General features: G+C 40.8%; 4 protein-coding genes and 1 long non-coding RNA gene across 6 annotated transcripts; 4 read left to right on the top strand and 1 right to left on the bottom strand.

The window, feature by feature from the left end:
• Positions 1-37,956: 37,956 nt before the first annotated feature.
• Positions 37,957-44,091, top strand: kdm8 (lysine (K)-specific demethylase 8). Its single transcript, XM_083779951.1, has 8 exons — positions 37,957-38,089; positions 39,900-40,384; positions 40,619-40,791; positions 41,132-41,264; positions 41,366-41,416; positions 42,676-42,825; positions 42,935-43,027; positions 43,294-44,091. The coding sequence occupies exons 2-8, from the start codon at positions 39,920-39,922 to the stop codon at positions 43,456-43,458; spliced, it is 1,230 nt and encodes a 409-aa protein (XP_083636077.1). The 5' UTR covers positions 37,957-38,089; positions 39,900-39,919; the 3' UTR covers positions 43,459-44,091.
• A 751-nt stretch (positions 44,092-44,842) lies between these two features.
• LOC310869022 (UNC93-like protein MFSD11) lies at positions 44,843-54,038 on the bottom strand. Its single transcript, XM_083779595.1, has 13 exons — positions 53,555-54,038; positions 52,950-53,005; positions 51,844-51,951; positions 51,668-51,747; positions 49,405-49,501; positions 48,895-48,953; positions 48,528-48,672; positions 47,755-47,804; positions 47,468-47,533; positions 47,250-47,375; positions 46,581-46,755; positions 46,342-46,477; positions 44,843-45,794 (listed from the first exon to the last, which is right to left on the bottom strand). The coding sequence occupies exons 1-13, from the start codon at positions 53,642-53,644 to the stop codon at positions 45,642-45,644; spliced, it is 1,341 nt and encodes a 446-aa protein (XP_083635721.1). The 5' UTR covers positions 53,645-54,038; the 3' UTR covers positions 44,843-45,641.
• Positions 54,039-60,969: 6,931 nt separating this feature from the next.
• ubfd1 (ubiquitin family domain containing 1) lies at positions 60,970-67,725 on the top strand. 2 transcript variants are annotated; one of them, XM_083779221.1, is made up of 7 exons: positions 60,970-61,105; positions 63,764-64,036; positions 64,151-64,359; positions 64,443-64,508; positions 64,708-64,813; positions 64,911-64,993; positions 67,304-67,725. In XM_083779221.1, the coding sequence occupies exons 1-7, from the start codon at positions 61,090-61,092 to the stop codon at positions 67,412-67,414; spliced, it is 864 nt and encodes a 287-aa protein (XP_083635347.1). In that variant the 5' UTR covers positions 60,970-61,089; the 3' UTR covers positions 67,415-67,725. The 2 variants fall into 2 exon arrangements, with proteins under 2 accessions (XP_083635347.1, XP_083635346.1); XM_083779220.1 differs by lacking the exon at positions 67,304-67,725 and adding an exon at positions 66,392-67,297.
• Positions 67,726-81,348: 13,623 nt separating this feature from the next.
• On the top strand, positions 81,349-86,371 carry LOC310868452. Its single transcript, XR_014570094.1, has 3 exons — positions 81,349-81,431; positions 82,675-82,700; positions 86,334-86,371. It is a non-coding gene; the product is annotated as an uncharacterized lncRNA (long non-coding RNA).
• Positions 86,372-86,848: 477 nt separating this feature from the next.
• LOC310868528 (uncharacterized protein) lies at positions 86,849-93,725 on the top strand (the record flags this gene model as incomplete). The annotated part of the gene is made up of 13 exons (XM_083778988.1): positions 86,849-86,888; positions 87,145-87,264; positions 88,047-88,243; positions 88,350-88,453; positions 88,560-88,672; positions 88,896-89,123; positions 89,212-89,286; positions 89,394-89,626; positions 90,054-90,129; positions 91,018-91,158; positions 91,270-91,472; positions 93,344-93,447; positions 93,580-93,725. The coding sequence occupies exons 1-13, from the start codon at positions 86,877-86,879 to the stop codon at positions 93,723-93,725; spliced, it is 1,752 nt and encodes a 583-aa protein (XP_083635114.1). The 5' UTR covers positions 86,849-86,876.
• Between the last annotated feature and the right edge of the window lie 50,454 nt (positions 93,726-144,179).

The following is a 144,179-nucleotide window of genomic DNA, read 5'->3' as shown; positions in this document are numbered from 1 at the left end:
GATGCAAGTTGTTTTGTGCATTCCAAATGAGGGAGAGCGAGTGCATTTTCAGATTCTTTCTGAATCCAAAAGAAAAAAGTAAAATCTGCTCTTCCGAGAAATTATAATGAGTTGGAGTTTGTAACAGTTGAAGGTGTCTACATAATTGTAACTTTACAATTCATGGAGTATTTAAGGCCATAGCTGAATTCATCCGTGGCTAAAGCTTTCATATTGAATCTGCATCTCTGGTGATTTTTCCATTTGTGTATTTCCTGCTTTGGTTGGTCTGAATATAAGACTGTAAGACTTTACATAAGACTTTTCCCAATGGAAATAGCCTGAAAAACAGGGTTGTTTAATTATCGGGGACTAGACTAGACTATTTGACATCCAATGTTCTTTTTCCACAAATTAGTCTTGAAAAATGGGAGTGGCCCAGCCATGTGTTGACATTAACATCAAATCTGTTACTGGACAATAACATATGAAAGTGCCGTATAATTAGGTTTTAAATGCCCTATACATGTTGTTGCTGGGAGACACGATAAGGGACACCATAAGCAAACCAGCACACTTGTATTATGGAACAAATGCATCGGTAACACTTTACAATAACGACCTGTTATAAAGCATGTATAAACATTTATAAGCAGTTGTAGATGAGTAATAATCATGAACAATCATTGTTGACATCCGTAAATGTTTACCTAAACATTTATAACTACGTTTAAACATCATTTATACGTTATTAGTAAGGTATTAGTAAGTAGTGAACTATTCACATAGTTATAAATGTTTAGGTAAACATTTACGGATGTCAACAAACAGTCTGTTCATGATTATTACTCATCTACAAACTGCTTATAAATGTTTATAAATGCTTTATAACAGGTCGTTATTGTAAAGTGTTACCAATGCATCATAGCTAACAGGCTCCCGTGGATTGATGAATTCCTCTTCCATGTTTGACACGGAAACAGCATGAATGGAAGTGTCCATTTTATACATGCATTATGGTGTTATTGAATTCCATTTCAAATAGAAAAATCTAATTGTGTATTGTGGGATAGTTTTTTTTATGGGAATGTAATTGATTTCCATTACATACATGTACATTTAAATATGTATGTGGCCGGGTTTGGCCCTGGGTTTGATTTATGATATGCTTATTTCACTCGGAACATTTACAAATTCACATCAACCTACTTAACAGATTCGAAATACTATAATAAAATGATAAAATAATAATGTATTTGAATGAAACAAGACACTGGGTTGAGAGAGATTGTTTTCTTCTCTAGGTAGCCGCTTGTTGACAGAATGCTTATTAATGGTAGCCTCTGAACCTTTGTTGAAGACGATGCTCCAAGATTGAGAAATGACTTTAATCCTCTTCTTTTAACTAGCAAGACAAAGGGGGCTGATTTTTCCTTTCCATCCTTTCGGATGTGATCCTCCTAATCAACGACGGAATCCAGAAAACATGTTGACCTTTTCATGACAAGGAGACAGAAGACAACATTAAAGACTCCCTGTTGTTCAATCAAAAACGACAAAGTCAGAACATGCACCTAGTGCAATTATCTCAGCCAAAGATGGCATATTAAAACAGAATGCAATTATTTCCCTCTAGCTATTTTTCCTTAACGTTTTTCCCTCCATTTGTTTTAGTGTTCTTTCTCCATCCATAGTTTCTACACTCACTCACACTGGAATTGGATCGGATTAACCAGCTACATTTTTATCTGTGGAATGCTCAAATTTTCTGTTCCGCAATTATTCACATTGAAGAGGCGAGCCAGGAAATAAAGCCAAAACGTTGCCGTCATCGACAGGCATCCCATATCACCCTTTTTCAGCCCAGGCCAGTGCCGTGGAAATGGCCTGGCTTCTACTTAGTGTCACCATAAATGAAAGAGAAAAGGCTTTCACTGCTGACAATTACAGCAGAAGGAGTCACTGAGCCTAGTTTGGCTTGATTGCCTGAAGTTATTAGCCAACGGTAATTAAGTTTGCATTATTCTCCTCCAACATCAATTTGATTTTCTCAGCCCAGTGTCATTTTTGTCATTGTAGCAGACATACTGCTCTGGCTCTCACAGATTCCTCTGAGCTGACCCTATTAGCATATAGGGAGACATTGGGGATATGACATAGAGGGATTATCCCGGCAATTGCATGCTGATGAAATTGTCCGACAACTTCAAAAGGCCTATGAATGGTTTCATTTAGATTTTAATTACCATGGTTTTGGGTTGAAATTTGTATCCCGCTACACAGTGCATGGCGAGTTGGCGACGGTCATTTTCATTAGCACTTTCACTAACAGATAAAGCAAAAGTGTGTCAACGTTGGTTGCAGAACTGGACTGAATGTAAAGAGGTTGCAACAACAAAATATACTTAATATATAATATATCATACTGGTTAGAAATGTTACTTCATATTTACAGGCATATTTAGCTTTTGATTTAAATGTAAATCAAAGCTAAATGGGCATGCAAATATTAAGTGTACATGATGTCTACAGCAGATACTGTAAATAGGACTTGTTTATTTCACTTGCGCTGATTAAACACAAGCCTTCAAAGCTCTGTATAATGATTCATATCTTATGTCACTCATTACTACGTTTAACCTATTGAGATCTGACCTATGTTTCCTACAGTATGTCAGTGGTTCTCAAACTTTAAGGACCCCCAGAATGACATGTATTTAGCCGCAGACCCCCATCAACATATTTTGTTCCAGGGTAGGGACTAGGGACCCCTAGAAGCAAAGAGTTGAGTTAAAAAAACCTGTGAAAGAATATATTCAAAGATTTGCGCCACATTTTCATGTTTTTCAAAAATAGCAGATCTATAAGCTTGTATTGTTGTTGTATTGTAAGCATTTTCTTCTAATACTATAACATGGCAAGCTATTTTCTGGCACTTCAACCTAAGTTCACCTGCCAGTGCCTTTGGAGGAATAAATCAATCGCGACCAATCACTCCCCACAGCTCTAGATTATGACGACCAACACCGTAGCCAGAAGGCGGCAAATGTCCCGTTCTACGAACCATTAAACACAGACTCCGTCTTGACCGCTTATAGTTTCAAATGCACAGGGCGTGATCAAAGACCCAGATCCTCGCTTGATCAAGGGTGCCGAACACTAATGATAGTCCAGGGCCACTTTCTGACGAGCGTACACCACCAGTGGGGTGGTGTTGTGCATCGCATCAGCGATGATGTGCCTCGATCGGCGCTTATTTCTGCATGACATCATCTGAGTTAGATGTAGTTTTGGTGTGGGTGAGTTCTAAAAGGGATTGAGAGAGAAAATACAGCAAAATGGCTTTAAACCTGAGGGGGTTCATATTACCTCAGGGTGCAATGCACTTTAATTTATCCCCATGAAACCAGACCTGAAGTTTGCCCTGCTTTTTTCCCCCTTTTTATTTTTTTTAACACGCAAGAGCATATGCCACTAAGAGCCCTCTGACACTAAGGACACAAATCTTTGCTCAAGATTTGCTGCATCAAAAGAAAAAAACAAAACAAAACAAATGCAGAACATAATTAACCTCATGGTTTAAGATCCAACCATGTGACATGTGTACACTACAAATAGTATGTATCTGAGGTGTCCCCTAACCATAACATGGGGAATTTGTTATATCTGACAGTATGGCCAAGTCATAATGCCGCTGACTGACTGACTGACTGACTGACTGACTGACTGACTGACTGACTTCCCATGCAGCACATAATATTAGACCTTCACATTATCACCCTGTTCTTTCTTTTGCAGCATTTCTTATGGCAAGCTATTTCTGCCACTTATAAGTTCACATGCCGTGTCTTTCGAGGAATAAATTAATTACAGTGAATCACTCCCAAGTAACAGCTCTAGATTATGATGACCAACATACTAACATAGTAGCCATTATTGTTTATTGTTGTTATTATACCAGAGTTTCTCAACCAGTGGGGGCGGCAATAGCAGAGGAGGTAGAGTGGCCGCTTGGGAACCGGAAGGTTCCCAGTTCTCCCAGTTCCGGGCTCCCCCGGGGTTTTGTTGAAGTGTTTTCCACCACCTGTGTGTGAATGTATGGGTGAATGTATAATGCACAATCTATGTGAAGGCAGTGGTGTTTCCAGGAATTAGATTTTGGGTAATGTGTTAATTGTCGTCTCCCCGCACACAATCGTAGCACTAAAGGTTTTCAAAGAGATATACCTGCCAGACTAGTAGGATACAAAAGCTGAAAGGCATGCGTTTACATTTCAATGGGTGATTGAGGGTCACGCACTACCGCAACAGCCAACTAATAGTTCTCAGGTCTTGTTTTTGTCCTCTCTTTTTTCTCATTGTATGGATTTTGGCCAGGCCAGAAATGGATTTGGACAGGCTGTCCTCGCCTTATTGTAGATACGCCTCTGTGTGACGGGCTTTGGATAAAGACAGTATATTTAGTGGTCAGGGGTTCCAGGTGGTCCCCTGCAGATAAGTGATGGAGAGTTGGTAACCAAATGGAGAGTTACTCTCTTTGAGAGTGTAACATGAAACCAAATGGATTTGGATTGTTAAACATCTTCATTACGAGAAATCTACACAATTAGAGAATTGTTTTTGTGGTCAACCTTTGCCTGTTGTCTTTCCTATGGACAACACAATCTTGGAATAGCTGATCTATCGGCTATTTTCAGCATGCAGCCAAGTGTAAAATCAGCCATTACGACGACATCAAAGCCCGCCAAGTCTGCTAAATCAACTGTAGATTTAGTAGACTAAAATCGCATGATATTTACTAGTCAACTAAAGCTAGACTAACACTAAACTGACTGACTAAATCTAAATCAAATTTGCTGTCAAAATGAAGACTACACAGCTGCTGCTCTGCTAAATTAGACAAATAGCGGTCAGATACTATTAGGCCAGTCAATCTAAGCTAAATTGAAATTTGGGCGTGACCCAAAATAAATTGCAATAGTATATCGTCCAAGGTTTTTTATGATCCTTAAGCCCTAACCACACCAAAGGGTCAAGGCGGTTTTAGCGTTGTCCCTGCCGTGTGATATGTCTTGTTGCACGTTGACCCACGTTGACCCTATAGTGATTCAACACATGGAATTCAATGGCCCAAACCACACCAAAGGGTCAAGACGGTTTTAGCGTTAACTCCTTGCAACCGTTTGGACCCAAGGAGTTGCATGGTGATCCTTTGGTGTGGTTAGGGCTTTAGGGTCATCCAAATAACATATAAAAAAGGATGGATTGAACATTTTTGGATCATGGTAAAGTCAGGGGTTGAAAGTTGGGGTACCATTAATAACCTGTCTAATTTGAATTATGCTTTAAGTAGCATATGTGACGTGTCAAACAACTTTTCATGATTCTGAATCCATTCCAAGCATTAGTTTTGCACGAAAAACACGCGCTAATTTAGGCCATAGCCACTTGACCAAATGTGCCCTAATGTGATGACCTCATCACATTTGTTATGATTGCTATGGCTGTTTTTAGCCCAAGGAGTGTTTTTCATGCCAAACTAATGCTTGGAATGGATTCAGAATCATGAAAACGCAAAGGGAAAAGGGACACGTCACATGCTACTTAAATCATAATGAAAACTAGAAAAAGTGCCCTTCTGGGCACAGGTCTCCACCAGGTTATCCACAGATCCGTGCAGTTAGAGGTAAAAACACTTTTCGGCCAGTTATAGCGCCACCTTGAGGTTGAGTTGAAATTGTTCATGTGGCATTTTGTCCTGGGCCTAGTGGGAATGTGGGTGCACAATTTCACGGAAATCACGCGATGTGTTCATGATTTGCAGCATTTTGTTTGAAACTGAGCACTCCTGTGAACTTTGGAAGCCAATCTTAACCAATCAGGATGGAGTGTGAGAAATCTGAAAGACCGGTTTGGTTGAATGGCTCTAGAGAGACTGTGTACCAATTTGCGTGATGTTTGGACAAAATCTGTAGGTGTACTGTGCAAAAACTTGTTTAGAACAAAGCGGCCTCCTGGTGGCGCTATAACAGGCCGTTCTGGAAGGTTTGGGGCAGAGGTTCATCGTTGGCATCCAGGGAGTGTGTGTGCAAAATTTGGCATCGACCGGGTTAACGGTGGCCGAGATTAGCTGTTCACGGACGGACACACACACACGGACGGACGGACGGACGGATGGACGGACGGACGGACGGAGTGCAAAACATACTCTCTCCCCATGCCTTCGGCCTGGTGGAGACAATTATACATTTTTGCCTTATAGGTTTTTAATGGTACCTCAACTTTCAACCCCTGAATTTACCATGATCCAACATTTTTCAAGCCATATTTTTATTTATTTATTTGTATAGCCCAGACCTGTTCTCCTAAAGGACGTTGTGAGAGTGTCGAGCGGCCAAGGCAACAAATGAACAGAGACCAGTCCAAGGCACCTTCAATAAGGCTTTATTTCTCCATTGTTTCTCAATCACTTTGACAGTCATATACAAGACAACCTGTCATATCTCGGGTTAAAGACAACTGACTGCCTTTTATAGGGCAGTCCATTAACCATCCCCAGGTACCAATAACAATATTCCCCACTCTTAGAATCACACAATGCCATTTTATATAAACTTACTCCATGTATACACCCTCAATACCTATTCACAGTTAGTAGTTAGCATAGAAATATATACACAACACATACAGGATTACATTCATTATAGTCCATCTCAATCCCCCCTGCTGTCCATTTCCCACTTGGTCCCTCCCGGAACTATAAAAAGGGTGCCTATACCCGGAGGGAACTCATTTGCCCGAACACCACCCTGAGAGGAGGATGAGAGTAAACAGAGGTAAGTTTAGACATCAGATTTACATTCCTTCTTCACAAGTCTTCTCATTATACTGGTCAATTAGAAAGTATGCTGTCCTCTTTATTCCTAAACTAATGTGCCTTATATCTGTTCATTTGTAGGTGTATGAGGAGATCCGCCACTTCGACGAATCACCGACAACTCAGTGTCCCCCCTGTATAACCTTGAGCTGCCCCCCCTTTACTTCAATAAATGCATTTGTTACAATTTGTGTCCTTATTTACATTATACCATACATGTAGAATTGTGTTGGAATCTGCATTAGGTATAGTAACGGCGTCCGCCGTTACAGACGTATACTGGTGTATACTGTATATATATATATATATATATATATTTATACACTTAGTTTAGATGACCTACCATATTGATACAATACCTGTTTGATATCACCTCAGCACGTTGCCCTCACACAGCTTCAGATCCATGTAGAAGAGTTTATACCTTATTTTATCCCTGGCCAATTAAACTTGACAGCAGACTATAATGGAGGTATAGAACAATGAGATCATCAGTGAGGAGATTGGTTTACCCCACATGCCCTTTGTGTGTCTGTCTGTGGGTGGGGTTTGTGCGTGCGTGCCGCCGTGCGTAAGTGAGCGTGTGTGCGAATAAAGTATGGCATTTACTACAGCAAAGGACGTTTGTCAACCAGAACAAGGAGAGAAAGACAAAAGACGTACAACAAATAGCAACAAAGTTTAGACCCGTTTTCACCAATCGGCAGCCGATTTCATTGTGGCTATTTTACAGCTATTTCGGGGTGCATTGTGCTTGGCGGTTGCAGGGCAGATCGAGGGCTTTGGCCTCAGGTAGACTAGAGTACTGTAATATATATGGGAAGGTTTAGGACACGAGAAACACTTTCCTGGGGTTTTTTATGTGTGTAACATAACATGTGTTAGTCATGACACCACTTTCATGACCAACATGTGTCATGAAAATGTGGTCTCACTTCCTTCTTGGACAAATGGATAGCAACATATTTCAAAAGCTGCAGGCGCATCATCCTGCATAATAATTAACTACACCTAGGTAAATTGAGGTAACATTTTTATTCAGCTTGCTTGATGTGGTTGGGAAAATATTTCTCCCATTAAACATTCAAAGGGATGTGATGATATCTTTCATCTGTCATATCTCCGGCATCCTGAAATGAGCAAACCACATATAAAAAATGCCTGTGGTTGTTTTGTATGGCTGGAAATGTCTTAAAATCATGTTCAAGTACAACTCACAAAGTAGTACACTTTGACATCACAGTTGTTGTGTTAATGCAGTACGCATCCAAATTAATAAGAGTATGGAGACAAAAAAAAGCATATCACTGTCTAAACACAAAATGTTTGCCTAAAATTCTTTATTTATGTATGTATTTGTTTGTTTGATTATTTTCAGGATCACAGAGGAGAGAATGAAAATTCTCATGTCAGTCAATGTTTTTAATCTTTTTGGTTTACTTTGTTGAGCTCTTCTTTTACTCCATAGCTGTTGCATCTTTCAAATGAAGCAGGTAGGCTACAGTATGTCCTGTGCTAGAGACAAACTTTCAGCCAACCTAGGCAAACAATCTGTGAAAAAAGCAGATCGACGAGCTCACAATGCCTCACAAGGCGACATACTGTGAGCTTGTAGATCGGCTATTTCTTAAAGAGATTGCAGTGTAGAGGGAATTAAAAGAGTGCGCCAAGGATGGACCTCTTGGGGACTTTGTAGGGGGTCAACAAAGTATTTAGGGCCGGGTTTAAGTGGTAAATTATTTTTGATAAGTATTACCTATAGTAGTTGTGACAGGCTTGAGCTGTGTGGTTCTATGTGAAGCTGCCGCTCTCAGGTGGAGACCTATAGGGTCCTTGAATTATTTTATCATAAAGAACACAGAGGCTCAGGCAACAGAGCTTAATGTGCAGACACTCAACTGGTTTGCTGGCAGCAAACAATGGTGCAGCCGTGCAGTGCAAGAGCTAAGAGAGAACAATCCTATCCAGACCACCCTTGCTGTACAAACAATACACCTAACAGTACGACATTATTCATTTGAACACACAAGGCATTCATTATACCGTGAAGAAATATTTCCACAGTTAATTGTTAGTACAGTATTAATACTCTCCTTAACCACTGAAGCCCCTGCATCAGTGGTTCCCAAAGTGGGGTATGCCAGGGACCCCTAGGGGTCCTTGAGGGAGTTCTAGGGGGTCCCCAGCCTAGTAATGATAGAACAAAATGGGCCCTTATGGGTCTGTAACTCTGAGACTATACAAATGGAACTAAATGGATTTGTACACTCTCAGAGTTAAATTAACATTGATTTTACAATATAAATTGGGATTTCAGAGATAGAAGTGCCATTAAATGGGTTGAGAATCACTGCTAGAGCCGTGAAATTATTCTCTTATGGGGGTCCTTGGCATATATTTTCTAATGGGGGATCTGCAGGGCTAATTAGTGTCAATTTGGGGGAACTTGACATGAAAACGTTTGGAAACCAGTTCCCTACATATACAGTACATGTCAAATGACAAAAAAGAAGCAAAAGTATCATATCTACAGTAAATGCTCCGTCAGACTTCGTCAGACTATTATAACAATTTAAGTGTACAAAGTCTTCAATTTCCTTTACATTATTTTAACATGTACAGTAGTCAAACTGTATTTTGTTTTGGTAGGCTATCAAACCATACATAATCATTGCTTACTGTGTTCAAGGTCAAGGTTCTTTATTATTTGTCTCCCGAGGAAGAAATGTGTCTTAGACAAAGGGCCCGCATACAAGCGTAGCCCTTATGTCCATGTCGCCGCAGTGCAGCGCCAAATAATTAATAGTTAATGAGGAGAATGTGGCATTCGTTTCTGTACATTTGGACCACTAACCTTTTTATAATATAATGATCTTTATTCATTGTCAAGCTGCCAGTTGCAAGAATTGTTGCACATTATCTTCCTGAAAGTGTATAATGTGTATAGCCTACTGCAGTATACTATGCATTTAATGCTTATATGCTATAATGCTCTATTGCTTCACTATATGCTTTTTTTTTTCAATGACAAAGAAATTAAAATAATCTTAAATACTTGACAAGCTAGTCCAGTCAAAACTAGTTAAATATAAATTTGTTATTAAAAAAGAATCCTCTGTCATTGCTCAATTAATCAAGATTCAAGACCACGTTCCTCTCTCCCCACATCTCATCTGAATGCACAGCGCTGAAACACAGACCCATGATGTCAAAGGAAAAAATATCTGTTCATTTTATAATGACAGTAGCTCCCCTTATTTCCTGCTAGATTACCCTGCTGCTGCACTCAGGTTTATGGGTTTATGAATGGGATCGCGAAGCATTTAAACAAGGGCGTATAAGTAGATTGTGCCATTATTATTGCAATACACATGTAAATACGGAGCTGCATCATTTCTGAATCCATTTAACTGACAGGCAAATGCACGGTGTGTGTGTGTGTGTGTGTGTGTGTGTGTGTGTGTGTGTGTGTGTGTGTGTGTGTGTGTGTGTGTGTGTGTGTGTGTGTGTGTGTGTGTGTGTGTGTGTGTGTGTGTGTTTTAATCTCACATTGAAGGTGTTTCCTTGAGAGCTTGCATGATGCGAACTGTCTGGTGGGGGGGGTGTGTGTGTGTGTGGGCGGGGGGCAACTAGGCTTGCTTTGTTCATATTACCCCAGAAGAGGTTAGCCTGCTGTTTTTGATCTTTTAAAATGTGACTGGGATGAAGGAATATTGCGTGCAGTTCATGTGCTTAGTGCAGTCAGTGGCCCTTTTCACGTTAGTGTTCATCGCTGGCTAATGTGAGGCTTTGATGTTCCCCAGATGGTGTTTGTCATTATCCATGCTTATTGTTCAGGCTTCATGACTCGTACATAACGCTGTGGTTTCTAAAATGTCACCAAGTGTCAATCAGTTACATCATTGTCATAATAGTGTGTTGGTATTCACTATTGTAATGTGTGCCATAGCGTGGTGTACAGTGGTGCAACAGTGTGTATTCATGGAGTGGTAGTCTGAGACCTTGTGTATGTTAATGCATTGCGATATTTGTCGTTTTGCCAAATAGTACGTATTGTTTTTCTTTTTTCTTCACCACATCTTGACAATGATGGATTATGTTGATGGAGCTGAATGTAATGTTTTTCAAGGTTGATTCATCTTGAGTGTTATCTAAACCTTTATTGCAATATTTGAGGCATGAGGGCTTAATTTATTTACCCTTCATTGCATGTTTACAGTAAATTGTGAATCTTTTCACTATACACATTTGTGTATAGGACAATTATTTGAAGACAAATCTAGTTACAGAGAGATGAGAAGCAGTTTGGGTCATCAACAAGTTCCTACTATGTTGACTTTGAATGAGAACTCATGGCACGTACCGTGTTTGGAATCAGGGATGATGGAGATGATTAGAATATCTGGTGCTGTAAGCATTTAATTGAAATTTTTATTCAGATGGGATTTTCCATTTAGCAAATTGGGATGTTTTTTTTCATGGATATTATTATGGTTATGGCCATTAATTTACAAGAAATGCATGTTTTTTTTCCCTTGTTTTTTTGTGGCTTTCGCCTTTATTATTTATGAAGGGATAGAAAGCAGGCTGATAGGAAATGGGGAGAGAGATGGGGGGGGGGGGTGACATGCAGTAAAGGCCGTCGGGATCGGGAGTCAAACCCGCGGCACACTGCCAGACTGGATTACCAGCCAAGGTGCCTGGACCGCTGAGCCACGGCCCAGGCAAGAAATACATGTTCGTATCTTAACTTACAAAGAATGTAGTTGTGGTGCTCTCTTGCTTGTTCAACCTGGCTGCTAAAAGACAGCCAGTCTGCCTGACAGATATACATGTTTTAAAGTGTCAATGCAGATTTGTTGTAAATGGGGCAACCTAATCAATAATGAAGTAGCCTACGTATATGAAATATGGGCAAATTAAATTATACTGTAATTGCATTAGAAGGCATAGGCCTACCTAATGAACCGTTCCACAGATTTTAACACTACAACACTTTGTCACTTCTGTCACTTTACTATAAAAACAGTATCATCCCTCTAGTGGGTGAAATTTAGCTGAAGTCTTTCTTCTTATGGCAGTAAAATACCAAACATTTGCATCATATGCCAGCAGCAACAGCCCACTACTAGAGGACAGCTACAAATGGAATGCCAGCAGGAAAGTCACATTTTGCAGCAGGGCAATAGCAACACAACTACAGAAGAGATGCAGGACACCAACAGGACACCAGCAGGACACCAACAATTATAGATGAGGCTTAATTGCCACTCACTGAAATCTGTAATCATACAGTACAGGACAAAAGGTTATCACCAGGACTCCAGTACGGGGGGAAAGTTAGTTGTCGGAAGTTTGGATAAATGTGACCATGGAAAGATATGGTGCGTGAGAGACTCTATTTAGATTTACCAAGGCAAATATAAATGTTGGTGAAAGTGATAATGATCAATCATGGTTCAAATACACACAAATATATGGAAAATGGCTAATCAAGCTCGCAATGCCATTGTGAACTTGTAGATCTGCTGTGTTTGCTTTTCTTTCTCCCTCTTTGTTTTTGTTTTTGGAGCCTATATTCCCTCTTAGGCCTTTGTTCCCTTTAGTCCTATATTCACTCAACCTTATAACCTTATACGCCAACCCGGCTAGCCCTACTACCCCTACCATAACCCCAGTCCCAAACTGAGGGAACATAGCGCTGAGAGAACATATAGTTCCTATTGTGGGCCATGTGGGCCTACTATAACATAAACATTTTGCCATAGTCCTTGCCTCCTAGCTGCTGCACTGACGTCTTTAACCCCTTAAATCCCTATTTTCTTCCTTGACCGCAGTCGCCCAACAAGCGTCTATACTAGGCCACCTCCTTTTTCTTCCTCCTACACCAAATACTGTAGTTGGTGAAAATACCTTATCGACAGGTGCTCACAAATGTGTTGTGATACATTGTGAGCTTGTAGCTTGTGCATTGTGAGCTTGTAGATCTTCTGTTGTCAGCGGAGGTTCACCCCAGAACAGGGACGCAAGGGTTCATGTGGTTAATAGATTATGAGAAACCTAAGACTGTAGGCTACTGTGAAGTGATGCCAACATTTCAACAAATTATTCTGGTTACCCAAAGGTTAGGATATTATTCGTATGAAGTGGAACAATTATTAGAGGAACTAGCAAGGGTCTCCAGCAGTCTGACAAGGTGTTTCTGCACAGCTGATTTTAACAAGGATGCTGTCATAACTTGGCTGGAGAAAACACACAGCTACAAACATGTGGTTCGTGCATATGTGCTACTATAGCGCCGGCCATACCAGTTGGCTCAGACAGTTTCGACTGATTTGTGCCCCCAAATATAGTTGATCTACAAATTCACAACGCATTGCATCCACAATGCATTGTGAGCTTGCATATCGGCTATGTTCGGCGGCAGCATCATGCGATGAGGCATAAATGATGCTTTTTCAACAAGAGGGGCGGAGAGAGGGATGGTGCTGCACAATTGAGCTAATGATTATTTGTGTCAGAGAAAGCCCAACCCCCCTCGGCCAACTGAAAAAAAGAACCCAGCTTGGGCAGAAAGAAAATGCACAGACAATTAAATGACTCAAATTAAAACTCATTTCATGCCATTGCACTGGATATTTATTACAATCACTGATCAATTACCGATATAAAGATGAATGTACAGTACAGCTATATGTATTTGCACGTATACAGTATGCATATTGCTGTGCATTATTCCACTGGTAGCCAAATGTTTATCAGGCCTATATACAGTATATCTTTATCACTTGTATTGTATGGAACCTGACCCTGGCCTTTACAGTAAAATTGAATCTATTGTATTGAAGAAAACATTATTTAAACTAATCTGTGTGGTAGAGTACCTCTAACCACTTCTGCTGTGGCTATAAGACCTATGCCTATTTAGACCATATAATATGGTAATATCTCAATTAAACAATTTAAAGATATGTTAAGAATGAGATGAAACCTGGCCAACTGTCAAAACATAACATCTTTTCAAAATCTTTTTGATGAAGCTATACATATTTTACATATTTCTTCTTATTATTGTATGATCAAATGAATAGGCATAGGCTTAAAGTGGTTAAGGAAATTGCCCTTCTTGTTATATTTTATTTACCCAAATTGAACCCTTGGCTGGACAGATGTACCACGATTTTAGCGCAATCCTCTCACCATGCCACCTCATGCAAGACCCAAAGCCCTAATTTATCTGAGAAATAAGTGTCTCTTTCAACGCAGCATAGCTAATTTGAAAAGAATGAAAAGGGGGATATAAACGAGAAAGAAAATGTACTGCATGTGGCCCTGCAGCTTTGATGGGACTCCAACAACTATAATATTAATGCGAGGACTTGGGTGGCCATTCATGTATTCTGCTTTCCAACTGAGAGAGAGAGAGAGAGAGAGAGAGAGAGAGAGAGAGAGAGAGAGAAAACACGCCTGTACTATTAGCCCTACATGGGTTAGCACTTTTATGGAGATCACCCGAGACCTCGTGGAACCCCCCCCCCCCCCCCCCCCCCCCCCCCTCCCCACCTTTCACGTCATCCCTCACATTGTCACGAGGTGTTGAGTTCCAGTTGGAGGACGTGACAGTGGAGTGGAGTCACATAAATAATACCAATAGAGATCATCCAAGCTTAAGTTATGGTTAAGTTATGGTTCATTATTTGATTCGCTTAACAGCCTATTGAACACTTAATAAAGTGATGTTTTAAGGGAAAATCAGTCCTCAAATAGAATTGGCATACTGCAGGTTATATTGTGTACTCAGTCAATATTATATTATATCAAAGCACATAAACAAGTGTCTTCCAAAGATAGGAATATGGGAGCCACGGCATTATTGATGATGTTATCAAGAGACTAATCTCATGGAGCATTTCCATTGTTCCAAAAAATGGCAAAACACATGCAGCAAAAGCTCCTATGCCTCACGCATATGGCAATGGGATGCTCATTATATGAAATCTCAAACATATAATTTTACAAAGTCTGCCTTCAATTAATCATCAAATGAGCATCTCCAGATTCTGTCTGAAAGATTTCATCATTCACTTAATTTTGGTTTACACTGATTGTTCACATTTACACATTGATTGAACTCTCAGAAACCTATAGGAATAGTAATGTGAATTCAGTTTTAGCTTATTTACATTTTCAATTCAACGCATTCAATTGCTGTAACAGTTTTGATTATGTTTTTGATAGGCATTATAAATTAAAGATTTATTTAAAGTACATTAGATCAACAAACAAGACAAACTGGAATAACAAAGAGCTCTGTTTGTAAGAATAGCAACACAAATGACATTTAAAACCTGATTGTTAATCTATCCATTTGAAACCTTACGGGTCCATTTGGTTACACTCCCAGAGTTAAATGATCACAGGATTGTCATGTGTAGGTACAGTGGGAGGAGCATGCAGAGGTCAGAGCTTCTTGAACGAGAGGACAGCGCACAAGATGTGCGAAAGGGAGGACATCTTGGGGTTATGACTTCAACATAGAATGTTCCCGGCAGCTCTGGGCCAAGGGAACAGATTGCTCCAATTACAGCAAGCCTCACGCACCAGGGTCCCCCTGACACGTGGTGTATTGGAGTGGACTTTTGGGTAGCGGACTGTATGTTGTTCTGTCTGGATCACTGGGGGCCAACGCCAATCTGTATTCCGTTTGAACCCATAGCGATAGCTCCTTTTAGCCCAGCTTTCTCTTCAAACTCTGTTCGGACTGTGCAGCCGCCAATTCAGGTGATTGGCACCTACTCTCTGAATTTATAACAAAATCAATTTTCTAACGGCATCCCTGAGCACATCAATCTCTGAGACGCACTTTCTATTCGCTCATTTTCAGCTTCACCCACGCTAGCTTCGCAGACATGCCGTGCTTCTAGATGAATCCCGGGGTAATGGGGGTATATCCACACCATATCGGCCCTCAGAGTTCTGGCGGGGCCGCTTGCTTTAATTGGCAGCGTCCCATTATACACATCATGTTGGGAGCCGCGAGCATTGGGAATCACCTGGCATGTTAATTGAGGGCCGCCATTGAGCGATTGACTAATTGATCAAGGCCTTTTACCGAGGTAGATAATTCATGGCGGCAACAGCGGGGTGGAGGGTGTTGGGTGGAGCCTTGTCAGTGATGATTCATGTGTCTCTTGGAGGAGGGAAGGTCTCCGTGGGCTCTTTTGTGCAGCAGGGCCTGGTGTGAAGGGGGGTGTTGTGTCATCAGCACCTCCGCCTAGGCACTCTGTTCTCCCTCTATATCAGAATTAAAAAGGTGAGCCGAGTCTTGATAGGTTGCCACAAATGATACAGTGTTGCATGTCTGTGTGCTGCCCCTGGATGGCGGCGGCGTTCCCCCTGCGCCACCGAGACACAGGGAAGATGTATGGCGCTGCTTTAATGAAGGCATGAAGGGGACCCTGTGCCGCGGAGGAAATATCTCTATCACACAGGTAGAGCAGTAATCATGCCCTTGTGCACTGTACGTGGGAACACATGAAACGCGTGACAACAGTGCACGGCAGGGAGCAGAGAGGCCGAGATGCCTTCAGTGTGTGTCCGTGGGATGCAGCGTGGCGTTCTCAAAACAATATCTCGGCGATGTATAGAATAAATAAATGTAATGCGGGTCCGGGGTCACGCGTGTGTTGGTTCAGGAATGTAAAAGGCGGTTTGAGGGGGTGCAGGGGACAGGGCAAAGCTTGGCCAAGGGGATCCGGTAATGAGGTTGTGGTTGGATGAGGTTGGAAGCTTTGATTGGCTGCAGGCGGTAGTTCTGTAGTATCGAGGGACGAGGCAGAGAGAGACCGACACAAACGGAAAGCAAAGGAGCCGAGGCAGCCCCCTCAAATTATACAACAAATCAAATATGATATTCATGGTGCAAATGCTGCCAACATAATGCTGCTACAGCTGCTTATCATCAGTGGTGGAAAGTAACAAGTACAATTTTGAGGTATTTGTACTTTACTTTTTTGAGTAATTCCAATTTCCAATACTTTCACTTCTACTAAACAACATCTCAGAGGAAACGATTCTTTCACTCCACTACATTTATTTGAAAACGTTAAACTTTAAGTTACTTTGTAGATTTTGAATATAAAAAAAAATGCATTAGCCCTATTATAAATTGTATGCCTTTTGAAAATAGCCAATCTACAAGCTCACAATGCGTCACAGCGCGACATATTGTGTGCTTGTAGATTCTTTTGATTTCCGGTCTTTTACTTATTTCTAATATATTTCTGATACCTGATAAAAAAGTAATTTTCCACCACTTATCATAACAACCACGTTTGTTTTGTATGTCCTAAGTGTTAATGTTGTAGACGCAACATCTATATATATATAGAATATAATATCCATAAATGCACCATGTGTCTGTCTGTCTGTCTGTCTGTCTGTCTGTGTACGGCTGTAATGCACATAACTCGAGAACAGTTCACCCCACCAACTTCAAATTCGACACACACGTTCCACACCCCCACAGGGAGTGCAGAGCTCGGAGTTGGTCGGGTTGTCCAGAACCGCCACAAAAGGCCTCTGGACAGGGCCCTTGCCCATGCTCCATATACGGAGCTGGCCTGTTCTGACATCACAACACTTCACATTCAGGCATGCCTGACACAGAACTCCATATACGTAGGATAAAGAGAGAATAAAGAGAGACAGATAACGAAATGTCCATATATGGGTATAAAAGGGACACAGGCTGATGGGTGGAACGGGTCCTCTGATACATGTACAAAGGGTATTGCATAGGATCCAGTTGGGGCATGGATCCCCAACTTCCATTGTTACTGACTCTGTGCTCTACAGCGGGGCACCGATCTAGTTCACCTAATGACACGGTGAGAATTACTTGGCTGTTACTGAGTCTCATTGTCACAGGAGTTTAAAGGAAGTGGACCATAGTGTTTACTGAAATGGGCAATAAGCCTTCATGGGAAAATGAACTTGCTCTTCTGCACATTTTTCTATCTCTTTCTTAGTCACAGCTCAGCATATGTTTTGTGGAGAGTGAGAGTTATGGTATTTACAATTACACACACACACACACACACACACACACACACACACACACACACACACACACACACACACACACACGACGAAGAGAATAGGCATTGACTGATATAGGATATATTGTAGGTCAATATAGGTTAGGCATTGATTCATTTGAAATAGTTTAACTTGAGTTTTCGTGCTTTTCACACAGCTTCATTTCGGCTAGCTTACTGGTAACAATTTTTTGCATAACAATTATTAGCAAACAAGTTTGAGTCAGATCAATTTTCTCAAACACAAAAATTGTGAATCTTGTACAGCTATAGGTTTTATCGCTTGAGAAATCTCTTGAGAAATGACAAAAGAATGTTCAAGGTTTCATGGGCGGGAAAAGTGTGATGCGCCCTGAAAATGTCCTCTGGCCAGATAGAGGGAATCACAACAAGGTCTTATACTTCCCAGTCCCATTTTAACTGTATTGAAAGATGAGGCCTTAGAGTAAACTATGGGCTGTCTTGACTACCAAGTCCCGAGTTTTATAGATGAAAATGTAAAACACATTGTCGACTGTCTACACCACACGGTTCACTCAGTATGTGAACAATTAGTGCTTTCAAAATTATTGTTGTTATTCTATCTTCTTTAGTTTTCAGATCCTATGAAATCAATGCTACACGGTAAATCTGTCAATTGTTTTAACTCTGATGGTATACTGTAGAATGGAAAGGGAAATAATTATGAAAATACAGCACATTAACAATGTCTGGATCATTTTGAACACTTCTTAGGGCTTAAGTGGCTAAGTGAACTACACACACTTATACTGCATAATACAATCAATTGAACATGAAATGAACCGACAGCCCTGCAGCATTCCCCCTAAGGACATATCTCATCTGAAATAGATAATGATATATAGGTTGGGGCTTTGATTTAAAAGATAGCAGTCGTTCAGTCCCTTTACTTATGTTACATTTTATTTTGTACACTTTCCCCTCCCCCCTTTTTTGCAACGTGTGTGTTTGTAACAGACATTATCAAAGGCATTTGAATAAACATCCTCCTTTTGAATGCGATGCATTATATTCTTGTGGAAGCTATAAACAGACGTTTTGGTTCATTGTCAGAGGAGCAGCCTGGAGTCATGGGCCCCATGCAAACATAATATGACAGTGGTCCTCCAATGTTTTTGACATGAAAAGGCTTGTCCAAAATAGATGTTTCCAAACATGGGGAAAAGCATTAAACAGTGTTGAAAAAGTTTTCCTGGTGAAAAGCAAAAAAAAACGACCCACAAGAGTCCTAAAAGTTTTAATTCTGTGTCTGACAGAGTAAAATCACAGGCATAAAGGTTTCTTCTTCATGTCAGACCAGACCGCCTTGGTAGTGGTGATAACACGAGCCAGGATACGAGTCCTCTTCCTCGAGACACTATTATTTATATATATATATATATATATATATACTGTATGCACCATGCAGGATGCTGCATGATTGTGAGGCCGGTACACAGTGGTGGAAAGTAACTAAGTACTTTTGATGTACTTTACTATTATTTCCAATTTCAAATACTTTTACTTCTACTACACTACATCTCAGAGCAAACATTTGTACTTTTACTGCCCTACAATTATTTGAAAACTTTAGTTACTAGTTACTTTGGAGATTTTATTTTTGATTAGAAAACATACGTACATTAACCACTTCAACCCTATACATTTCGGCCATTTGAAAATAGCCGATCTACATGCTCACAACGCATTGTGAGCTTTTAGATCTGCTATTTTCAATAGTACTTTTACTTTTAGTACTTCAAGTACATTTTGATGCCAATACTTTTGTACTTTTACTTCTGTACTTTCACTTGTAACGAAGTGAAAGAGAAAGTGAAAGAGTGTGTCACTCAGCCACCACTGCCTACGTGTCCCAAGTCTAGGTTAGCCGCCTTCTTCCCTTCAAGGCAGTTCCCCTCTTCTTCTGCTCCCACAGTATACAGTAGTTGAGCAGGCGGAAATGTGTCAGACAACCGTGGCCAGCGAGCCACCGGCGAGTCCGACGCGCCTTGATCTTGTCCTTTACTCTCAGCATGCTGTCGCAAAGGTCGATCGTACCTTACACAGTGCTGCCAGGAGACATCAAGGGCCATGCGCGGCATGCGGGAAACAGCCGACTTCTGGGCCTCGGTCGTAAGTATCCATGTCACCGAGCCGTGGAGTATACGACAACTCAATTGTCGAGAGAAACTGTGACCTTGTTGTGCTGAGGGCCGACTTTCTATATGGAGCTCCGAAGATGCAAGTCCCTATCTGAGATCCTGAGATCCTTCGCACAGGGAGTCGATGTACATATCTTCAGAAACTCCTCCACTGACCACTAGTATGGTACTTTTCAGTGTTGAAATGTACCGGTACATTTACTCAAGTAAACAGCCTACTTAAGTACGGAAGGAATGTTTACTTTTGTTTTTCAATGCTTTATACTTCTACGTCTACCACATCTCAGAGACAAAAGCCCTTTTTTACTCCACTAAAATTATTTGACAGCTATAGATGCCGGTAGTTAGATTGTTATTACAAAACAACCACATAAGCCTATTTTATACTTGGGCTGTTTGAAAATAGCAAATCTACAGGTTCACAACGTGTCACATCTTGATGCAATGTGGAAAGATTTGAGTCATTTTACTTGGGTATACTTTATACAGTGTATACTTTCACTCAAGTAAAATGCTGAATACAGCCATGCCCATACCTTTTACTTATAATGATATAATGTATCGGCACTACTTTTACTAAAGTAAAAAAAGCCAGAGTACTTCTTCCGCCACTGACACTGCAGCGCTAGCGAACTCCAGGTTGGTGACATTCACTGGAGTCACTTGGCAACTCTTGGGAGAAACCTCTCTCTCCATCCGATTGCTGTCCTCAGTGCATAGGTGAGCACAATGACACCGAACAGCTCTGTGGTACGGTCGGGCGTGGTGACCCTGGACCGTGTGCATATAGGACAGAGTCACAGTTCTCACAAACTTCTCCAGTATGCCCTTTGTGTGTCCAGCATCCTTCCCCTGTGGACGGAATCGAGTGCCTTGTGGAAGTCAACGAAGCCAAGGGCATCACCGCGGGAAGGTTCTTGCTTCTGACCCCCTCTGTGAGTATCCGCTTAATTTGCTCTACAACAGACCTCTTCTCAAGGAAGGTAAAGATTTTGAAATGAACATACCAACGTCGCCATACATTTAGTCATGTCCATGTAGTTACTAATTATGTATCCATTTACTCATGTAGTCAGACAACGTTCTCGAGCCTAATGGGTAGAAAGTGTTGGTGGAAACACGAGACAAGGGGAAGAGTGATTTAAAGCACTGACAGTCATTGGTTCTAAATTGCCTTCTGTGTGTCATCTTCCTGATCGATGGCTGTTATGTTATTCTGCATAACAACACAGTGCTAGGCTGAAACACAAAACAACTCAAGGGTTTTCATGCATGTATAAATGTGTGCTATTAAAATCTGAGACGAAATAGTGGTTCTATTTAAAGTAAGAGAAAAATAATAATTGCATTGCCTCCTTTTATGTTGCATATAATTCCTAACCTTTATCCCTAAACTTTATACATAACATAATTTCACCCACTCTTTTTACACCTTTCACACTTTTTTGTTTGTGGCCATCTGGTTGAACTTTAAAATATCAAACTGATTTTTTGTTTGTGAAGTTTGGAGGTACAGTAAATTAATGTTAAATACAGTGCAGCTGGAAGAACTGGTCAAATGTACTGCACATACCATCGTTACTATTTTACTTGTACTGTATATATCACAATTCACTTACTTAAAGGCAACTATGGTCAAAGCTGAGTACTGGTAATGCGGCTAATGCCTGATTTATATTCATTTGGGCGTCCTGTCTTACACCGAAAATAGCCAATCTACACGATCACAATTGTAGATTGTGATCGTGTAGATTGGCACAATTGTTTGTTTGTGAGTGCACAAGCAAGTATAAATCTGGTCCAAGTGCTGGTGAAAACGGCTGGTGAAAGGGAAATGGGAATGATCATTCCCATTTCCCTTTCTTATGTTATGGAACCTGTTGTATTCATACTTTCTTTCCAAATCACACCTTGGAAAGCATGAGTGTCTATTTCAAACAAAGTGTTTTTAGGACTGGGGGGGTCATATTTTGACAGCAGGAATTGCCTGTCATAATTTGACCCCCCAGTATTAGGATGTATTAGGATGTTGATATTCATGCATCAGCCAACACTCCCCACTGACAGGTAGTACCCCCCCCCCCCCCCCCAGAGAGGACATATAGGGCCTTAGTCCTACTCCTCCTCCCAGCCAACACTCCCCACTGGCAGGTATGCTGAATTTCTGAATTTATTTGGAACAAGAAGGTGCAGAGGTTGCGTAAGCAGTACCTACAGAGGCCCAAATCTCTTGGTGGAATGGCTCTGCCTAACTTTAGGTTTTACTACTAGGCTTCCAACATTAGGATCTTCCAATATTGGATTTTATATGAAATAGCGGAACCCCCTCCAACGTGGTTGGCCATGGAGGCAAACTCCATGGCTGGTCCAGTGTCACTGAAGGCTTTAACATACTCTCCCATTCTCTCCTCAACCGCTCTATACACTAAAAATATTATTGTTAAAAAAACTTAAAAAATGTGGATCCAATTTAGACGCCATTTCGGATTGCACTCACTCTCTATCAATGCCCCAATAGCAGCTAACCATATTTTTCATCCCTCTTTGATAGACGGTGCCTTTTCAACCTGGAAAAGTCTTGGTATTTATACTTTTAAGGACTTATATATGGAGAAGATCTTTGCATCCTCTCAGCAACTCTCAGACGGATATCACTTCCCAAACTGATCTGTTTTAGATATTTACAGGTCCGTAGTTTTGTTCAAAAAACATTTCCCACGTTTCCAAATTTACCTAATGACTCTATTATAGACACCCTTCTGACTCAGTTGCCAACCTTGAAGGGTGTGATCTCATGCATTTATGATGAGATTTGTTGTTTGCGCCCGGAGTCTTTGGATTCCTTAAAAGCTCGCTGGGAGGGGAACATAGGAGAGGAGATAACTGAGGAGGTTTGGGATACTATTCTACATTGGGTACATGGGTCCTCTATTTGTGCGAGGCATGCTCTTATTAAATGTAAATTACTACACCGTGTCTACTACACCAAGGCCAGGTTGTCTAGAATTTATAATGATGTGTCTCCTCTCCTGAGTGTGATAGATGTCGGCAAGCTCCTGCAGACCTCATCCATACGTTCTGGCTCTGCCCTTCTCTACACAAATATTGGACAGATATCTTTAATTCCTTATCAGCGATAGTCAGGAGAGTGGAAGGGAAGAGTGGAGCCCACACCTTTTGGGGCTCTGTTTGGTGTTTTCCCCTCAGTACAGTCACTCTCTAAACCAGAGAGGGATGTTTTGGCTTTTGTCTGTTGTTAGCTAGGAGACTAATCTTGATCAACTGGAAATCGCCCACTTCCCCTTCTCACACTCACTGGATTAGGGACACCTTGTACTGTGTAAAACTGGAGAAGATTAGCCTCTCCTTAAATGGTTCTTCCGATTTGGGATGAGGGTCCATTCTTTAAATTCATTCAGAAATTGAATCCGTCTCTGCTTGAGGATGTGTGAGGTCTGCTGGACTTTTGAGTGTGAAGTGTGAAGTTATATATATAAAAAAACAAAAACAAACAATGGATGTGAACTGTTGGAAGGAGGGTGGATGTGAAAGTCCAATGGGAACACAATGGTTGTGTTTGAAGGTTGAAGTGAAGGACACATTAATACCATAAAGACATTCCCAAACATGAAACACGTAAAAAAAGGGAAGAAAAAGGGCTCATGACATGTTCTGATATAATATTACGAAGAAATAAAACTGACCAACTTTCGTAATGCCGATGCTGATATTTTAGTCTAGAGTACTGACTATTGATGCACGAACGGGAGAGGGAAAGATCAATATAGTGACTGACTGAGATAAGTCTATAAAGACAGAGAAAAAGAAATGTCACCTGACAGAAAACAGAAGACATACCGGTATGACGAGTGAAAGAGTGTGTCACTCAGGACTCAGCCATCATTGCACTATGCTGCTTTGTAGTGTTGCAACTTAATTGCAACTGGATGATGTTTTCACCATAATGGTACTATTTATTTTCTTCTTTTTATTAAACCCATACTGTACTTGACTATGGTCCCCTGGGGCTCTACGTATATTGAGTCTATATGCTTGTATCTCCCTCTAGTCTACATCAAATGTCTTCACTGACAATAGCTGACAAGCTCACAACACTTCACATTGGGCTTGTAGATCGGCTATTTTCGCTGAATGTTCGCCCCCCAGAATATGAATGATAGGGTTCATCTGGTTAATTTGTTACATGCTGTTCATCACATATGCAGCTCTGTGTTACATTAAGTCAGTGATGGTTGGCCCAGGCCGTAGCGTAACGGTCTGGGCACCGGACTGGTGATCCAGTCGCGGTGTGCCGCGGGTTCGACTCCCGGACCCGACACGGCCTTTACCGCATGTCATCCCCCCATCTCTCTCCCGTTTCCTGTCAGCCTACTTTCTATCCCTTAAAAAAATCAATAAAGGCGTAAGCCGCAAAAAATATCTTTAAAAAAAAAAGTCAGTGATGGTTCACATTTATTCCGTATTATTCATTTTTGACTCTGCATACCCATGTGAGTGCATGGAAGGTTGAGTTAAGGATAAATTAATCTCAGAATTTGTGTTAGAATTCCATGGCACGTTGTGAGTTAGTAGATCTTCCCGACACCGCCGCCATATACAATGAAGTATAAATTGTGCTTCAGAATTTGTCTGGTGAATTAGTCTCGGACCATCGCCAGGGAACCTGAACAAGACATTATACAAGAGCACCACTGGACTATTGATCATCTGTTTAAATAATGCATTCTTAAATGGTATTTTAATGAGGATTTGCTATTAGACTGACATATGTAAAGAGGGTGGCTATTCCAGTGATTGATGGCACGATAAAAAACGGTCTGATTTAAGGCCTTAGATTTTGGACAAGGTAACATGATTTGGCATTGGCACCCACGTATTACCCGCATGGGCCCTAGATAGAAAACGTTCTGCCTTATCATCTCTATTCGGTGCCTCGGGTCACTGTATCATCAAAGCATATTCTGCTGCAATAACAACATATGGAGAATTTGAACTTTGACAGATTTGCCACTGTGTGCAGTAATGTGTAGTTTAATATTATAATATATCAAAATGCATGCTTGAATGATCGGAAATTTCAAGGACTAGTTTATAATAATTCCAAACAATGTTGCAGTTTCCTTGGTTACCAGCCAGAAATCATTATATTGCCCTAGCAGGACCTAGGAGTGAATTGGTTTTGCATGGGAAACAAGCTAGTGCTAGTTGATGAATTGAAGTAAAATTCAAATCTAGATCAAAGTATATCACAGGTTAATGTGTTGTCTTGAAGATTGAGTACTGTACTGTACTGTATACATACATAGAGTATACAGTACATATACAAGACAATACACCGCCAGTGTATTCATTTATCCTTGTTTGGTGGTCTTTAATCTCTCAAGACAGATTCAGCTTTTTTACCGAATGGCCTGCAGGGTTCCCAGATTGGGTGTTCTTTAACAACACACTGTTATCCATTTGTACAACTGTAACCAAATGGACCCGTAACGAGCCCTTCTGTAATGTTTGTTCACTCAGTGAGGAAATGTGACTGTGTAGTGCAGTGTGCTCCGTAATTGCGTAACGAAGATGATTTGCCACCTGTAGGATGAGACGCCACTCGGGAGGTCCATTTGCATACATCTGCCAGTTCTCAGAGTTAAATTAACGCTCAGGATTACAGAAAGGGTCCACGCCTTCTTTCACATTCTGAAATATGAACATTCAGTGATGAAGACTGCTAAAGATTTTGTCAACGTCCAACTAATTTGCTTTGATTAAACCCTCCATTCAGCGGAGTCACTGCGTTAACATAAAAGGTGGATGATGGATCGTGATCCATTTGAGGGCTGGATCTCATCATGGCCTCTCATCGTCCAGTATATTAGTCTTGGTAATGTACCATAATGTAGTGTAGTGCGTGTGGGGTGCGTGCGTGCCGTAATGGTGTGTGTGTGTGTGTGTGTGTGTGTGTGTGTGTGTGTGTGTGTGTGTGTGTGTGTGTGTGTGTGTGTGTGTGTGTGTGTGTGTGTGTGTGTGTGTGTGTGTGTGTGTGTGTGTGTGTGTGTGTGTGTGTGTGTGTGTGTGTGTGTGTGTGTGTGTGCGTGCATGTGTGTGCGCTGTATGCTTGCATACATGCATGTGTGTGTGGATTCATGAGCGAAAAGGAGAGACTATACCTCACTGGCTATAGACTATATATTATCATGACATGTTACAACACTGCTCTTTACTTCAAGAAGCAATAGAATTTATGTTAATTTGTGCCTTTTTGCAGATGTCATGACAGTGACATGATATACTATATGGGGTAAATCACTTAGAAAACAATGGAACAGATGCAAATGAGGCAAATGATACTGCCAGTGTTTTTTTTTGGGAGGGGGGGGGGGATTCTTCATATTTGGTTCCATGGATTACGGTTCGATGGTCATAATCCATCATTGTCAAAACGTGGATCAGTAAAGAAAGTATGAAGCAATACTTTATAACGGCTAAAAAGACAAACATTGCACCACATTAAAGCAGACAATTCCTCTCCATGTATTGGCTGTTGGGAAACTGTTAGGATGAGCATTTTGTTGTCTCTGCCAGGCAATAGCATGAGGAAGACTACGTTTTCACCCCTGAGGGAGTTTTGTCATGCCCAGTGGTGGAACGTAGCTATGTATTTACTCAAGTACTGTACTTATGTACAATTTTTAGGTTTTTCTTTTTACTTTACCAGAGTATTTCCCATTTCCAATACTTTTACTTCTACTCCACTACATCTCAGCGGCAAATATTGTACAAATATTGTACAATAATTTGAAAACTAAAGTTTTCATATAAATGTAGTGGATAGGAGTAAAAGTACAATATTTGTCTCTGAGATGAAGTGAAGTAGAAGTACAAGTATTGGAAAGTACAAAATACCTCAAAATTGTACAGTAAAGTAAATGTAGTTATAGGATAGAGAGCGTGCCGCATGGCGCCGGTACAAGTTGCAGAGATATTAGAATACACAGTGTCGCTTTGGGGAGTTAATGTTGCTCTGATATTGGATATTCAGATAGCGTGTCATCACGATGGATTTGGTGCTTTAAAAAAAAGGAAAAACAATAAATCCAGAAATCAAATCATGTTAAGGCTGGTGAATTTATCCCGCCTCAGCTGGAGCATGTTGACTCTGATTTTACATTCCCTATATACAGTAGTTAAAAAAAAATCCTTTGACTGTGGAAATATTAAAATCTAAAAATCTAACATCTGAACTCTGTTTGTGGGAATTGTTTGGCGGATTGCATTTCAATGAATGCCACAAATGGAAACAGTAGCCTACTCACATTACGAGTGGATGGCGACTCATGAAGCACATAAGACCCAGAGCACTGGGGATATTGTTCTGCACTTCCCATATAAATTGTAACGGGGATAATAGCCCCTTAAGGCCTGATGGCACATTGTCTGCCGAGTACAGTAAGTTACCTTATACCGGTCTGTATATATCCAGCCATTCCTGGTTCCTTTCATCATCATCATCATCACGGAGAAGTGTTCATTGCCAACCTGTAGATTGTGTTTCCTTGTGTGTTGTACATTTGCCGTTTGTCGATTGCACAATGGGTGTCTATTCTAATAGCCTCAAACCAATTACATTGTAATTGGAAAGTCATGGAAATGGCATCATACCGATGATGATTTACCGTTTCCAAAAACAAGTATAATACACTTTACATTGTTCAATGTTGATACATCCTTTATAGCCAAGTTTACAGTTTTGCTGCAGTAAAAGTAGTTAGAAATGAATATTTGGTATTGTTTTTTTATGTATTTTTTATCCATGCGTTGACGCTTGACAATGATGGATTAGGGCTATGGAACGAAATGTGGAAAAAAAGATAAAACAAAATAAATAGACGACAACAAAACACAGTCGAGCAGTATCAGGAAACATCACTGTCAGACACGCAGAAACAGGCACAGTGGCAAAGTGAAGCTCATTGTTTCTGGAATGGAAATCATCACGATGCAACTCGTCCGCGTTTCCAAATCAATGGCAGTGACATTGGTTGGGGGTTTTTTGGGTTGGAAGTCCACAGGAGGACCACGAAGCTATAGCTAGACTCTTCTGCTGCGCATAACATTTCCTTTCTCTTCCCCTGCTCAATTGCCAGTTGTTGTGACAGAAACAGTGACAGGTCACAGGTGCCACAGAAATTAACCGTCCTCTTCTCCCACTGAAAACAAGTGCAAACATTTACCCTCCCACATGCTGACATATAACTGTGGATGCATTCACCCAGAGCATTAGCTTTTTTTTGTGCTGAAGAGAAGAATAGTCTCCTCTTCACCAATAGAGGTGACTGCTGACCCAGTTTGAGGAGAGTCGGTGTGTGTGTCAAGGTCATACACCCACAGGTTTGTTTTGTTCATAAAGGGCATACTTGACTCAGGATATAGGTGTACATGAAGGACTCGTTTTGTTAGGCCTGATTTACACATGGTTGTACATGGTTGCAATGTGACACAGCGCGACACAACGTAAGCTTGTAGATCTGCTATTTTCGGTGCACGATACTGGCAAACATCTGTATTAGGGGTGGGACGATATGGGTACCTGACGATACGATATCTGTGGCCGATATTAGGCCCTCGATAGCAATAATATCACGATATTCGATATATTGAGATATGAAATATATTGCAAGAGATTGCATCAATATCTGTAACTGAAAATAACAAAATAACCATAAAAGGCAAACATCTGGAATTATGTATTTATTCCAAAATCTTGCCTGGCCAATGAGTACATGAATCTTGCCTGAATGGCAAACAGTAAAAATTGCAACTTGTCCACTACTTGTCTGTCGACAACAATGGGTACTATACTAGTGCTACTAACTAATCAATCCATCACTAAAATATGTAGTGAATATGTAATCGACCAATTTCAGGTATTCATCACCAACTTGTTTTATGTATTGTAAAGTTGGGATCTGTATGTATAAATTGAGCCTTTAGTGTTTCATTTCTGAAATATTTTTAGTCACATTTCTTTATTTATTAATTCCCACCTCCCACCTTCTTTTTGAATTGTAATTTCTTTGTCTAATGGAGCTCCCTCTGAATATTATATTTCAAGTTTCCCAGGTGGTTTACATAAGCCATAGTGAAAATATGATATGCAATAACCACTCATGTATAGTTTAATTTTATTTAAAAAAAAACGCATACAGTTTGTGTTATGCAACCTTGGATTGGATGGTTAATTTTAACCTTTATATGAGGAGTCTCGCTATAGGTAATTTGCCATGATTAACATTTTCATTAATTACTGTTGTGTCATGCTCTACTAATTCATTTGCGTGCGCACACACACACACACACACACACACACGCACGCACACACTCGCACACACTCGCACGCACGCATGCATGCACACACGCACTCACGCACACAAAAACAATAGCCTATACTTATGTCATCATCCCACATATTGGTACTATTGGGGCATTCTCTAAATACCAGGTTTTTGTAAGCCTAGTGTATAAGACATATCAGGCATACCTTTTTGTCTTTTGACAGTGTTTTTGAGCTCTTTAGCATGGAATCTTCATCTCTCCTCATGATGTCTCCACATTCATTCTATGATGACTACAGCACTGGTCTCATAGCAATGGCCTGATTAATGCCTTTGCGGTCAAAACATTGTCAACGATGAATGTTCTGAGTTCTGACCGTGTGGCCTGTTTCTCTTTCTATGTTGCATATATTTAACCATGGTGTTGAGTCACTCACTAGCCATTTTGCTGCCACAATACTGCTCTCTGCTGGTTCACTACATTCTTCTACTGTATGTAAAATAGACCCTGAACTGTGGAAGATATTAGCAGAAAATTAGTTGTTAAATTGTTAATTAAAATCGCTGTGGCATTGTTCCAGGATGAATGTTAAACTCCAAACAAAAGCCCATATATATCGATGCAAGAGTTATTGTATTACTTCATTAAATAGGAAACATACAATGGCTTTCCCAAGATAATTTATTTATAATTTACAATAGGTGATACAATATAATTATTATCTCCCTCCTAATTTGCTTTCAGGGACCAGTTGCTGAGGTGTGGAGGGAAAGTAGCATGGTATGCCAGACCGATCAGGATGAAATATTTCATTCACATACTTGCTGTAAACTATTAAATGCACTTAACTTGGATATATACAGCCTGTGTTTTGCTGTGAATACAATAGGGTACTCTGCAAAATTAGATTAGAAGAATACATTAAAGTCATGAAAAGACATTAAAAGATTATCCAGCTTTAGTGTGTGCGCTACAGATTATATAAGACTAGGAAAGTCATACAGTAGGAATGTGGAATCAAAATGGTATAAATGGTGCATTTACCAACCGCCTGGAAGGAACTCCCAAAAATTGGATCAATGACAAATTCTTATGATGAGCTGGCCCACTTAGGTGCCATTGACAGTGGCTAGGATTTACAAGCATAACCACTGGAACTGACCGCCTACCCCTTTTCAAAGTCATTAAAGAACCCAAAGGGAAACCTTCCTTCGAGGGGAAACCTTCACACTTCATCTATGCTATGCTTATTACTCATGTGGGTAAGATCAAAGCAGCTTAAACTCTCCTCTCCACTTGCAGCCTGCTGAAGATTCTTCACAGAGCTTGACAAGCCAGGTGAAAACTGATTGCCTCTGCTTTTCCACCTCCTCAGCAGACTCGCTCACCAGTGGGTTTTTTCTCTTGCCAAAATGCCATGCTCACCACGCTCCAACTCACAGCATGGCAAATGCTTTTGTCGTGTTAGTATTTCATACTTATTCAACATCTTACAGAAAAAGTATATAAAAAAGTGCATTTCTCCATACTTACATACAATATTTGCATATATTGGAATGTCCCAATTGCCCGGCAATAATCCAATGTTATTAAACCCTTGAATCAGGCAGCAGACTAACTTGGGACGCCCTCCCCCCTCTCACGTTGACTACCCCGAAACAGCTGTTTTATCTCTAATTAAAGGAAGTAGCAGGTGTCACCTGAGCTCCAACCGTAGGGGCACACCTGGTTGCATTAATTTGATCCAAAGTGGTTTCGACGGACTGCCTGCACTCTGGCGTCTCACATTAGGCCGCTGGAACTGAGCACCTGCGTGGAGAGAGAGCAAGCAACAGCACTGCACTACTGTGTGGAGTGGAGGCATGCCAAGCTGGCGAGACTACTGTATGTCTCCTGAATGACCCCAGGGACGGCTCAGTCATCTCTTGCCTTTGAGCCGCGGCAACATGTGTAAGTGAACAAGGCTGTGATGCGGACCTTTGGTCACGCTGAGCTAAGGGCTGGGGTGTGCCCGAGATAATTGGCCGTGGAAATCCTCCCCGAGGCTATAATGGCTGCTTGTTTCAGACCTCCTCGTGATTTCACAGGACATTTAACTTTACACCTCTCATTTGTTACATCTTCAGGGGTGTTTCCATGCAGGCGTCCATTAAAAAGGTCTAAACCACGGAATGTTGCAACCCTTAACCTCCACTGGTTTTTAATGCATGCATAATTTACCCTTTAAATAAACGTGGTGGTAACCCCAAAGGGTTATTGACACTAGGCCTACATCTAAAGAAGTAAAACATGATCACTGGGGCTGCTGTGTGCGTGTGTGCGGGCACCAGAACAAATGTCTTTAGACTATACACTGTATAGTGATAATACAGACAGCGCTAGCTGACAACCCAATTATTAAAATGTGATATTTGCATCATTAAAGTATGCAGCGATGTCATTGGCTGCACTGCCTGAGGTCACGCTCTACTGTTCTGTTGCAACTATTTCTTTGTACTTCTACAATACATTAATTTCATGAGTCAACAGGCTACGACTGGCAGTTTGTATAGAGCTAAACAGTGTTTAATTGGATTTTGATCCGTGGCAACACCACCGCGGGTTGTTCCCATCTTTTATTTCAGCAGCACCTACAACACCGTAAAATCCTAAGTGTTTAATTTAACCCCAAGAGTGTAAAAAATGATGATTTAACGCTCAGGATTTTACTGTGTAGGCCATAATGGGGGTAAATACATCCGTCTTCTGGCTTTTACTGGCCCCCTGAGAATGCAGCGCTGACAGTCACGGTCCATGCTGTCCTGATACCCTGGTTTGGCTATAGCATCCCTGCCTGAGCTTGTGCTACTTTTTTGTTGTTGTTCTGGTGGTGAAACGATCGAGCCCAGTTTTGAAGGGAGTAACCAAAAATATATCTTTCAATTATATTCAATTCAATTCAATTCCAGGCGTTGCCACAAAATTAAGTTGTTTAATGCACAAAGAAAGAATATTCTGTACAACGGTACATCTGAAACAGATGATACTACTCCTGGCATAATTATTAGCTTTTATGTTATGTAATGTAACTAAATTCTAGCATTTGCTATCATTAGCTAATAAGCACCTAATTGCCGGGAAAAGTATCATTACGCAAACGGCAAAGTGGAATGTTGGGCATGCAGCTATAGTCCCCGCTGGGTCATGGGCTCGAGAGGCATCACATTTTCTTTATAAAGTAGGGGGGGGGGGGAAGGATGCACGCTGTGTAATAACATATAAAACCCTTTAACATTGTGAGTGACATCGGCTAACAAGTCCCTGTGAGGAAAAGACACAGAGGTATCTCCCTTACCTACCATGTAAACCAGAGAAAGGTCACTAACCCCTGCCGAAGGAGAGCTGGCAGGATAGGCAGCACATGAAGACGATGTTGACAGCATGGGGAGATCACTGGGCCTTCCGACCTTCAGCGCATACCCCATGCCCTCGTACAACCACAGAGCGAGACATATCTGAATAATACATTCCCTTCTTCTCCTGGCAGGATTACCCCCCGACCACAGCCACACACAGTTAAACAAATATGGCATCCGCATCATACTAGTATGAGGTATGTCTCCCACAGCACTACATTACGCATGCACACACACACACACACACACACACACACACACACACACACACACACACACACACACACACACACTGCAACTGATGAGGCCAGCTCATCTACAAATGTTTCCTTTGCTCAGATACTTGGACCATATCGTATCCAATGACTTGGAATGATATTAATGATATAACCTAGCTGAACACTCAAATTTAGTTCTTTACCAACTCTTGATTGCATGTTGAAACATCTTTACAGAAATTAAACATCTGTGTAATCTTCTATTTTGGGGGGCTGGCGGAGGGATGGACGGATACAACCCAAAACATGCCCCTGCCGGGCCTATAGTATGGCCCATAGACTGTAAAAAATATGGACAAAGCGTTCCCCGGGTCTAACATGAACGTAAAATGAAGCCTGTCAGTCCTTGAATTGTAAGTCGCCATCTTTCTAGATCCAGCTGGCCCATTGGCTGGCCCAGACAACGAGGCGGGACTTCCCCCCTTCTTCTTAGTTGGTTTTTATTTTGACTCGAGTGGGTGGGGAATCCCGATCATAGACTGTAACGGTAGCCACGCCCCTCAGAACATGCGCGACTTTATGGTTAAAATTTATAAATGGGACCATAATTTTCCAAAAAGAATATTATGACATTAGAAATGAGACTTTAAACTAGTGACTGGAAGCAAAAAGTATTCATGACCATGTTTATTAAGGTAATACAGTCTAGGTGAAGTTGGGCCCAAATACATGGACTTCTATGGGGCTATGGGTTTTTTTGGGCCCAATGACAGCGCCACAACAGGCCATTATATGAACTTTAAGGAAATTTGGCTTCACAAAATATCTGTCTGACTGCCCCCCTGATATGGCCACAGCACAGCTGTATTGCTATTTGCTGGCCGAGAGTCGAGACATACCGGTAATTATATCTTTTTTTTTTTTTTTTTAGATATTTTTTTGCGGCTTACGCCTTTTTATTTATTTTTTGAAGGGACAGACAGTAGGCTGACAGGAAACGGGAGAGAGATGGGGGGATGACATGCAGTAAAGGCCGTGTCGGGTCCGGGAGTCGAACCCGCGGCACACTGCGACTGGATTACCAGTCCGGTGCCCAGACCGTTACGCTACGGCCTGGGCCCGGTAATTATATCTTTGCGTGATCTTGATCTTCTCCTTTTTGAGTGGTGCAACCATTCCAAGGAACAGCAATGTCCGTGTTCACCTATGTGTTCATGTGTCCGTGTGTTCACCTATGTGTCCGTGTGACGTTAATGGCACGAGTATGACTTTTAGTACCAGTAGGGGCGCTGTTGTGCCAGAAACAGAGAGAGAGAGGGAGGGGGGACATGGTGCCTATTTAATGAAGGGAGATTTAGTGGGAAACATTGTGCAGACTGAGTGCATTTTTGGGACTCTATACTTCTTTTTGCTGTCACACAGCGGAACTAAATTTTGGAATTCTGGTGTTTGCATTGGGAAAATTAATAGAAATGCACGAAACATTTTGAAATCCCCTGTTATTCCCACAAACGTGAGATCATAAGACATAAGAATATCTCCACGTTTGCTCTGAGATTATTTCAATTTCATGGGATGTTTGACAGTCCACAATAGCGCTGCATAGATAGATTCTCAAGTCTGCCTCAGGCTTATCCAATATGCAATGAATGATAATTGAATATGAAACCTCAAACATCTCTGCATGACATCAGAGAGATCAGACCACATTTGTTTAAAGGATCATACCAGTCTAATTCTGACTTCTATAGCCATTACAGAGATTGCCCCTGTCTTCACCAAAAAAAAGATGTGCAATTGTGCATTACTGTAATGTATGCAGTGTACTTTAGTAGAGCTAGCCTTACATTTTGTAACAGACTAGATCCTGGTGAATCATGACCATAATAAACAAAAACAATATAATTAATTATATGATATACAACATTTAATAAATACCTTTTGTATAGCGGTTTAAAATTTTCTTTATTCACAGAATCAAAGGTGTTATGGTCATGATTCACCATGATCCTGGATGGCTGGATTCTAGGCTTTAAATGATTATAAAATGAAATATTTTTGGGTCCAGAAAAACACACCCACTATATATAGTGTACAGCCCCATCCTCTGTCCGGCGCAAATGGGCAGCGCATCATTGCTATCTTCCGACTGACAGCTTTCCTCAGCAGTTGTCATAACTCGTAACTCTGTCTTACTCTATGGCTCTGGGCCGACCTATGCATGACGTTTGTTGCCCTTTCACCATATAAGTGTTTTTTGGGACCAATACCGATCACCGATAGTTTTTCTCACGATTGACCGATACGTCCGATACCGATACTGATCTTGTGAAATGTTGCAAATTTTAATATTTCCAAAATTATTATATGTCAAAACTATGTGTGTGTGGGGAGGAAGGGGAGAATGTTTAGGCCTGTCACAAAAATGCAAAATGATATTATGCTCTATATCTGATTGACATTTATACCACTTAAATGGTGTAAAAGATCAGTTTATCCAGATATGGTAAATTGCCGATCACAGATAGGGTAAATGCTGATTACCGAGTGAATATCGGTTGATATGGCCGATCACTGATCGCTGGCCGATTATCGGAGCATCTCAAACAACTCATGGAACTCTGCGTGTCTGTCTGTCTCCAATTCATGCCCACGTACTGCATGTCATCAACCCGACATCAGCAGGTTTTCGTGAAGTAACCTGAATGGCCGGCCCCATTATTTTCTGCGGAACGCTCGGCCACAGAGAGCCTAGTTTGAATTACAAACTTTCAGGGACAGAATCGTAAATCACTGCAAACTCTTTGTTGACCACTACAATACATATGTTGCCACTGCTGACCGTTCCGAGGTCGTCGGATTTGACCGGAGCTGGGTTTGGGGGCCAACCTTGTATTCACACTGCCAGACTGGATTACCAGCCAAAGTGCCCAGACGTCTACGACTATGGGTCCATATTTGGTCGATCGGTTGTGGTAGCCACATGGGTGGCTACTCTGACAATGGGTGCAATGTGTAGGCCTACAACGGATAATGCATAAATGTGTAGCATGCATTCCCAACTTATTCCACATGTGTCCTTCCCGATTTACATTGTTCAGACTTGCGTGGTCGGTCCACAAGTCTGCCTGTGCACCGGCCTAGGTGCACAGGCTGTTGCAAAGTGCTGTTGCATTTAAAACTCAAAATTCGTCTTTACGAGGTATTTTAACAATACAGAGAGTTTTAGCATTGATTGACAAACATTTCATATATGCTAGGCCAGGAGTCTTCAACAGGGGCTCTTCAGAGATGCGGACGCGGGGCGGCTTGCCGGAAACGGCCCGGGCCCGGCCCGGCCCGGCCCGGCCCGGCCCGGCCCGGCCCGGCCCGGCCCCTCAAGGCGCATTCCTGGTGGTCTGGAAGTTCCGGGGACCCCCAGGGACCCCCACATGGTAACTCTGTCATTTCTCGACTGTTTCGGACGCGGGGCAGCACCCTGCAGGCCGCGTTCCTGTGGGTCTGGAACTTCCGCGGACCCCCCGGGGACCCCCACACAGAGTTGCACCACTCACTTCACATGGGTGTGATTTTTTTTTTTAACCAGCGAAAATAGCAGATCTACAAGCTCACAACGGCTTGATGTGAGCTTCATCTCTCTTTCTCAGCTTAGGGGACCTTGCCCTGAAAAACGTTGAAGACCCTATATACAGTAGGTATGTACTTATTGAATATGATTAAATAACATCTTTAAAAATAAAGCAATTGTGGGGGAAATGGTTGTTTTTGCAATATGTGGTCGATCAGTATGTGTGCTGGCTCAAAATTGGTTCAATAACTATAATTGCATGTAGGGATGTCCTGATCACGTTTTCTTTTGCTCCTGGTCCAATTCCGATCATTTGATTTTGAGCATCTGCCAAAACAGTGTTTTCCTGATCCAATATTTATATTTTATAGAACACGTTTATGCCATATCACAATAGTACTATATTCCAAATCATGATATGGATATAATATTGATACTAGGGATGTCCCGATCACGTTTTTTGGCCCCCGATCCGATTCCGATCATCTGATTCTGATCATCACCCGATCCGATCGGGACAACCCTAGTGTCAACGACCTCCCAATACTCTCACTCCACTCTACTATCCAGTAGTTATAGCCTACTGCCATTGTGAACAGCTGTGTCTGCATGGGAGAGCATGTGAGTTGATTAGTAGTGTACAGGATGGATGCACAGCAGGGTACTGGCAATGTTGGACCAACAGGCGTAGCATTAATGTCTTGGTCTTTTCGGTCTTGGAAGAAACAAACCTATTAATGAGACCAAAAAATATGTTTAATGAAATTTCATTCAGTTATAAATTAAACATGTGGTAGTACTAGTAGTAGACTACTTAGTAGTAGTATAGTAGCACCACTGAGATTTATGCCAGGTACAGAATTCCTCAGATTATTGTTTAGATGTTACCACCCTCTACTGGAGTGTGCAGTCAATGCAGACAGATTGGCCTATTTCTATTACAGTTTTCTTTCACAATTCACTCATCACTCCCTTCCCTTAATTTTAATGATTTAATTAAAAAGGTAAATAAATACACGAGTGAATGAGTGCGTGAGTGAGTGAGTGAATGAGTGAATGAATCCTCTTAAACTAGTTGACTACTTATTATTCAACAAAAATCAACTTCGAATAAGCTTATATTGTACCTACCCTAGATGTATTGCAGAAAACATTAAAAATATGAATCTTACAAATCCTTTAATATTACTATTTTCTATTTATTTTATCATTAGTTTATTGTTTGCTCTGACGAGCAGTGCCTGGGCAACCGGGCGGGAACCATTCGGTTCGATAGCCTGGTTGCATTACGGTGTGTTTTTGTTGGCCCACCACAGTAGCACGTTAGCATATTTCGGAAGAGTGCGCGTTCTAATGTTAGTTATTAAATTAAATATTTGTATAAAAACTCTTAACACAAAGGTTGAATACGGATCGTAATTGCTCCTGCGGTGTCCCGCTAAGGTTTGAAACTTAATTCTTCTAGCCTTGGATCTAGCCCAAAATGTGAACTCTAGATGTATTTATCGATTCTGACCAACATGTCAGTCAGAATCGATAAATACATGAGAGTTCACATTTTGGGCTAGCCTTCTTGGATCAAGAATACGAATGTAACTATTTCTGATCTAGAGTTAACAGCACAGCACTCCAGTGTAGTTGCCCAAGCGTTTATGACACACAGTGACACAGCCAGTATTATTATGTTTGTGCTTCTTTGCTCACTGTGCAATGTGCGATTCTAACGTGTCTGGCTCAATATTCCTTCACCTGCTCTTCCATCTTATCTGCCAGGTTTGAAATAATATTATCGAGCTACACCTGCTCCAGTGTAGTGAAATGTGTTAATGGGGGTGGTGGTAAAGCAATGTTGTAAAAGTATTTATTGCAACAGTTGCAATAAAGTATTTAATGTAGGCCTAATTGTTATTGTACTCTAATGACTGCTTGTGTGATTGAATGTACATACTAGTTGTTACTCAACTTTATTACATGACACTAACTTTAACACAGGCTATTATCTGGTCATGCATGGCCCACACCTATGGAAACTAACAAAGTATACACTTTCCAATACTTTTACTTCTACTCCACTGCATTCCAGAGGCAAATATTGTACTCTACCACATTTATTTGAAACTTTAGTTTTTATTATTATTTCAAAACATACATTAATCAGTTCCGACCTATACTTTGGCCATTTGAAAGTAGCCAATCTACAAGCTCAAAAGTCTGACGCATTGTGAGCTTGTAGATCTGCTATTTTCATAAGATTTGTTATGCATTTGAGAACTTGAGATGGGACCAGAGTATGTCTATTGCACCACCACTGATAACCATCCAATACTGAGAAGAGTATTTCCGACTGCAGAATAACAGAGACAGCAGGACGGAGAGAGAAACTTCTCCCTGGGTAGTGGGTACTGAGAGAAGATATAACATACCGAATCCCAACCCTGCACCCTGCTGTGCAAAACGTTTTCTGAGCTCCCAAAAGCACCCAAAAACCTGAACTTGTAACATTCAGTAGATTTTCTGTGGTCTGGGGTTTTCTGGCTCAAACAAGTGCTCTGATTTGCCTCTGGACTGTGATATAACAGTCCACAAATCCCATTTATATATGACATAACAATTTTCCAGCAGATGTCACTGTTGAGGGATTTTGCCCGTTTTCATTGCAGCTCAAAAGGCTTCAGAACACGAATGTTAAACCCATTCAGGACGGGAACAGCGTTCTTGTTGGTCAGAATACAGATGACAGAATATAGAATATATCAGCCTCAATCCTAAATGGGTTCAAATTCAGGTTGTGTGAGTGTAATTAATGTCATGAAACCTTTAAGTAAAAGTATCAGTACTGCATATTATATTGCACTTATACTGCACAGTATATTACTAAAGTAATATACTTAGTTACTTTCCACCACTGTCTGCACCCGTGCAGCTGCCAGCCGCAGACTCGGCAGCAGTGCAGCCCAAGACAGCTGTACAGGTTGCATCCAGGGTTGACTGCACATGAGTGATCGGCAGGCTGGCACTCCACAACAGTGGTTCTCAAACTTTCTTTTTGGCTGCCTTCAGTACACATGCCAGCATACAGGAATAGCAAATTCAGAGATCAATTTAAATGGTTTGAGTCAAGTAAATAAATTACCACCTAAGTCATGTCACCTCTGAAATGTCTGAATTTATTATATAGGGAACATGTTAGTTAGTTGTCAGTGCCACTGCGTGTACATGTTCTATAAACTGACATTTACTTTCTTTTCTACAGGACAGATAAAGGCCTAATCAATGACTTCGCTTTGGTCTAATATTGTTGCTGTTTTGCCACCGGTTGAGACACAGTTTCCACTCGAGTTCAGTGAGAAAGTGGAGTCAAGTGTGGTGGATTTGCTCAAAAGGTCCAGGCAGCACCTGTACAATGACACTTCGGGCGTGGATTGTATGCTAAATGCTCAGATCATAATGGACTATTCATGGGAGAAACTCAACACGGGAACATGGCGTGATGTGGACAAAGAGTGGAGGCGTGTTTATTCCTATGGCTGCTTGTTCAAAGTCTCAGCCTTGTGTCGCCAGGAGCCATCTGCAGAAATGGTCGAACAGGCCATTAGAACTTGTGACATGGGCTTACTCATGGGTGCAGCCATCATGGACAATATCCTTCATGTCCTGGTCCAAACTATACAGAGTGAATTAAGGAAATTTAGGAAAACAACAAAAGAAGATGATCAAAATGAATACCTTTATGCCAAGGTGCCCTTTCTTCTTATCTTTTCTGACAAAAAACACATGACACATTTTACCCAGTAGTCAGTACCACAACAATGTCACATCTTGATGCGTTTATGAGCTTGGTTAATATAGTTAATTTGTTCTAGGACAAAGTATAAAGAGCTCAAGTCCTTAAACCATGGCAACTCAAACATAGATTATTTTTCTTTTGTGCGAATAATTTCTAAATCTTATTTTATCTTATTTCCATAACAGAAACTGAAGCTTGCATGCCCACCTGTTCCTGTAGTTGACCAAACAATGGCAATTCCCCGGATACACTGTCCTTCACTGGAGGGATTCAAGTCAGATTACCTGCTCCCCTCAAAGCCAGTTATTTTAGAAGGGATTATAGACCACTGGCCAGCACTCAGGGACCACCGTTGGAGGTATTTATTTTACACAAGCATTGTTCACCTTCAGTTTCAGGGTGTCATAGCCCACGGTCATGGTGCCAACATTTCTGTTTTATGTTGTCTGACAACACAAACCGAAAGATATGTCAATATTAACGACATGAGGAGAAGAAAAAAGAAGTAATCACATAAAGAAATTACATTTACTAGTATGATGGTAGGATCAGTAATGTGAAAGCAACCATGAACTTGTGTAGAATCTTAGGTTGTATAGCGGCCTGGGTATGATACTGTGTCAGTATACAACTATACATTATAAAGTAAATACATATTGTGCAATATATTGTCATATTCTGTTTTCCCTGCTGAAAAGCCTAGAGTACATACGATCTGTGGCTGGCTGTCGGACCGTACCTGTTGAAGTGGGATCAAGATATACTGATGAAGAATGGTCTCAGACACTCCTTACTGTTAATGAGTTCATTGATCGCTACATTTTAACAAAGGTAAGTACATCCCATATTCGTTTATTCTCGCTCAGTTGGTATTGATGTATCTCGTTTATTTATTTTAACATTATTTTGTTCTGTTTTTCTGCGGATAAAAGGATAGAGTGAAGGTTTCAGGATATCTTGCTCAACATCAGCTATTTGACCAGGTACCGTGTGCCACCAGGTTGAAATCTTAGCATGTGTTATATATATATACATACATACATACATACATACATACATACATACATACATACACTCATACAGGTGTACAGGTTGCATCCAGGGTTGACAGCACATGAGTGATCGGCAGGTTGGCTCTCCACAACAGTGGTTCTCAAACTTCTTCTTTTTTTGGCTGCCTTCAGTACACATGCCGGAATACAGGAATAGCAAATTAAGAGAATTAGAATTAAGTCCATGTTCTATGTAAAACTAATGCAATTGTTTGTACATCCATGTTGTAAATGATTTGAGTCCAACAAGATCAACAAAGGAGAATGCTAGTGTTTTCTTTGTCAAATTTCTTGGATTACCGTACTTATTTCATTTATGCTCAAATGCAGGAAAGTTCTAAAATAGGGCATGCCTTATGCCTTAACCAATATAAAAAAAAGGACACAGACAGACACCACTGCTCATACCTAATTAATAATCCCCTAGTTATGTAATAACAGCCATACATTGTTTTAGTATTCATATCTCTTGCAAAGCTAGGATAAATACTGTACCAATTTAGTGATGAACTTAAAACATGTAATCACATCAGTTATGATGAATTCAAAACAATGTTGATATTCTTGTATTCTTAAGAATACCAAGTGTTGTGAATATGATTGTATCTTAATTGTATTTTATATTAATAAATCAAGATAGATCTGTACACCACTTATTTTGCCACAATTGTAGTGAATTTGGATAATTGGACAATTTGCCCATAGAAATGAACAAAATGACTTATTTAATTGGCAACAACATTGTACTTCAAACAACTTTATCAATCCCACTACAGGCAATTAGTTTTGAGCTGCTTTATTCACCAAGAAACACAGTAACATACAAACAATACTCCAAGGAGCTAAATGTGGAATTCAATTATCTTAAACATTCCCAAAAGGTAAAAAAGAATAACATATATACAAAAAAAATAAGAAAGAAGAATAAATTAAACAACAGAGCATTTAAAAGTTGTGTTGCAAAGGGGATGGGTGATTTAGAATGGTGGTTAGTTTTCCAAGCCGTAACCCCTATGGGGTTTTCACATTTCCATGAGAAGCCAAAATGCTTGCAGCTTTCCAGAGCATTTGTTTGTTACAAAAGAAAAGTTGTCTGTTTGATTCCCCCAATTAACCTTATTTTAGAAGAAGCACATAGTCTATTTAAAAGTGGTATGCTTGACAGTTTGATCTGTGTGATATCATCTTAGGTACCAGAGCTGAAAGATGACATCTGCATCCCTGATTACTGTTGTCTCGGTGAGGGCGATGATGATGATATTACTATAAACGCATGGTTTGGGCCTAATGGTACGGTGTCCCCCCTCCACCACGATCCGCAACAGAACTTCCTAGCGCAGGTAATACGTTTACTGCAGCATTAACTCTGCTTCATGAAAACATGTCACGTCAAAGATTAGTCTGGGGATTGTGGGGGATTCTGTTTGACCATTTTCTTTTATGCGTCAGGTGGTTGGAAGCAAGTACATTCGCCTGTATTCTCCAGAGCACACAGAGATGCTCTACCCTCACCAGTCACTGATGCTTCACAACACTAGTCAGGTAGGACAGTCTGTCTGTAAAGGCTTTACACAGTTGGACTGTAAATCGTTGCTATCAGGCAGAATACCGTATCATTCTCCATATTTCTTTTTTTCATTTTTTTTTCTCACTTATTTGTCTCTGCATTTTACAAATATTGAACCAATGAAAAGCATTAACAAGAGTTTGTGACTATAATAACTACATTAAATGAAAAGTAATGGTTTTTGGACATACAAGGATTCCACACAAAATGACATGTAACGACAACAATGTCGTCAATGCAGGTGGAGGCGGAGAGTCCAGACGTTGAGAAGTTCCCAGAGTTTGTTAAAGCTCCCTACCTGGAGTGTGTACTGCGACCTGGGGATGTGCTGTTTATTCCTGCCCGCCACTGGCATTATGTACGCTCCTTAGAACTGAGCTTCTCTGTGAGCTTCTGGTGGTCCTGAAGGTAGTCGAAATATTAGAACGTGTCATACTATTTGAATACGTGTTGGAGTCAAGTGAAATCTGACCACTCTAGATTATCTCACAATCAAGCACAGTGATAATAACATAGATATGACCAGTCAAATGTATCTGGACGAGAGTACACATTTAATCTGACTTATCTAAATGAGAAAATCAAAGTGAACTAAAGTCGGGTTAGGGTCACTACATTGAGAATGTTGCAACTTTCAAAGTCAAAGACTTACATGTTCAACAACATTTTTATCAGTTTACATTGCATATTTTCCGATTACAGTTTTCTTTCCTAAATAAAATATAGCAAATGTTTCGTCACAGCTTTCTAGAGTCAGCAGCAGGCTCCATACTGTGCATGTGTTGACATCAGAGGTTGAGGAAACTGCTTGGTGATGGCATTAATATTTGTGTTAGACATGCTGATCTCCGGATAATGGTTAATTTCTAGTTATCCTTAATAAAACAAATGCTGATGATTTATACAGTGTGAGTAAATGTTTTATGTTAAGCTACACCCTCAAAGCTTTGTTGTCAGTTAAACCATTTAGACCTGAGGCTGATACTACAAATGTTTTGTGATTCTGTAAAACCCATTTCAAATCTTCATGCATTTTTCACACAACCCCAAAAATGTGGTGAATTTGGCTGCAGACCCCCCATCTCTAAATATTTTGTTCCAGGGACCCCCAGAAGCAAAGTTTTGAGTTAAAAATCTTTGCTTTATTTTATTTTTATACTGTGTGTGTGTGTGTATATATATATATATATATATATACAGCAGATCTACGTTAATACTGAACTAAGTGAAGCGCTATGAGCATGTATATCTGATATCTTTCTTTCCCGGTTTTAATGGGATAAGTGGCACAATTGACACAAAACTGCTTACTCATTATAATGCAATCAATACTCAATTACCAGTGAAGTCATGTGGTACCTCTGGACCCATAACCTTTTCTGTGCCACTAAGGCTTCTTTGATTAATGTTGAAATAAATCTGTCAAATACAGACTACATCGAGTAGATTCTGCAGCATAATAATAATAAATATTTCCGGCTATAATGGGTGCTCTCAAAAGCTATTACATTTATATATAGTTCTATTTGATGTATGCAAAACATACTATATAGGGAAAGCCAGTGCTTGATACATGGCTCAAATATCATGTATTAAGTAACTTCATTTAATTGGAAGAAAGGTTGATTTGTGTATTTTAGAATGAATTACTTGCAGAATGTGCAAATCATTTCAAGCAGGGGTCTTGGCTCAAGCTGTTGTCTCTGAGCGCCATCATCTGAGCTTTGTGTATTGTAGAGATACAAATAGCAAATATAACTCAAATGTCATCAAAAGTGATATGCAACTGCAATATCCAATATACATTTGAGAGATTTATTTATAAAACGTTTTAGGCTGTAGAAAAACACATGCTTTAGTGGCAATTTAAACTGACAATACATTGATATGCAAAATATATACAAAAAAAGTATAGTGATTGTCAAACATTTTCCTCATTTCTATGACTAGAACAACTGACATAATCTACCCTAATTTATTTTAATCGGCTATTTTCACTATTTGTACTACAGGCCTGAAGTGGTTAATAGTGTAACGTCCTTGATGTATAGGCTACTTTTCTTTTAAGTCACAAATTACAATTCAACAGTTCAACAGCATACAATTCAAAGGGATTCAAAACATTTGCATCAACAGTGTCAGTCCCTGAGCTGAGAGCAATAAGAGATAACATGAGAATCTTAACAAAACACACAGCAAAACAGTAGAAAACAACGTTAATTATCATTAGTAGTGTATGTTGTTGTATTAGAACAGATGTGAAAATTTCAAATCAGGTCTTGAAATGTATAACAATGCAACTCCACCTTGATATTATAATTGATGTATAGTCAATCCTAAACATCGGTAGTGTTATAGATAAAGATAAAGTAGATAAAGTATTGCCGTTAATAATCTAAAACACTGCTCCTCAAATTCAAAATGGGGTTCAGCGACCCACGGGGTTCCTTGAGTTATGGGTTTTCCTTTAGATAAAATAGTTTGAGATCTAAAATCACTTGAACAGAAATCTCTCTGTGGATTTCTCTCCTCCATGCTATCCGTTCCACTGAACTGACAGGCAGCACTGACATGGAAGGTGAATATAAGCTAATAATCTTGCAGATCTATGGAGGAGTTTTGCATCCTCTCGACCAGGAAGAAGCACAGCGTTCCAGTGAAGCCCATGACGACCATGAACAGGAGCTGCCATGTCAGGAGCAGATAGCCGCTGTAGAAAAACGCCACCGCTGCAAAGATGGACTGATGGGACAGGAAGGATCAGAAGAAAAATAATTTGGTTAGGAGTCAGGAGTCACTGCAGGTTCTTAGCAATTATTCTAGTCATTACATTTGGAGTAATCAAGGTGAATTTGCTATAGCCTAATTTAAACGTCATCATATAACGGTGTCACTCAAAGACAATGGCTATTTCAGTTCAGTTTATTTATTTTTGTCATTAAAAACAGAATACATTTGCTTTGTTTTTTTGCAAAAGAAACATTGACCAAAAAGAAACAGTTAACAGGAACAAGACAGAACAAAAACACGAAAACTAAAAGAAAACAAAACATCAATGTTCTATATGTATCTACTATTTTTGATCTATACATTTTTTTTTATTGTACTACAATTTTTTTGTTCGTCATCCAATCCATTCCACAGCTTGACCCCTCTAACCGATATGCACCTCTCTCTGGTGAGACTACAAGCTCACAACACAAGTGTTATACTCAAGCACTTGGCAGACCTACAACTCAATGCCATTTTCTCCATTCACAAAAACAGTATGTTACTAACACGGTGTTACCTGGATAAATTTGAAGATTGCAAAAGCAGGTGCACTTTGCTCGGCATATGCTCGGCCCAGGATGCTGTACAGTTGTGTGTTGAAACAGCTGTCTCCAAGTCCAAGCAAGAAGCTACACAGCATAGCAATGGACACACTAGGAAAGAAAATATCACAGGCTAAAGCAAAAAAAGGAAATGGCTTTACTATTGTTTGAATTGTGCACTTCATAAATTGACAAAACTATTTGAGAATTAAACCTCGGAGTTAGATACGGCCGGTGCTGTGTGCTAGTTTTGAACACAACTGGGGCGTCGTCAGGTATGTTGAGGAAGATTAAATAGAAGGCAATGAAATGGACAACCATTCCCAGAAAGACCACAGAGGTCCGTCGGAAGCGATTGTTCTTGCACATGAGTCCAAAAAGCCCTCCGCCTGATGAGGATACATACAAAATCAAAACTGTCAGACTCAGGATTTTAAGTCTTGCGTTGCCATATGATCGGAGGTCTCCACCTACCTATGTTGAATGTAAGGTAGTTTCTAGAACAGCGGTGAGAATAGCCCCCAACAGAAAACAGACCTATACCTAGTATATTTTTTGTGTACGATTATGTAAGTATACAAATATTTTGTTCTGGTTCCTCAGACATTGTAGCTGTTGCAGTAATGATAAGCCTTCTGTAAACAATAACACATAAAAAAATGAATAATTAAAGAATAGCAGTAACAGAATGACAAAGTTTGTTGGTCCTAGCACACTTGAGGTACTTGAAAATATCCATGTACGTTATGAATCTTTATGTATCTAAGAGATGCAAAGACATATCAATAGGCCGAAATTTCTGGTCATCTGGCAACACAAGACGAGATTTCAATCATTGCATAATATCCACTGAAGTAGCCCTAACTTAAATCTATCAACTTACCGACTATTTCTCCAACTCCTACCACAATACCAGAGATCCCAATCAGGCCTTTAGCGTCCTCTCCAAAATCTGTAGTTGCCCCAATACAAGTTCCATACACGCCACTGTAAAAAGACAACTCCATACCTACAGAATGGAGGGGACATGCTGTTTGCTGCAAAAAGATGTTGGGTTTATGTTAAATAACAGACTTATTGTTAAGCACTCTTCTTTCTTACCACTGTAGGCCATGCAGCAGCCCAGGAGCAGTATCGTTTTAGACTTCAGAAGTTGTATGATTGTCTCTGAGGATAAACGGAAATATCGGACACTGTTTTCAATGGCTAATAATCAAATCTAACTATATACACTATAATTGCAGTGCAGACCAAGATGTTTAATGTATCAAGTGTCTGGTGAGATGGGGCAACATCACTCATCTGTAAGTACATTCAAATACAGCAGGTACAACCAACGTCGAAATGCTTTGTATATCATCATTAGTAAAGTGTTCCATCCAACTTACTGAATTCTGACTTTGCATCATTTACAGCAGTGTTTGCTCTTTGCTTATACCTATACAACACACACACACACACACACACACACACACACACAGTAACTTTGTTGACAAAGTGCTTTCCAAAACACAACCATTAGGAGTAATTCAAAAGACCTGTATAGGTACTGTAGTGTGTGTGGAGCCTTTTTGCATTTGTGTTCAGTGGCATCTAATGTACTGTACCTTCTGTGTTGCCATGTTCAGTCTACTGTGCAGAATGTGTGTTACAGCACTAACACCAGTTGTTCTCAAAGTGTGGTCCCGGGACCCTCAAGCAGGCCCGGATTAACAATGGAACTTGGAACAATGGAAGCTCCAGGGCCCGCAGCTTGCAGGGCCCTGTGCGAGACTATTTCATATAGGTACAAGTGTTGCTTCTGTCGAAAAATGTAACGCGTGCATGGGGCCTTTTGATTTGGTGCACCTCCAGGGCCCTCGCAGGGGTTGATTCAGCACTTCCCTCAGGGGTCCCCAGCTAAATGAGTCAAATGACTGATAGTTACAGCCTGATAGTTACAGTTAGAGCCTTACAGATCTCGAACTCCAATTGCACAAAATGGAACCCCACTTAGAGTTAAATTAACAGAGGTATTTTACAGCATAGATTGGCGTACCAGAGGTAAATACTATATAGTGTATGAAATGGGTGTCTGTTGCTTAACTCATATCAAACTGGGCGTCCTTGCAATGAAAGTTGTAAAAATCACTGTTACCGAATAATACAAACATCCACTCACATCATGGGGACTGAGAGTAAAGACTGTCCCTCGTCCTCAGAGAGCATGTCGTCCTGGTGATAAGGCCTCCTCAGTACTAGGAAGCTCAGTGTACCAAGCACTGATGTGACCAGCAGAGACAGAAAGACTTTTTTTCTGCTCCTGTCTGGAAGAGAAGCATTCGGTAGATGTTTGACCAGAAGTATATATACTTTGACTCGAGTACTTTGTCCACCACTGTACGTTAGTCATTAGGGTTCATTTCTAGTCCCATAAGGTTAACCTTTTTAATGAACAGTGAGTATTTTACTTTATAGTATCTTTGACAAAATTATTATATTTGGCAGTAGGCCTATAATTTGTCATTGCTTCTTTGATTGAATCCTACCTGATATTTCCATGCTTCCTTTCCAATCAAAATAAATGTACAGATTGCCAAACACCATGCTGTAAATGAAAAAGGTATAATTAATTGACACTTTTGGCTTATTTAAATACTTAATCATTATGCAGATCATCATTCTCATAAATATTCTCCGTTTCATTGGTGGGTGTATTATATCATTGCTGTCGGGTGGAAACCTTGCATATCCAAAACTGTTCCTTTTGTATAATTCATTTTACAAATTTAATTTTAAAGCCAGCCCACAAGCTCACAACGCAATGAACACATTGAAATGCATTGTAAGCTAGTAGATCAGCTTTTTTTCCACTACTTTTTTGTGCGACACACATGATGATTTATGAAAGATAAAATGTTGAAATATGGAGATACAAGGTTTCTGCCTTACAGCAACGATATGTATGGTCATTAGAAAGTATGCGAAACATTAAAATAGAAACACTATGTTGTGATTGTTATGCAGTCTACACAAATAATTAGGCTCCTGTACTGTACCTGCACTGTAAGAGAGCCCAGAACATTCCTGTGTTCCTGTTGATAGTGGATGCCTCCGAGTTCTCTACCAGGAAGTGTCCCTGGGCTGTCCAAAGAGCTGCAATGAGTCAAATCAAAATTAAGAAATAATTAATCCACATCTCCAAGAATAAACCTTAAAGATTACCTCTTTAAGTTCATACAGTTCCTGAAGATGATTTATGCCACATTTTATTTATTTTTACATTGCACACACATCAACAAACAATACACAAATGTGAATGTGATTGGCTGCACGGTTCTCTTGATGCAAAGGACAGATATACATTATTGCAATTTATGGATAGAAACTAAACAGATGGTTGACATTATGACATTATCTCTGGGAACAAATAGGCTTCAGCTGAAAACCCAAGTGGGATCACTGAGAGCCTCATGATTTGAGGAATGTTGTTCAAAACGGACCACTCCTGCAAGCCCAATCTTAGCCAATTGGATAGATCCCATGCCTATAGAGATAATGTGTACCGATGTGCGTGAACTTATATCAAGAAATGTGTTTTGCAAAGATCAGCCTCCTGGTGGCACTATGACAGACCGATGTGAAAGACACGGCGGACGGACAGGGTGCAAAACATAGTCTTGGCCACGCCTTTATAAAGCACTTATCAAACAAGGTTACACATTGCTTGATTTAAAATGAATACATAAAATAAATTACTATAAACAATATGTCTCATGTCATTGCAGAGGATTAGAGTATGCTGTGAACATTCATCAAAGTATAACCAGCAGACCCTGAATACATTATCTAACCCCATAGGATTTTAACATGCCGCTGCTGTGTAAGCAGATACTATTTGATCTTTTCTGTAGTGGCAAACTAGTTGTCTGGGGAAATATGCCACATTGCCACATAAGCACTGAGCTTGCATGCTGAATTATTTCACCTCTGAGTATACTGAGCACCAATTGAAAATGTCCTACTGTGACTTTCAATATTGTGTCCTGGTTCTGTACTGGAAGTACAGAGCTACAGGAGGTTCCGGTAAGACTGCCTGGGCAACATGTTTCCCTGTGATTCCTGTACTTGTATGTAGATACTTTCGTCAATAGTTCTTTTCCAGACTTTAACTCCTCAAAGATAAAACTGGGAACATGGTTAATAATTTAAAGCTCAGACAGACACAGCTCCCACAGCATGCAAAATTACAGTGAACAGAATGGTAAACAAACTGGTCTGCATTTCTTCAGCGCCTTCATCCTTTACCTTCCTCATCGGGAGCCGTTGTGAGCTCAGTATCTTGCTCAAGGACACTTTGACAGACAAGCCAGGAAGAGCCTATAGTACTAGTAGTAGTAAGCAAAAGTGTTTTGAAGAAAATGCTAAATGGCATAAAATCTTGTTAGGCGGAAATGGCCATGGCTTGTACAGGTTGTTGGGTCATGATCCGATAAATCCAGGGAAGGAATTATCGGCCAAAATGTAAAGTTGTAAGCTCGGGTGACAGTGGTAAAAAAGTACCTGCCCATTTGTACTGCCCAAGCAGTAGGACAAAAGCTCTATGTGCAGTCCTCACTGGCAAGTGAGCTAGTAGGTTAACACACAGGAGGGCGTGTGGGCAGGAATTAATTGGCATACTTAAATTAAACGGGGGTAAAAAGCACACAAATAAAATGTAAAGCAGCCTGGTAAAGCGATTTAGACGATTTAAAACAAAATGCCTACTGGCAGTGTGCATGAAATGTTTGATGCTAATTGGTCTCTGGGATAGTTGCACACAGACAAATACACAAACTGGGGAGAAAACATAATAATAATCAAATTGATAATAAAAAGAAGTTATGTATACTGTATATCACCATGAAAACTGCTTCTAAAGCAAAACTGATTTCAACAGTGTAGAGCTGTATATCTCTAGTGTATATCTCTAAATTGCATGTATGTACACATAAATATTTTGAGATAGGGGACTCCTAAAACATTGACATTTTTTATGCTCAATATAAAAACATGTGATATACACTATATAAATAATTAATGACTGCACAGCCCCGCCAGTAGGCATCATATCTTTGTACAATATGTCAATGTGATAAAAAACACAATAAAGCCTCAAAGTGGCATTCAGGGACCCTCAGGTTTCCTTGATGGTGTTCCAAATGGACCCTTATAGGTCCATTTGGTTCCATTATTGGCACTCTCTGAGTTATGGGCAATCTTGATTTAAATGTTAGTGTTTGAGTGAGCCTGTTGAGCACATATAGTGTAAATTGAACTTACTGGCAGCTCCTATTCCAATCAGTACGGAGGTGAAGTAGAAGGACCATGTCGATGGGATGATGAAGACAGCTATATAACCACTACAAGACAAGATGAATAATAGTAATAACACCATGTTCCATTATTATAAATGTGCAGGAAAATCTCACTTGGGAACTAGGCCTATATTTATTTACCTGTAAAGCAGACCACTTAAGAACATGGAAGCCCGTGGTCCAAGTACGGCAACAACCGTAGGAGCAAGTAAATTTGAAAACGAAAAAACTCCATAGATGATTCCAAGGCTGTTGAGGAGAGGGAAAAAACCTTGAAAATAACATCAGAGTTAAAGCTGCAACTTACTTGAATGATTTTAGCCAATCTGTAGTGTACGCTATAGTATGTTAATAGATTTATAATAACTATAGGTTACATCTGCAATAGCTGGAGGTCAGATAAGCAAACCAGTGACTTTCTGATTACCAGATGGCCTCTCTCTCTACCCACTAATTAAGCTACGGCCACCACCTTATGGATTGCAACTATCAGTTATTTTCTTAGCGGTTATTCTATCGATACATTTTTCAAGTAGGCTACTATAGACGAATAAGTCCACACTAATTATCCATAATGTATAAATGATGGATAAGAGGTCAGGACAACTAGGCCTTTAAGTGGAGGGGTCAGAATAAAATGTGGACTTAAAATGTTATTCGCCCGGCCTATAGTACTTTGGACTATCGAAGAATGTGTGTATTCTCTGTGTTCATGTCAAGGTGTGGGTTTGTCCATAAGTTCAAATACAATCCATCTATTTGCCAGAGAATCACTGCGTTTACTTATTTATATCCACAATAATGAATCTTTCCCTTAAAAAAACATGTCACACATATTTAATGTATTTTCTAAATAGTTACTGTATCGATTCAGATATAATTTTTTTACTATTCTTAAAATTGAAAGAAATAAATGGAAGCTCGGCACATTCAGATCTGTGCACAATCAATGTATTATTGCAAGCTTTCGGTCTACTGACCACCTTCAGGCATCTATTTCTTATCCCCAAAATAGGAATAAATGATTTATCGATTATTTTATTAAATTATTGATTATCAATTAGCCTATATATATTTTTTTATAATTGATTACATTGATTTGTTCAGCATCTTTTATGCATTATACAAAATGTGCACTCTCTCTTTACAGACCTGTGAGGGTCCATTTGGTTCTAATAAGCATAAGGTATATCAATCTCTTTGCTGGGACCCCCTGGAACCCCCTCAAGGACATCAAACTGACATACCTGTGGTAGCCACTTCCAGTGAAAGTATCATTCGCCAGACTTTTGATCACAGTTTGCTACAAAGAAATTAGCAGCAAGGAATCATTATAGCTGAAAGTACATGTAGCCAATATCATTCTCCAGACGTATGATTACATTTTACTAGAAAGAACTATAAATGCAGGAATCAATCCTATAGCTGAAAAACCAAAATCTTCAGGGGATTATATGGGAATGGGATGGGATGATCACGAGTGGGGTCGTCTAACAAGATAATTTATTGACTGATGACGAAAATTAGAAACACGAGACGCGCCTGACTCGGAGTCTCACCGTCACAGTTGCAAGGACATGGTTGTATAGCCAGACTTCCGAAAACACTATCATTTTTGACACATTGAAAATCCTCTGTCGCGGAAAACCATTTCTGTATACAATAATACATTGTGCCACAGCTCTGTCAGAAAACGAATTTCTACAGGCCTGTCATTCACAACTATAGTTAAGGCTATACCCTGATTATAAAATGAGATCAATATACCCATTACCCAACTCAAATTATTATACCAGCTGTTATAAGAGATATAGGCCTGTTATAGATAGGCCTACAAAGTTTTGTGACTTACTTCGATGTTTCCGCAAGTCGTGAAGGCTGTAAAAATGAACAAAAACCCCACGCCTAAAATCACAACGTTGAAAGTTCTCCTGTCGGACATGGTGGCTTTTAGATATCTTAACAAAACACCCTATATTTGGGTGCTGCTGCTGCCAATACGTTGTGTGGAAGAGGCATTTGAGCTAAAAAACGTAGAGACACCCATCCCAAGCATGGGTGTGATATTTTCATTCAGCACGGTGCTGTAAACACAACAACATACTATATCCAGGCATCCAGGTTTGGAGTACGCATGCAGCCGAGCGCATAATAAAGTTCAACCTGCTGACTAGGCTGCTATCCTACAAACTAAAGAGACTACGCGAAAAGGCTGAATAGAGGGCATAAATTTGAAATATTCACATCCTGTGTATATGTGGCTTCAGCTCCCTTCTGTCTGACTGATAGCATGACAACTTGTGACTTTGATTAAAAACGACGGTTCATCCTCTTGCTACTGCATGCTTCTCCAACTTCGTCTTCTTCTTCTTGGGAAATCGTGGGACAGTGGGTGTTGCTGCCTGCCAGAGGTGATGCAAGGGAATTGAAATCTTATAAAAAAAATGTTGCAGTGAACTAAATGTATCTGACCGAGTGACAGGGACCCCCATTGCCATTATACAAGATTGATGTTTAAAAATGTTTTTCGAGATGTTTTAAAAATAGCATCTGCAAGCTCACACAATGATGACTTCATTGGACTACCTAAATTGAATGCTTGAAAATATTGCCTGTGTGTGCATAGCCTGACAGACAGATTTTTTGATTCAAGGGCTGGATGTAGGCCTATAGGTGTAGGCCTATAAGCTGGTGAGCAGTGGTGACTCCTATAAGACATTTAATTATTTACTATAGCAACATTAAAAATATATATTTGTACAATATTTGGGGTGTTTAAATTAAGGCTGCAACTATAGGCCTATGAAATTAGTTCCTTGCCTACGGTATATTAAAGGTATATTCAGTGATTTCACTTAATTCAAATATCACTTATTTTTTGTTTTGTTGTGATAAGCCTCCCTACTATAGAGTGTGCTGGCCATATAAGGAGTTCCTCCCTGTCCCCAGTTAACCCCTGGGGGTCAAAAAACCTTAGGTTTCGTTTTTGACTCTCTATCCTGATTGGACGAAAGTCTGGGTCCCACAGCCAAAAACGAAACCTAAGGTTTTTTGAGTGAAATCACTGAATATACCTTTAAATTGTTTTTGAGTGGTGCAACACACACACACACACAGTACAGTGACAGTACTGAGTACAGTGACCCCTGGGCCGGGGACCCCCACACGGTAACTGTCATTTCTCAACCATTTCGGATGCGGGGCGGCTCACCGGAACCGGCCCGCCCCCCCCCTGGGCACATTCCTAGGGGTCTGGATGTTCCGGGGACCCCCCGGCCCCGGGGACCCCACACGGTCACTCTTTCATTTCTCGACCGTTTCAGACGCGGGCGGCTCACCAGAACCGGGCTGGCACCCTGGCCACGTTCCTGTACGTGGGTCTGGAAGTTCCAGGGACCCCCCCGAGGACCCCATACGGAGTTGCACCACTCACTTCACACGGGTGTGATTTTTTTAAAGAGAAACAATTAACACATAGCCTATTTTTTAATAGTACCCTAAACAATTTTAGCCCTAATTTCCCACTATCAGCCACTGTGACTATATTATTGTGCCGGTGTCTGGTGTGTTTCCTTGCAAAAAGATGTGTGTGTGTGTGTGTGTGTGTGTGTGTGTGTGTGTGTGTGTGTGTGTGTGTGTGTGTGTGTGTGTGTGTGTGTGTGTGTGTTACACACAATATATATACGCAACTTGGCCTGTTGTAGCGCCACCATGAGGCTGATTTGAAAACTGTCAAGTGGCATTTCTTCCTCAGGATATCCGTGGATATGCACGGCTTGGGATATCCCTGGATATGCACGGCTTGGGATACACTGCCACGTCTTCCTTCTCAGAATGCATTTCTTTCATGTGGATTCCAAGGGATTCGATTTCCCAAAATTTGCGTAACTGATTTGACAGTGCCTGTTCCTCTCCGACGCTGATGTGCATCACTTTACTTCAATGTCCACAACTTCAGTTATGATATTTAGCGTGTTTTGGAACCAAATACATACATATTCAACGTTTCTTTACCTATAACTGGCAGGTTAAGTGCTCTGGAAATATCCTCTTTAATGAAACTGCGGGTGCTACTGTTACACACTTGGATTGAAATGATGATTTTCCAGTGTGCAGGAATTAAAGGTTTATTATCTGTAAACACACAGACAAAAGGCACACAACACAATAAGCAACACTGCTCACGTTGTTGCAAACTCTGGTCCTAACTTAGTATATTACAAAGATCACAATATCAGTCAATAAGGTGCATTCAGTTGGTATACATGAAATAGCAGTAATACTCTTGTATTTTGTTTAGTATACAGAAACCACAAAATGACTTCTCTTGTTATCCAGAATAATCACAATTATCAAATACATAAAATATCACACTATGTCAATAGCAAAACGTTTTCACCTTGTAAACAAACTAGGCCTACTAAAGTGTCTTCAATATAACTCTCACAGTATTATTTAACTAACTCAAAAACGGAAATATATCAGCTGCATTACATTACTCTGGCTACTATAATCATAATGAAATCATCATACACAACACACATCCTTGATTGATTGATTGATTGAAATATTTATTAACAGTTTGTAGAATTTACAGTACATTTTAAGCACAAACTCAATACAAAGACTGTCAACTGTGAGTGGACGACCCAATTAAGCATTACACTTGTTTACAACAGGGTCCACATTGTTCAATTCATCAAAACATTTAAAGACATACAGACATTTAGAGACATACAAATAGACATTTCTATGTAGCTAAAGTACAGAACAGGAATTCATCATATGGCAAGCAAAAAAAAGGAAAAGATACAATATACAGTGAGGGAAAATTCATTCCAGCTTACATATGAGCTTAACCCAACCCAACACGTCATGTTCAGTATATCAACAGGTAAGCATTTCTAATGACAACTCATGTGCATTCCACACACACATATGCTTCACAGATACTCTTCTCCGTTTATACATTCATTTAACATGTTCACTATCACATTTCTACACTTTATCTCATCGTTTCTCACCTGTAAACACACAGACAGAAGGCACACAATAAGCAACACTGCTCACGTTGTTGCAAACTCTGGTCCTAACTGATCAGGACCCCTGCTGTCCAAGTAGTGCCTTGCACAGAGTGTTTAGCTGCCCAAACGATTGCCCGTCCACAAATGAGCATCACTCATTCATTGTAGTGCAAACCAAGAATGATAAACTGTTCCACAGCTTTAGTAAATGTATAATCATGCAAAATGTCTCAACCACAGTTCACAGTATAATGTAACCAACTAATTAAATGAAATGAAACACAATCATGTATTGGAACAATCAAATGAAATAATATGATGGGGGTATTCCCGTTGCCTGTATTAATCATCACCTATACAAAAAGAAGTGGTGAGAGAACGGCCAATCACGCAAGGAACGCATGACCCCCCTCAAAATGCATATTCTGTAATGGTAATCACAAATCCAAGAACTGTACTGAACTGACTGTTGAACTAAGAAGAGAAACGCTGAGGAAAAAGGGCAGGTGTTTTGTATGTCTGGTAGACAGGCTGCAGGCATGTCGCGCGTAATTGTAGAACGCAGGGCATTCACTTTGAAGAGTGGGGCGCAGACACCACAAAACAGTTTGCAATCAAACAGCCAGTCAATATACAGCGCATGATAGACGCGCCGACCACGGCAACGACAGACAGGCTGACCACAGTGTTGCAGATGCAGTTAGTAGTGTAGCAAGCAACTCTGACAATAGTACAGTAGCCTATTACTGCAGACAGCTACCATTTGGATAGCCCTGGAACATGACTCTCGTATTCATACGAGAGTCATGACGTAACTTCACCCTGGTTTTTGCGAACGCTACATTTACAAATAATTAAAATATATAAACATTCGCATTTCAAATATAAAGCACTCACAAAGTGTCCCACGGGTGTTAGTTAGTAGCAGCGCCAGCGATTAGAATTTCTGCATCCCGCGTTGTTTAATAAAAAGCATTTTTATCCGAGGTGTTATTTTGCCATTGGCTTTCAACTACGCGCCCCTATCGGTCGGGATGAGGGTGGCACTCGGTGTGTTCGATATAGGTAGGCTGACCGCCCTGCCAATACAGACTAATAGGCGAGTGCGCTCCCGGTGTGCAACTGTGGATTTCCCAAACGAACCCCGTTTGAAAAAAGTAGCCGGGGAGCTCGGACAAAAATGCTTTTTATTAAACAACGCGGGACGCAGCAATTCTAATCGCTGGCGCTGCTACTAACTAACACCCGTGGGACACTTTGTGAGTACTTTATATTTGAAATCTGAATGTTTATATATACGGAAATCTTGTAAATGCAGCGAGCGCAAAAAACTGGGCAAAGTTACTGCATGACTGTCATGATAATCATCATGGCAGTCATGTTCCAGGGCTACCATTTGGATAGATGCACCAACGCAAAGCCAAGTAGCAGGTGCCTATTAGATGGGGGTAGCACCCGCAGTCATTAAAGAGGATATTTCCAGAGCACTTAACCTGCCAGTTATAGGTAAAGAAACGTTGAATATGTATGTGTTTGGTTCCAAAACACCCCAGAGAATTACCTGCAGGAAAGTGAAGGCTCGTTTGAGAAATATTAAGAACAATCAAAGCATTGATGTCCATTTATTGGAAACACCCAAGTTGAGCTCTGCTATGATTAAAGCGCCAAACGGAAAGATATAAGGAGGGACTTGGAAGCAAAAGGAATGCCCATAGCAGATGTAGGCTACCCATCATAAATGGTAAATGGTAAATGGTGCATTTATATAGCGCCTTTATCCAAGGCGCTTTACAGAGATTGTGCATTACATTCACCCATTCACACACACATTCATACACCGATGGCAGCGGAAACCATGCAAGGCACCAACTAGCACATCGGGAGCAATTAGGGGTTCAGTGTCTTGCTCAAGGACACTTCGACAGTAACTCTGGGGGAGCCCGGGTTCGAACTGGCAACCTTACGATTACCTGCAGGCACTCTACCCCTGAGCCACCGCCGCCCCATCATAGGGATGGATGCAGTGGAATTAGGAGTCCTAATTGGCGGAGACCATGCAATATTGGAAAATGGTCACAGGAAAAATGGAGAGACTGAATGAAGGACTATAGTTGCACTGGAAAGTGTATTTGGATGGCTGGTGCAAGGAGAAGTCACCACGCTAAATATCATAACTGAAGTTGTGGACATTGAAGTGATCTTGCACATCAGCGTTTGATTGATTGATTGATTGATTGATTGATTGATTGATTGATTGATTGATTGAAATATTTATTAACAGTTTGTAGAATTTACAGTACATTTCAAGCACAAACTCAATACAAAGACTGTGAGTGGACGACCCAATTAAGCATTACACTTGTTTACAACAGGGTCCACATTGTTCAATTGATCAAAACATTTAGAGACATACAAATAGACACTTCTATGTAGTTAAAGAACAGAACAGGAATTCATCATATAGGAAGCAAAAAGGGAAAAGATACATATACAGTGAGGGGAAAGGGGGGGGGGGGGGGAGGCGGTGGGGGGATTCAGATTTTACAGAGGCCAGTTTCGAATTGCAGCCATCCGTAGGTTCCCTTTGAGAGAGGTTTTGAAGGAGTCAAGGGATTCACATGTCTTAATGACTGTTGGTAGGGCGTTCCACATTTTGGTGGCATAGGAGCGAAAAGAATTTAGTCCCTTGTTTGTGCCGATCTGGGTTGTTTTGTTTGTTGCACTCCCTCTGGTGTTGTGGGTGTTGACTTCGTTTACATTAATGAAGTATTTAGACAGGTACATGGGTATCTTAGTGGTGTATCGAATCTTGTGGACCAGACCCATTGCAAGATGCTGTACTCTGTCGTCGACCCTAAGCCATCCCAGCCTGTCAAAGTGGGCAGGACCAGCCTGACCAGTTTGTTTTGGGAGGTCTGGAGCCTTGTTTTAAGGGCCTTTGAGGTGCTGTGTGGTACCAAGAGGTGGATGCGTCGAGAGGAACAGGCACTGTCAGATCAGTTACGCAACTGTTGGGAAATCGAATCCCTTGGAATCCACATGAAAGAAATGGCAGTGTATCCCACGTGCATATCCACGGATATCCCATCCGTGCATATCCACGGCCAAGTTGCGTCTCTCACTCTCACACACACACACACACACACACACACACACACACACACACACACACACACACACACACACACACACACACACACACACAACATGTTTAAATTACTCCTAAACATTTTGCCAAACATCACACACTCTCCTATCCTCCTGGTGGAGACCTGTGCCCAGAAGGGCCCATTTAACCATAATGCGCATGTTTAATCAGTGGCATGTGGCACCGTTTCCATTGAGGTTCAATCAGAAGATAAGGCATATAACATCAGTAATAACATCAGTGCGTTAAAATGTGATCTAAAAGCACGCTAATATGTTTAAATAACTATAATAAAGGATACATTAAATATAATATCGCCTGGTGCGATCATCAACAGCGCTGCCTGTCTGCTTGCAGTAACAGCAGCACAGCCTGCCTGTCACTCAAGAAGGCCGTGGCCACGCCTCCGTCCCCTTTTAAGGGAAAGGGAGGGACGTTACAGCAGAGAAATGAACATTACAGGTCGCTGTGCGTCTTGTTTTGAATTATTAATTCTGTTTCGAACGACACCAACGAAAATCTAGAATCGGGTTATATTTTCGTTTTAAATACCTATTTCTACGTTTTTAATGACAATTTCTAAACAGTATTCAGAAAACGAACCATATTCTATGTTTTAATTTACCATTTATATATTTGACAAACAGTTTTCAGAACACCAAACCGTATTCTGAATACTGTTTGTCAAATACGAAATTAGAATTCAAATGACCGTAAAATACACCGACCCTGCAGATAGGCCCAGACAAACAAACATCATTAGTGTACAGTGTGAGTGAGGTTATTTGAGCACATGAGCGCAAGCTTCTGTGCGACTGCCTGCGCGGCTGCGCGCAGTCAAGGAGAATATTGAAGGAGAGGTCAGATGTGCAGTTTGTGCACAAGAAGATATCCGATCAGAAAGAATGTGGTCTTATATTTTCCTCGAGCGATTGACAAAGGTTGCAATTATAATTTAGTAGTATTTAATATGTATTATGAAATTGAATTAATCATGTATAGTTGATCAGTTTGCCAGTGCCTCTAGAACCTTGTACCTCCTGGAATCTTCTGTGTGACTTCTCCTTTTTCAACGTACTCCTTTCACTGCATCCTAATCTCGCGTGGACAGAACCAGATGCTTATTGGAGATAATGGGATAATGGGAATAGAAACGTAACCCCATGGTAACGCGAGACTGAGCTGCCAGCCTACAACAGATTGTACACAATCATCATGGCGACCCAGGATGGTGGGTATATTGAGAAAATAGTTTTATTTCCTTCTTAACTATCGTAACACTGCGCGACAGACATTTCTCATTAAATAACAATGACAAGAATGGACACGGCGATATATTTTGTCCAATGATTTCGTGTAGGGTTTAATGCCAGTTATAATTCTACACTCTGAACACATTCTCTCACCGTACGTGCTGCTATCACACGGCAACCAAAGATCGGCATCGTTAGCAACATATAGCTAGGTTAGCAGAAAATTAAAAATTAAAACAACAAAACAACCGTTGCTTTTTGTTGTCATGACGTCCCGTAACGTATAAATCCAGTCAGTCGCATGTTTGTTGCGATGTGGCAGTTTCTATAGCCATTCTGAAATGGTGTTAAGGAACCTCATTGTTGTAAGTAATGCTCCATATGTAGCCGTTATGTTGACAGTGTACTTGCTAACTGTAAGATAGCTTTGTACGTCCAATCATGTCACGTATGGATCCTTACATACATTTTATATTGTGTACATTCACACCCTAAATAATCTTAAACTAACAGTGTGTTGTGTGACTATAATATGTCACCGTATACTTGCGCTTTCGAGTTGCATCATGATGTCAGCGGTTTCTTTGTAATGTCTTGCGTCATTTACAGAAGAAGCCATATCCAATATTACTTTTTAATTGATTCATGGGTACTTTATTAACAGTTTGCAAATTGTACAGTGGTATCGATTATACAATGGTCCTGGAATGATAACACAAAAAGCCCTGAGGGCTTATTTACATTGTGGTCCTGTGTATTCAATTCACAGAGACATTTAAATATATAATAATATCATAATATTTAATTATGTTAACTAACCTTAACTAACATACTTATGTTACTTGGATTTGGTCTTGAACAGACCTTGCTCAAGGGAAAGTAAGCTATGTTACATCTTGGCAAGTAACTGTTGTTGGTGGACTAGATTCACTTGAGTGGACTGCTATAGATAAATATAGCTCATGCTGCCTATTGACAACCATATCACCTGCTTGTAGCATTAATCAAATCCAATAAGTTCCAACTATTGCACATTTTGCACTCATCACCTTTTGGGTAGATCAGTTAAATTATCCCACAATCTTGTTCGGTGGCAGTGGCATGATTAACTCATCTGTTCGGCAGTGATTATAAGTGTAGTGTGTGACACAAAAGACCATTCAAGAATATTAATTTATTTGCTAGGCGCTAGCTAGATGAAGCTGTCATCTGATCTAAACTATCCAGTCCAGACCAAGACTGGAGGAAATTCATTCTAAATTGGGTCTGTCTGGTACACAAATAGCAAGGACATATTTAAAAATTGTATGAAGTGAGTGGTAGGTCAGACCAAGGGACACAGCCACACACATAAATGGTAAATGGTGCATTTATATAGCGCCTTTACCCAAGGCGCTTTACAGAGATTGTGCATTACATTCACCCATTCACACACACATTCATACACCGATGGCAGCGGAAACCATGCAAGGCACCAACTAGCACATCGGGAGCAATTAGGGGTTCAGTGTCTTGCTCAAGGACACTTCGACAGTAACTCTGGGGGAGCCCGGGTTCGAACTGGCAACCTTACAGTTGCCATCCAGGCACTCTACCCCTGAGCCACCGCCGCCCCATAGCTTTTTTAATATATATATATATATATATATATATATATATATATATATTTTTTTTTTTTTTTTTTTTTTTTTTTTTTATTCTGCAATTATGTTCAACAAATGCTGTATCTTAACTGATGTTTTATATCTTAACTGAATCCCAATTTATATATGTTCCAAAATGTAGAGTCTGGGATATGGCTTTAACTTAAAATAGTGCACAGAGGCCTGAGAGGGGTCCCATGACTAGACCTGAGACTTATAATACTGTCTGTGTCCTCCTAATGCTATATGTTAGGAGTCTCAGTCTAAACTATGAGTTGACAGGAAACGGAACCCATTACAATGTCCACATTCTGTTTGACAGTCTCTCTGTCCTGTCAAATTGTTATTGTTTAAAGCTGCTATAAGCAATAATATGTCGTCAATTTAATGTAGAAGAAGCTTCGTCATTGGTCGATTTCCCTGTCTACTTCCTGATTGGTTAGTCATTTCGACCAGGTTTCTTTTCTTTTTCGACCAATGACAAAGCTTCTAGGAACATCTTTGAATGCGGATTGTGGCCCCTAGATGTGTCAGAGACTAAATTATTTTTGGGAGCCTTTTACTCATTGCTGGCTGTCTGAATACCAAAAAATAAATAAAAAATAAAGTCATTAAAGTTGCTTATAGCAGCTTTAAGTCTTTCATGAGTTTGTTTTGGGACCATGCTGTTTATTTACCTTTTGTATTATTCTTTTAACTTAAAAGGGCCTATTCGTACCGGCCTTCATGCCTTCGTACCTCAACTAAATTGCCATGATAACCTTCAGGTTAGATTATCATTATTGCCTGTGAAATGCAGTTGAGTGGTTTTACATAACACAAGGAATACCATACAATTAGTAACACAATATAAATGTTGTGTGCTCTGTGTAGTATTGTAGGTAAGAGTCACAGGCAGGCGACATAATGGCAGTGTATCACATTCTATCTGCAGCAATAGGGTGTGTTTGGCACTTGGCAGTTATAATGCTAAACGTTTCTACGCTGTTTCAGGAAGCGAAGAAGTTATAATGGAGGCTGAGGCCAAGCCAAACGAAGATGAACCACTACATGAAAATGCTGACCAAGTGGACCCTGAAACTGTATCACAAACAGATGGGGAAAACACCACAACTCAGGACTCTAGTATTAGCAATGGAGATGACACAGATGAAAACCAGGAGATGGTGGATCTGAAGATCATTTGGAACAAGATTAAATATGATCTCAAAATTCCCATCGATAACACAGGAGCCCAACTGAAAGAGAAGATCCATTCACTCACTGGTATGAGCAGCTTAATACAATGTTCAAATTTAAACAGGATACAAACTGTTAGAAGAAGTATCTAGCCAGCAGACAAGTACCCAATGCCACCTGTTTTTCTCTCACTATTGTTAGGTCTTCCACCATCAATGCAGAAAGTGATGTACAAAGGATTACTTCACGAAGAGAAGACGCTACGTGAAATTAAAATTACCAATGGTGCAAAAATAATGGTGGTAGGGTCTACAATAAATGATGTATTAGCTGTGAATACACCCAAAGAAGTCATGAAGCAGGAAGAGAAAGCTGAAGAAAACAAAAAAGAGCCTTTATGCAGACAAAAGGTAAGGTTTTGTGGAAAAAACAGTTATTAGATTTTTGGAGTCATTTTTGAGTTATGTTGTTGAACTTGAAATTTTTATTTCAGCAACACAGGAAGGTTTTGGACAAAGGTAAACCAGAAGACATAATGCAAGCAGTTAAAGGAACAAAGGTGAGAACAACTTTTCTCCATAATTGTATGTTTTTAAGTATTATAATGTTGTCATTGTAACACATCTGATACGTACTTGTATACGTATCTGATAAGTATATTTACAGTCTGTCAAATCTAATATAGTAGTAGATGCTATGAATAACCCTTTTGTCTGTCCTCTAATGACTAGCAAGTGCTCTCTCATTTTGTTAAACAGGAACGCTTACCATCAGTGCCTTTATCCGGAATGTTTAACAAATCCGGTGGGAAAGTTAGACTCACATTCAAACTGGAACAAGATCAGTTGTGGATTGGAACTAAGGGTGAGATGATGGTCAGCCTCATTTTTCTTAACCTTTTTTGCAGAGAAAAGATACTGACGTAAACGTCTTTGTCATCATTCCGTTTTCTTCTCTGCAGAGAGAACAGAGAAGGTGCCGATGGCCTCCATAAAAAACGTAGTGACTGAACCCATTGAAGACCACGATGGCTATCACATGATGGTAAAGTTTCGTACTGTTTACTATATGTGAATGATACTTTGAGAAATACAAGTTAACAACACCCAAGTAAGAATATTTGTTTTAAATGGCTGAATCATTCATAAATAAGGGCAGGCATTTTTGAGCTATGTCATGATCTCGCTTGAACCCAGATTTTAAATGCAATCGGTCTCATCCAGTAAGAAATTCAGCAACAACTTGTTAAACAAAATATGTGGAAAATAAGTCAAAGGGACAATATAACAGCAAAGTGGAAAAGCGCTGTGAAGAATCATATTCATACATAAGGTTTTGCCCAAAAGGCTTCTTTGGGTATAGGGTGTTTATCAAACAATGTATGTCTGATAATCAATAATTTGACCACCAAATTGAATTATGTCCGATATTGAGTCTACTATAAGAAGTGTATACTTCTGTCGTGATTTGATGATACAGTATATTGAGTCATTCTGGGGAGATATATACAAGCCTTGTTTTGCTATTGCTTCATGACTCTGCTAAAGTATGCCAAGAACGCGGGGCCTCATTTTTCTCTCCATGACCCACCTGTGCCAAGACAAGGGACCTCGTCTCGCAATTCCCCCCCCCAACCCCTTTTTATTTTGCCTTTACTCACATGTTAGACAGCCTACATACGGATCTGACGCGCACGCATACTTTTTGTCCTTCTTCTGCTCAAAATGAGACAATCTGGGGTCTTTAGGATCTTATAAAACCTGAAAGCAAGCTAAGCTAGTGCTGATGCTACCGCCGGCCAGTGCATTCCTTATAACAACAGCTGTATGGGGGCTCTTCTTCTCCTTTGGCATATCATAGCACTGGCCTCAAAATCCCGTCTAGTGAAACGGGATGTATTGTGTTAACCAATTTAGACCTGGAACACCTATACGCTATTATACCTTTCAAGCCGGGAACACCTGAGTGTAGTTGTTGCTATATATACAATAGGTCAGGATTTAGAGGGCCTTTTTTTGTCTAAATAATAATACTGGGCTTTGTGTATAGCCATGAAATTAGTACTGGGGCCCTATAAATGTTATTGGTATTCAAATTCAGTGCACAAGAAATGTTACTATTCAAAGGTCTTGTTTTATCTTGCTTAAATTGTTTCTTAGTCCCTGGTCTCTGCTACAGTGTGAAGTGTTCAAATCATTGTCTCTGCTACAGTGTGAAGTTTTCAAAATCTTGTCATAACTGTTAATCATCTGGTGCACTTTTTGAAGCAAAAGAGCCGAGCATTCAATCCCTGCTCAGTTCATTGTTCTTTACAATGTACAATCGGTTACAGCTGAGCTAAACGGCTAAATGGCTGTGTTATTTGGATAGATGGTCAGCCACTGGTCTTACATAAAATACTGTAACTCAATTATTATTTTTTTCCTGTCCTTGGGGGAGAAGGGGGAGCTGCCATATAATCGGCAGTGTCTGTTACTGACTGACTCCCCATTGTTAAAACACCAAATCACCACAATCACTCCCTCATGCGGTGATTACAGCCAGCAGTGTACCAGGCCAGTATCCCATTTCCTTGCTTCTCTGACAAACTCAACACGGCAATGTGTGTAGTGCAGCCAGTCACTGATACGCAGGCATTTCATATATCTTTTACTGGGTGAGTTCTTATCAATTCAAATCATGTAATTACCCATCAAGCAACTGGAAAGAAAGTTATATAATAGACAAAACAGAGGTTGGACTCTGCAGTCAGCAGGTCTTCTATGGAAGCATGTAGCAAAAATAGCCGACATCCAAGCTTGCAGATGGGCTATTTTCAGTTATTTAAGATTGAAGCATTTGAAGTGGTCAAACTAGCAATATGTTAAGAAACATCTTCCATGACATCTTAATAGTCCCAGTATATTTAATTTAAAGAAAAGGTTAAAGCCTCAATTTGTGATTTATTCACCTGATATTTTCAGTCGTGAGATTTTATTTTGTCTTTAATCCATGTATTCTATATATGAAATAATCGCTTGACTTCCAGTTTACCATTCAAGCACCAGAGCAGTATGAAAAGAATAGCTGGCAGCAGGCGGAAGTCCTTCTGGTACTTTTTATTAAAGGCACGGGCAAACACGGACATGTTTCGGCATCAAACCTCAGTGTGGGTTAGGGTTAACTTAAGTCAACAGAACTGATAAGATCGCAAATAAGAGGGAATTCGGCCGGCTACAGTATATCCTGAGTACGGTTGAACTAGGCTTGCCTGGTCTTTTAAATGTAATCTAAATTAGCATATGATTGAATGAATTTATGACTATTTGATATGCTTTCCTGTTTTTCTTTCTTTTCATTTCTATTTTTTCGTAGGCTTTTCAGTTGGGTCCAACAGAAGCTTCCCAGTATTGGGTCTACTGGGTTCCTACACAGTTTGTCGATGCAATCAAAGACACAGTCCTTGGAAAATGGCAGTATTTCTAATGTGCCTCTATTTTTGACAATGAAGAACTGGGATTGAGAAGAGGAGCCAATGACAAATGAAACTGGAGAAATAAAGGAGGCTTAAAGGAACTTCTTGCTTATTAGAGAAGCAAACTGAAGGATGCCTGTGGACTAATCAATATTCTTTTGGGTTTTTAAGTGCACTATGTGGCCACATCGTATTTCTCAACCCAGTTTATCATTCAAGGTTTTCAGCAAATGCAAGAGAAAACAATGAAACAATTGTACAGAAATTGCTAACATGTTTCCTCAGTTATTCTTAAAGAAATAAAACTTATTTAAGAAAATTATGCAGTAGGACATTCTTTGTTTGTCCTGTTTGTCTCATTAATGACCCCCACCCATCCAACTCCCAAATAGTGTGTGTATAATGTATATATTCCATTCCATGTTTGGTCCACACCAATATTAATTAAATAATTTTGATTATTAATTCATTTCTGCCTTGAAGGTTGGTTTAACTCTGAATGGTGTATTGATTTTGGAACACATGTTCTACTGCAATACGTCTATTTTATCAGAAGAGGGCAGCATATGCTTTTGGTTCAACTTCTTACCATCAGGTGTGACTAATGGGGAATATTGGTGTATATGTACATAAAGACTGGTAAGAGTACTGCATTGAAGGCTTTATAAATGTATATTTAATGGTGTTACCTGTCACCTGGAGTGTTAAAAAGTAGGCTACTTATTATTCTGGAAAGCTCTACCTTTTGTATTTTGGTATATATTTTAGCTCTGACGATCTATATTCCATAATGTATTAATACACTGTTTTTCCTTTCAGAAAAAGTTGTCTAATTAGATTTTATAATATACAAGATAGTTTACTGATGGATCAAACCAAATGCATGCCCGATTTGGCAAAGGGGTCCAGAAATGTATCCAGCATGGAGATGCGACCACATCTGATCTTCAGGTAAAGGTGATTACATGAACATGTAGTGTATGTCATTGTCTACTTCAGTGAACGTGTTGTGAAGATTCTTTCTGTTCTATGGACCCTAGAGGACACAAAAAAACGGTTTACATTTTGTATTTCCGCCCTAACAATATTTTATCACCATGGCAATACATGGCAATGTATAGCAATATTTTGTGTCTGTCTGTATTTATGTCGACATAATTTCTCCAAATCTGCCAGGCTGATTTACACCAAATTCCAGGAGTCCATGAGTGTACTGTATGATGTGCTCTAGAAGACCCCATAAAACTTTCGCAGTGATCGGCCTATAGGTGGCGCTATAGCAACCAAATCAAAAAGCACATTCAAGACTATTCACAAACTACTTGTCCAAGGGCCAACACCAAGTTCAGCAAGTGCATGGAGTACAAGGTAAATCTTCCTGATTGAAATTCTTTGAAGCAGGAAGATTTACCTTTTCCTCGGATGTGACCAGTGGTATCTATCACTCTCACAACCACTAAGCAGTAAGTTTGCAAAGATCAACAGCTTTTTGTGCAAGGTAGTGGACGAGGTTGGGCTAGGTTTCCTTGGTTCCGAGGAAAGCCTTGAAGTCTTTGACTGGTGTGTTATCCTACTATTTTATACCCAATGTCTTGTGCTCTTCCTGCTGTACGGAGATGTCCTGTTCTGTCCTTCATGGAGTTTGTCACTTTATAGTTGTGAAATATATCTGTGTAGCCTTTCGCCTTTATGTCAACATGAAACTTTCTGCAAGATCTCGGCAACATTTTATTTCACCTTTCCTAACAACTATCTCCTGCACGACAGCCATGCCGTCAATCAAGATACTGATCAACACGTCTGCATATGGGCTACTCTGCATTTCTATTGGATTCTTCCTTAGATGCTATCTCTGAAACTACTCCTTCCAATTCATGGATGAGGGCAGACTTGGTAGTCGGCAACAGAGAACCATCAGATTTCATTAAGTTTGCATTGTGATCCATGTCTTCCAAGAATGTTCTGCAGATCCAGTTCTCTTGAGGACTTGGCAACGAGAAGCAAGCGAACAAACAAGCAATTGGTTGCTTTCAAGCTGACTATTTCAGATGATGCCTGCTTGAATTTTTTTCAGGTCAGATACTGTTATGTTATTTTGTCCCCTCGGACCCTCTCATTCACAAAGGTTTCAAGTGCTCTGCACCCTCGTAACTCAATGTCCAAGACATGGCTCTGCACTGTTGTTGGCATTATTTGTTTGGAAACAAAGTTCAAGTTGACTAACTTCATTTCAGCTTCATCATCGTTTTCTGGATGACAGAAGGGGTTTGCACTGCTCAACACATCCTTCAGTTGTTTCACAGTTTTCTCCTGTCGTGCATTTCTATTTTCTAGTTGTGTTGGTGATGCTTCTTTGGGTCAGCTAAGTAGGCGCTCAGTTTCACCAGTCTTGCCAGTACTGGCCTACTGGGGTACTCGGACAGTATTTCAGCAGACCCAGAGAATCAGTGGTTAAGCCAGAAATGGCACCTTCTCCTTTATGAATCTTGTTCACATGTCCGTGAGCGTGATCAGGTCCAATGGATGTGAAAGGAACAGGGTTGTTACTGACGACAAAATCAACACACTTGAGATCTTGACATAATGAGGGATGGCTATGTTCCAGGTGATGTATGTGTGCGATGTGGTCGGCTATGTTCTGGGCGTAGTCGTGTCAATTGTAGGCAAAAATCACACCCGTGTGAACTGTGAACCGAGTGGTGCAACTCCTCTCTCTCTCTCTCTCTCTCTCTCTCTCTCTCTCATTCTCATATTACCAGGCAACAGTGCAGCACTAATACTATCTCTCTCTCTCTGTTTCTGGCAAACAGCGCCCCTACTGGTTCTCAGTCATACTCGTGCTCATTAATACATAGGTGAACACATGAACACATAGGTGAACATGGACATTGCTGGTTGTAGGAGTGGTTAATTGCACCACTCAAAGTAAATACACATCTGCTCCAATGAGGCTAGGTGCAAGAGCCAGTTCCGATCACGAGTAGTTTGTATGAACTGGAGGAGATTGTTGACCTGTCTCATGTTGAAGCTTTAAGTTATTGTTTATATTATAAATAAATATTACTTTGTGCACTTTTAAAAGCAGTGTATTCCTCCTTTATGTTATGGCCTAAGAGCCAGGTCATAACATATTTGCCTAGCAACGAAGAGTGACTATTACCTCATTCTCACCTAGAGTTTTTCAAATTACTTAGCTAGTACTTAAATGTGCTGAGAAATAACATAGCAATTACAGAATCATCAGAATCATTCTGGTAATGTTGGAAGATCATGCATTTGCTTCTTAAATGGGTTACTGGCGCTATCTATAGGTATAAATTTGGTGTAAATCGGCCTGGCAGATTTGGAGAAATTATGTTGACAGAAATACAGACGGACACAAAATATGACTACACATATCCATGTATTGCCATGGTGATACAATATTGTTAGGGCGGAAATAAAAAATGTAAACCGTTTTTTTTTGTGTCCTCTAGGGTCCATAGAACAGAAAAACGTGGTTTACAAGAATCTTCACGAAACGTTCACTGAACTTGATTCTGCTACATTCTACAAATGACTTCTAAATCATGATTTTTTTCTGAAAAACCTATGTTTTTGTGTCTGTGCTTCTCAAACATTTTCATGTCAAAGACCCCAAAAATATTTGTCCGCCGACCCCCATCTGGAAATATGTTGTTTCAGGTACCGTTTTGGACATACTGCATAGCAGTTTGGTCCATTTATGACATGCATGGGCAACTGGCGGCCCGCGGGCCACATGCAGCCCCCACCTTCAATTAATCTGAAATTGTTGATTTTGAGATCATAGTAAAATGAGGTCTCTAGAAGAAAGTCAGTTCAACATATAGAGCCTAAGCATTCTCTCTGTAGTTTCCCTGCATGAAGTGGACCGTCAACATTCATGTCTGTTCAATTTTGATCTCAAGGATTTAGCTCACTACAGTGAGTGAGTTAAGAGGTAAAATATGTTAGGAGTGAGCGAGTGACACCCACCTGCTGTGTTTAATGTCATTTGTAGGTGACATTTCAATGAGCTGGTACAGTATGTACAGTATGTCACAATGGCCCTGGTTGCAAGAATGCTTATGGGGCTCCATAAACATAAAAAAAATCCCATCCCCATTTCATCAATCCATCAGCCCTCAAACTGAACCCAGATAAGACTGAGCTTCTCCCTCATGCAGAAGCTAACTATCCTTCCATAGACAACGCCCTGGTGACTTCGGTTCCAACAGCCAAGAACTCTCCTTAATGCTGCAACACGCTTGGTCTTCAACTAGGCATGTGTAAATGTGTCCAAAATGGAAATCGATTTGTATAATTCAATATTAACGACTAATCGATTAATCGTTTGGACTTTATTTTTATTTTTTTATGAACCCTACAAATCAAAAAAATCTTCCCCCCAGGGGGTACCTAAGTCAAAAAGTTTGGGAACCCCTGATGTAGATGATTAACAATAACTTTAACTCTTGAGAGTTAATAAGGGTCCATTTGGTTACTAACCACTGGTGGTCCCTGGACCAGTGTTGAGCCAATTGATCACCATAGCAACCCCAGCCTAGACCTGATTAGGTAAATTCCCAACACCTGCTAAATCCTCCAAACCTGTATCTTGATTGGAATCAATCTCCACTCACACTCCTCTCAGTCATGCAGCTACAGACACATCCCGGGCACACTTTGGTAGACCTATAGCCCTGTCCTGTTTAGATGACAATATTGCCTTTCCAACAGATTTTCATTAAAATTTTAATAATCAATTTCGGGTCCTATTAATGATTATCTATTAATCGGACCCATCCTTATCTTCAACCAGACAAAATTATCACGTCTCCCCCCTTCTCCGCTCCCTCCATCACTCCAGTTACTGCCCGCACAGAGTACAAAATTCTGATGATGGCCAAAAGCAACCAAAGGTATGGCACCCCCATATCTTCAAAGTCTGATTGTTCTTGCTTACTGTAAATCGCTCTGGATTAAGAGCGTCTGCTGAATGCCTAAAGAGTGTGTGTGTGTGTGTGTGTGTGTGTGTGTGTGTGTGTGTGTGTGTGTGTGTGTGTGTGTGTGTGTGTGTGTGTGTGTGTGTGTGTGTGTAGGCTTTGCGTGTCACTCAAGCTTTGCCATATCATATGTGTTAATGCCAATTAAGCTGTCAAGTCTTGTTCTGTGTTTGGTCTGTTTTCTTGACAACAAAGTAATTTTTGCCAAACCCTTGCCTGTATGACGTTCTGATGTACAGTATTTGACCTCGGCCTGCCCACTATATTTTTGTTTATGCCTGCTCCTTGTTTTTCTGTATAGCTCCCATATGAGACTTTGGGCTGTATTTTGCGTGTCTTAAGTACCAGGTCTTATTACCTAACTTGAGTAAACTAAAGACCTGGAGGCGTGATCAATGCTCTTTGGCCACTCAGAATAGCCAAATGGCATTGATCACGCCTCCAGGTCTTTAGTTTACTCAAGTTAGGTAATAAGACCTGGTACTTAAGACACGCAAAATACAGCCCTTTGTGTTTTCTTCTGAGTCATCTCCATGGTGTTTGGCAATGTATCCATGTTGTTTACTAAATGTTGAAAAATATTAATTACATTATTATTCGGTGTCATTCGGGCATACAATTTTGACAGTATTGTATTGTCACAAAAGGAGATGCGCTTGCTATTGTGTTTCATACCGGTGACAATGTATCTCTGCACCCTTTATTTTGGCTTTGAAAGGGAACATAATTATAAACAACATTCCACACCGCTCCCTTTCATTGCACGCTCGAGTAAGTCAAGAGGCATTTCTTTCATTGAAGTTATAGGTCGTATAGTCCTTCCAAACAAAAACAAAAAAACTGAAATGGATTTAGTATATAATGTATCATATTTTCATTTGGTCATTAGAGATTACATTTATGGGATAAACAATGTTCTTTCTTGTATAGTGTCATTTTAACACAACAGTACTGTTTGATCGCCTTTCCATATTTCAAGTAGTTATTTTTTACACTTTTGACTGACCTTATAATGCTCTTTTGACAAATAATTGGCTGAGCCCCTGAGAAGTTTAACTTGGTATTACAATGTGTCTCCTGGTGTGACTACACCGTTCAGGTGTGGCAGACATCACATCTGAACGGTGTTTGTGCTAAGTTTGTGCCAATGATTTTACAGGTGTCCCTAAACATTCAGACTGCTGTTTATCATCAGCTGTCATCACTGCTGGCATTCAGAACATTATTGTTCTTATAGTGCCTCCTCAACAGTGGCACGACAATAAAATCAAGAAATTATGACATGACAGGTGAAACAATTAAGCGCGTCCTTGTGCATCTGCCCTTTGTATCCTTTTTAAGTGGTGCAACCACTTCTACATCCAGCATGCAATGTCCGTGTAGCTGTGTATAATACCTGTTTGTGATGTACCTGTGTACCTGTTTGTGATGTACCTGTGTACGTTCACTTTTTTTTGGTAACGTTTATCTGTCACAACCTCGCAGCCGTTGTTTTTGTTTGTTTGCAATGTTCTTTTGTTGGTTAAATCACTGTTTTGTTATGGCTTTCCTGCTCTACAGTTAGCTCATAACATTAGCCGCTGTTGTCAGCCGCTCCGCTGGAACTATAGCCCACAGGCACAGACACCCACTTTGCGGCAAGATCAAAGCGTGTCGCTACTCTCCTTAATGCTGCAACACGCTTGGTCTTCAACTAGGGATGTGTAAATGTGTCCAAAATGAAAATCGATTTGTATAATTCAATATTAATATTAATCGATTTAATCGTTTGGACTTTTATTTTTATTTTTTTATGAACCCTACAAATCAAAAAAATCTTCCCCCCAAGGGGTAGCTAAGTCAAAAAAGTTTGGGAACCCCTGATGTAGATGATTAACAATAACTTTAACTCTTGAGAGTTAATAAGGGTCCATTTGGTTACTAACCACTGGTGGTCCCTGGACCAGTGTTGAGCCAATTGATCACCATAGCAACCCCAGCCTAGGCCTGATTAGGTAAATTCCCAACACCTGCTAAATCCTCCAAACCTGTATCTTGATTGGAATCAATCTCCACTCACACTCCTCTGTCATGCAGCTACACAGACACATCCCAGGCACACTTTGGTAGACCTATAGCTATAGCCCTGTCCTGTTTAGATGACAATATTGCCTTTCCAACAGATTTTCATTAACATTTTAATAATCGATTTGTGTGTGTGTGTGTGTGTGTGTGTGTGTGTGTGTGTGTGTGTGTGTGTGTGTGTGTGTGTGTGTGTGTGTGTGTGTGTGTGTGTGTGTGTGTGTGTGTGTGTGTGTGTGTGTGTGTGTGTGTGTGTGTGTGTGTGTGTGTGTGTGTGTGTGTGTGTGTGTGTGTGTGTGTGTGTGTGTGTGTGTGTGTGTGTGTTGTTCGCGCGCGTGCGTGCGTTCAACCTGTTTTTTTTAATAATCAATGTCGGTGTGTGTGCAGTTCTGCACCAGCACAATCCAGGCATTCAGTAGGCTTTGCGTGTCACTCAAGCTTTGCCATATCATATGTGTTAATGCCAATTAAGCTGTCAGGTCTGTTTTCTTGACAACAAAGTAATTTTTTTTTCTTTTTTTTTTTATCCCACGATTTTGTAACCCAGTTTTCTTTTCACCCAGTGCCAATTATCTAATGTAATCCTGGGCGCTACACTTCCTCTGCCAACCTGGGGGGGCAGCGGACTAACCTCATGCCTCCTATGCATGAGGAGTCCAAGCTGCTTCTTTTCACCTGACAGAGGGGAATTTCCCCGGCCGGACGTAGCGCGTGGAAGGGACACGTTATTCCGACCAGTTCCTTTCCCCTCCATCAGGCGCCCCGGCTAGCCAGGGGGAGGTAACAACAAACAACAACAAACAAAGTAATTTTTGCCAAACCCTTGCCTGTATGACGTTCTGATCTCTGATGTACAGTATTTGACCTCGGCCTGCCCACTATATTTTTGTTTATGCCTGCTCCTTGTTTTTCTTTGTTTTTCTATATAGCTCCCATTATGAGACTTTGTGTTGTCTTCTTCTGAGTCATCTCCATGGTGTTTGGCAATGTATCCACGTTGTTTACTTGAAAAATATTAATTCCATTATTATTCGGTGTCATTCGGGCATACAATTTTGAGACAGTATTGTATTGTCATAAAAGGAGATGCGCTTGCTATTGTGTTTCATTCATACCGGTGACAATGGCTGCGGTTACATGAGAGCTTTTTCATTCAGAATGAAAACTTCAGAATTAATGAATTCAGAAGTAAGTTTTTTGCTGCGTGTTTACATGGGAAATGGTCATTCCGAATGAGTGTTTACATGGACAATACTTTTAAATCCCATTATTTCATTCCACATCAGGTTTGGGGCTGGGAAGGCTTCTGATTGGATGGGGGCGGGGCGCATATGTTTACGTCCAGTGGTGGAAAGTAAATCAGTACATTTACTTTAGTACTCTACTAAAAATTTGAGGTATTTCTACTTTACTTGAGTATTTCCAATTTCCAATACTTTTACTTATACTCCACTACATTTCAGGTAAAACAAAATAATTATAATAATAATAATAAAACACTTTTATGCCATATTACTTTATATTTGATGAATCCTGTAGCCCAGGGGTTTTCAATAGGTGGTCCGTGGACCACTGGTGGTCCGTGGAGGTATTGCATGTGGTCCCTGATCATGCATTTAGTAATGTAGCAAAGTAAAGAGTTTGTATTTTCTTCCACGGAACAGTGCACTAAACCTTTTGTGCACTGTTCCGTGGAAGTGTGTCAATGTTGTCAGAATTACTGAGTAGTCTGAGGTTAAGAAATTCCACAGAAAAGGGAGATAGAATCTCAAGAAGGGTGAAGTGGTGAAGCTTGCCTTCAAGATAGTAAAATATAGGGATAAAGGTTAAGGCACGCCCAAGATAGGGCCACATGTGTCAGTATACTGTATATCAGTTAAGTCTGTGGACCATCGTTTTAGAAACAGTATTCCATAGCAAGTATTACGAAAGCACTAATCTTAGCAGTGGTCCCCAGGTTGATTCTTAGTCAAGGTGGTGGTCCGTGGTTCGCAATCAGTTGAAAACCCCTGCTGTAGCCTATGAGAGGTTGCTCTCAGAGATGTGAAATTAAACATGTCTAGTTTCTTATAATTAATCGCAAAACAAGAGCATAATATAGCCATACCAATTACATGGAAACAAGCATGCGCAGAAAGACCAGAATGAACTTAAATCCGAATGAGTGTTTACATGAGTCCACAATTGTTTCAATAGGATTTAAAAATGGAATAATCCGGTCAGTTACATCAGATCTAAGTTTAAATCAGATTGGCCATTTTCATTCCGATTTAAGTTTTTGTAGTTGTTTACATGACAACTTTTAATAGGATTTAACTTTTATTCTGAATGAAAAGGGGATTTAACTGTCCATGTAAACGTAGCCACTGTATCTCTACACCCTTTATTTTGGCTTTGAAAGGGAACAATTATAAACAACATTCCACACCTCTCCCTTTCTAGACTCTCAAGAGGCATTTCTTTCATTGAAGTTATAGGGGTATAGTCCTTCCAAACAAAATAAAAAAAACTGAAATGGATTTAGTATATAATGTATCATATTTTCATTTGGTCGTTAGAGATTACATTTATGGGATAAACAATGTTCTTTCTTGTATAGTGTAATTTTAACACAACAGTACTGTTTGATCGCCTTTCCATATTTCAAGTAGTTATTTTTTACACTTTTGACTATGACCTTTTAATGCTCTTTTGACAAATAATTGGCTGAGCCCCTGAGAAGTTTAACTTGGTATTACAATGTGTCTCCTGGTGTGACTACACCGTTCAGGTGTGGCAGACACCACATCTGAACGGTGTTTGTGTCAAGTTTGTGCCAATGATTTTACAGGTGTCCCTAAACATTCAGAATGCTGTTTATCATCAGCTGTCATCACTGCTGGCATTCAGAACATTATTGTTCTTATAGTGCCTCCTCAACAGTGGCACGACAATAAAATCAAGAAATTATGACATGACAGGTGAAACAATTAAGCGTGTCCTTGTGCATCTGCCCTTTTTATCCTTTTTTTCTAACGTTCACTTTTTTTTGGTAACGTTTATCTGTCACAACCTCTCAGCCGTTGTTTTTGTTTGTTTGCAATGTTCTTTTGTTGGTTAAATCACTGTTTTGTTATGGCTTTCCTGCTCTACAGTTAGCTCATAACATTAGCCGCTGTTGTCAGCCGCTCTGCTGGAACTATAGCCCACAGACACCCACTTTGTCGCTACTCTCCTACTAAGGTCACATTCCCACCTAATACTTCGGTAGACTCGATGCGTATGGGCAGAGAAATTGGGATTCTTGCATATTTCATTTGCTGCGGTTTGCCTTCACACTGTCATCCGCAGCAATTGGAAATGCAGCAGGGGGGACCTTTATCAATGTGTTCCATTCATAAACTAGCCTACACAGTGAAATCTATGGTGATAAAATTATACTCATAACGTGCATGTGTCGTGCCGTCTGGGAATGGACCCCCCCCCCTCTCTCTCTCTCTCACTATACGCATGCAGCCACGCACTGTTCTTTTGGGCATGGAGGCACAGCGCTGAGCGCACTGATATAACAGACAGCAGCGCAAAATGTTTACAAGTTTATCGAGATGAAAGTCCCTACTCCCCACTAGTCCCCACACAGTGACAGCACTCCATGTTTATGGCACGCACGCACAGACAGACAGAATATTCTGTAGGCTTCAGTCTCCTCATTCGACCACGTCTATCCACGGTAACGGGACATCTTTGCGCTGCGTAAAATATGCCTTCGTCTCCAACTGTGTTCAGCTCCGCGCCGCCACATTGTTTGCTTTCCTTTATTTACTGCGGATTGCATACACACCTGCACCGAATCGTAATCAAGTGCGATTGGAAGCGAAGCGAAACCCCCGTTTTTGCTCTGAGTAGAATGCGGTTCTTTGATACGCATTAGGATTCGAATGAGCCTTCACACCTGCCAAACGAAGTGCAGTTTCTGAAAATGCGCAGCAGGATTCGTTTTAATCGCAGCAAAGCTCTCTGGTGTGAATGTGACCTAAGTCGCTGTTACGTGCCACGTAGGTAGGTTTCTCTGTATTCCTCCCCTGTCTCTCCTTCCCTCTCCCCTCTTTCATCCTCTACAGGTCTGAGGTCCATAACCACCAGTGTGGCTGACTCCAGCAGCCCTCATTGGCCAGCCTCTGATTCCCTGGCTCCGCCTTCAACCAATCATGCTCACCTGTGCCCTATAAAAGGTCTGTGTTTGGCTCAGTGCATGATCTCTCTTCACCAACACCAGTTTGTTTATTAACCTAGAGACCAATTAAGAAACCTTGCTGTTGTTGTTCTCCTACTATATCTAGTGTGTATGTATGCCCTGCCTTGGGACAGGTAAGACAGGGGCCCCTATACATAGACTACACGTAGGAAGAATCTATGTTAAACCACACTAGCTAGGTAAGGGATGATTGCCACTTTTGTATTTATCCTTGTTGGACACAATGGACAGTGTAGCTATAGGCAGTCAGGCTTTTGTTTTCATGTCAGTCAGTTAGACCGTATTATGTTCACCTTAGCTGCTTAGTTAGTTATTTTGGCAACATCTGTGTCCCCTGGCAGTGGCATACTTTTGTTTTGTAACTTCTGATCATTCTGTAAACACTGTACATTTTGCTTTAAACCAAAAGCGCATAAGGTACTTGTTGCCTCTAAACCTGTGTTGTCTCAGTTTATTTGCCCCTTTAATACTCTAGCCTCTAGACTTTGCTAATATAAGGGTTTCGTAACAGTTGCTAATTAAAACGGGCCTGTTATAGCCCTATGCCATTGCCAGGTTTCACCTGACAAAAAAGTTGTTGGAAAGTTGGAAAGCCCCATCTGGATGGAGAGACAACACAAGTCCGGTTATTTCCATAAAAGGCTGCACAATTTACATAGGCAGCTTCTCAAATCTCATAGCACGACAACGGGGTGAGAGACATGGAGACACATCACTTATCTTTCGGTTCCCACAACAATATAAACGGGACATATTTTGGACATAGTTCCAATGGTGATTAATCTGTGATTAATTCATTTTTAAAATGTGATTAATCTGGCCTGGTCCATGGCTCAATGGTCCAGGCACCTTGGCTGGTAATCCAGTCTGGCAGTGTACCGCGGGTTCGACTCCCGATCCCGACGGCCTTTACTGCATGTCTTTCCCCCATCTCTCTCCCCATTTCCTGTCAGCCTACTGTCTGTCCCTCCATAAACATTATAAAATAAAGGTGAAAGCCACAAATAAAAAACATTAATAAAATGTGATTAATCTGATTGAAAAATGTAATCGTTTGACAGCCCTAAAAAAAGTTATAGTAAAAACAGTGATAATAAAACGCAGTAAAATCACATTTGCAAATTACAAATCTGCAAAGCCTATAGTCCTGTAGAATCTGCAGTATAAAAACTGGTTCAACCAAGTAGCGTGTGTGTGTGTGTGCGTGCGTGCGTGCGTGCGCATTTGCAATAGTGCCTGGAAGTTCCAATACAGTATATCATAATATGACAATTTTGACAGCATTTGGCAAGGCATAAATCTTCTGAGTCTAACCTGTATAATTTTCACTTAGCTCCACCCAGAGCCATAGAGTAAGACAGAGTTACGACAACTCCGTTCACTTCATGGGGCCAGGCTCTTCTACATAGAATTCTATTGAAAAGGGACAACTGGAAGTTTACTGAATGCATTGCGAGTCTATGGGCTCATGCAAGCCGAGTACATGAACTCTGGCTCCACCTAAATGATTAATTGGGCACCAGAAGTTCAGAACTGTTAAGGAGGTCAGAATGTGCTGTGGTATTGATTGATTCAATTGTGTTCATTGTACAGCACTTTCTAACCTTGGTGCTTTATGAATTAAATGTACTTACTTACTATTCCTGTTGTGTAAATCAATGTCGGGGAGATCGAGGCGTCACAATATTGTAGTAATCCCTCCTATTATATTAACGGTTTGAGTGACAGTTTCACACAGCCATGAATGAATGTGGCGGTGATGCCACACCCAACCTAATTTATCTCCTCAGCATCAGCTCACTTTGGTGAGAGCACAGTTGCATAGAGACAGGTAAGGAGAGAAGACCATCTTTCTAAAGCTTAATGGATAGAATGAACTCAACGATTTATGATACAATTTAAGACATTATTGTGGTAAATGATGTCCTCTATGATTAATTTAATCTTAACTATGTGGGGCTATATGCTATACATTTGAATATGTTTTTTGAGATTTAGATAGTTATTTGTTTTCCACAGAAGACATATTCTATATTATACAGTTGAAAAACAAATGTAAATGTACTGTATTTATAATGCATACACCTTAAATCACTATTGACATCACTGTAATTATTTCATTCCAGCTACAGTAGCCTAGTGCAATTTATTTGTGTTCTTTGAAGAAGAGGAGAGATCCGAGCATTTAAAAATTAACGGAGGAGAGGGTGTAAAATCAAGGTACTTTAATTTAATCATGTTTACAAAAAGTTTTAAAAGCCAACATGTTTTGACTAGCAACTGGTCTTCATCAGGGAAAATATGAGGATGATTGAGTTCTTTCTTTAAATTTGTTTCTTTAAACCAAGACCGGGAAAGTATGACAGTATCTGTGTCATTTTAAATTTGAGCTAAAAAGCATTATTTTATACTTTTATACTATTCAAAAATAGCATATACATTCAAGCTCATGTGTTGTGCTATGAGCTTGTAGATCTGCTATTTTTAGAAAAATCGTGAAGTCACTATTCTACTTGAATGTGTGAATATGTTTTACGACACAGCCTGTGTTGTAAAACCTGTTAATTTCAAGATCCACTTGAACCCAAATGTATGTGAAAATGTGGAATGATAAGCATGTGTGCGTATGCTTGTGTCTTCATTTAGAGGGAGGCTGTTGAGCTACTCCGGGGGCCAAAATGGGACATCTAAATTGTCTCACCCTCGCTACTGCTATGGTGAGATTAGGTGAGTAAAAGTGTTATGGTTGGATGGATATAAGGCTGCAGGCATCACTATTATAATCGCAAGCCAGTGGCGAGCACAGATAAACACCAGGGGGTGCTAGGAAAAAAAGGGTGCTTTTGAAAAAAAAAAATGTATGTATGTGAACCATGGTGACATTGATCAATTCTTGATATAAAAATCTCACACTATTAAAGCAACCGGCCGGTTCCACGCGCTGCACAAGGTGCCCTTTTTTCACTTGAGCACCTGCCCCTCTAAATACCTGTGCACGCCACTGTCGCAAGCAACACTATGGGTGTGTCACAAAACATTAAGCAACTAGAACTGCACTCTGTTGAATGCATACTTGCTTGTTGCACACTAGTAGGCCATAAATGGACAACTAGTGTGCAAGCAGAGCGTGCATTGAGAGCTAGTTATACATATACTATATATATATGTAATTTGTAAATTGATTAGCGGTATACTGTGGTTACTTTGCGCCAAAAACCGTCCCAGCCAACCCGCCACTTTTGATGCGTATGCACCGTCCCAGCAAATTGTGCCTGATACGGCAGTGGTGCCAGATTACATACATGTATACACAGGAGCATTACCTTTAATCCTCCCAACACTAAAACATATCGTCATTACGTCACCATCGAAAACCAATTACACTCTGGCATTGGGTCCTTTAATCCACATATTTCTTACGTCATCATTGAGAGCTAGTTATATATACAGTACACACCATGTAATCGCTGGGAGGTGCATACGCATCAAAAGTGGCGGGTTGGCTGGGACGGTGCGTACGAGCCGGGCGAAACTATTACTTGCGCACTCTGCTTGCGCAAGTAATTAACTATAGTTATTGATTGTTGTTGCATATCGTCGCTGTCGGGCAGAAACCTTGTAAAACTGTTGCTTTTTTAGGACATGGACAAAATAACCTGTGTTCCAATGGAGCCAGTGTTATTTAGTCACAAGCTATTTATTGTTAATACTTTATTGGCTCAATATTTATCACACACAGACTTAACCACTTTCACTTTAACTTAGTTAACTTAACTTAGTAGTGTAGATCGGCTATTCCATTGCCTAATTTTGTATTAATTGATTGAAATGTGATTGTTGAGTAAAAAGTACAATATTTGCCTCAGATGTAATGGAGTAGAAGTAAATGTACTGATTATATTACACTGTAAGTACAGTACTGAGTAAATGTACTTTATATATATTATATTTCATGTTGTATCTCCTCTAGGTTTAATCGTCTACAGGGCCCAACAGGTAGGCTGTGATCTTTTATTGTGTACTTCATCTGATGCCTTATGTCTCAGCAATTGCTATTGAACTGTTGAACATTAACTTAATTAATTAATTAACGTAATTAACATTAATGCTTATTATTGAATAAACAATGGACATAAAATGAAGTTGTATTCAAATATTATTTAAAAGGGCCTTTTTATTTTAGAGTTCTAATACATTAAACCAGTTTTATTCGCACAAAACAAAATTCTGCAAGGACAAAATAATAAAGTATCTATCTAGTGTTTGTTGAGAGTGATGATCACAATGATCATAAACAGTATATAACTATACTATAAAAAATCATAATTCATAAATCAAATTATCTTATACAAATTGAACTATTAATTGCTGTTGCAAATTTTGCCTAATGAATATAATATATAGAATTGAAATTTGGCCTTATTTTCACTCTGACTTTTTTTTTATAAAATCGGGTTAGGGTTAAGGACTCCCATGCAGTCTATATGCGCAGTCTGTTCTCCATTATACAATTGATGTTAGCTATTTCAAAAATATAATACATTATGTTGTAACGGTTTCCTCAGTAGCTTGGGGTGGAAGGGAGGTGTGTACCTACCAGAGAGGACTTAGCCTCTCCTTTTTTTTATGTAGCCAAGTGGTTCAAGGAAACTGACAAAGGACTCAAATAAAATATAAGAAATCCTTAAATGTGATGGATCAGAACAGGATTTATATTGAAACCAGGGGTTATGGGTTAGGTTACATTGTTACAACATTTAAATAAAACAACAAAAGCAGGAAATGGCATTTAATATTCATATAACGAAAAAGCAACAAATCATGAAAACCCCCAAAATGATATATTCAATAAATGTTCAACTGAAACTTTTGTGTACAAATGGGGTTAAATTCACCACTCCTTGGAAAGCCAACAAAACCGGTCTTTGTGAGTTCAGTCAATGATAAACAAAATAAAGATCCTCTTGCTGGTAATGAAGTGTTTTTTTGTCCCAATGTTATTGTTTGTCCTTGCTGGTAATGAAGTGTTTTTTTGTCCCAATGTTATTGTTTGTCGTCCAAATGTTATTGTTTGTTGTCCAAATGTTAGTGTTTGTCTGGGTTACCTGTGAGTGTGTTTTAATGTCCCACTCGGTCAACTCAAACAGAGGCAAACAAGCCTCCTGCAGCAATTCACCTCCTCCGTTTACTTCTCCTCCCTGGATTTTATCACAGAGGAGTTTGAAGAGTCTCGACGGCAGGCCTTCTTCTGCAGTGGGTGCATACGTTTCTAAACATGCTCTAACTCGAGCTAAAAATAAACAAACCGGTAGAGAAGAGTGCAGAGTGCTGGACACTGTCCTTCAGAGCTGCTGCCAGCACACAAACTGTTTTCTCACACCCAGAGTGACACACCTGTGGCAACTATATCCTGAGTAGGGAGATTGCCAGGTGTCAATCATCGTTACATGGTGATGGCCTGACTTAAGAGTCACTTGTGACTCTGGCCGTCACATTCCTCCCCCCATGGAGAAAGCCGACCAAGATTGAGGGAGGCGGGTCGTCACACTCCTCCCCCCCATGGAGAAAAGCTGACCAAGGCAGTGACAGGTTGGCTGTTAGGGAATCCTAGGAACTCCTCGTCCTCCGTTTCCTCCTCAAAGATCTCCAGCACTTTGCGCCTTTGCATGTCCTCCAATTCTTTAGCTGTCGGTTGACAGGGTGTTAGGTGCGAGTCCTGGATGTTGGGGAATCCTAAGAAGTCCTCATCCCTGCCTCCTTTGGCGGCCTCTGAAGATCTCTTAGTAAAGACTGTTAAAGAATCTCAGATGGAAAACAGTGAACAGGACCAGCTGTACCAACTGCTCTATGCTAATCAAGATGTCTGTACCACTCGACTGGGACATACTACTGTTCTGAAACACAAAATCTATCTCACCCATGCCATGCCTTTGAAACAAAAACCCTACAGACTTTCACCCACCAAACAAGCCGTAGTCCAAGAGCTGGTTGAAGAGATGCTTGAAAATGACATCATAGAGCCTTCCTCTTCACCTTATGCTGATCCTGTGGTAATCATTCCCAGGAAGATAGGAAAGCCCAGATTCTGTGTGGACTATCAGAAACTTAACACCATCACCCTTTCTGATGCCTATCTTATTCCCACTATCCAAGAGATTCTTGAATCCTTGGCAGGAGCAACCATCTTTTCCACTATAGATCTAAATAGTGGATATTGGCAAGTGGCGATGGATGAGGATAGCCGGCTTAAGATTGCTTTCGTGTGTGCCCAAGGCCTGTTCCACTTTAAGGTTATGCCTTTTGGCTTGAAAAACGCCCCAGCCACATTCCAGCGCCCAATGGAAACCACCTTGGCAAATCGTAAAGGGAAAATCTGCTTTGTTTATTTATTATTTGTTTGACAAGATAATTATGCATACTGGCATTATGCATAATATATTTGCTGCTGATCAATGTAGCTGCTTGCGGAATAAGCCCCGACAATGCATCTCAAGACACAAAGAGAATGTGACAATGCGTTTCCAGTACACACCCAGACACATTCATTGGAGAAAAAATAAAGAACAAGCAAACCATCAATTCAAATGACACATAAGCCACACCTTGAAGCATATGCAGAGTTGATGACATATTGATCTCTAGGAAGTCTGGAGTCTATAGGCTCCAGACTTCCCAAATCAAACTACTAATCCGACTTCTTCTGGGCCTCGGGCCCATGACCCACCTGTTTGTAACACATTTTGATAACATAGGTTGGCTCCGGGTAGAAGACAGAGTCAAGCAATTGAAAATGGGACTGACTTTCAAAATTGTAAATGCAGATCTGCCCTCCATGCCATCAGTGCCCATTTACTTAACTGATTACCTAAAAAAGGTGAGCAACTCACAACACTAGAGGGAGCGTGAATAATTATCTGGTGCCAACAATCTTTAGAACAAATATGGGTAAATTCACTTTCCACAACACTGCCACTCAGGTGTGGAATGCCTTGCCCCCTTCCCTCAAAACTAGCAAATCACTGGTTTCCTTTAAGAAAGGACTGAAAATGCACCTGTCACTGTCATCCGATCAACAGAAGCCATAACTCTATTCCCCCCCTCTCCAATTCATTTCTATTTCAACCCGTACATAGATTTAATGTCTTGTTGAGATATTTAAATTGTTGTTATTGTTGATGTTGTTGTGAATGCATGCATGGGACCCGGATGGAAACAAGACCGCAAGGTCTTTCTTCAGTGATGTCCTATTGGCCAAATGTGCGTTACTGTACCCTGTACTGTTGGTCTGTTTTGCATCTTATTGTCTAATAAAATTATCAATCAATCAATCAATGCTATAGGCTGTACACTTCTGAATAAAAGAAAGTTGCTGTCGGGTGGAAACCTCTCCAAATCTGTTACTTTTCAGGATTCAAATTCAAAAGTAGCAAAAACAGGCAATCTAGACTCAAAATGTGTTGCAAATTAATGCTGCTTTTGTGTGATGCTGTAATAATTTGATGAAGTAGGGCATTCATTTATGAAAGAAAAAAAGCAAAGCAACTATAGAGATACAACAAAATGCAGTCATTACAACAACAAAGTACCATACAGTATATCCTCATATGAGCTTTTTCCCTTTCAATTAAGGTCTCAGAAAAATGTGGACCTGGGGGAACCAGCTGCAGGTACAGTATGTCACTAAATAACATATGCCACATGCCCGTCACCGTCAAAGGGGAGCATATACGTTGGTTAGACATACTAACAGTCTGACAGGCATTATTTTGACAACACCGTCGCTGTGACAATTAGGTTTAGGGTTGGGTTCGTCTGACTCATGACTGTTAGTACGTCGGACCAAACGCATGCACCCACTGTCAAATATTTCCCATATGTTGCTACTAGAATTCTATTTTAATTTAGCATTTAAAGGATTAACGTATTGATGTGTTTAAATTTTATAGCACTGATAAACCTACTACCGGACCTACTACTCCTAACTGTACTGCTGCTGCTAATACTACTACTACTACAACTATTGGAAGTACTTCTGCAGGAATGTATACTACTACTACAACTATTGGAAGTACTTCTACTGGAATGTATACTACTACTAGTATTACTACAACTATGGGAAGTACTTCTGCAGGAATGTATACTACTACAACTATCGGAAGTACTGCTGCAGGAATGTATGATCCCGTAAGTCATCGGGATCAGGGTTATTTATACTTTTATAGTTGTCATACACCGAAAATAGCAGCTCTATAAGCTCACAGATCTACTGTAGGCTACGAGCTTGTAGATCTGTACAAGCTTGTAGATCTGTTATTTTCGGTGCATGGCATATCGTACAAGTATGAATCAGATAGTTATTATGGTGCTATAAGTTGCATGTCGTGTTCTGTTTGGAATTCAACTTTTTGAATAAAATGTTTAATTGTGTGTTTTATTTTAGCTCTCAAAGGCCACCTTTGCCAAGTTCCTGAATTGCTCAGGGCTGTCTGAGAGCAACGTGGAACAGAAACGGAGGCTAATGGTTGTCATGCACCAGGCCTTTGATTTATTCTCCTTTATGGTACAGTATAGCCGTACTACTTCATACTCTCTTGAAACCTCTCAAATTCCTCTCACATGCTTTAATTAATTATTAGATATATTATTAGATAGATTAGATGGATTAGATTATTATTACTTGCGCAAGCAGAGCGTACCGTGGTCGGCTGCGTACGGTATGTACTGTATGGTATGTTGGAATGTAGGCCTGTCCTCGGTGATCACTGATATGTTTCAATGTTGGGTGGGTGGGTGGTTGTAGCAAAATAATTGTATTTTGTATTAATATCAGATTTCTTTAAAAGTTTGTTTGTTGTTTTCGTCTTTAATGGAGGGAGGGGCTGAGAGTATGTTTGTAGATGTTGGCAGTACTTGCGTGCTCTGCTTGCGCACAAGTAGGCCATTTATGGCCTACTTGTGTGCATGGCGAAAGTGGCAGCTCGATAGAGTGCAATGCATTTCTTATTATTATTTCAAAATAAAATATTGATAAATATTGATAAATAAATGGATAAATAAAATAAAAATATTACGTTTGTAAATACATTTTAAAAAGTTTAAGAAGTAGTGAAAATAGAAGATCTGCAAGCTCACAACGCTGCGGCGGCGTGAAGCAATGCATATGCTGTAAGCTTTAGATCTGCTATTTTCACTAGTTCACGGGCCAACTAATCGAATTCCTCTTTTGGGCCTTGAGCTACAATCTTTGGGAACCTCTGTATTAAACAATTTCATACATCAACTGCTGCAAATGTATCTCCTTGAGCTGCTCTTTGAAGACATTTGTCCTGTTCACCCGTGCAGAGATCTGAGAAGGATTTGCAGCTCTTGGAGTTAATTCAAGGGCTCGACTTCAACAGGGGAGGGGAGGGGTTCCATGATGCCAACTTCACCAGAGTGTGGTTTCATGTCATGCTTAGACCACACCTAGCATCTGTACCCCACCGGTTCCTCTCCTGTCTGAGCGCAGACAAATTCAACTGCCAAACCTACCAGATTATGTGGGTGAAACACAGCAGCAACATAAAGTTGTGTGATATCACAGAAACATACAACAGTCTAACTCTATGTCAGAATTGCACTCATTTTATTTTGGAACATTTGCAGGGTTAATGAATTGAGTGCTCACATGAAGGAAATGAAACCTCCTCAGCAAAAATTGATCTACATGCATTTCATACGTGGCTTTCTTGCAAGAAATGATACCACAGGTAAATATAATTTTGTATGTCGGCCGGATATTGGATATGTACTTGATGTCGTTCAACAACAGATGGTGATATTGCTTTGTGAGTAATGTTAGTGATCTTTTAAAAGGTTGTGTCAGTCCTGGAACCAACAGTAAGGATTGGCTAATGCAGAACTTCAGAGGCTTCTCCATCTATGCCCACCTAAGAGAACTCTCTTCACTGAACAGGAATTTCAGTGGTGTAAGTGTGCAAACTATAAGGACTATACGAAAGTACAATGTATGAAGGAAAGGTCACAATGATTCATATCTTATCGATTGCTATAATCTGTGTCTATGTCAAATTTATATTTGGTTGTGTCATGCATGGAAATTAGCTGATCTACAAGCTTGTAGATCTGTTATTTCCGGCGTGAGGCACCAGCCGTGTGCAACTAAGTATAACTCAACATGCTCTCTCACAGTTGGAAGCCCTGCCTTTGCTCAGTCCAGCGCAGAAGGCTGAGTTGATCTTTCACCCTGGTATGGGAGACATGAACAACTGCACCCTCAGCCACATTGTTCTCAGCCTGCTTACACCTCTAATGAACAATGAACATGTGCGCGAATCCACCCATAACCTTACCACCTTACCATCAAATGCAACTGTCTCCAACATGACGGGAAATAATGCTACACAAACACGTGAGAGGGTGAGTATCTGTTTGAGTCTTTTCAATGTTGATAATTACTTGTAAGACTTGCTGTGAACCTGACTGTTTCATATCTATGTGGTTACAGGATTTCAAAGACTTCCTGTCTTTCTTTAAGCCACTGTGGAGCTTTATCAATACTGTAGTTTCCACCATCAATCAGGTACTTTGAGCAGTTAAAAGGAGTTTACACTTCTGTAGGTTGGATATCCAAGTGAAACAGGGGGGGAAATGGTGACATTATTCTATTTTTTTTTTGTCTCTCGTTAGAATCACCTGACGGAGGCCACAGTGAACTTGACCTTGATAGAACTGGCTGGTCATTTATCTAACAACTCCTTGGGAAATGAAACCGTTGTGGGCCAAGCGCCCTCTGTCAGCAATTTCAACATCTCCAGCATGGATGACTGGTTCCAGTATGTTGTTCTGCCGGCTGTCAGGTGCTTCATGCCAAACAACATGGAGATGCCTCACAATGTCACAGCTGTATTCCACCAAATCTTGTGAGTTTCCCCATACAGTGCATGCCATGATACAGTATGTGGCTCCCAAACAGACCCATTTTGGGTACACGTGGGTCACAGGGAGACACCAAATGTATCTTTTGGCCCCGGAACGTTTGGGAACCGTTGCACTGCATTTATCTTCTTTCTTTTTCTAGATTTGTTTTTGGGGCTTTTTATGCCTTTATTGATAGCGAACAGTAGATAGATAGGAAAGGGGGAGAGAGAAACACGCGGCAAAGGCCATCGGGCTCGGGAGTCGAACCCGCGGCACACCGTCCGACTGGCTTGGCAGCCGAGGTGCCCAGACGGTTTAGCTAACCGTCCGGGTTTGTTTATCTTCTAATCAAAGATATTTGCCACTTCACATTGTTCTGTGATGCCACCTGTCCTGAACCGCCTGGTTTTGTTTTCTGTAATTTTGCAGGTCAGTAAACGTTGATTCGTTCTCCACCGCATCTGCTACTGGAATTGCCTGTAATGTGACTCATCAGACATGCCATGTAAGCATCGGGACATCCCTTGTCATGTATTATTGTAGCAGTATTATTGTAGCAGAGAATTGTACAAGAGAAAAGAAAGGCATCTTTGTTATACCGTAATAACAGCAGGCGTTTCTGTTGGGGTGGAGCACATACAGTATTTCACCTGTGCATTAAAACCTGGGGCAACAGGTTAATCACATTCCTACTAGGTTTTAAATAGCTTACATGTTTAGTGTAATTATGTGGGGCAATGTGACGTGTATCAGAGGAGACATGTGGGTGGTTGTAATGTCTGCAGACCCTCCCTCACTGAGACCAGCCGGTGTGGCAGCAAGAAGTGACAGGGAATAGCATAATGACTAAATTGGGTGTAAAGGTATAGTAAAGTGGTGGTCTATTTTGTAGGAAGCAATGGCATATGGTTCTCCAGAGTACAATATCCCAATTTTGTGTAAACAATACACTTGCAGTTCATTTGGCAAATGTTTTATCTTAAACTGGAAGCCAAAACGTTGAAAATCATTAAAACTTCTCTTTTGTCAGTACTCAATTTGTGCCCAAGACGTCTCCAGACGTCCTGAGAATTATCCCATGGTGTGCCCAACACGTCTGTACACGTCTTTGGAAAAAAAACAACCTTGAGCAGTTGTCATTTTTTTTTCTTTTTTTTTCATTGTTTTGTTATTTAACTTAATTGATTTGTGTGAATTTGTTGTCCCAGGTTGACTATTATGAGGTTGATAACACCTGTGTTTTATATGTGTCCCATCTGGTACGCTGAAGAAAGGGGTACTGTATATTTGGGAGCACTGTCTTGTACCTTGTACAATAGGATTGAGAGTAATTTCTTTCTTTACAAATAAACCCTACTATATATTTGCTTTAAAAACATTTCCCTCTTCGTAGCCATCCCATGCAGATGACCTGCTTGGAGTGCTAAAATGTGTGGCACATTCTGATATGGACTTCACGGCAGAAAATCTGCGATTATTGACCCTAGAACTATCGAGGACACATAACTTTTCAACACAGCAACATCCAATGACCGTAAGAAACCCAATCCTCTCAATGGGAAGCATAATGCATAAAGAATGTAGATAGTTTTCGATCTTCTTAAAGGATCACTGCATTCATAACCATTTTTTTCAATCTCCGTAGAATGGCACAACAGGACAGTCAAACCTTACAAACTTGGTTGGACCGTTACCTGTAATCAGCTTCAGACCAGAGGACCTTGGGAATTCTGATTATGTAAAATTCTGGTTCCTAATCAAACTGAGACCTTCCCTGCCCTTTGTGTCTAAGGCATACCTGTCTTGCCTCAGCACTCAGAGATTTAGCTGTGATGCCTTCCAGGCCATGTATGTATATCTACGCACACGCATTCACGCACACACGCACGCATAGGAGGCCTTATATGTTTCACCAGTTTCAATTTCACCCCCAAAAGTCTGGATTAGTCGCCCCCAGAAGTCCGGACAAGTCGCCCCGTAAAACCGTTGTATTTTCGAAGTAACAGCAGAGAGAGAGAGAGATTGGGGGGATTATCTGGGATCGACTACTTCAGTCTTGACATACAACAATCATGATGTGTGATGATGTTGCGTTGCCGTTGTTATTATGACTGAGTTTTGAAAGTAAAGAAGCGTTGTGTTTAAGCTGTGTCATGGTCCACTGATTCACAAACACAATAGTAGCCTACTTTTAAACAGAGAGATTTTTACCTGTACTTTGAGATTTTTCCTGTACTTTTAAACAGAGAGAGAGAGAGAGAGAGAGATATTTTTTACCTGTACTATGAGAGAGAACTTTCACAGACTTTCCTACTGTAACAGGCCCAGGTCCCCAGCTAAATCTTTAACTCTAACAAGTACTGTACTTTTAGGCAGACATAGCAGAATAGTACAACAACTAATTTCAGTAACAATGGAGGAATGGAACACCTTTCCAGAATGGAATTTTCAGAAGAATGGAGGGGGGTGAGCCATTCATTATCCATGCATCATTTTCATTTGACCAAAAACAACAAACTGGTTATAAATGTTCTCCAGAATGGAATTTACAGAACAATGGAGGGGGTTGAGCCATTCATTATCCATGCATCATTTGACCTAAACTAAATGTTGGTTATAAATGTTCTAATATGATAAATAAGGTAAAATAAACATGAAATAAACATGGGGCAAGATATCCGTGCTTTGGGGCAAGATATCCACGCTGTGGGGAGAGATATCCACGCTTTGGGGACGAGCTATCCACGGCTTGGGGCGAGCCGTCTTTTAGCGGGGGCGAGTTGGAAAAGGGGCGAGCGGACCTGTTAAGGCCTATTCATAGTCTGGATTTTCGGTGGTGAGGTGACCACCGCTCCGGTGGTGAGCTGACCACTGGAGCTGAAATAACGTTGAGCGGTGGTGAGTAAAAACACAGAAGGGCTGGAGCGGTGGCGGTGGTTTGCTCTTCACCATGGCTCGTGACATCATGTTGTAGTTCGGTGGTCACCTCACCACCGGAAATCCAGACTATGTCTGAGCCTTTACCACCCTTGGCCCTCTCTCTCTCTCTCTCTCTCTCTCTCTCTCTCTCTTACACTCACACGCTGCCTTGCTCTCTCCCACAATGTTAATTAAGTTACACTTATTTCCTGTTAATAACCATGGGTAAAATTGGGCACGCACACACACACACACACACACACACACACACCCCCTAAACTAGTAGTACTGTATCTGTATACATCAGTGACAAATACAACATCATGATTCATGATGTGTACACGCAATTCATTAATTGATCTTACCTTAAAGGACCACTTTTCAACCTATCCTCATATAATAGGTCCTCACTAATAATCATGATAAAATGGCACGATTTTGTTCTACTCAGTCTGTGTCTCATAGGAGGGCTGTGGGCAGTTTAGAAATCGTCCTCCAGTGACATCATTTTTTTTTTTCCTATTTAGATTTTCATTATCGTGAGAACGATGGCTTCCATTTTCGCATTGCAACTTTTCAGGACTAGAAAGCCTGCCGTTTCTATTAGCTTGTATTGCCCATCAAGGATGTCACTGGACGACGGTTTCTGAACTGCCAACAGCCCTCCTATGAGACAGAGTAGAAAAGAATTGCGCCATTTTTACATGATTATTAGTGAGGACCCATTATATGAAGATAGGTTGAAAAGTGGTGAAGTGGTCCTTTAACCTTTCAACATGTTGTGTGTTGTGGTCTTATAGTGTGAAGGGGATGAGTGACCATGCTGACAGTATGGCTGAACCAAGACAGAAACTGGTCTACACAAGTTTCATTTACCCCTTCCTCTCACAGCGGACAGATCCAGGTACCCTTCGGCAACACAACAATATAGCTGTCACTAAAGTATTAATACTGTGCATACCTAGCCCCAAGGCATTTATAAAGGTGTACGTGGTATAATGACAATATTCTATCTTCTTTTGTCTAATTCTTAAAGGGATGGCCTGCATATCACAATCCAACAGTAGCGTGGATTCCATCTTGATGAACTTTGGCAGATTTTTGCACTTTGCTTCTCTGGAACACTTTTTTCAATTGCACAGACATGTGCAAGTAGTAAGTCGTATGAATTTAGTTTCTTAATAGTTTCCATGTTGGTTACAAAGTCTCTGTACTTTAAAGATAATAACACCATTGTCTATTCTCAACATAGGTGGAAGTCCTGCCAGCTTTCTCTCCACAGCAGATAGGAGAAGTGGTACTGAAGCCTACTAACACTGCAAATACAGTTTACATCATCAACATTGTCTTTAATCACCTGGGCAATGGCACCAGATTCAAAGAATTCCTCATCTACCTGGAAACAAATGCAGCAGGGGTAAATATCCAAATGTTTTAACGTAATCCAGGCTTTTGCGAGATTGTCTCAAAGTACCGTAACTGTATCCTGTTTTTCTCATTCGCATTTTCAGGCAAACCTTGGTTGCGGATCATACAGTGCCATGTAAGTGAAGTTGTGTTGTAACGCATTCTTTATCGTTTATTGAGTCGTCACTTGTGCTGGATAGCTTATGCTCGTATCTTCCTCACTCATGCCTTCCCCTCTCTTTTGCCACCAGCTTCAAAAGGTTAGACATGGTCATTGCTTCATCCCAACCTGATCTGGCTGCATTCACTATGGCCATCACGGACCATCTGACGAGCACTCTCCCTAAACGTGAGTTACCGCACAGGGATTTAAGTATTATCTAATATCTCAATGCAAGCAAGCATAGATGTGCTACGCGTTTTGATATCTATGTGCTTAAGTCTGTGTTCTGATGCTTTTTGTTCAGGTTGCCATGGGATTCGGCCACCAATTGGGGTAATAAAGGTGAGCGATTGCTTATATCTTTCCATGTGTCATTTGAAGAGTTTAGTCAATGGAGACTCTGTGCTAATGATATCGGTTTTTGTCTTTCTCCCAGTGCAAAGTGACCTCAGCCAACGGTGAGTAGCTTAATGTTTACTAGCAACCTTTCCTCTCTTTGCTTCTCATTGGAGACAATTCTGAAATTAATCAAACTCACTCTCTTACAGAAAGCCAAATGTGCAGTGGTGTCGATAGGTGAGTGTCCCCTGATTTCCTCCATGCTTTGACATGCACACGTGCTTACTTATCCATGCAGATGCATAATTTCTATGTTTTTTTTAGCATTTCAACTTCAGTAAAAGAGAGGACTATGCGATAGCTGTCGATAATCAGACTCAAACTCACAACACTGTGAATACATGGTATATACAATATAAGCTTTTGTAGCCCAATTGACTCATTCTTATGTACTTGTCTCTATTTCACAGCACCGCCTTGGAAAGCTACTTGGGCAGAAATATGACCGATTCCATCTGCGATTTCAGCATTCAACACTATGCATGCCTGCCTCAGGTAGCTCTTTTAAATGGCTGCACTCTTTGTACAGACATAATCAATGTAAAGCTGTTTGATTTCATGATTTCTTTCTGTTATTTCAGCAAGTCAAACTCAGTCCAGAGCAGCTATCATTGCTCATAGAGTGCAAACTGTCTGGCAACGTGAACCACCCCAAAGAAATGTGGAAGCTGTTCTTCACCAAATTCTCTGCACATCTTGGAGATGCTCTTCAAATGCTTTCAAACACGGTAAAGACAATGGCTCACAGCCAAAGTGCCGTTTGATAGCGATATACACACTTGCATGTGAATGTACATATTGTGTGAATATGTTTGTCTCTGTGTGGGTGTGCACACGCGTGCATGTTTGCACGCAAACATGTCTGTACGCTTATGCTTACAGCATGCATGCTGCATGTATGTAGGATATATAGACAACATTTATGTAGGTTCATATACTAAACACCTGAAACAATAATAGGTCAATGCATTTGAACATTGTCAATGAAACCTCATGAAGAGATTTTCTTTCTGTCCACAGACTTTCCGGCCCCAAGGTCCATCCATACCTCTTGTGCTTGATGTACTCAGGGAGGTCACTGTCGATCAGTTTACTCCACAAGAGCTGAAAGATACGCACTTTATACAGAAGTGGTTTCAACACAATCTTAAGCCTTTCCTCCCCCATGCATCTGGAGAGTTTCTGTCTTGTCTCAGCAGCAAAGACTTTAGCTGTGAAACCTACCAGACTTTGTAAGTGTAATTACATTGGGTGCTTAGCGCTTTTTCCATCCATATGCTTACCATGTATGTACTTTGTATCTGGTATTTATACCTGTTTACCTTTGCAGAGTGGCTGCTCTGGGTCATCAACCAGCTCTCGACAGGCACAAGATGCAAATGATCTACTCAGACTTCATTGCAGCCTATTTACGTCGAAATGACACTGAAGGTGCTTGTCCTTTTTGTTCTAAAACAGATCAACTAAACAAATTGCACGTTCCATAGCTGACGGAAATGATCATGACAAGTAAAATGAACTATTTGCAAAGTCTTGAAATGCGTTCATTGTCTATTTCAGTTCCCGGTTGCGTCGACAATTCAATCAGCATCACCTACTGGCTACACTTGGTCTTTGGGCCTTTTATTTCCTTTGTACCCCTCCCTGATATCATGCAACACCAGACAAATGTCTCAGTGGTAGGTACCAGTTCAAGCCCACTGATTTTACTGTGTTATGAAATAGACGTACTACTGCGGAATTAAACTGCCTTGTGTATTCTAAAATATAGGTACTGTAAATGCCGCAGTTTTGTTTGCTACTACTGTATTTGTTTTCACATTGATTACAATGATGCCGTACTTTGAAAAATAAGGAGTAACGCTACTGTGTGTGCATTGTCTATTCTCAACATAGGTGGAAGTCCTGCCAGCTTTCTCTCCACAGCAGATAGGAGAAGTGGTACTGAAGCCTACTAACACTGGAAATACAGTTTACATCATCAACATTGTCTTTAATCACCTGGGCAATGGCACCAGATTCAAAGAATTCCTCATCTACCTGGAAACAAATGCAGCAGGGGTAAATATCCAAATGTTTTAAAGTAATCCAGGCTTTTGCAAGATTGTCTTAAAGTACCGTAACTGTATCCTGTTTTTCTCATTCGCATTTTCAGGCAAACCTCGGATGCGGATCATACAGTGCCATGTAAGTGAAGTTGTGTTGTAACGCATTCTTTATCTTTTATTGAGTCGTCACTTGTGCTGGATAGCTTATGCTCGTATCTTCCTCACTCATGCCTTCCCCTCTCTTTTGCCACCAGCTTCAAAAGGTTAGACATGGTCATTGCTTCATCCCAACCTGATCTGGCTGCATTCACTATGGCCATCACGGACCATCTGACGAGCACTCTCCCTAAAGGTGAGTTACCGCACAGGGATTTAAGTATTATCTAATATCTCAATGCAAGCAAGCATAGATGTGCTACGCGTTTTGATATCTATGTGCTTAAGTCTGTGTTCTGATGCTTTTTGTTCAGGTTGCCATGGGATTCGGCCACCAATTGGGGTAATAAAGGTGAGCGATTGCTTATATCTTTCCATGTGTCATTTGAAGAGTTTAGTCAATGGAGACTCTGTGCTAATGATATCGGTTTTTGTCTTTCTCCCAGTGCAAAGTGACCTCAGCCAACGGTGAGTAGCTTAATGTTTACTAGCAACCTTTCCTCTCTTTGCTTCTCATTGGAGACAATTCTGAAATTAATCAAACTCACTCTCTTACAGAAAGCCAAATGTGCAGTGGTGTCGATAGGTGAGTGTCCCCTGATTTCCTCCATGCTTTGACATGCACACGTGCTTACTTATCCATGCAGATGCATCATTTCTATGTTTTTAGCATTTCAACTCTTCAGTAAAAGAGAGGACTATGCGATAGCTGTCGATAATCAGACTCAAACTCACAACACTGTGAATACATGGTATATACAATATAAGCTTTTGTAGCCCAATTGACTCATTCTTATGTACTTGTCTCTATTTCACAGCACCGCCTTGGAAAGCTACTTGGGCAGAAATATGACCGATTCCATCTGCGATTTCAGCATTCAACACTATGCATGCCTGCCTCAGGTAGCTCTTTTAAATGGCTGCACTCTTTGTACAGACATAATCAATGTAAAGCTGTTTGATTTCATGATTTCTTTCTGTTATTTCAGCAAGTCAAACTCAGTCCAGAGCAGCTATCATTGCTCATAGAGTGCAAACTGTCTGGCAACGTGAACCACCCCAAAGAAATGTGGAAGCTGTTCTTCACCAAATTCTCTGCACATCTTGGAGATGCTCTTCAAATGCTTTCAAACACGGTAAAGACAATGGCTCACAGCCAAAGTGCCGTTTGATAGCGATATACACACTTGCATGTGAATGTACATATTGTGTGAATATGTTTGTCTCTGTGTGGGTGTGCACACGCGTGCGTGTTTGCACGCAAACATGTCTGTACGCTTATGCTTACAGCATGCATGCTGCATGTATGTAGGATATATAGACAACATTTATGTAGGTTCATATACTAAACACCTGAAACAATAATAGGTCAATGCATTTGAACATTGTCAATGAAACCTCATGATGAGATTTTCTTTCTGTCCACAGACTTTCCGGCCCCAAGGTCCATCCATACCTCTTGTGCTTGATGTACTCAGGGAGGTCACTGTCGATCAGTTTACTCCACAAGAGCTGAAAGATACGCACTTTATACAGAAGTGGTTTCAACACAATCTTAAGCCTTTCCTCCCCCATGCATCTGGAGAGTTTCTGTCTTGTCTCAGCAGCAAAGACTTTAGCTGTGAAACCTACCAGACTTTGTAAGTGTAATTACATTGGGTGCTTAGCGCTTTTTCCATCCATATGCTTACCATGTATGTACTTTGTATCTGGTATTTATACCTGTTTACCTTTGCAGAGTGGCTGCTCTGGGTCATCAACCAGCTCTCGACAGGCACAAGATGCAAATGATCTACTCAGACTTCATTGCAGCCTATTTACGTCGAAATGACACTGAAGGTGCTTGTCATTTTTGTTCTAAAACAGATCAACTAAACAAATTGCACGTTCCATAGCTGACGGAAATGATCATGACAAGTAAAATGAACTATTTGCAAAGTCTTGAAATGCGTTCATTGTCTATTTCAGTTCCCGGTTGCGTCGACAATTCAATCAGCATCACCTACTGGCTACACTTGGTCTTTGGGCCTTTTATTTCCTTTGTACCCCTCCCTGATATCATGCAACACCAGACAAATGTCTCAGTGGTAGGTACCAGTTCAAGCCCACTGATTTTACTGTGTTATGAAATAGACGTACTACTGCGGAATTAAACTGCCTTGTGTATTCTAAAATATAGGTACTGTAAATGCCGCAGTTTTGTTTGCTACTACTGTATTTGTTTTCACATTGATTACAATGATGCCGTACTTTGAAAAATAAGGAGTAACGCTACTGTGTGTGCATTGTCTATTCTCAACATAGGTGGAAGTCCTGCCAGCTTTCTCTCCACAGCAGATAGGAGAAGTGGTACTGAAGCCTACTAACACTGGAAATACAGTTTACATCATCAACATTGTCTTTAATCACCTGGGCAATGGCACCAGATTCAAAGAATTCCTCATCTACCTGGAAACAAATGCAGCAGGGGTAAATATCCAAATGTTTTAAAGTAATCCAGGCTTTTGCGAGATTGTCTTAAAGTACCGTAACTGTATCCTGTTTTTCTCATTCGCATTTTCAGGCAAACCTCGGTTGCGGATCATACAGTGCCATGTAAGTGAAGTTGTGTTGTAACGCATTCTTTATCTTTTATTGAGTCGTCACTTGTGCTGGATAGCTTATGCTCGTATCTTCCTCACTCATGCCTTCCCCTCTCTTTTGCCACCAGCTTCAAAAGGTTAGACATGGTCATTGCTTCATCCCAACCTGATCTGGCTGCATTCACTATGGCCATCACGGACCATCTGACGAGCACTCTCCCTAAAGGTGAGTTACCGCACAGGGATTTAAGTATTATCTAATATCTCAATGCAAGCAAGCATAGATGTGCTACGCGTTTTGATATCTATGTGCTTAAGTCTGTGTTCTGATGCTTTTTGTTCAGGTTGCCATGGGATTCGGCCACCAATTGGGGTAATAAAGGTGAGCGATTGCTTATATCTTTCCATGTGTCATTTGAAGAGTTTAGTCAATGGAGACTCTGTGCTAATGATATCGGTTTTTGTCTTTCTCCCAGTGCAAAGTGACCTCAGCCAACGGTGAGTAGCTTAATGTTTACTAGCAACCTTTCCTCTCTTTGCTTCTCATTGGAGACAATTCTGAAATTAATCAAACTCACTCTCTTACAGAAAGCCAAATGTGCAGTGGTGTCGATAGGTGAGTGTCCCCTGATTTCCTCCATGCTTTGACATGCACACGTGCTTACTTATCCATGCAGATGCATCATTTCTATGTTTTTAGCATTTCAACTCTTCAGTAAAAGAGAGGACTATGCGATAGCTGTCTATAATCAGACTCAAACTCACAACACTGTGAATACATGGTATATACAATATAAGCTTTTGTAGCCCAATTGACTCATTCTTATGCACTTGTCTCTATTTCACAGCACCGCCTTGGAAAGCTACTTGGGCAGAAATATGACCGATTCCATCTGCGATTTCAGCATTCAACACTATGCATGCCTGCCTCAGGTAGCTCTTTTAAATGGCTGCACTCTTTGTACAGACATAATCAATGTAAAGCTGTTTGATTTCATGATTTCTTTCTGTTATTTCAGCAAGTCAAACTCAGTCCAGAGCAGCTATCATTGCTCATAGAGTGCAAACTGTCTGGCAACGTGAACCACCCCAAAGAAATGTGGAAGCTGTTCTTCACCAAATTCTCTGCACATCTTGGAGATGCTCTTCAAATGCTTTCAAACACGGTAAAGACAATGGCTCACAGCCAAAGTGCCGTTTGATAGCGATATACACACTTGCATGTGAATGTACATATTGTGTGAATATGTTTGTCTCTGTGTGGGTGTGCACACGCGTGCATGTTTGCACGCAAACATGTCTGTACGCTTATGCTTACAGCATGCATGCTGCATGTATGTAGGATATATAGACAACATGTATGTAGGTTCATATACTAAACACCTGAAACAATAATAGGTCAATGCATTTGAACATTGTCAATGAAACCTCATGAAGAGATTTTCTTTCTGTCCACAGACTTTCCGGCCCCAAGGTCCATCCATACCTCTTGTGCTTGATGTACTCAGGGAGGTCACTGTCGATCAGTTTACTCCACAAGAGCTGAAAGATACGCACTTTATACAGAAGTGGTTTCAACACAATCTTAAGCCTTTCCTCCCCCATGCATCTGGAGAGTTTCTGTCTTGTCTCAGCAGCAAAGACTTTAGCTGTGAAACCTACCAGACTTTGTAAGTGTAATTACATTGGGTGCTTAGCGCTTTTTCCATCCATATGCTTACCATGTATGTACTTTGTATCTGGTATTTATACCTGTTTACCTTTGCAGAGTGGCTGCTCTGGGTCATCAACCAGCTCTCGACAGGCACAAGATGCAAATGATCTACTCAGACTTCATTGCAGCCTATTTACGTCGAAATGACACTGAAGGTGCTTGTCCTTTTTGTTCTAAAACAGATCAACTAAACAAATTGCACGTTCCATAGCTGACGGAAATGATCATGACAAGTAAAATGAACTATTTGCAAAGTCTTGAAATGCGTTCATTGTCTATTTCAGTTCCCGGTTGCGTCGACAATTCAATCAGCATCGCCTACTGGCTACACTTGGTCTTTGGGCCTTTTATTTCCTTTGTACCCCTCCCTGATATCATGCAACACCAGACAAATGTCTCAGTGGTAGGTACCAGTTCAAGCCCACTGATTTTACTGTGTTATGAAATAGACGTACTACTGCGGAATTAAACTGCCTTGTGTATTCTAAAATATAGGTACTGTAAATGCCGCAGTTTTGTTTGCTACTACTGTATTTGTTTTCACGTTGATTACAATGATGCCGTACTTTGAAAAATAAGGAGTAACGCTACTGTGTGTGCATTGTCTATTCTCAACATAGGTGGAAGTCCTGCCAGCTTTCTCTCCACAGCAGATAGGAGAAGTGGTACTGAAGCCTACTAACACTGGAAATACAGTTTACATCATCAACATTGTCTTTAATCACCTGGGCAATGGCACCAGATTCAAAGAATTCCTCATCTACCTGGAAACAAATGCAGCAGGGGTAAATATCCAAATGTTTTAAAGTAATCCAGGCTTTTGCGAGATTGTCTTAAAGTACCGTAACTGTATCCTGTTTTTCTCATTCGCATTTTCAGGCAAACCTCGGTTGCGGATCATACAGTGCCATGTAAGTGAAGTTGTGTTGTAACGCATTCTTTATCTTTTATTGAGTCGTCACTTGTGCTGGATAGCTTATGCTCGTATCTTCCTCACTCATGCCTTCCCCTCTCTTTTGCCACCAGCTTCAAAAGGTTAGACATGGTCATTGCTTCATCCCAACCTGATCTGGCTGCATTCACTATGGCCATCACGGACCATCTGACGAGCACTCTCCCTAAAGGTGAGTTACCGCACAGGGATTTAAGTATTATCTAATATCTCAATGCAAGCAAGCATAGATGTGCTACGCGTTTTGATATCTATGTGCTTAAGTCTGTGTTCTGATGCTTTTTGTTCAGGTTGCCATGGGATTCGGCCACCAATTGGGGTAATAAAGGTGAGCGATTGCTTATATCTTTCCATGTGTCATTTGAAGAGTTTAGTCAATGGAGACTCTGTGCTAATGATATCGGTTTTTGTCTTTCTCCCAGTGCAAAGTGACCTCAGCCAACGGTGAGTAGCTTAATGTTTACTAGCAACCTTTCCTCTCTTTGCTTCTCATTGGAGACAATTCTGAAATTAATCAAACTCACTCTCTTACAGAAAGCCAAATGTGCAGTGGTGTCGATAGGTGAGTGTCCCCTGATTTCCTCCATGCTTTGACATGCACACGTGCTTACTTATCCATGCAGATGCATCATTTCTATGTTTTTAGCATTTCAACTCTTCAGTAAAAGAGAGGACTATGCGATAGCTGTCGATAATCAGACTCAAACTCACAACACTGTGAATACATGGTATATACAATATAAGCTTTTGTAGCCCAATTGACTCATTCTTATGTACTTGTCTCTATTTCACAGCACCGCCTTGGAAAGCTACTTGGGCAGAAATATGACCGATTCCATCTGCGATTTCAGCATTCAACACTATGCATGCCTGCCTCAGGTAGCTCTTTTAAATGGCTGCACTCTTTGTACAGACATAATCAATGTAAAGCTGTTTGATTTCATGATTTCTTTCTGTTATTTCAGCAAGTCAAACTCAGTCCAGAGCAGCTATCATTGCTCATAGAGTGCAAACTGTCTGGCAACGTGAACCACCCCAAAGAAATGTGGAAGCTGTTCTTCACCAAATTCTCTGCACATCTTGGAGATGCTCTTCAAATGCTTTCAAACACGGTAAAGACAATGGCTCACAGCCAAAGTGCCGTTTGATAGCGATATACACACTTGCATGTGAATGTACATATTGTGTGAATATGTTTGTCTCTGTGTGGGTGTGCACACGCGTGCGTGTTTGCACGCAAACATGTCTGTACGCTTATGCTTACAGCATGCATGCTGCATGTATGTAGGATATATAGACAACATTTATGTAGGTTCATATACTAAACACCTGAAACAATAATAGGTCAATGCATTTGAACATTGTCAATGAAACCTCATGATGAGATTTTCTTTCTGTCCACAGACTTTCCGGCCCCAAGGTCCATCCATACCTCTTGTGCTTGATGTACTCAGGGAGGTCACTGTCGATCAGTTTACTCCACAAGAGCTGAAAGATACGCACTTTATACAGAAGTGGTTTCAACACAATCTTAAGCCTTTCCTCCCCCATGCATCTGGAGAGTTTCTGTCTTGTCTCAGCAGCAAAGACTTTAGCTGTGAAACCTACCAGACTTTGTAAGTGTAATTACATTGGGTGCTTAGCGCTTTTTCCATCCATATGCTTACCATGTATGTACTTTGTATCTGGTATTTATACCTGTTTACCTTTGCAGAGTGGCTGCTCTGGGTCATCAACCAGCTCTCGACAGGCACAAGATGCAAATGATCTACTCAGACTTCATTGCAGCCTATTTACGTCGAAATGACACTGAAGGTGCTTGTCATTTTTGTTCTAAAACAGATCAACTAAACAAATTGCACGTTCCATAGCTGACGGAAATGATCATGACAAGTAAAATGAACTATTTGCAAAGTCTTGAAATGCGTTCATTGTCTATTTCAGTTCCCGGTTGCGTCGACAATTCAATCAGCATCACCTACTGGCTACACTTGGTCTTTGGGCCTTTTATTTCCTTTGTACCCCTCCCTGATATCATGCAACACCAGACAAATGTCTCAGTGGTAGGTACCAGTTCAAGCCCACTGATTTTACTGTGTTATGAAATAGACGTACTACTGCGGAATTAAACTGCCTTGTGTATTCTAAAATATAGGTACTGTAAATGCCGCAGTTTTGTTTGCTACTACTGTATTTGTTTTCACATTGATTACAATGATGCCGTACTTTGAAAAATAAGGAGTAACGCTACTGTGTGTGCATTGTCTATTCTCAACATAGGTGGAAGTCCTGCCAGCTTTCTCTCCACAGCAGATAGGAGAAGTGGTACTGAAGCCTACTAACACTGGAAATACAGTTTACATCATCAACATTGTCTTTAATCACCTGGGCAATGGCACCAGATTCAAAGAATTCCTCATCTACCTGGAAACAAATGCAGCAGGGGTAAATATCCAAATGTTTTAAAGTAATCCAGGCTTTTGCGAGATTGTCTTAAAGTACCGTAACTGTATCCTGTTTTTCTCATTCGCATTTTCAGGCAAACCTCGGTTGCGGATCATACAGTGCCATGTAAGTGAAGTTGTGTTGTAACGCATTCTTTATCTTTTATTGAGTCGTCACTTGTGCTGGATAGCTTATGCTCGTATCTTCCTCACTCATGCCTTCCCCTCTCTTTTGCCACCAGCTTCAAAAGGTTAGACATGGTCATTGCTTCATCCCAACCTGATCTGGCTGCATTCACTATGGCCATCACGGACCATCTGACGAGCACTCTCCCTAAAGGTGAGTTACCGCACAGGGATTTAAGTATTATCTAATATCTCAATGCAAGCAAGCATAGATGTGCTACGCGTTTTGATATCTATGTGCTTAAGTCTGTGTTCTGATGCTTTTTGTTCAGGTTGCCATGGGATTCGGCCACCAATTGGGGTAATAAAGGTGAGCGATTGCTTATATCTTTCCATGTGTCATTTGAAGAGTTTAGTCAATGGAGACTCTGTGCTAATGATATCGGTTTTTGTCTTTCTCCCAGTGCAAAGTGACCTCAGCCAACGGTGAGTAGCTTAATGTTTACTAGCAACCTTTCCTCTCTTTGCTTCTCATTGGAGGCAATTCTGAAATTAATCAAACTCACTCTCTTACAGAAAGCCAAATGTGCAGTGGTGTCGATAGGTGAGTGTCCCCTGATTTCCTCCATGCTTTGACATGCACACGTGCTTACTTATCCATGCAGATGCATCATTTCTATGTTTTTAGCATTTCAACTCTTCAGTAAAAGAGAGGACTATGCGATAGCTGTCTATAATCAGACTCAAACTCACAACACTGTGAATACATGGTATATACAATATAAGCTTTTGTAGCCCAATTGACTCATTCTTATGCACTTGTCTCTATTTCACAGCACCGCCTTGGAAAGCTACTTGGGCAGAAATATGACCGATTCCATCTGCGATTTCAGCATTCAACACTATGCATGCCTGCCTCAGGTAGCTCTTTTAAATGGCTGCACTCTTTGTACAGACATAATCAATGTAAAGCTGTTTGATTTCATGATTTCTTTCTGTTATTTCAGCAAGTCAAACTCAGTCCAGAGCAGCTATCATTGCTCATAGAGTGCAAACTGTCTGGCAACGTGAACCACCCCAAAGAAATGTGGAAGCTGTTCTTCACCAAATTCTCTGCACATCTTGGAGATGCTCTTCAAATGCTTTCAAACACGGTAAAGACAATGGCTCACAGCCAAAGTGCCGTTTGATAGCGATATACACACTTGCATGTGAATGTACATATTGTGTGAATATGTTTGTCTCTGTGTGGGTGTGCACACGCGTGCATGTTTGCACGCAAACATGTCTGTACGCTTATGCTTACAGCATGCATGCTGCATGTATGTAGGATATATAGACAACATGTATGTAGGTTCATATACTAAACACCTGAAACAATAATAGGTCAATGCATTTGAACATTGTCAATGAAACCTCATGAAGAGATTTTCTTTCTGTCCACAGACTTTCCGGCCCCAAGGTCCATCCATACCTCTTGTGCTTGATGTACTCAGGGAGGTCACTGTCGATCAGTTTACTCCACAAGAGCTGAAAGATACGCACTTTATACAGAAGTGGTTTCAACACAATCTTAAGCCTTTCCTCCCCCATGCATCTGGAGAGTTTCTGTCTTGTCTCAGCAGCAAAGACTTTAGCTGTGAAACCTACCAGACTTTGTAAGTGTAATTACATTGGGTGCTTAGCGCTTTTTCCATCCATATGCTTACCATGTATGTACTTTGTATCTGGTATTTATACCTGTTTACCTTTGCAGAGTGGCTGCTCTGGGTCATCAACCAGCTCTCGACAGGCACAAGATGCAAATGATCTACTCAGACTTCATTGCAGCCTATTTACGTCGAAATGACACTGAAGGTGCTTGTCCTTTTTGTTCTAAAACAGATCAACTAAACAAATTGCACGTTCCATAGCTGACGGAAATGATCATGACAAGTAAAATGAACTATTTGCAAAGTCTTGAAATGCGTTCATTGTCTATTTCAGTTCCCGGTTGCGTCGACAATTCAATCAGCATCGCCTACTGGCTACACTTGGTCTTTGGGCCTTTTATTTCCTTTGTACCCCTCCCTGATATCATGCAACACCAGACAAATGTCTCAGTGGTAGGTACCAGTTCAAGCCCACTGATTTTACTGTGTTATGAAATAGACGTACTACTGCGGAATTAAACTGCCTTGTGTATTCTAAAATATAGGTACTGTAAATGCCGCAGTTTTGTTTGCTACTACTGTATTTGTTTTCACGTTGATTACAATGATGCCGTACTTTGAAAAATAAGGAGTAACGCTACTGTGTGTGCATTGTCTATTCTCAACATAGGTGGAAGTCCTGCCAGCTTTCTCTCCACAGCAGATAGGAGAAGTGGTACTGAAGCCTACTAACACTGGAAATACAGTTTACATCATCAACATTGTCTTTAATCACCTGGGCAATGGCACCAGATTCAAAGAATTCCTCATCTACCTGGAAACAAATGCAGCAGGGGTAAATATCCAAATGTTTTAAAGTAATCCAGGCTTTTGCGAGATTGTCTTAAAGTACCGTAACTGTATCCTGTTTTTCTCATTCGCATTTTCAGGCAAACCTCGGTTGCGGATCATACAGTGCCATGTAAGTGAAGTTGTGTTGTAACGCATTCTTTATCTTTTATTGAGTCGTCACTTGTGCTGGATAGCTTATGCTCGTATCTTCCTCACTCATGCCTTCCCCTCTCTTTTGCCACCAGCTTCAAAAGGTTAGACATGGTCATTGCTTCATCCCAACCTGATCTGGCTGCATTCACTATGGCCATCACGGACCATCTGACGAGCACTCTCCCTAAAGGTGAGTTACCGCACAGGGATTTAAGTATTATCTAATATCTCAATGCAAGCAAGCATAGATGTGCTACGCGTTTTGATATCTATGTGCTTAAGTCTGTGTTCTGATGCTTTTTGTTCAGGTTGCCATGGGATTCGGCCACCAATTGGGGTAATAAAGGTGAGCGATTGCTTATATCTTTCCATGTGTCATTTGAAGAGTTTAGTCAATGGAGACTCTGTGCTAATGATATCGGTTTTTGTCTTTCTCCCAGTGCAAAGTGACCTCAGCCAACGGTGAGTAGCTTAATGTTTACTAGCAACCTTTCCTCTCTTTGCTTCTCATTGGAGACAATTCTGAAATTAATCAAACTCACTCTCTTACAGAAAGCCAAATGTGCAGTGGTGTCGATAGGTGAGTGTCCCCTGATTTCCTCCATGCTTTGACATGCACACGTGCTTACTTATCCATGCAGATGCATCATTTCTATGTTTTTAGCATTTCAACTCTTCAGTAAAAGAGAGGACTATGCGATAGCTGTCTATAATCAGACTCAAACTCACAACACTGTGAATACATGGTATATACAATATAAGCTTTTGTAGCCCAATTGACTCATTCTTATGCACTTGTCTCTATTTCACAGCACCGCCTTGGAAAGCTACTTGGGCAGAAATATGACCGATTCCATCTGCGATTTCAGCATTCAACACTATGCATGCCTGCCTCAGGTAGCTCTTTTAAATGGCTGCACTCTTTGTACAGACATAATCAATGTAAAGCTGTTTGATTTCATGATTTCTTTCTGTTATTTCAGCAAGTCAAACTCAGTCCAGAGCAGCTATCATTGCTCATAGAGTGCAAACTGTCTGGCAACGTGAACCACCCCAAAGAAATGTGGAAGCTGTTCTTCACCAAATTCTCTGCACATCTTGGAGATGCTCTTCAAATGCTTTCAAACACGGTAAAGACAATGGCTCACAGCCAAAGTGCCGTTTGATAGCGATATACACACTTGCATGTGAATGTACATATTGTGTGAATATGTTTGTCTCTGTGTGGGTGTGCACACGTGTGCATGTTTGCACGCAAACATGTCTGTACGCTTATGCTTACAGCATGCATGCTGCATGTATGTAGGATATATAGACAACATGTATGTAGGTTCATATACTAAACACCTGAAACAATAATAGGTCAATGCATTTGAACATTGTCAATGAAACCTCATGATGAGATTTTCTTTCTGTCCACAGACTTTCCGGCCCCAAGGTCCATCCATACCTCTTGTGCTTGATGTACTCAGGGAGGTCACTGTCGATCAGTTTACTCCACAAGAGCTGAAAGATACGCACTTTATACAGAAGTGGTTTCAACACAATCTTAAGCCTTTCCTCCCCCATGCATCTGGAGAGTTTCTGTCTTGTCTCAGCAGCAAAGACTTTAGCTGTGAAACCTACCAGACTTTGTAAGTGTAATTACATTGGGTGCTTAGCGCTTTTTCCATCCATATGCTTACCATGTATGTACTTTGTATCTGGTATTTATACCTGTTTACCTTTGCAGAGTGGCTGCTCTGGGTCATCAACCAGCTCTCGACAGGCACAAGATGCAAATGATCTACTCAGACTTCATTGCAGCCTATTTACGTCGAAATGACACTGAAGGTGCTTGTCCTTTTTGTTCTAAAACAGATCAACTAAACAAATTGCACGTTCCATAGCTGACGGAAATGATCATGACAAGTAAAATGAACTATTTGCAAAGTCTTGAAATGCGTTCATTGTCTATTTCAGTTCCCGGTTGCGTCGACAATTCAATCAGCATCACCTACTGGCTACACTTGGTCTTTGGGCCTTTTATTTCCTTTGTACCCCTCCCTGATATCATGCAACACCAGACAAATGTCTCAGTGGTAGGTACCAGTTCAAGCCCACTGATTTTACTGTGTTATGAAATAGACGTACTACTGCGGAATTAAACTGCCTTGTGTATTCTAAAATATAGGTACTGTAAATGCCGCAGTTTTGTTTGCTACTACTGTATTTGTTTTCACATTGATTACAATGATGCCGTACTTTGAAAAATAAGGAGTAACGCTACTGTGTGTGCATTGTCTATTCTCAACATAGGTGGAAGTCCTGCCAGCTTTCTCTCCACAGCAGATAGGAGAAGTGGTACTGAAGCCTACTAACACTGGAAATACAGTTTACATCATCAACATTGTCTTTAATCACCTGGGCAATGGCACCAGATTCAAAGAATTCCTCATCTACCTGGAAACAAATGCAGCAGGGGTAAATATCCAAATGTTTTAAAGTAATCCAGGCTTTTGCGAGATTGTCTTAAAGTACCGTAACTGTATCCTGTTTTTCTCATTCGCATTTTCAGGCAAACCTCGGTTGCGGATCATACAGTGCCATGTAAGTGAAGTTGTGTTGTAACGCATTCTTTATCTTTTATTGAGTCGTCACTTGTGCTGGATAGCTTATGCTCGTATCTTCCTCACTCATGCCTTCCCCTCTCTTTTGCCACCAGCTTCAAAAGGTTAGACATGGTCATTGCTTCATCCCAACCTGATCTGGCTGCATTCACTATGGCCATCACGGACCATCTGACGAGCACTCTCCCTAAAGGTGAGTTACCGCACAGGGATTTAAGTATTATCTAATATCTCAATGCAAGCAAGCATAGATGTGCTACGCGTTTTGATATCTATGTGCTTAAGTCTGTGTTCTGATGCTTTTTGTTCAGGTTGCCATGGGATTCGGCCACCAATTGGGGTAATAAAGGTGAGCGATTGCTTATATCTTTCCATGTGTCATTTGAAGAGTTTAGTCAATGGAGACTCTGTGCTAATGATATCGGTTTTTGTCTTTCTCCCAGTGCAAAGTGACCTCAGCCAACGGTGAGTAGCTTAATGTTTACTAGCAACCTTTCCTCTCTTTGCTTCTCATTGGAGACAATTCTGAAATTAATCAAACTCACTCTCTTACAGAAAGCCAAATGTGCAGTGGTGTCGATAGGTGAGTGTCCCCTGATTTCCTCCATGCTTTGACATGCACACGTGCTTACTTATCCATGCAGATGCATCATTTCTATGTTTTTAGCATTTCAACTCTTCAGTAAAAGAGAGGACTATGCGATAGCTGTCTATAATCAGACTCAAACTCACAACACTGTGAATACATGGTATATACAATATAAGCTTTTGTAGCCCAATTGACTCATTCTTATGCACTTGTCTCTATTTCACAGCACCGCCTTGGAAAGCTACTTGGGCAGAAATATGACCGATTCCATCTGCGATTTCAGCATTCAACACTATGCATGCCTGCCTCAGGTAGCTCTTTTAAATGGCTGCACTCTTTGTACAGACATAATCAATGTAAAGCTGTTTGATTTCATGATTTCTTTCTGTTATTTCAGCAAGTCAAACTCAGTCCAGAGCAGCTATCATTGCTCATAGAGTGCAAACTGTCTGGCAACGTGAACCACCCCAAAGAAATGTGGAAGCTGTTCTTCACCAAATTCTCTGCACATCTTGGAGATGCTCTTCAAATGCTTTCAAACACGGTAAAGACAATGGCTCACAGCCAAAGTGCCGTTTGATAGCGATATACACACTTGCATGTGAATGTACATATTGTGTGAATATGTTTGTCTCTGTGTGGGTGTGCACACGTGTGCATGTTTGCACGCAAACATGTCTGTACGCTTATGCTTACAGCATGCATGCTGCATGTATGTAGGATATATAGACAACATGTATGTAGGTTCATATACTAAACACCTGAAACAATAATAGGTCAATGCATTTGAACATTGTCAATGAAACCTCATGATGAGATTTTCTTTCTGTCCACAGACTTTCCGGCCCCAAGGTCCATCCATACCTCTTGTGCTTGATGTACTCAGGGAGGTCACTGTCGATCAGTTTACTCCACAAGAGCTGAAAGATACGCACTTTATACAGAAGTGGTTTCAACACAATCTTAAGCCTTTCCTCCCCCATGCATCTGGAGAGTTTCTGTCTTGTCTCAGCAGCAAAGACTTTAGCTGTGAAACCTACCAGACTTTGTAAGTGTAATTACATTGGGTGCTTAGCGCTTTTTCCATCCATATGCTTACCATGTATGTACTTTGTATCTGGTATTTATACCTGTTTACCTTTGCAGAGTGGCTGCTCTGGGTCATCAACCAGCTCTCGACAGGCACAAGATGCAAATGATCTACTCAGACTTCATTGCAGCCTATTTACGTCGAAATGACACTGAAGGTGCTTGTCCTTTTTGTTCTAAAACAGATCAACTAAACAAATTGCACGTTCCATAGCTGACGGAAATGATCATGACAAGTAAAATGAACTATTTGCAAAGTCTTGAAATGCGTTCATTGTCTATTTCAGTTCCCGGTTGCGTCGACAATTCAATCAGCATCACCTACTGGCTACACTTGGTCTTTGGGCCTTTTATTTCCTTTGTACCCCTCCCTGATATCATGCAACACCAGACAAATGTCTCAGTGGTAGGTACCAGTTCAAGCCCACTGATTTTACTGTGTTATGAAATAGACGTACTACTGCGGAATTAAACTGCCTTGTGTATTCTAAAATATAGGTACTGTAAATGCCGCAGTTTTGTTTGCTACTACTGTATTTGTTTTCACATTGATTACAATGATGCCGTACTTTGAAAAATAAGGAGTAACGCTACTGTGTGTGCATTGTCTATTCTCAACATAGGTGGAAGTCCTGCCAGCTTTCTCTCCACAGCAGATAGGAGAAGTGGTACTGAAGCCTACTAACACTGGAAATACAGTTTACATCATCAACATTGTCTTTAATCACCTGGGCAATGGCACCAGATTCAAAGAATTCCTCATCTACCTGGAAACAAATGCAGCAGGGGTAAATATCCAAATGTTTTAAAGTAATCCAGGCTTTTGCGAGATTGTCTTAAAGTACCGTAACTGTATCCTGTTTTTCTCATTCGCATTTTCAGGCAAACCTCGGTTGCGGATCATACAGTGCCATGTAAGTGAAGTTGTGTTGTAACGCATTCTTTATCTTTTATTGAGTCGTCACTTGTGCTGGATAGCTTATGCTCGTATCTTCCTCACTCATGCCTTCCCCTCTCTTTTGCCACCAGCTTCAAAAGGTTAGACATGGTCATTGCTTCATCCCAACCTGATCTGGCTGCATTCACTATGGCCATCACGGACCATCTGACGAGCACTCTCCCTAAAGGTGAGTTACCGCACAGGGATTTAAGTATTATCTAATATCTCAATGCAAGCAAGCATAGATGTGCTACGCGTTTTGATATCTATGTGCTTAAGTCTGTGTTCTGATGCTTTTTGTTCAGGTTGCCATGGGATTCGGCCACCAATTGGGGTAATAAAGGTGAGCGATTGCTTATATCTTTCCATGTGTCATTTGAAGAGTTTAGTCAATGGAGACTCTGTGCTAATGATATCGGTTTTTGTCTTTCTCCCAGTGCAAAGTGACCTCAGCCAACGGTGAGTAGCTTAATGTTTACTAGCAACCTTTCCTCTCTTTGCTTCTCATTGGAGACGATTCTGAAATTAATCAAACTCACTCTCTTACAGAAAGCCAAATGTGCAGTGGTGTCGATAGGTGAGTGTCCCCTGATTTCCTCCATGCTTTGACATGCACACGTGCTTACTTATCCATGCAGATGCATCATTTCTATGTTTTTAGCATTTCAACTCTTCAGTAAAAGAGAGGACTATGCGATAGCTGTCGATAATCAGACTCAAACTCACAACACTGTGAATACATGGTATATACAATATAAGCTTTTGTAGCCCAATTGACTCATTCTTATGTACTTGTCTCTATTTCACAGCACCGCCTTGGAAAGCTACTTGGGCAGAAATATGACCGATTCCATCTGCGATTTCAGCATTCAACACTATGCATGCCTGCCTCAGGTAGCTCTTTTAAATGGCTGCACTCTTTGTACAGACATAATCAATGTAAAGCTGTTTGATTTCATGATTTCTTTCTGTTATTTCAGCAAGTCAAACTCAGTCCAGAGCAGCTATCATTGCTCATAGAGTGCAAACTGTCTGGCAACGTGAACCACCCCAAAGAAATGTGGAAGCTGTTCTTCACCAAATTCTCTGCACATCTTGGAGATGCTCTTCAAATGCTTTCAAACACGGTAAAGACAATGGCTCACAGCCAAAGTGCCGTTTGATAGCGATATACACACTTGCATGTGAATGTACATATTGTGTGAATATGTTTGTCTCTGTGTGGGTGTGCACACGCGTGCGTGTTTGCACGCAAACATGTCTGTACGCTTATGCTTACAGCATGCATGCTGCATGTATGTAGGATATATAGACAACATTTATGTAGGTTCATATACTAAACACCTGAAACAATAATAGGTCAATGCATTTGAACATTGTCAATGAAACCTCATGATGAGATTTTCTTTCTGTCCACAGACTTTCCGGCCCCAAGGTCCATCCATACCTCTTGTGCTTGATGTACTCAGGGAGGTCACTGTCGATCAGTTTACTCCACAAGAGCTGAAAGATACGCACTTTATACAGAAGTGGTTTCAACACAATCTTAAGCCTTTCCTCCCCCATGCATCTGGAGAGTTTCTGTCTTGTCTCAGCAGCAAAGACTTTAGCTGTGAAACCTACCAGACTTTGTAAGTGTAATTACATTGGGTGCTTAGCGCTTTTTCCATCCATATGCTTACCATGTATGTACTTTGTATCTGGTATTTATACCTGTTTACCTTTGCAGAGTGGCTGCTCTGGGTCATCAACCAGCTCTCGACAGGCACAAGATGCAAATGATCTACTCAGACTTCATTGCAGCCTATTTACGTCGAAATGACACTGAAGGTGCTTGTCATTTTTGTTCTAAAACAGATCAACTAAACAAATTGCACGTTCCATAGCTGACGGAAATGATCATGACAAGTAAAATGAACTATTTGCAAAGTCTTGAAATGCGTTCATTGTCTATTTCAGTTCCCGGTTGCGTCGACAATTCAATCAGCATCACCTACTGGCTACACTTGGTCTTTGGGCCTTTTATTTCCTTTGTACCCCTCCCTGATATCATGCAACACCAGACAAATGTCTCAGTGGTAGGTACCAGTTCAAGCCCACTGATTTTACTGTGTTATGAAATAGACGTACTACTGCGGAATTAAACTGCCTTGTGTATTCTAAAATATAGGTACTGTAAATGCCGCAGTTTTGTTTGCTACTACTGTATTTGTTTTCACATTGATTACAATGATGCCGTACTTTGAAAAATAAGGAGTAACGCTACTGTGTGTGCATTGTCTATTCTCAACATAGGTGGAAGTCCTGCCAGCTTTCTCTCCACAGCAGATAGGAGAAGTGGTACTGAAGCCTACTAACACTGGAAATACAGTTTACATCATCAACATTGTCTTTAATCACCTGGGCAATGGCACCAGATTCAAAGAATTCCTCATCTACCTGGAAACAAATGCAGCAGGGGTAAATATCCAAATGTTTTAAAGTAATCCAGGCTTTTGCAAGATTGTCTTAAAGTACCGTAACTGTATCCTGTTTTTCTCATTCGCATTTTCAGGCAAACCTCGGTTGCGGATCATACAGTGCCATGTAAGTGAAGTTGTGTTGTAACGCATTCTTTATCTTTTATTGAGTCGTCACTTGTGCTGGATAGCTTATGCTCGTATCTTCCTCACTCATGCCTTCCCCTCTCTTTTGCCACCAGCTTCAAAAGGTTAGACATGGTCATTGCTTCATCCCAACCTGATCTGGCTGCATTCACTATGGCCATCACGGACCATCTGACGAGCACTCTCCCTAAAGGTGAGTTACCGCACAGGGATTTAAGTATTATCTAATATCTCAATGCAAGCAAGCATAGATGTGCTACGCGTTTTGATATCTATGTGCTTAAGTCTGTGTTCTGATGCTTTTTGTTCAGGTTGCCATGGGATTCGGCCACCAATTGGGGTAATAAAGGTGAGCGATTGCTTATATCTTTCCATGTGTCATTTGAAGAGTTTAGTCAATGGAGACTCTGTGCTAATGATATCGGTTTTTGTCTTTCTCCCAGTGCAAAGTGACCTCAGCCAACGGTGAGTAGCTTAATGTTTACTAGCAACCTTTCCTCTCTTTGCTTCTCATTGGAGACAATTCTGAAATTAATCAAACTCACTCTCTTACAGAAAGCCAAATGTGCAGTGGTGTCGATAGGTGAGTGTCCCCTGATTTCCTCCATGCTTTGACATGCACACGTGCTTACTTATCCATGCAGATGCATCATTTCTATGTTTTTAGCATTTCAACTCTTCAGTAAAAGAGAGGACTATGCGATAGCTGTCGATAATCAGACTCAAACTCACAACACTGTGAATACATGGTATATACAATATAAGCTTTTGTAGCCCAATTGACTCATTCTTATGTACTTGTCTCTATTTCACAGCACCGCCTTGGAAAGCTACTTGGGCAGAAATATGACCGATTCCATCTGCGATTTCAGCATTCAACACTATGCATGCCTGCCTCAGGTAGCTCTTTTAAATGGCTGCACTCTTTGTACAGACATAATCAATGTAAAGCTGTTTGATTTCATGATTTCTTTCTGTTATTTCAGCAAGTCAAACTCAGTCCAGAGCAGCTATCATTGCTCATAGAGTGCAAACTGTCTGGCAACGTGAACCACCCCAAAGAAATGTGGAAGCTGTTCTTCACCAAATTCTCTGCACATCTTGGAGATGCTCTTCAAATGCTTTCAAACACGGTAAAGACAATGGCTCACAGCCAAAGTGCCGTTTGATAGCGATATACACACTTGCATGTGAATGTACATATTGTGTGAATATGTTTGTCTCTGTGTGGGTGTGCACACGCGTGCGTGTTTGCACGCAAACATGTCTGTACGCTTATGCTTACAGCATGCATGCTGCATGTATGTAGGATATATAGACAACATTTATGTAGGTTCATATACTAAACACCTGAAACAATAATAGGTCAATGCATTTGAACATTGTCAATGAAACCTCATGATGAGATTTTCTTTCTGTCCACAGACTTTCCGGCCCCAAGGTCCATCCATACCTCTTGTGCTTGATGTACTCAGGGAGGTCACTGTCGATCAGTTTACTCCACAAGAGCTGAAAGATACGCACTTTATACAGAAGTGGTTTCAACACAATCTTAAGCCTTTCCTCCCCCATGCATCTGGAGAGTTTCTGTCTTGTCTCAGCAGCAAAGACTTTAGCTGTGAAACCTACCAGACTTTGTAAGTGTAATTACATTGGGTGCTTAGCGCTTTTTCCATCCATATGCTTACCATGTATGTACTTTGTATCTGGTATTTATACCTGTTTACCTTTGCAGAGTGGCTGCTCTGGGTCATCAACCAGCTCTCGACAGGCACAAGATGCAAATGATCTACTCAGACTTCATTGCAGCCTATTTACGTCGAAATGACACTGAAGGTGCTTGTCATTTTTGTTCTAAAACAGATCAACTAAACAAATTGCACGTTCCATAGCTGACGGAAATGATCATGACAAGTAAAATGAACTATTTGCAAAGTCTTGAAATGCGTTCATTGTCTATTTCAGTTCCCGGTTGCGTCGACAATTCAATCAGCATCACCTACTGGCTACACTTGGTCTTTGGGCCTTTTATTTCCTTTGTACCCCTCCCTGATATCATGCAACACCAGACAAATGTCTCAGTGGTAGGTACCAGTTCAAGCCCACTGATTTTACTGTGTTATGAAATAGACGTACTACTGCGGAATTAAACTGCCTTGTGTATTCTAAAATATAGGTACTGTAAATGCCGCAGTTTTGTTTGCTACTACTGTATTTGTTTTCACATTGATTACAATGATGCCGTACTTTGAAAAATAAGGAGTAACGCTACTGTGTGTGCATTGTCTATTCTCAACATAGGTGGAAGTCCTGCCAGCTTTCTCTCCACAGCAGATAGGAGAAGTGGTACTGAAGCCTACTAACACTGGAAATACAGTTTACATCATCAACATTGTCTTTAATCACCTGGGCAATGGCACCAGATTCAAAGAATTCCTCATCTACCTGGAAACAAATGCAGCAGGGGTAAATATCCAAATGTTTTAAAGTAATCCAGGCTTTTGCGAGATTGTCTTAAAGTACCGTAACTGTATCCTGTTTTTCTCATTCGCATTTTCAGGCAAACCTCGGTTGCGGATCATACAGTGCCATGTAAGTGAAGTTGTGTTGTAACGCATTCTTTATCTTTTATTGAGTCGTCACTTGTGCTGGATAGCTTATGCTCGTATCTTCCTCACTCATGCCTTCCCCTCTCTTTTGCCACCAGCTTCAAAAGGTTAGACATGGTCATTGCTTCATCCCAACCTGATCTGGCTGCATTCACTATGGCCATCACGGACCATCTGACGAGCACTCTCCCTAAAGGTGAGTTACCGCACAGGGATTTAAGTATTATCTAATATCTCAATGCAAGCAAGCATAGATGTGCTACGCGTTTTGATATCTATGTGCTTAAGTCTGTGTTCTGATGCTTTTTGTTCAGGTTGCCATGGGATTCGGCCACCAATTGGGGTAATAAAGGTGAGCGATTGCTTATATCTTTCCATGTGTCATTTGAAGAGTTTAGTCAATGGAGACTCTGTGCTAATGATATCGGTTTTTGTCTTTCTCCCAGTGCAAAGTGACCTCAGCCAACGGTGAGTAGCTTAATGTTTACTAGCAACCTTTCCTCTCTTTGCTTCTCATTGGAGACAATTCTGAAATTAATCAAACTCACTCTCTTACAGAAAGCCAAATGTGCAGTGGTGTCGATAGGTGAGTGTCCCCTGATTTCCTCCATGCTTTGACATGCACACGTGCTTACTTATCCATGCAGATGCATCATTTCTATGTTTTTAGCATTTCAACTCTTCAGTAAAAGAGAGGACTATGCGATAGCTGTCGATAATCAGACTCAAACTCACAACACTGTGAATACATGGTATATACAATATAAGCTTTTGTAGCCCAATTGACTCATTCTTATGTACTTGTCTCTATTTCACAGCACCGCCTTGGAAAGCTACTTGGGCAGAAATATGACCGATTCCATCTGCGATTTCAGCATTCAACACTATGCATGCCTGCCTCAGGTAGCTCTTTTAAATGGCTGCACTCTTTGTACAGACATAATCAATGTAAAGCTGTTTGATTTCATGATTTCTTTCTGTTATTTCAGCAAGTCAAACTCAGTCCAGAGCAGCTATCATTGCTCATAGAGTGCAAACTGTCTGGCAACGTGAACCACCCCAAAGAAATGTGGAAGCTGTTCTTCACCAAATTCTCTGCACATCTTGGAGATGCTCTTCAAATGCTTTCAAACACGGTAAAGACAATGGCTCACAGCCAAAGTGCCGTTTGATAGCGATATACACACTTGCATGTGAATGTACATATTGTGTGAATATGTTTGTCTCTGTGTGGGTGTGCACACGCGTGCGTGTTTGCACGCAAACATGTCTGTACGCTTATGCTTACAGCATGCATGTAGGATATATAGACAACATTTATGTAGGTTCATATACTAAACACCTGAAACAATAATAGGTCAATGCATTTGAACATTGTCAATGAAACCTCATGATGAGATTTTCTTTCTGTCCACAGACTTTCCGGCCCCAAGGTCCATCCATACCTCTTGTGCTTGATGTACTCAGGGAGGTCACTGTCGATCAGTTTACTCCACAAGAGCTGAAAGATACGCACTTTATACAGAAGTGGTTTCAACACAATCTTAAGCCTTTCCTCCCCCATGCATCTGGAGAGTTTCTGTCTTGTCTCAGCAGCAAAGACTTTAGCTGTGAAACCTACCAGACTTTGTAAGCGTAATTACATTGGGTGCTTAGCGCTTTTTCCATCCATATGCTTACCATGTATGTACTTTGTATCTGGTATTTATACCTGTTTACCTTTGCAGAGTGGCTGCTCTGGGTCATCAACCAGCTCTCGACAGGCACAAGATGCAAATGATCTACTCAGACTTCATTGCAGCCTATTTACGTCGAAATGACACTGAAGGTGCTTGTCATTTTTGTTCTAAAACAGATCAACTAAACAAATTGCACGTTCCATAGCTGACGGAAATGATCATGACAAGTAAAATGAACTATTTGCAAAGTCTTGAAATGCGTTCATTGTCTATTTCAGTTCCCGGTTGCGTCGACAATTCAATCAGCATCACCTACTGGCTACACTTGGTCTTTGGGCCTTTTATTTCCTTTGTACCCCTCCCTGATATCATGCAACACCAGACAAATGTCTCAGTGGTAGGTACCAGTTCAAGCCCACTGATTTTACTGTGTTATGAAATAGACGTACTACTGCGGAATTAAACTGCCTTGTGTATTCTAAAATATAGGTACTGTAAATGCCGCAGTTTTGTTTGCTACTACTGTATTTGTTTTCACATTGATTACAATGATGCCGTACTTTGAAAAATAAGGAGTAACGCTACTGTGTGTGCATTGTCTATTCTCAACATAGGTGGAAGTCCTGCCAGCTTTCTCTCCACAGCAGATAGGAGAAGTGGTACTGAAGCCTACTAACACTGGAAATACAGTTTACATCATCAACATTGTCTTTAATCACCTGGGCAATGGCACCAGATTCAAAGAATTCCTCATCTACCTGGAAACAAATGCAGCAGGGGTAAATATCCAAATGTTTTAAAGTAATCCAGGCTTTTGCGAGATTGTCTTAAAGTACCGTAACTGTATCCTGTTTTTCTCATTCGCATTTTCAGGCAAACCTCGGTTGCGGATCATACAGTGCCATGTAAGTGAAGTTGTGTTGTAACGCATTCTTTATCTTTTATTGAGTCGTCACTTGTGCTGGATAGCTTATGCTCGTATCTTCCTCACTCATGCCTTCCCCTCTCTTTTGCCACCAGCTTCAAAAGGTTAGACATGGTCATTGCTTCATCCCAACCTGATCTGGCTGCATTCACTATGGCCATCACGGACCATCTGACGAGCACTCTCCCTAAAGGTGAGTTACCGCACAGGGATTTAAGTATTATCTAATATCTCAATGCAAGCAAGCATAGATGTGCTACGCGTTTTGATATCTATGTGCTTAAGTCTGTGTTCTGATGCTTTTTGTTCAGGTTGCCATGGGATTCGGCCACCAATTGGGGTAATAAAGGTGAGCGATTGCTTATATCTTTCCATGTGTCATTTGAAGAGTTTAGTCAATGGAGACTCTGTGCTAATGATATCGGTTTTTGTCTTTCTCCCAGTGCAAAGTGACCTCAGCCAACGGTGAGTAGCTTAATGTTTACTAGCAACCTTTCCTCTCTTTGCTTCTCATTGGAGACAATTCTGAAATTAATCAAACTCACTCTCTTACAGAAAGCCAAATGTGCAGTGGTGTCGATAGGTGAGTGTCCCCTGATTTCCTCCATGCTTTGACATGCACACGTGCTTACTTATCCATGCAGATGCATCATTTCTATGTTTTTAGCATTTCAACTCTTCAGTAAAAGAGAGGACTATGCGATAGCTGTCGATAATCAGACTCAAACTCACAACACTGTGAATACATGGTATATACAATATAAGCTTTTGTAGCCCAATTGACTCATTCTTATGTACTTGTCTCTATTTCACAGCACCGCCTTGGAAAGCTACTTGGGCAGAAATATGACCGATTCCATCTGCGATTTCAGCATTCAACACTATGCATGCCTGCCTCAGGTAGCTCTTTTAAATGGCTGCACTCTTTGTACAGACATAATCAATGTAAAGCTGTTTGATTTCATGATTTCTTTCTGTTATTTCAGCAAGTCAAACTCAGTCCAGAGCAGCTATCATTGCTCATAGAGTGCAAACTGTCTGGCAACGTGAACCACCCCAAAGAAATGTGGAAGCTGTTCTTCACCAAATTCTCTGCACATCTTGGAGATGCTCTTCAAATGCTTTCAAACACGGTAAAGACAATGGCTCACAGCCAAAGTGCCGTTTGATAGCGATATACACACTTGCATGTGAATGTACATATTGTGTGAATATGTTTGTCTCTGTGTGGGTGTGCACACGCGTGCGTGTTTGCACGCAAACATGTCTGTACGCTTATGCTTACAGCATGCATGCTGCATGTATGTAGGATATATAGACAACATTTATGTAGGTTCATATACTAAACACCTGAAACAATAATAGGTCAATGCATTTGAACATTGTCAATGAAACCTCATGATGAGATTTTCTTTCTGTCCACAGACTTTCCGGCCCCAAGGTCCATCCATACCTCTTGTGCTTGATGTACTCAGGGAGGTCACTGTCGATCAGTTTACTCCACAAGAGCTGAAAGATACGCACTTTATACAGAAGTGGTTTCAACACAATCTTAAGCCTTTCCTCCCCCATGCATCTGGAGAGTTTCTGTCTTGTCTCAGCAGCAAAGACTTTAGCTGTGAAACCTACCAGACTTTGTAAGTGTAATTACATTGGGTGCTTAGCGCTTTTTCCATCCATATGCTTACCATGTATGTACTTTGTATCTGGTATTTATACCTGTTTACCTTTGCAGAGTGGCTGCTCTGGGTCATCAACCAGCTCTCGACAGGCACAAGATGCAAATGATCTACTCAGACTTCATTGCAGCCTATTTACGTCGAAATGACACTGAAGGTGCTTGTCATTTTTGTTCTAAAACAGATCAACTAAACAAATTGCACGTTCCATAGCTGACGGAAATGATCATGACAAGTAAAATGAACTATTTGCAAAGTCTTGAAATGCGTTCATTGTCTATTTCAGTTCCCGGTTGCGTCGACAATTCAATCAGCATCACCTACTGGCTACACTTGGTCTTTGGGCCTTTTATTTCCTTTGTACCCCTCCCTGATATCATGCAACACCAGACAAATGTCTCAGTGGTAGGTACCAGTTCAAGCCCACTGATTTTACTGTGTTATGAAATAGACGTACTACTGCGGAATTAAACTGCCTTGTGTATTCTAAAATATAGGTACTGTAAATGCCGCAGTTTTGTTTGCTACTACTGTATTTGTTTTCACATTGATTACAATGATGCCGTACTTTGAAAAATAAGGAGTAACGCTACTGTGTGTGCATTGTCTATTCTCAACATAGGTGGAAGTCCTGCCAGCTTTCTCTCCACAGCAGATAGGAGAAGTGGTACTGAAGCCTACTAACACTGGAAATACAGTTTACATCATCAACATTGTCTTTAATCACCTGGGCAATGGCACCAGATTCAAAGAATTCCTCATCTACCTGGAAACAAATGCAGCAGGGGTAAATATCCAAATGTTTTAAAGTAATCCAGGCTTTTGCGAGATTGTCTTAAAGTACCGTAACTGTATCCTGTTTTTCTCATTCGCATTTTCAGGCAAACCTCGGTTGCGGATCATACAGTGCCATGTAAGTGAAGTTGTGTTGTAACGCATTCTTTATCTTTTATTGAGTCGTCACTTGTGCTGGATAGCTTATGCTCGTATCTTCCTCACTCATGCCTTCCCCTCTCTTTTGCCACCAGCTTCAAAAGGTTAGACATGGTCATTGCTTCATCCCAACCTGATCTGGCTGCATTCACTATGGCCATCACGGACCATCTGACGAGCACTCTCCCTAAAGGTGAGTTACCGCACAGGGATTTAAGTATTATCTAATATCTCAATGCAAGCAAGCATAGATGTGCTACGCGTTTTGATATCTATGTGCTTAAGTCTGTGTTCTGATGCTTTTTGTTCAGGTTGCCATGGGATTCGGCCACCAATTGGGGTAATAAAGGTGAGCGATTGCTTATATCTTTCCATGTGTCATTTGAAGAGTTTAGTCAATGGAGACTCTGTGCTAATGATATCGGTTTTTGTCTTTCTCCCAGTGCAAAGTGACCTCAGCCAACGGTGAGTAGCTTAATGTTTACTAGCAACCTTTCCTCTCTTTGCTTCTCATTGGAGACAATTCTGAAATTAATCAAACTCACTCTCTTACAGAAAGCCAAATGTGCAGTGGTGTCGATAGGTGAGTGTCCCCTGATTTCCTCCATGCTTTGACATGCACACGTGCTTACTTATCCATGCAGATGCATCATTTCTATGTTTTTAGCATTTCAACTCTTCAGTAAAAGAGAGGACTATGCGATAGCTGTCGATAATCAGACTCAAACTCACAACACTGTGAATACATGGTATATACAATATAAGCTTTTGTAGCCCAATTGACTCATTCTTATGTACTTGTCTCTATTTCACAGCACCGCCTTGGAAAGCTACTTGGGCAGAAATATGACCGATTCCATCTGCGATTTCAGCATTCAACACTATGCATGCCTGCCTCAGGTAGCTCTTTTAAATGGCTGCACTCTTTGTACAGACATAATCAATGTAAAGCTGTTTGATTTCATGATTTCTTTCTGTTATTTCAGCAAGTCAAACTCAGTCCAGAGCAGCTATCATTGCTCATAGAGTGCAAACTGTCTGGCAACGTGAACCACCCCAAAGAAATGTGGAAGCTGTTCTTCACCAAATTCTCTGCACATCTTGGAGATGCTCTTCAAATGCTTTCAAACACGGTAAAGACAATGGCTCACAGCCAAAGTGCCGTTTGATAGCGATATACACACTTGCATGTGAATGTACATATTGTGTGAATATGTTTGTCTCTGTGTGGGTGTGCACACGCGTGCGTGTTTGCACGCAAACATGTCTGTACGCTTATGCTTACAGCATGCATGTAGGATATATAGACAACATTTATGTAGGTTCATATACTAAACACCTGAAACAATAATAGGTCAATGCATTTGAACATTGTCAATGAAACCTCATGATGAGATTTTCTTTCTGTCCACAGACTTTCCGGCCCCAAGGTCCATCCATACCTCTTGTGCTTGATGTACTCAGGGAGGTCACTGTCGATCAGTTTACTCCACAAGAGCTGAAAGATACGCACTTTATACAGAAGTGGTTTCAACACAATCTTAAGCCTTTCCTCCCCCATGCATCTGGAGAGTTTCTGTCTTGTCTCAGCAGCAAAGACTTTAGCTGTGAAACCTACCAGACTTTGTAAGCGTAATTACATTGGGTGCTTAGCGCTTTTTCCATCCATATGCTTACCATGTATGTACTTTGTATCTGGTATTTATACCTGTTTACCTTTGCAGAGTGGCTGCTCTGGGTCATCAACCAGCTCTCGACAGGCACAAGATGCAAATGATCTACTCAGACTTCATTGCAGCCTATTTACGTCGAAATGACACTGAAGGTGCTTGTCATTTTTGTTCTAAAACAGATCAACTAAACAAATTGCACGTTCCATAGCTGACGGAAATGATCATGACAAGTAAAATGAACTATTTGCAAAGTCTTGAAATGCGTTCATTGTCTATTTCAGTTCCCGGTTGCGTCGACAATTCAATCAGCATCACCTACTGGCTACACTTGGTCTTTGGGCCTTTTATTTCCTTTGTACCCCTCCCTGATATCATGCAACACCAGACAAATGTCTCAGTGGTAGGTACCAGTTCAAGCCCACTGATTTTACTGTGTTATGAAATAGACGTACTACTGCGGAATTAAACTGCCTTGTGTATTCTAAAATATAGGTACTGTAAATGCCGCAGTTTTGTTTGCTACTACTGTATTTGTTTTCACATTGATTACAATGATGCCGTACTTTGAAAAATAAGGAGTAACGCTACTGTGTGTGCATTGTCTATTCTCAACATAGGTGGAAGTCCTGCCAGCTTTCTCTCCACAGCAGATAGGAGAAGTGGTACTGAAGCCTACTAACACTGGAAATACAGTTTACATCATCAACATTGTCTTTAATCACCTGGGCAATGGCACCAGATTCAAAGAATTCCTCATCTACCTGGAAACAAATGCAGCAGGGGTAAATATCCAAATGTTTTAAAGTAATCCAGGCTTTTGCGAGATTGTCTTAAAGTACCGTAACTGTATCCTGTTTTTCTCATTCGCATTTTCAGGCAAACCTCGGTTGCGGATCATACAGTGCCATGTAAGTGAAGTTGTGTTGTAACGCATTCTTTATCTTTTATTGAGTCGTCACTTGTGCTGGATAGCTTATGCTCGTATCTTCCTCACTCATGCCTTCCCCTCTCTTTTGCCACCAGCTTCAAAAGGTTAGACATGGTCATTGCTTCATCCCAACCTGATCTGGCTGCATTCACTATGGCCATCACGGACCATCTGACGAGCACTCTCCCTAAAGGTGAGTTACCGCACAGGGATTTAAGTATTATCTAATATCTCAATGCAAGCAAGCATAGATGTGCTACGCGTTTTGATATCTATGTGCTTAAGTCTGTGTTCTGATGCTTTTTGTTCAGGTTGCCATGGGATTCGGCCACCAATTGGGGTAATAAAGGTGAGCGATTGCTTATATCTTTCCATGTGTCATTTGAAGAGTTTAGTCAATGGAGACTCTGTGCTAATGATATCGGTTTTTGTCTTTCTCCCAGTGCAAAGTGACCTCAGCCAACGGTGAGTAGCTTAATGTTTACTAGCAACCTTTCCTCTCTTTGCTTCTCATTGGAGACAATTCTGAAATTAATCAAACTCACTCTCTTACAGAAAGCCAAATGTGCAGTGGTGTCGATAGGTGAGTGTCCCCTGATTTCCTCCATGCTTTGACATGCACACGTGCTTACTTATCCATGCAGATGCATCATTTCTATGTTTTTAGCATTTCAACTCTTCAGTAAAAGAGAGGACTATGCGATAGCTGTCGATAATCAGACTCAAACTCACAACACTGTGAATACATGGTATATACAATATAAGCTTTTGTAGCCCAATTGACTCATTCTTATGTACTTGTCTCTATTTCACAGCACCGCCTTGGAAAGCTACTTGGGCAGAAATATGACCGATTCCATCTGCGATTTCAGCATTCAACACTATGCATGCCTGCCTCAGGTAGCTCTTTTAAATGGCTGCACTCTTTGTACAGACATAATCAATGTAAAGCTGTTTGATTTCATGATTTCTTTCTGTTATTTCAGCAAGTCAAACTCAGTCCAGAGCAGCTATCATTGCTCATAGAGTGCAAACTGTCTGGCAACGTGAACCACCCCAAAGAAATGTGGAAGCTGTTCTTCACCAAATTCTCTGCACATCTTGGAGATGCTCTTCAAATGCTTTCAAACACGGTAAAGACAATGGCTCACAGCCAAAGTGCCGTTTGATAGCGATATACACACTTGCATGTGAATGTACATATTGTGTGAATATGTTTGTCTCTGTGTGGGTGTGCACACGCGTGCGTGTTTGCACGCAAACATGTCTGTACGCTTATGCTTACAGCATGCATGCTGCATGTATGTAGGATATATAGACAACATTTATGTAGGTTCATATACTAAACACCTGAAACAATAATAGGTCAATGCATTTGAACATTGTCAATGAAACCTCATGATGAGATTTTCTTTCTGTCCACAGACTTTCCGGCCCCAAGGTCCATCCATACCTCTTGTGCTTGATGTACTCAGGGAGGTCACTGTCGATCAGTTTACTCCACAAGAGCTGAAAGATACGCACTTTATACAGAAGTGGTTTCAACACAATCTTAAGCCTTTCCTCCCCCATGCATCTGGAGAGTTTCTGTCTTGTCTCAGCAGCAAAGACTTTAGCTGTGAAACCTACCAGACTTTGTAAGCGTAATTACATTGGGTGCTTAGCGCTTTTTCCATCCATATGCTTACCATGTATGTACTTTGTATCTGGTATTTATACCTGTTTACCTTTGCAGAGTGGCTGCTCTGGGTCATCAACCAGCTCTCGACAGGCACAAGATGCAAATGATCTACTCAGACTTCATTGCAGCCTATTTACGTCGAAATGACACTGAAGGTGCTTGTCATTTTTGTTCTAAAACAGATCAACTAAACAAATTGCACGTTCCATAGCTGACGGAAATGATCATGACAAGTAAAATGAACTATTTGCAAAGTCTTGAAATGCGTTCATTGTCTATTTCAGTTCCCGGTTGCGTCGACAATTCAATCAGCATCACCTACTGGCTACACTTGGTCTTTGGGCCTTTTATTTCCTTTGTACCCCTCCCTGATATCATGCAACACCAGACAAATGTCTCAGTGGTAGGTACCAGTTCAAGCCCACTGATTTTACTGTGTTATGAAATAGACGTACTACTGCGGAATTAAACTGCCTTGTGTATTCTAAAATATAGGTACTGTAAATGCCGCAGTTTTGTTTGCTACTACTGTATTTGTTTTCACATTGATTACAATGATGCCGTACTTTGAAAAATAAGGAGTAACGCTACTGTGTGTGCATTGTCTATTCTCAACATAGGTGGAAGTCCTGCCAGCTTTCTCTCCACAGCAGATAGGAGAAGTGGTACTGAAGCCTACTAACACTGGAAATACAGTTTACATCATCAACATTGTCTTTAATCACCTGGGCAATGGCACCAGATTCAAAGAATTCCTCATCTACCTGGAAACAAATGCAGCAGGGGTAAATATCCAAATGTTTTAAAGTAATCCAGGCTTTTGCGAGATTGTCTTAAAGTACCGTAACTGTATCCTGTTTTTCTCATTCGCATTTTCAGGCAAACCTCGGTTGCGGATCATACAGTGCCATGTAAGTGAAGTTGTGTTGTAACGCATTCTTTATCTTTTATTGAGTCGTCACTTGTGCTGGATAGCTTATGCTCGTATCTTCCTCACTCATGCCTTCCCCTCTCTTTTGCCACCAGCTTCAAAAGGTTAGACATGGTCATTGCTTCATCCCAACCTGATCTGGCTGCATTCACTATGGCCATCACGGACCATCTGACGAGCACTCTCCCTAAAGGTGAGTTACCGCACAGGGATTTAAGTATTATCTAATATCTCAATGCAAGCAAGCATAGATGTGCTACGCGTTTTGATATCTATGTGCTTAAGTCTGTGTTCTGATGCTTTTTGTTCAGGTTGCCATGGGATTCGGCCACCAATTGGGGTAATAAAGGTGAGCGATTGCTTATATCTTTCCATGTGTCATTTGAAGAGTTTAGTCAATGGAGACTCTGTGCTAATGATATCGGTTTTTGTCTTTCTCCCAGTGCAAAGTGACCTCAGCCAACGGTGAGTAGCTTAATGTTTACTAGCAACCTTTCCTCTCTTTGCTTCTCATTGGAGACAATTCTGAAATTAATCAAACTCACTCTCTTACAGAAAGCCAAATGTGCAGTGGTGTCGATAGGTGAGTGTCCCCTGATTTCCTCCATGCTTTGACATGCACACGTGCTTACTTATCCATGCAGATGCATCATTTCTATGTTTTTAGCATTTCAACTCTTCAGTAAAAGAGAGGACTATGCGATAGCTGTCGATAATCAGACTCAAACTCACAACACTGTGAATACATGGTATATACAATATAAGCTTTTGTAGCCCAATTGACTCATTCTTATGTACTTGTCTCTATTTCACAGCACCGCCTTGGAAAGCTACTTGGGCAGAAATATGACCGATTCCATCTGCGATTTCAGCATTCAACACTATGCATGCCTGCCTCAGGTAGCTCTTTTAAATGGCTGCACTCTTTGTACAGACATAATCAATGTAAAGCTGTTTGATTTCATGATTTCTTTCTGTTATTTCAGCAAGTCAAACTCAGTCCAGAGCAGCTATCATTGCTCATAGAGTGCAAACTGTCTGGCAACGTGAACCACCCCAAAGAAATGTGGAAGCTGTTCTTCACCAAATTCTCTGCACATCTTGGAGATGCTCTTCAAATGCTTTCAAACACGGTAAAGACAATGGCTCACAGCCAAAGTGCCGTTTGATAGCGATATACACACTTGCATGTGAATGTACATATTGTGTGAATATGTTTGTCTCTGTGTGGGTGTGCACACGCGTGCGTGTTTGCACGCAAACATGTCTGTACGCTTATGCTTACAGCATGCATGTAGGATATATAGACAACATTTATGTAGGTTCATATACTAAACACCTGAAACAATAATAGGTCAATGCATTTGAACATTGTCAATGAAACCTCATGATGAGATTTTCTTTCTGTCCACAGACTTTCCGGCCCCAAGGTCCATCCATACCTCTTGTGCTTGATGTACTCAGGGAGGTCACTGTCGATCAGTTTACTCCACAAGAGCTGAAAGATACGCACTTTATACAGAAGTGGTTTCAACACAATCTTAAGCCTTTCCTCCCCCATGCATCTGGAGAGTTTCTGTCTTGTCTCAGCAGCAAAGACTTTAGCTGTGAAACCTACCAGACTTTGTAAGCGTAATTACATTGGGTGCTTAGCGCTTTTTCCATCCATATGCTTACCATGTATGTACTTTGTATCTGGTATTTATACCTGTTTACCTTTGCAGAGTGGCTGCTCTGGGTCATCAACCAGCTCTCGACAGGCACAAGATGCAAATGATCTACTCAGACTTCATTGCAGCCTATTTACGTCGAAATGACACTGAAGGTGCTTGTCATTTTTGTTCTAAAACAGATCAACTAAACAAATTGCACGTTCCATAGCTGACGGAAATGATCATGACAAGTAAAATGAACTATTTGCAAAGTCTTGAAATGCGTTCATTGTCTATTTCAGTTCCCGGTTGCGTCGACAATTCAATCAGCATCACCTACTGGCTACACTTGGTCTTTGGGCCTTTTATTTCCTTTGTACCCCTCCCTGATATCATGCAACACCAGACAAATGTCTCAGTGGTAGGTACCAGTTCAAGCCCACTGATTTTACTGTGTTATGAAATAGACGTACTACTGCGGAATTAAACTGCCTTGTGTATTCTAAAATATAGGTACTGTAAATGCCGCAGTTTTGTTTGCTACTACTGTATTTGTTTTCACATTGATTACAATGATGCCGTACTTTGAAAAATAAGGAGTAACGCTACTGTGTGTGCATTGTCTATTCTCAACATAGGTGGAAGTCCTGCCAGCTTTCTCTCCACAGCAGATAGGAGAAGTGGTACTGAAGCCTACTAACACTGGAAATACAGTTTACATCATCAACATTGTCTTTAATCACCTGGGCAATGGCACCAGATTCAAAGAATTCCTCATCTACCTGGAAACAAATGCAGCAGGGGTAAATATCCAAATGTTTTAAAGTAATCCAGGCTTTTGCGAGATTGTCTTAAAGTACCGTAACTGTATCCTGTTTTTCTCATTCGCATTTTCAGGCAAACCTCGGTTGCGGATCATACAGTGCCATGTAAGTGAAGTTGTGTTGTAACGCATTCTTTATCTTTTATTGAGTCGTCACTTGTGCTGGATAGCTTATGCTCGTATCTTCCTCACTCATGCCTTCCCCTCTCTTTTGCCACCAGCTTCAAAAGGTTAGACATGGTCATTGCTTCATCCCAACCTGATCTGGCTGCATTCACTATGGCCATCACGGACCATCTGACGAGCACTCTCCCTAAAGGTGAGTTACCGCACAGGGATTTAAGTATTATCTAATATCTCAATGCAAGCAAGCATAGATGTGCTACGCGTTTTGATATCTATGTGCTTAAGTCTGTGTTCTGATGCTTTTTGTTCAGGTTGCCATGGGATTCGGCCACCAATTGGGGTAATAAAGGTGAGCGATTGCTTATATCTTTCCATGTGTCATTTGAAGAGTTTAGTCAATGGAGACTCTGTGCTAATGATATCGGTTTTTGTCTTTCTCCCAGTGCAAAGTGACCTCAGCCAACGGTGAGTAGCTTAATGTTTACTAGCAACCTTTCCTCTCTTTGCTTCTCATTGGAGACAATTCTGAAATTAATCAAACTCACTCTCTTACAGAAAGCCAAATGTGCAGTGGTGTCGATAGGTGAGTGTCCCCTGATTTCCTCCATGCTTTGACATGCACACGTGCTTACTTATCCATGCAGATGCATCATTTCTATGTTTTTAGCATTTCAACTCTTCAGTAAAAGAGAGGACTATGCGATAGCTGTCGATAATCAGACTCAAACTCACAACACTGTGAATACATGGTATATACAATATAAGCTTTTGTAGCCCAATTGACTCATTCTTATGTACTTGTCTCTATTTCACAGCACCGCCTTGGAAAGCTACTTGGGCAGAAATATGACCGATTCCATCTGCGATTTCAGCATTCAACACTATGCATGCCTGCCTCAGGTAGCTCTTTTAAATGGCTGCACTCTTTGTACAGACATAATCAATGTAAAGCTGTTTGATTTCATGATTTCTTTCTGTTATTTCAGCAAGTCAAACTCAGTCCAGAGCAGCTATCATTGCTCATAGAGTGCAAACTGTCTGGCAACGTGAACCACCCCAAAGAAATGTGGAAGCTGTTCTTCACCAAATTCTCTGCACATCTTGGAGATGCTCTTCAAATGCTTTCAAACACGGTAAAGACAATGGCTCACAGCCAAAGTGCCGTTTGATAGCGATATACACACTTGCATGTGAATGTACATATTGTGTGAATATGTTTGTCTCTGTGTGGGTGTGCACACGCGTGCGTGTTTGCACGCAAACATGTCTGTACGCTTATGCTTACAGCATGCATGCTGCATGTATGTAGGATATATAGACAACATTTATGTAGGTTCATATACTAAACACCTGAAACAATAATAGGTCAATGCATTTGAACATTGTCAATGAAACCTCATGATGAGATTTTCTTTCTGTCCACAGACTTTCCGGCCCCAAGGTCCATCCATACCTCTTGTGCTTGATGTACTCAGGGAGGTCACTGTCGATCAGTTTACTCCACAAGAGCTGAAAGATACGCACTTTATACAGAAGTGGTTTCAACACAATCTTAAGCCTTTCCTCCCCCATGCATCTGGAGAGTTTCTGTCTTGTCTCAGCAGCAAAGACTTTAGCTGTGAAACCTACCAGACTTTGTAAGTGTAATTACATTGGGTGCTTAGCGCTTTTTCCATCCATATGCTTACCATGTATGTACTTTGTATCTGGTATTTATACCTGTTTACCTTTGCAGAGTGGCTGCTCTGGGTCATCAACCAGCTCTCGACAGGCACAAGATGCAAATGATCTACTCAGACTTCATTGCAGCCTATTTACGTCGAAATGACACTGAAGGTGCTTGTCATTTTTGTTCTAAAACAGATCAACTAAACAAATTGCACGTTCCATAGCTGACGGAAATGATCATGACAAGTAAAATGAACTATTTGCAAAGTCTTGAAATGCGTTCATTGTCTATTTCAGTTCCCGGTTGCGTCGACAATTCAATCAGCATCACCTACTGGCTACACTTGGTCTTTGGGCCTTTTATTTCCTTTGTACCCCTCCCTGATATCATGCAACACCAGACAAATGTCTCAGTGGTAGGTACCAGTTCAAGCCCACTGATTTTACTGTGTTATGAAATAGACGTACTACTGCGGAATTAAACTGCCTTGTGTATTCTAAAATATAGGTACTGTAAATGCCGCAGTTTTGTTTGCTACTACTGTATTTGTTTTCACATTGATTACAATGATGCCGTACTTTGAAAAATAAGGAGTAACGCTACTGTGTGTGCATTGTCTATTCTCAACATAGGTGGAAGTCCTGCCAGCTTTCTCTCCACAGCAGATAGGAGAAGTGGTACTGAAGCCTACTAACACTGGAAATACAGTTTACATCATCAACATTGTCTTTAATCACCTGGGCAATGGCACCAGATTCAAAGAATTCCTCATCTACCTGGAAACAAATGCAGCAGGGGTAAATATCCAAATGTTTTAAAGTAATCCAGGCTTTTGCAAGATTGTCTTAAAGTACCGTAACTGTATCCTGTTTTTCTCATTCGCATTTTCAGGCAAACCTCGGTTGCGGATCATACAGTGCCATGTAAGTGAAGTTGTGTTGTAACGCATTCTTTATCTTTTATTGAGTCGTCACTTGTGCTGGATAGCTTATGCTCGTATCTTCCTCACTCATGCCTTCCCCTCTCTTTTGCCACCAGCTTCAAAAGGTTAGACATGGTCATTGCTTCATCCCAACCTGATCTGGCTGCATTCACTATGGCCATCACGGACCATCTGACGAGCACTCTCCCTAAAGGTGAGTTACCGCACAGGGATTTAAGTATTATCTAATATCTCAATGCAAGCAAGCATAGATGTGCTACGCGTTTTGATATCTATGTGCTTAAGTCTGTGTTCTGATGCTTTTTGTTCAGGTTGCCATGGGATTCGGCCACCAATTGGGGTAATAAAGGTGAGCGATTGCTTATATCTTTCCATGTGTCATTTGAAGAGTTTAGTCAATGGAGACTCTGTGCTAATGATATCGGTTTTTGTCTTTCTCCCAGTGCAAAGTGACCTCAGCCAACGGTGAGTAGCTTAATGTTTACTAGCAACCTTTCCTCTCTTTGCTTCTCATTGGAGACAATTCTGAAATTAATCAAACTCACTCTCTTACAGAAAGCCAAATGTGCAGTGGTGTCGATAGGTGAGTGTCCCCTGATTTCCTCCATGCTTTGACATGCACACGTGCTTACTTATCCATGCAGATGCATCATTTCTATGTTTTTAGCATTTCAACTCTTCAGTAAAAGAGAGGACTATGCGATAGCTGTCGATAATCAGACTCAAACTCACAACACTGTGAATACATGGTATATACAATATAAGCTTTTGTAGCCCAATTGACTCATTCTTATGTACTTGTCTCTATTTCACAGCACCGCCTTGGAAAGCTACTTGGGCAGAAATATGACCGATTCCATCTGCGATTTCAGCATTCAACACTATGCATGCCTGCCTCAGGTAGCTCTTTTAAATGGCTGCACTCTTTGTACAGACATAATCAATGTAAAGCTGTTTGATTTCATGATTTCTTTCTGTTATTTCAGCAAGTCAAACTCAGTCCAGAGCAGCTATCATTGCTCATAGAGTGCAAACTGTCTGGCAACGTGAACCACCCCAAAGAAATGTGGAAGCTGTTCTTCACCAAATTCTCTGCACATCTTGGAGATGCTCTTCAAATGCTTTCAAACACGGTAAAGACAATGGCTCACAGCCAAAGTGCCGTTTGATAGCGATATACACACTTGCATGTGAATGTACATATTGTGTGAATATGTTTGTCTCTGTGTGGGTGTGCACACGCGTGCGTGTTTGCACGCAAACATGTCTGTACGCTTATGCTTACAGCATGCATGCTGCATGTATGTAGGATATATAGACAACATTTATGTAGGTTCATATACTAAACACCTGAAACAATAATAGGTCAATGCATTTGAACATTGTCAATGAAACCTCATGATGAGATTTTCTTTCTGTCCACAGACTTTCCGGCCCCAAGGTCCATCCATACCTCTTGTGCTTGATGTACTCAGGGAGGTCACTGTCGATCAGTTTACTCCACAAGAGCTGAAAGATACGCACTTTATACAGAAGTGGTTTCAACACAATCTTAAGCCTTTCCTCCCCCATGCATCTGGAGAGTTTCTGTCTTGTCTCAGCAGCAAAGACTTTAGCTGTGAAACCTACCAGACTTTGTAAGTGTAATTACATTGGGTGCTTAGCGCTTTTTCCATCCATATGCTTACCATGTATGTACTTTGTATCTGGTATTTATACCTGTTTACCTTTGCAGAGTGGCTGCTCTGGGTCATCAACCAGCTCTCGACAGGCACAAGATGCAAATGATCTACTCAGACTTCATTGCAGCCTATTTACGTCGAAATGACACTGAAGGTGCTTGTCATTTTTGTTCTAAAACAGATCAACTAAACAAATTGCACGTTCCATAGCTGACGGAAATGATCATGACAAGTAAAATGAACTATTTGCAAAGTCTTGAAATGCGTTCATTGTCTATTTCAGTTCCCGGTTGCGTCGACAATTCAATCAGCATCACCTACTGGCTACACTTGGTCTTTGGGCCTTTTATTTCCTTTGTACCCCTCCCTGATATCATGCAACACCAGACAAATGTCTCAGTGGTAGGTACCAGTTCAAGCCCACTGATTTTACTGTGTTATGAAATAGACGTACTACTGCGGAATTAAACTGCCTTGTGTATTCTAAAATATAGGTACTGTAAATGCCGCAGTTTTGTTTGCTACTACTGTATTTGTTTTCACATTGATTACAATGATGCCGTACTTTGAAAAATAAGGAGTAACGCTACTGTGTGTGCATTGTCTATTCTCAACATAGGTGGAAGTCCTGCCAGCTTTCTCTCCACAGCAGATAGGAGAAGTGGTACTGAAGCCTACTAACACTGGAAATACAGTTTACATCATCAACATTGTCTTTAATCACCTGGGCAATGGCACCAGATTCAAAGAATTCCTCATCTACCTGGAAACAAATGCAGCAGGGGTAAATATCCAAATGTTTTAAAGTAATCCAGGCTTTTGCGAGATTGTCTTAAAGTACCGTAACTGTATCCTGTTTTTCTCATTCGCATTTTCAGGCAAACCTCGGTTGCGGATCATACAGTGCCATGTAAGTGAAGTTGTGTTGTAACGCATTCTTTATCTTTTATTGAGTCGTCACTTGTGCTGGATAGCTTATGCTCGTATCTTCCTCACTCATGCCTTCCCCTCTCTTTTGCCACCAGCTTCAAAAGGTTAGACATGGTCATTGCTTCATCCCAACCTGATCTGGCTGCATTCACTATGGCCATCACGGACCATCTGACGAGCACTCTCCCTAAAGGTGAGTTACCGCACAGGGATTTAAGTATTATCTAATATCTCAATGCAAGCAAGCATAGATGTGCTACGCGTTTTGATATCTATGTGCTTAAGTCTGTGTTCTGATGCTTTTTGTTCAGGTTGCCATGGGATTCGGCCACCAATTGGGGTAATAAAGGTGAGCGATTGCTTATATCTTTCCATGTGTCATTTGAAGAGTTTAGTCAATGGAGACTCTGTGCTAATGATATCGGTTTTTGTCTTTCTCCCAGTGCAAAGTGACCTCAGCCAACGGTGAGTAGCTTAATGTTTACTAGCAACCTTTCCTCTCTTTGCTTCTCATTGGAGACAATTCTGAAATTAATCAAACTCACTCTCTTACAGAAAGCCAAATGTGCAGTGGTGTCGATAGGTGAGTGTCCCCTGATTTCCTCCATGCTTTGACATGCACACGTGCTTACTTATCCATGCAGATGCATCATTTCTATGTTTTTAGCATTTCAACTCTTCAGTAAAAGAGAGGACTATGCGATAGCTGTCGATAATCAGACTCAAACTCACAACACTGTGAATACATGGTATATACAATATAAGCTTTTGTAGCCCAATTGACTCATTCTTATGTACTTGTCTCTATTTCACAGCACCGCCTTGGAAAGCTACTTGGGCAGAAATATGACCGATTCCATCTGCGATTTCAGCATTCAACACTATGCATGCCTGCCTCAGGTAGCTCTTTTAAATGGCTGCACTCTTTGTACAGACATAATCAATGTAAAGCTGTTTGATTTCATGATTTCTTTCTGTTATTTCAGCAAGTCAAACTCAGTCCAGAGCAGCTATCATTGCTCATAGAGTGCAAACTGTCTGGCAACGTGAACCACCCCAAAGAAATGTGGAAGCTGTTCTTCACCAAATTCTCTGCACATCTTGGAGATGCTCTTCAAATGCTTTCAAACACGGTAAAGACAATGGCTCACAGCCAAAGTGCCGTTTGATAGCGATATACACACTTGCATGTGAATGTACATATTGTGTGAATATGTTTGTCTCTGTGTGGGTGTGCACACGCGTGCGTGTTTGCACGCAAACATGTCTGTACGCTTATGCTTACAGCATGCATGTAGGATATATAGACAACATTTATGTAGGTTCATATACTAAACACCTGAAACAATAATAGGTCAATGCATTTGAACATTGTCAATGAAACCTCATGATGAGATTTTCTTTCTGTCCACAGACTTTCCGGCCCCAAGGTCCATCCATACCTCTTGTGCTTGATGTACTCAGGGAGGTCACTGTCGATCAGTTTACTCCACAAGAGCTGAAAGATACGCACTTTATACAGAAGTGGTTTCAACACAATCTTAAGCCTTTCCTCCCCCATGCATCTGGAGAGTTTCTGTCTTGTCTCAGCAGCAAAGACTTTAGCTGTGAAACCTACCAGACTTTGTAAGCGTAATTACATTGGGTGCTTAGCGCTTTTTCCATCCGTATGCTTACCATGTATGTACTTTGTATCTGGTATTTATACCTGTTTACCTTTGCAGAGTGGCTGCTCTGGGTCATCAACCAGCTCTCGACAGGCACAAGATGCAAATGATCTACTCAGACTTCATTGCAGCCTATTTACGTCGAAATGACACTGAAGGTGCTTGTCATTTTTGTTCTAAAACAGATCAACTAAACAAATTGCACGTTCCATAGCTGACGGAAATGATCATGACAAGTAAAATGAACTATTTGCAAAGTCTTGAAATGCGTTCATTGTCTATTTCAGTTCCCGGTTGCGTCGACAATTCAATCAGCATCACCTACTGGCTACACTTGGTCTTTGGGCCTTTTATTTCCTTTGTACCCCTCCCTGATATCATGCAACACCAGACAAATGTCTCAGTGGTAGGTACCAGTTCAAGCCCACTGATTTTACTGTGTTATGAAATAGACGTACTACTGCGGAATTAAACTGCCTTGTGTATTCTAAAATATAGGTACTGTAAATGCCGCAGTTTTGTTTGCTACTACTGTATTTGTTTTCACATTGATTACAATGATGCCGTACTTTGAAAAATAAGGAGTAACGCTACTGTGTGTGCATTGTCTATTCTCAACATAGGTGGAAGTCCTGCCAGCTTTCTCTCCACAGCAGATAGGAGAAGTGGTACTGAAGCCTACTAACACTGGAAATACAGTTTACATCATCAACATTGTCTTTAATCACCTGGGCAATGGCACCAGATTCAAAGAATTCCTCATCTACCTGGAAACAAATGCAGCAGGGGTAAATATCCAAATGTTTTAAAGTAATCCAGGCTTTTGCGAGATTGTCTTAAAGTACCGTAACTGTATCCTGTTTTTCTCATTCGCATTTTCAGGCAAACCTCGGTTGCGGATCATACAGTGCCATGTAAGTGAAGTTGTGTTGTAACGCATTCTTTATCTTTTATTGAGTCGTCACTTGTGCTGGATAGCTTATGCTCGTATCTTCCTCACTCATGCCTTCCCCTCTCTTTTGCCACCAGCTTCAAAAGGTTAGACATGGTCATTGCTTCATCCCAACCTGATCTGGCTGCATTCACTATGGCCATCACGGACCATCTGACGAGCACTCTCCCTAAAGGTGAGTTACCGCACAGGGATTTAAGTATTATCTAATATCTCAATGCAAGCAAGCATAGATGTGCTACGCGTTTTGATATCTATGTGCTTAAGTCTGTGTTCTGATGCTTTTTGTTCAGGTTGCCATGGGATTCGGCCACCAATTGGGGTAATAAAGGTGAGCGATTGCTTATATCTTTCCATGTGTCATTTGAAGAGTTTAGTCAATGGAGACTCTGTGCTAATGATATCGGTTTTTGTCTTTCTCCCAGTGCAAAGTGACCTCAGCCAACGGTGAGTAGCTTAATGTTTACTAGCAACCTTTCCTCTCTTTGCTTCTCATTGGAGACAATTCTGAAATTAATCAAACTCACTCTCTTACAGAAAGCCAAATGTGCAGTGGTGTCGATAGGTGAGTGTCCCCTGATTTCCTCCATGCTTTGACATGCACACGTGCTTACTTATCCATGCAGATGCATCATTTCTATGTTTTTAGCATTTCAACTCTTCAGTAAAAGAGAGGACTATGCGATAGCTGTCGATAATCAGACTCAAACTCACAACACTGTGAATACATGGTATATACAATATAAGCTTTTGTAGCCCAATTGACTCATTCTTATGTACTTGTCTCTATTTCACAGCACCGCCTTGGAAAGCTACTTGGGCAGAAATATGACCGATTCCATCTGCGATTTCAGCATTCAACACTATGCATGCCTGCCTCAGGTAGCTCTTTTAAATGGCTGCACTCTTTGTACAGACATAATCAATGTAAAGCTGTTTGATTTCATGATTTCTTTCTGTTATTTCAGCAAGTCAAACTCAGTCCAGAGCAGCTATCATTGCTCATAGAGTGCAAACTGTCTGGCAACGTGAACCACCCCAAAGAAATGTGGAAGCTGTTCTTCACCAAATTCTCTGCACATCTTGGAGATGCTCTTCAAATGCTTTCAAACACGGTAAAGACAATGGCTCACAGCCAAAGTGCCGTTTGATAGCGATATACACACTTGCATGTGAATGTACATATTGTGTGAATATGTTTGTCTCTGTGTGGGTGTGCACACGCGTGCGTGTTTGCACGCAAACATGTCTGTACGCTTATGCTTACAGCATGCATGCTGCATGTATGTAGGATATATAGACAACATTTATGTAGGTTCATATACTAAACACCTGAAACAATAATAGGTCAATGCATTTGAACATTGTCAATGAAACCTCATGATGAGATTTTCTTTCTGTCCACAGACTTTCCGGCCCCAAGGTCCATCCATACCTCTTGTGCTTGATGTACTCAGGGAGGTCACTGTCGATCAGTTTACTCCACAAGAGCTGAAAGATACGCACTTTATACAGAAGTGGTTTCAACACAATCTTAAGCCTTTCCTCCCCCATGCATCTGGAGAGTTTCTGTCTTGTCTCAGCAGCAAAGACTTTAGCTGTGAAACCTACCAGACTTTGTAAGCGTAATTACATTGGGTGCTTAGCGCTTTTTCCATCCATATGCTTACCATGTATGTACTTTGTATCTGGTATTTATACCTGTTTACCTTTGCAGAGTGGCTGCTCTGGGTCATCAACCAGCTCTCGACAGGCACAAGATGCAAATGATCTACTCAGACTTCATTGCAGCCTATTTACGTCGAAATGACACTGAAGGTGCTTGTCATTTTTGTTCTAAAACAGATCAACTAAACAAATTGCACGTTCCATAGCTGACGGAAATGATCATGACAAGTAAAATGAACTATTTGCAAAGTCTTGAAATGCGTTCATTGTCTATTTCAGTTCCCGGTTGCGTCGACAATTCAATCAGCATCACCTACTGGCTACACTTGGTCTTTGGGCCTTTTATTTCCTTTGTACCCCTCCCTGATATCATGCAACACCAGACAAATGTCTCAGTGGTAGGTACCAGTTCAAGCCCACTGATTTTACTGTGTTATGAAATAGACGTACTACTGCGGAATTAAACTGCCTTGTGTATTCTAAAATATAGGTACTGTAAATGCCGCAGTTTTGTTTGCTACTACTGTATTTGTTTTCACATTGATTACAATGATGCCGTACTTTGAAAAATAAGGAGTAACGCTACTGTGTGTGCATTGTCTATTCTCAACATAGGTGGAAGTCCTGCCAGCTTTCTCTCCACAGCAGATAGGAGAAGTGGTACTGAAGCCTACTAACACTGGAAATACAGTTTACATCATCAACATTGTCTTTAATCACCTGGGCAATGGCACCAGATTCAAAGAATTCCTCATCTACCTGGAAACAAATGCAGCAGGGGTAAATATCCAAATGTTTTAAAGTAATCCAGGCTTTTGCGAGATTGTCTTAAAGTACCGTAACTGTATCCTGTTTTTCTCATTCGCATTTTCAGGCAAACCTCGGTTGCGGATCATACAGTGCCATGTAAGTGAAGTTGTGTTGTAACGCATTCTTTATCTTTTATTGAGTCGTCACTTGTGCTGGATAGCTTATGCTCGTATCTTCCTCACTCATGCCTTCCCCTCTCTTTTGCCACCAGCTTCAAAAGGTTAGACATGGTCATTGCTTCATCCCAACCTGATCTGGCTGCATTCACTATGGCCATCACGGACCATCTGACGAGCACTCTCCCTAAAGGTGAGTTACCGCACAGGGATTTAAGTATTATCTAATATCTCAATGCAAGCAAGCATAGATGTGCTACGCGTTTTGATATCTATGTGCTTAAGTCTGTGTTCTGATGCTTTTTGTTCAGGTTGCCATGGGATTCGGCCACCAATTGGGGTAATAAAGGTGAGCGATTGCTTATATCTTTCCATGTGTCATTTGAAGAGTTTAGTCAATGGAGACTCTGTGCTAATGATATCGGTTTTTGTCTTTCTCCCAGTGCAAAGTGACCTCAGCCAACGGTGAGTAGCTTAATGTTTACTAGCAACCTTTCCTCTCTTTGCTTCTCATTGGAGACAATTCTGAAATTAATCAAACTCACTCTCTTACAGAAAGCCAAATGTGCAGTGGTGTCGATAGGTGAGTGTCCCCTGATTTCCTCCATGCTTTGACATGCACACGTGCTTACTTATCCATGCAGATGCATCATTTCTATGTTTTTAGCATTTCAACTCTTCAGTAAAAGAGAGGACTATGCGATAGCTGTCGATAATCAGACTCAAACTCACAACACTGTGAATACATGGTATATACAATATAAGCTTTTGTAGCCCAATTGACTCATTCTTATGTACTTGTCTCTATTTCACAGCACCGCCTTGGAAAGCTACTTGGGCAGAAATATGACCGATTCCATCTGCGATTTCAGCATTCAACACTATGCATGCCTGCCTCAGGTAGCTCTTTTAAATGGCTGCACTCTTTGTACAGACATAATCAATGTAAAGCTGTTTGATTTCATGATTTCTTTCTGTTATTTCAGCAAGTCAAACTCAGTCCAGAGCAGCTATCATTGCTCATAGAGTGCAAACTGTCTGGCAACGTGAACCACCCCAAAGAAATGTGGAAGCTGTTCTTCACCAAATTCTCTGCACATCTTGGAGATGCTCTTCAAATGCTTTCAAACACGGTAAAGACAATGGCTCACAGCCAAAGTGCCGTTTGATAGCGATATACACACTTGCATGTGAATGTACATATTGTGTGAATATGTTTGTCTCTGTGTGGGTGTGCACACGCGTGCGTGTTTGCACGCAAACATGTCTGTACGCTTATGCTTACAGCATGCATGTAGGATATATAGACAACATTTATGTAGGTTCATATACTAAACACCTGAAACAATAATAGGTCAATGCATTTGAACATTGTCAATGAAACCTCATGATGAGATTTTCTTTCTGTCCACAGACTTTCCGGCCCCAAGGTCCATCCATACCTCTTGTGCTTGATGTACTCAGGGAGGTCACTGTCGATCAGTTTACTCCACAAGAGCTGAAAGATACGCACTTTATACAGAAGTGGTTTCAACACAATCTTAAGCCTTTCCTCCCCCATGCATCTGGAGAGTTTCTGTCTTGTCTCAGCAGCAAAGACTTTAGCTGTGAAACCTACCAGACTTTGTAAGCGTAATTACATTGGGTGCTTAGCGCTTTTTCCATCCATATGCTTACCATGTATGTACTTTGTATCTGGTATTTATACCTGTTTACCTTTGCAGAGTGGCTGCTCTGGGTCATCAACCAGCTCTCGACAGGCACAAGATGCAAATGATCTACTCAGACTTCATTGCAGCCTATTTACGTCGAAATGACACTGAAGGTGCTTGTCATTTTTGTTCTAAAACAGATCAACTAAACAAATTGCACGTTCCATAGCTGACGGAAATGATCATGACAAGTAAAATGAACTATTTGCAAAGTCTTGAAATGCGTTCATTGTCTATTTCAGTTCCCGGTTGCGTCGACAATTCAATCAGCATCACCTACTGGCTACACTTGGTCTTTGGGCCTTTTATTTCCTTTGTACCCCTCCCTGATATCATGCAACACCAGACAAATGTCTCAGTGGTAGGTACCAGTTCAAGCCCACTGATTTTACTGTGTTATGAAATAGACGTACTACTGCGGAATTAAACTGCCTTGTGTATTCTAAAATATAGGTACTGTAAATGCCGCAGTTTTGTTTGCTACTACTGTATTTGTTTTCACATTGATTACAATGATGCCGTACTTTGAAAAATAAGGAGTAACGCTACTGTGTGTGCATTGTCTATTCTCAACATAGGTGGAAGTCCTGCCAGCTTTCTCTCCACAGCAGATAGGAGAAGTGGTACTGAAGCCTACTAACACTGGAAATACAGTTTACATCATCAACATTGTCTTTAATCACCTGGGCAATGGCACCAGATTCAAAGAATTCCTCATCTACCTGGAAACAAATGCAGCAGGGGTAAATATCCAAATGTTTTAAAGTAATCCAGGCTTTTGCGAGATTGTCTTAAAGTACCGTAACTGTATCCTGTTTTTCTCATTCGCATTTTCAGGCAAACCTCGGTTGCGGATCATACAGTGCCATGTAAGTGAAGTTGTGTTGTAACGCATTCTTTATCTTTTATTGAGTCGTCACTTGTGCTGGATAGCTTATGCTCGTATCTTCCTCACTCATGCCTTCCCCTCTCTTTTGCCACCAGCTTCAAAAGGTTAGACATGGTCATTGCTTCATCCCAACCTGATCTGGCTGCATTCACTATGGCCATCACGGACCATCTGACGAGCACTCTCCCTAAAGGTGAGTTACCGCACAGGGATTTAAGTATTATCTAATATCTCAATGCAAGCAAGCATAGATGTGCTACGCGTTTTGATATCTATGTGCTTAAGTCTGTGTTCTGATGCTTTTTGTTCAGGTTGCCATGGGATTCGGCCACCAATTGGGGTAATAAAGGTGAGCGATTGCTTATATCTTTCCATGTGTCATTTGAAGAGTTTAGTCAATGGAGACTCTGTGCTAATGATATCGGTTTTTGTCTTTCTCCCAGTGCAAAGTGACCTCAGCCAACGGTGAGTAGCTTAATGTTTACTAGCAACCTTTCCT

Source organism: Protomyctophum parallelum (assembly GCF_964188405.1).
Source record: "Protomyctophum parallelum genome assembly, chromosome: 13".
Classification (NCBI taxonomy): Eukaryota; Metazoa; Chordata; class Actinopteri; order Myctophiformes; family Myctophidae; genus Protomyctophum; species Protomyctophum parallelum.
The sequence above is the reverse complement of the archived record's forward strand: the minus strand, read 5'-3'. Positions and strand labels throughout refer to the sequence as shown.

Excerpts from the sequence above, each read along its gene's own strand:
- kdm8 (XM_083779951.1), top strand. The coding sequence starts at position 39,920 with ATGACTTCGCTTTGGTCTAATATTGTTGCTGTTTTGCCACCGGTTGAG. Across the intron at positions 41,265-41,365 it reads ATCGCTACATTTTAACAAAG|GATAGAGTGAAGGTTTCAGG; the intron begins GTAAGTACATCC and ends TGCGGATAAAAG. Across the intron at positions 42,826-42,934 it reads AACAGAACTTCCTAGCGCAG|GTGGTTGGAAGCAAGTACAT; the intron begins GTAATACGTTTA and ends TTTATGCGTCAG.
- LOC310869022 (XM_083779595.1), bottom strand. The coding sequence starts at position 53,644 with ATGTCCGACAGGAGAACTTTCAACGTTGTGATTTTAGGCGTGGGGTTT. Across the intron at positions 47,805-48,527 it reads TTACTCTCAGTCCCCATGAT|GTATAAGCAAAGAGCAAACA; the intron begins GTGAGTGGATGT and ends TGTGTTGTATAG. Across the intron at positions 46,478-46,580 it reads CGGCCGTATCTAACTCCGAG|TGTGTCCATTGCTATGCTGT; the intron begins GTTTAATTCTCA and ends TTTCTTTCCTAG.
- ubfd1 (XM_083779220.1), top strand. Across the intron at positions 64,037-64,150 it reads GAAGATCCATTCACTCACTG|GTCTTCCACCATCAATGCAG; the intron begins GTATGAGCAGCT and ends CACTATTGTTAG. Across the intron at positions 64,994-66,391 it reads ACGATGGCTATCACATGATG|GGGGAGCTGCCATATAATCG; the intron begins GTAAAGTTTCGT and ends TTGGGGGAGAAG.